Source organism: Neofelis nebulosa, chromosome 8 (assembly GCF_028018385.1).
Source record: "Neofelis nebulosa isolate mNeoNeb1 chromosome 8, mNeoNeb1.pri, whole genome shotgun sequence".
Lineage (NCBI taxonomy): Eukaryota > Metazoa > Chordata > Mammalia > Carnivora > Felidae > Neofelis > Neofelis nebulosa.
In genome coordinates, this window is record NC_080789.1 from 16,334,318 (window position 1) to 16,457,732 (window position 123,415).

General features: G+C 47.8%; 1 protein-coding gene across 1 annotated transcript; it reads left to right on the forward strand.

Annotated features, from left to right (window-relative positions):
- The first annotated feature begins 11,260 nt into the window (after nucleotides 1-11,260).
- On the forward strand, nucleotides 11,261-82,006 carry NUAK1 (NUAK family kinase 1). The gene is made up of 7 exons (XM_058741537.1): nucleotides 11,261-11,924; nucleotides 43,699-43,819; nucleotides 61,405-61,556; nucleotides 64,640-64,705; nucleotides 74,267-74,386; nucleotides 76,439-76,571; nucleotides 80,371-82,006. Exons 1-7 carry the CDS (start codon nucleotides 11,667-11,669, stop codon nucleotides 81,522-81,524), a joined length of 2,004 nt encoding a protein of 667 aa, XP_058597520.1. The 5' UTR covers nucleotides 11,261-11,666; the 3' UTR covers nucleotides 81,525-82,006.
- The last annotated feature ends 41,409 nt before the right edge of the window (nucleotides 82,007-123,415 follow it).

Consider the following 123,415-nt stretch of genomic DNA (forward strand, 5'->3'; position numbering starts at 1 on the left):
CTTGAGTGCATAGACATAATCTTAGTACTAGAAGGTAAGCATTAACCCCGGAGGATCATATCAGACAACTCTGTATGGTCAAAATTAGCATATAGTCATTTTACAGATGAAGGACCTGAGCTCTAATCTTTAATTGCTTCCTGGGGTCATAGAGCCGACAGATGAAAGAGCTGGAACTGAAGTTATCCATCCACCCATTTGTTCATTCCACGCATAACTACTGAGCACCTATCATATTCCCGGCACTGGGGATTTATGAGAGCATCATATACATAAAAATCCCTGGCTTTCCAGACAAACACAACAAACAAATAGAATGTGTAACAGATGACGTGCCGGTAAGTGCAATGGTGAAGAATGAAACAGGTAAAGGGGTAAGTAGGACCAGTGTTGGGATGGAGGAGGAGAGGGTGGGCTGCAATTTTAAACAGGATGGCCAGGAAAGACCCCATGTGGCTTGGACATCTAAGCAAAGAGTTGAATATGCTGGGTTGCCGAGCTGCTGGATTAGAGAGTAGAACTTTGATGACTTTGGACTTTGTCCCACGGGGCAAGTTGAAAAATTGGAGTCCATGGAAGATTTCTATGGATTCACCTTTCCCTTAAGTTCTTTCTCTCTTTCCTGGGCTCTGCATTTCTAGAGTAAGAAATAAGAAGGCAAACTAGGGAGGGGGTAAATTTAGTAAAATCCATCCATCCATCCATCTGTCTGTCCATCCATCCATCCATCCATCCATCCATCCATCCATCCATTTATACATCTTTCCACCCATCCCTCCATCCGTCCGTCCATCTGTCCGTCCATCCATCCATCCATCCATCCATCCATCCCTCCATCCATCCCTCCATTTATCCGTCCATCCATCCATCCATCCATCCATCCATCCATCCATTCATCCATCCCTCCATTTATCCATCCATCCATCCATCCCTCCATTTATCCATCCATCCATCCATCCATCCATCCATCCATCCATCCTTTCAGTGCTCATAGATTACAAGTCAGATCTATACTTCTATCCAAATGAAGAATAAGATCTAGATCTATACTGTTGGATACAGTAGCCACTAATCACGTGTGGCTATTGGGTGCTTGAAATGAGGCTCTGTCACGGGAGAATGAAACATTTAATTTTATGCAATTAACTAAAATATAAGTTAAAAAAACCCTGGAGCAGTGTAAAATAATTTTTTTTATGAAATACAACTTTATTGTTTTGCTGGGGTATATTTCAGTTTGACCATTGCAAACGTAGCTCTGAATTGAGGTTTACTTTAAGTGGAAAATATACTACGGGTTTCAAAGACTTCGTACCAAAAGAAAGATATATAAAATATCTTATCAGTGGGTTTTTGTACTGATTACATATTGAGATGATAATATCTTGGGCATCTGAGGTTAAGTAAAATACATTATTAAGATTAATTTCTCTCTCTCTCTCTCTCTTTAAACCTTGTTTTTAATGTGGCTGCTAGAAAAGATAAAATTCCATATGTGGCTCACATTATGTTTCTAATTGGGCAGTGCTATTCTATCCCTGACTATCCTGGAGTTCCCAGGCAATGGGGCGGAGCTGGACGCATAACTGAATGATTGTAATGCCATGAGGTAAGTGCTGTAATAGACCCAGGAACTGAGTACTCTGGGGACAGAGAACTGAGACTTTCATTCTGTCTAGCATAGGAGCAGAGGAGAGGTGATGTCTTAAGCTGGGTCTCCAAGGTGAGTAGGAGTTTGTTATCTGGAGGACAGGGAAGGGGGCATCCCAGGCATTGGGCACAGCATGTATAAATGTGGAGTGGCATGAAACAGAGGGGCCCCTGGAGCACATGGTCCTTGGTGGGGGGAGGTGGTGTGGATATGAATCAGGAAGAGTACTGTTAGGGTCAGACCTTGCAGGTCAAGGGAAAGAGCATTAATCAGCAACAAAAAGGCATACTTGTTGGGCACCTGTGTGCCAGCCATTCTGCCAGATGCTCTCTCTTACATTAGCTCGTTTGTTGACTCCACCCATATTTGTTGAGGGCCTACTGTATACTAGGCATTGTTCTGGGTATTGAGTATATAGCAAGGAACAAGGCAAACGTAGTCCCTGCCCTCATGGAGCTGACACGCAGGTGATAACACCCAGGACAAGGAGGAAAGAGGACAAGTTGAGGTCGAAAGAGCTCCAGCGACTTGGGCACATCACACAGCTGGTGAGCGCCAAGGCCAGAGTTCTAACCTGGGTCTTTCTGAGGTCAAAGCCAATGTTCTTCTTATCCTGGGATGCTGTCCTGACAGGCTAAGGAGTTTGGACTTTGTCCTGAAGGCCACAGGAGATCAGCAGAATCTTAGAAGAGGGAGACACAGAATCAGATAGATAATGTGTTTTAGGAATGAACCACGGTGAGCACGAAGAGGAAGGCACTGAGGAGACTGACTGAGGTGTTGTGGTTCTTGCGGGAGCCTCCCCTTGGCCTTTTTCATAGTCCCCTGCCCCCATCATTTCCCTCCCTCCTCAATCTATTTAATTTTTTTAATGTTTATTTATTCTTGAGAGAGAGACACACACACACACACACAGAGTGTGAGCAGGGGACGGTCAGAGAGAAAGGGAGACACGGAATCCAAAGCAGGCTCCAAGCTCCGAGCTGTCAGAACAGAGCCTGATGCGGGGCTCGAACCCACGAAGTGTGAGATCATGACCTGAGCTGAAGTTGGACACTTAACCAACTGAGTCACCCAGGTGCCCCTTAAATCTATTTTTAATACAATGGCTAGAAGGAGACTTTTCAAACCCAAGTCTGATTATGTCACTCTTCTAATCAGAATCCACCAATGGTTTCCTGCCTGACTCAGTATAAAACCCAGAGTTCTTTCATCATTCCACAAAGCCTACAGGATTTTGTCCTTCAGTCACTCTCTGGCCTTAACACCTACTATTCTCCTCTATTTCATTCCACTCATGATGACCCCCTCACTGTTTCATGAACATGCCAAGGATATTCCTGCCTCAGGACATTTGCACTTATAAGGCTTTGTGCCTGGGAGGCTCTTCCCTGAGGTATCCGTATTTATCCCCCATATAGCCAGATCGTACACATGCTTGCTTCCTTAGGGACTCTGCTCAAACCTCACCTTGTCAGAAAGTCTTCTCCTTACCACTGTGATAATTTTCTACCTCTTTAACTTGCTTTAGTCTTCTGGCCAGCCCTTACCATCACCTGACTGGTAGTACATTTATTTGTCAGTGGCTCACTATTTATCTGTCAACCTAAGGAAGGCAGGGTTTTTGTTCACATCTGTATCCCCAGTACCTAGAATCGTGACAGACCCATGGTAAATACTTAGCTAATATGGTTGAGTGTATTCACCCATCCAGGGAGCAAAATGTGGAAATGAGCTTCTTCTATCTCCCTGCCTGGACAACCCCCCACCCCCACCCCACGTAACCCCAACGACATCCAAAGGCTGTTCTATGATAGCCAATTAGAGTTATTGTCCCACATGACCCCAGTGCATCCCTGCATGTGATATATGCACTCTCCACTTTCCAGGGTGGCAAGGTGTGGTCTCCTGGTTCTGGAGTCCTGCCCGCACTTCCCCCGTTGATGGGGAGTTTATCACTCTTCAGTTTCTTTTCTCCGCAAGAGACCCTTCCAACGAATCCCCACTGTTTTATGCCCTCCGAGACAAGCTACCTTCTTTTCCAGTACAATGTTCAGGACAGAGGAAACAAAGTCAGTGGAACCACTGGCAGTCATCTGCTTGCTCTGTCTTCTGCACATGTGAGCAGAGAAGGGAGGAAAAGAAGAAACGGGCAAGGGGCTCGAAGCTGCAGCCTCCAGAAGGAATCAAAAATTGTCAGCACAGAGGGGCATCAGAGGTCATCTCGCCTGGTGATGAGGCCTCCACAGAGAGGCGAAGGCACCTGCCCGAGGCAACACCCCCGGGGACAACAGGGACCAGAAACCCTACCTCGTCCTGTTGGCTGTCTCCATACTACGGTGGATGCCTAAACAGATGCTGTCCTTCCCAGTTGGATCTCCTGCCCTGCCCATCACCAAATAGGTGAGAAACATTGCAAGCGTACTTGGTCTGGGTTATTTCAGTTGAACCCCTGTAATAGCAACTGATTCTACTTATAATTCTGTTCCTGGCCTTCCCTTGTAACCTGTCAGGCACAAGACCGAATATAAGATATCGATAGCGTATCATAGGGAAGGTGGCAAATCGTATTAGCAGCTGACATTTATTGGGTGCTACCACCATCCCAGGCTGTTTATTGCATTAGCTCAATCAATCCTCAACAAAAACCTTTTGAGCTGGGTATTTTGAATGTCCCCATTCGAAAGGCGAGGCAACCTGAGAAACAGAGATGAAGTCACCCAAGATCGCACACCTCGTAAGTGGTAGAGCCAGGATTTGAACTGAGCGGGTTTTGACACTGGAGACTAGGCTCGTACCTGCCCTTCTTCCTGTTTCCCTAGCTGCTCAGCAGGGGAAGACACATAGCTTTCTGTTTTGACTTGTGAGTAAATTTTACTTCTTATCTTAGTCCTCTGTTTCACCTTCAAGGAGCCAAGAGCCTGGGTTCTCCCAAGAAGTTTGGTGGCCAGCGGTCAGTTAAATGCTGTAAATTGTGTTTATTACCCATAGGTTGGAAGCTTCATGAGGATGAGACAGGGCCTGTGTTAGATGCCTGGCGTAGAGGAGAAAATTAAGAGATATTGTTGAATGGCTAAATTTGTCTTACCGGTTTATGACTGTTGATTACTGTGCTTAGTGGATCCCTGATACATGTAATCCAGGAAAAATGAAAAGAAAAATTCTGGCCCCAAATGATCTGCTTTCTCCTTAAATAAGTGAGTACACGAAACATATAAAAGTGGCACTTTCAGTTCTAAGTCTTCAGATGGTTGTTAGGATCTTCCATTTTGCTTTTCACGTGTAGATACAGACTTAGCGTAAGCTGTATGTATTAGTTAGGGCACTAGCTGCTGTAACAAATAAACCCTCTAATTTCAGTGACTTCATAGAAGATTATTTCTCACTCATGTACCAGTCCAATGTTCTGGTGCGAGGTGGGTCTTCATTTCCCTTATTCAAGGTGATTCAGGGACACAGACTTTTCTTTTTTATTTAAAAAACTTTTTTTGTAATGTTCATTTATTATTGAGACACACACACACACACAGCATGAGCAGGGGAGGGGCAGACAGAGGGGGAGACACAGAATCCGAAGCAGGCTCCAGGCCCTGAGCTGTCAGCACAGAGCCGGACCCAGAGCTCAAACTCACAAACCGTGAGATCATGACCTGAGCCAAAGTTGGTCGCTCAACCAACTGAGCCACCCAGGCGCCCCTTTTTAAAATTTTTTAACTGTTTATTTATTTTTGCGAAAGAGAGACAGAGCATGAGGTTCAGAGAGAGAGGGAGACACAGAATCTGAAGCAGGCTTCAGGCTCTGGCTGTCAGCACAGCTGTTTATTTACTTTTGAGAGAGAGAGAGAGAGAGAGAGAGAGAGAGAGAGAGAGAGAGAGAGAGAGGCAGAGGGAGAAAGAGACCCAGACTCTGAAGTAGGCTCCAGGCCTTGAGCTGTCCGCACAGAGCCTGACTTGTGGGGCCTGAACCCATGGACTGTGAGATCATGACCTGAGCCGAAGTCAGACGCTTAACCGATAGAGCCACCCAGGTGCCCCTGGTGACACAGGCTTCTTTTATCTTGTGACTCCACCCTCCTCTGGTGTCTTGGAGCCCTCTGCTTCCAGCTAGGCTTTTTTTTTTTTTTTTTTTTTAAACACCCTGGTCTGGAAGAAATGAACATCACTTTGCTCAAATTCCATTAGAGAGAACTAATCACATGGCCAGGCTTGGAGGCAAGGGAGGCTGGGAAATCTGTCCCCAGCTGAGCAGCTGTCTGTCAGCTCCTCTGTGAAAGGACAAGCATGAATATTTGGTGGTTAGCTAGCAAGCTTCTGCCACAGTGAAGAATATGTAACTTCTCAGGTTGCTCTTTAATGTAAGATGTCTACCAGGCAAAATTCTTAAGTCAGAAACGTCACAATCTTAGGTAATTTTCCAAAACCTCATCTAGAAAAATGGCAGACTAGCGTCAACCAAAGCATAGGCATTCATTGAGATGAACTGAGATGTCAGGTAGCTTGGAATAGGGGTCAGAACAAAACCCGAGTCAGAGACTTGGGTTCAAATTCTGACTAAAGCAGCTACTGCCTGGTCATAAGCAACTTGACCTCTTTGAGCCTCCCGGTTCTTAACAGCCAAATGGGGGATCATAATGTCCACCTTGCGGTTTTACGATGATTGGAGGTAATACACAGAAAGGTCCTGGCAGACAGATCGTGGATACACAATACTGATATTACTATGTTTTCTGAACAAGTATTTCTCAAGAAAGCAAACATCCTTTCTTTTAAAGGCTTTGAAAACAGAAAGTGTAATAAAGAACAAGTCATTAGCCTTACGTAAATATAAGTTGTAGCACAGTGCGGATGTCATGCTTCCAACTTCAGATGTTATAACCTCTGTCACGTAGCCAGAATGAAGCTAGGAGTCAGAGTCTAATCGAGGAGTATGATTAAACTGATTTTAATTGCCTCAATGCTAGTAGGAGTCATGCAAGATGAAAAATAAGCATAATAAAAACAATGACTGATTGAGTGCGTACTTTATATCCTTTAACCTTCACACCAGCCCTCACACATACTATTGTTACCATCCCTAACACCACCACCACACTTAAAAAAAAAAAAACAACTTGTTTATTTTCTTAAAAAAAATTTTTTTTAACGTTTATTCATTTTTGAGACAGAGAGAGACAGAGCATGAATGGGGGAAGGTCAGAGAGAGAGGGAGACACAGAATCCGAAATGGGCTCCAGGCTCTGAGCTGTCAGCACAGAGCCCGACGCGGGGCTCGAACTCACGGACCGTGAGATCGTGACCTGAGCCAAAGTCGGCCGCTTAACCGACCGAGCCACCCGGGCGCCCCTATTTTCTTTTTTTTTTATAAATAAGTAATACAGTTTATTATCGGTTATGGATCAGGTAGCAGGGAGTCCATTCAATGTAACAAAGAAACATTGAACAAATATTTTCACCTCAAGTATAACTGCATAGTTAGGAACTTTCCCTGAAGGTCAAAGATTTGTTTTCTTTTCTTTTTTTGAAAACTACTGGAAAACACTCCTCACACAATTTATACAGGAGATAGAAACTAGTGAAAAGAAATCAGAATTTATATCTGAGTAGAAATTGCAAGGTAATTAGGTCACCAACCTTACAGAAACACTTCACACCGCATACGTTGTTATAAATTATAGGCACTTTTGTATGCGTTGACCTTTATTTGAAAACTTGCTGTCAATTGCACCAAAACAATATGATATATTACGTCAAGCATTTAGAGACCATGATATAATTAGGTTATATTCAATAGAGAATCGGGGGAGCTCAGATTTTGAAGACCCTAAAATTCATACTGAAAAATCACCTTTGCTCTAGAGGTAATAGCACTTGCTGTCCTGGCAAATGAAAGAAAACTGTGTGGGTGCTTTTAAGCTCCCCACCAACCCCCTGCCCCGTCTCTTTCTCTAAGGGTGGAGAAATGCACTTGCTAAATGAGTACTTTGTGGTATGGGCCGAGTGAAGTATTGAATTGCCTGGGGAAAGGGGAAAATATCTGGAAATGTAGAAGCAATTAAAGTCAATAATTGTACAATGCACTGAATTCCTCAAAGATAATGGGTTTTCTTCAGAGGCCAATCAAATGTGCTGCAAATCACTAGGAATTGCAGTGCCTGCCTATAGAACGCCTGGTGGTGGCAGCTCCCCATTTATGAGTTTCATAGGGAGTCCCCCCTCCGACTTCCACCTGCCCACCCCGCAAATGTAACATCCAAGTGTCACAAGCCGCTGTGGCCTTCTGTTGACTGTCAGTAGTCTCTCATCCATCCATACACTCAGGCCCGGAGGACAATTGCCTGGGATTTGAACCCAGGCAGTCTGACTCTAGAACTCAAGCTCTTAATCAGGCAGCCTGGGATCTTGCTGGAGGAAACACTTTATCTATGTGAAAACACTTGAGCACAATGTGTGATAACATTGTGCTGAAGTGTGGCTCAGATTATAAATGCTATAGGAATTCAGTCTGGAGAGGAACTCCCAGTGCTCGGGCATGACTGTGTGCCAGGCATGGGACTGGGTGTTTCCACCCTTCCCATTTAAGGAGAGGTAGCATGGCACATGCAGAAGGGGAAGAGCATGAGTTTTGGAACTGCACAGGTAGGGTTTAAATCCTGGTGTTGCTATTTATGACCTGTGCAATCTCAGGCAAAGTCAGCTTTCTGATGTGGTGGCCTTAATTGAAAATAGGGAGTATGACAACCACCTTACAGAGGACGGTTTACTATCATAAAATAGTATCAGAATACGTTAAGTGCTATTCATTCAACAAATACTGATTAAGTCGCAAGCATTTGGAAGCAACACTATTAGCCAGAATGCTACATTACACTTATATATATATATATATATTTTTTTATTTTTGGGACAGAGAGAGACAGAGCATGAACGGGGGAGGGGCAGAGAGAGAGGGAGACACAGAATCGGAAACAGGCTCCAGGCTCCGAGCCATCAGCCCAGAGCCTGACGCGGGGCTCGAACTCACGGACCGCGAGATCGTGACCTGGCTGAAGTCGGACGCTTAACCGACTGCGCCACCCAGGCGCCCCTACATTACACTTATAATAAACCCCTGATCTCACTGGTATAACACAGCACAAGTTTAATATTTGCTCACACTACTTTTCTTTTTTTTAAATGTACTTATGTATGTATGTATTTATTTAGTGTGTGTGTGTGTGTGTGTGTGTGTGTGTGGGAGGGAGAGAGTGAGCGAGCGAGTGAGCACGGGCAGTGGAGGAGCAGAGAGAGAGAGAGAGAGAGAGAGAGGGAGACACAGAATCTGAAGCGGGCTCCAGGCTCTGAGCTGTCAGTACAGAGCCTGACAGGGGGCTTGAACTTGCAAACGGTGGTGGGGGGAGATCACGACCTGAGCCGAAGTCGCCACCCAGGCGCCCCTCACGCTGCTTTTCTAATGCAGATTAGCTGGGCCTATTCTGCCATCTTTACAGAGACCCACACTGGCTTGGTGAGGCTCTATCTCTGCATTTCCACGGTTGTCAATGCAAGATTGCCAGGGTTGAACTTTTGGGATTCTCAAGACATGCGGATTAGCCCATTGGCCCTTAAAAGTTTCTACCTGAAAGCAATGCGTATCACTTCTGCTCTCATTCCATTGGCCCAAGTGGGTCATATAAGGTAGTAGATTCCTACCACATCCCTTGGGAGTAAGAGGAGGGGTGGGGGTGGGGGAAGAACCAGGAAATGCTTGGTGAACAATTCTCATCACCACTATGCAGTCTGTTTACCTGTAAAACAGATCGGGGAATCCATATTTTAAGAAGAAGACACAAAAGCTCTGAGAGGTTAAGTCATTTGACCAAGGTCACACAGCCTATCCATGGGGGATAAACCGATACTTTGCTCACTCTGACTCTTTAATTTAGATGCACAATGTCTAGAGACTTTATATATAAGCAGAATACAGTTTCAGGATGGGGGTGGGGGGGCCCTGCAAAGTGTGGAGGATAGAATAGGATTTGCATAGACATGGCCTTCCTGTTTGTATTATGCAATAACCAGTGTGCTCTCGGGGAAGGCAGGAGGGGGCAGAGAGGGGTTTATGTCATCATCAGCAGATTGACAGAAGTTTGGACAGAGAAGGATGCCTAACGCTGGAGTGTGGCAGAGGCACAGGTTTGGGGGACACGATGACTGCAGCACTTTAGGCCATTTCTCTGGCAGCAGGGAGGGGGCTCCCAGGCAGGACAGGCTGTCGCGGGAGCCCAGGGTAAGGTGATAAGGGGTAGACATGAGTGAAGACAGCAGGAATGCAGAAGGGATGAACCTGAGAGCTGCAGAGGAAGGTGGAGAGCGGCTCACTGGTGGAAAAGTAAAGAACCACCAGGCGGTTTGTACAACGCACGGGACATTCTTCATACCTCACGCTCCCTATCCCAGTCTGGTATACTGCACCATTATAAAAAAAATTCCCTAAGGCCTCTTTTTCTCTTGCCTTGCAGCTTCTTAGGAGAAGGTCTGTATGGGGGTGGGGGGCAGCTTCACCGCGGTGGGACGCCCTTCCGCCCGACCCTCGGCCTGCGGGGTACAGTCACCGTTACCACCTCCGAGGTCTGGTCCTTTCAGTTAGAGGAAAACTCCCAAGTCCCAAGGGGACCAAGAGGCCTGCCGGTCGCCTCTTGCTCAGAGGGCTCCGGCCCTGCTCCCTCTGAAGTCCCCGGTTCGCCCACCTCCGAAGGCAGCCTTCGCGGGCAGGGTGGGCGCCCGGCTCGGTCCTGGCGCCCCTGGCTCCGCACCTCTTCCACGCCCCCAACTGCCTTCCCTTCCCAGGCGGCCGGAGCCCTGGCTGGTGTCGGAGGGCGGGCAGTCCCGCGGCGGGCCCCAGGTTCAGCCTCCGGGCCTCCCTTCCTCCCCGACTCCGCCTTTCCTCGGCGAGCGCGCAGGGCCGGGGTCGAGGCGCCCCCCCCCTCCCCCTTGGGGTCCTCCACCGAGCACAGCCGCCCCAGCCGGAGGAGGGGGCCTCGGAGGCGGGGTGCCAGCCCCGGCGGGGCGGGAGGGGTGCGCACTGCGGCGGAGGGGCCGTGACTCACCGCCTGTAACCCAACACCCGCCCTGCTCCCCTCCCCCAGCCTCTCCTCCGTCTCCGGCCTGGCGGCCGCGGCGACACCTAAAAGAAAATGAAGGGGCGCCCGGGCCCGTGGCGCCCCCGGCCGGATCGCGAGCGGGGCCCGGCGGCCTCCGGCTCGGAGCGCTCCCGCTTCCCCCGTCTCGGGGCTCGGCGAGCCGCCGCCGCCGCCGCCGCCGCCCGGGCGCCAGCAGGCAGGGAGGCCGAGCGGCCGGAGCAGGAGGCGGCGGCGGGAGCGGGCCCGCGGTAGCTGCGGCGGGCGAGCCCGGGGAGGGGGCGCTGGGGCTTGGAAGCCCCCGGGCCCCGGCCCGGCCGAGCGAGGACAAAGCCCCCTGGCCGCCGCTGCGGCCTACCCCGCGCGGCACAAAGGGCGAGTCGCGACACGCACCCATCCCCCTCCCAGCTCGGGTGGCCCCGGGCCCCGGGCGGCGGCGGGGAGGTGGGGAAGCCCCGGCCACGCCGCCCCTCGCTCCCCTCCCCCGGGGCCGGCCGAGCGCGCCGCCCCCGCCCCCGCCCCGTCTGCGCGTCCTCCCGGGGAGGGGTCGGGGGGCGCGGCGCCCCACATAACACTCCCCCTCCTGCGCTCGGAGCCACCCCTCTCCCCTCCCTCCTGCAAACACCGCCGCCTCCCCTGCCACCGCCGCCACCTCGCCTGACGCTCCGCAGCTCGCCGCGGCCGGGGGGCGGTGCGCGGACCGTGCGCGCCAGGGGCGCCAGATGTGCAGTCGCCGCTGCCGCCAGTGACCGAGCCGCAGCCCGAGCGGGATCGGGCCGCCTCCCCGATGCTGCGGGGGCGACCTTGAGCGCGCCCCGGCTTCCTCGGCGGGGACCCCGACACCGCGAGCGCCGTGTCCGGTCCTGCCCTCTCCAGCCCGGCTCGCCCCGCGTTCGGACATGGAGGGGGCCGCTGCGCCCGCGGCCGGGGACGGCCCAGACTTGCGGCCGGGGGCGCCGGGCTCTCCCCCGGAGGCGGTGGCGGGGGCAACCGCCGCCCCCGCGGTGGCGGCGGCCCCGGAGCCCAGGAAGCCGCACGGGGTGAAGCGGCATCACCACAAGCACAACTTGAAGCACCGCTACGAACTGCAGGAGACCCTGGGCAAAGGCACCTACGGCAAAGTCAAGAGGGCCACCGAGAGGTTTTCGGGCCGAGTGGTGAGTGCGGGAAGCCCCCGGGGGCGCGGGGTTGGACGCGGCGGCGGACCCAGGGCGCGCGGGGCGGGGGTCTTGGGCACCGAGACTCTCTCGTCGGAGAGCGGCTTCCCAGGAACCCCCAGACAGACTCCTCACTCTCCCCAGCTCGCCGTGGCTCAGGCGTGTCTCTCTCTCTCGAAACACTTGTTACATCCTGTCTGCGCATATTTTGGGGGTTTTTCTCCCAGCAGCAAAGTAGTGTTTATGATTTGCAAACACTTTGCAACGTTGGGACCGTGGAGGTCTCCCTCGCGGGCACGCATTCAGACCAAGCCCTGGAATGCCTCGCTGCTCTAACTCCGAACAGACCCACATCCTCAGCGGGGTGCTGTGGTTCCCCAAGTCCTGTGTCCTGTAGATGAATGCGACCCCCCACTCCCACTCCTATTCCCCATCACCCTGATGCTGCTGTAGCTGCAAGGGAGGGTGGGCTCCTGCCTCTGTTTTTTGTTTGTTTGTTTGTTTGTTTTGTTTTGTTTTGTTTTGGTTGTTGTTGTTTGTTTTTAAAAGAGAAGGTTTGGGAGCAAAAGTTAAAGGCTGCTGCATGCCTGCGGGTTGTGACAGTTTGCCTCCTGCTTCTGGGAGGACTGAAATGCCCAGGGCATGGGTTGCCACACCGATGCCGAGTTGCAGCCGACTCCATTGCATTTCAGGTCCTGGTTTCAGGGCTACTGAATTGCGGGGTCTGGCCCAGCCGCCCCACTCTTCGTGACAGCTGAAACCCTGCCAGGGTCCCAGCTCCATTTGCAGCTCCTTGAGTGCCTTGGGGTCTCTGCGTTGTCCTGAACTTGGTTTGTTGTCGTTTTCCTTTCTGCAGAACAGGCCCTTGAAATCCACACCGCTTGTGGCTAGAGGGTTGGGTTCAAAGTGACTGACTGTTGCAGAAAGATTTCGTGTGGTGTGTGGCAGAAAATTAACATGGTTCTTTGATTTGAAGCGTATCAGATGTATTTTAATCGATTTAGGGCCAAAGTCAGGAACTAATTATGATACTCCTTGCGTGCACTTTTGGGGGGTGTTTCGGGGCCCAGAGTTGCTTATACACTTAACAAATGACCACGGCAAAAAAGCAAAACGAACTGGCGAGGGAAGTGGTAGATTGATGTTGGTATTTTTCTTTTCAATCTCTACAGGAACAGTTCTGGTGGGGGTAGGGGGTACCAGTCAGAAAGTTTAGCCCCTCAATTCTCAAATATTTGGATACCTGGATATAACTCCCGCATCCTAAGTTTCCCTGTTTGGGCTGATCCAACTGTATTCTATAGCTTAAAAAAAAAAAAAAAAAAAAAAAAAAAAAAAAAAAAAAGGGTCTGTGATAGGTTAATTGGAAATTCGAGACATTGTGCATTGTATTTTGAAAGGGGTCTTCAGTAAACAAATCCTACAGCCAACAAGTGGTTCAGAATTCATTCTGGGCAGGTGCCACTTTTTTGTAGGTTGAAAATTCTGTAGAGACGGTTGTAAAGATGTACTTTGAGGAACGCACTTTCAGGTTGGTGGAAGAAGAGGCTGAGAAACGTGCACTTCATTCATGCTTTTCTTCTGAGGTGATATTCCCCAGGCTGGATGTTGAAGAAGCAAGAAGTAAGCCTCGCTCCTTGCTCGTGTTGTCTTAATAGCTGTTGAAGAATCGCGCTGGGAAGCTGGAAAGCGGAATAATGAAAAACAGACGCGGCTGGAGCTGCAGGTTGAGGATGTGAGCCTGTGAGGGGTTGAGTGGTAAGGGTGTGTCTGGAGGACACAGAAGCCCGAATGCTGGGGAGCGGCCGCCAGCTGTTTGAAAGAATGAGATCTCGTCTTATGGGAGACACCTTTCTGAGTTTCCCTGGGGCTTCCTGTCAAGCGTTCGTCTTGCTGTCTGATCCACAGACGAGGCTAGAGTGAAAGGGATTGCATCAGGAGACGGGAGCCTGCCTTTCTCTTTTGGTGGGTGTCTTTCCCTTTATTTGCAGAAACTCTGAACATTCCGTCGGGATTTAGTTGGACGGCCGCTAGGGGGCGCCCTGAGAACGGGAGAAGCTCCTTTCTCAGCAGGGAGACTGAAGTCCTGCTCTCTTATTGTCCAGCCCTGGTTGGTTCCCATTGTGCTCTTAATTTCAGCTAAATCTCTTGTTTTACTAAAAAATTAGGTGAAGATTTTGAGTCTGGTAGCAGATCCCAGCTCAGAAGCTGGAGATCTTCAAACTGCTTTCTATTTGATACATAAACTTACGAATGTTAGCACAATCATGTGGTGAGAACCTTGCATTAACCAGATGGGAAAACTGAGGTTTGGAGATGGGAAGGCCTCCTTGGCCTTGAGTCCTCCCCCTGCTGAGCACAGTGCTCACAGATGGTGTAAGAACTTAAGTGAGAAACAGGAATTGTCAGGTGGAAAATTCCCTATGCCTGGCTGAACAGAAAATAAAACAAACACACAAAAAAATCGGTCAGCAAGTCGTTCTTGCCTGTCCAGCGCTTGGCGATTCAGAATCTGTCCAGAGCAGCAAGGAATTTTCATCTGAAGTGTGGACTTGGAGTTTGCTTCTGGTTCTAAGGATGCACCTTGCTTTTTGGGGTGCGGTTGAAGAAACCCGAGAGAGCACTGTCTCCGGCCTGCCTTTTCAGTCTTCTGTTTTATTTTCATTTGTGCCCACGTCCTCTCAAGAGGTGCAGAGGCTTGAAGCTGCTTTGCCTGTGAGAGTAGCTGGCGTCCCAGGTGGGAGATGCTGTGGAATCAGTGGGACACCCCCTCCCCCTGTTGAAAGCAGCTCAGAGGCAGACAAGTGTTTAAAAATGAAAATGTTGTGGCTTTTAATTGCACATCTGGAAGGGCCTTCAGAATCAAACAGAGCACTGCACAACACTGTCTTCTGTGTTCTGTGAAAGCCACTTCTGAAGAGAGTTGCAGGATCCCGAGCTCAGAGTGGCCGACTCGGCCTGGCCTGGTCCAGCCATGCTCCCCTCTGATTCCCAAATGTGGTTTGTGGCCACTGCCTGAGGGTGTCAATGACACAAGGGCTCCGAGTGGCTTGTTCCGGAGATGAACACATCCGACCAGGAAGCACTCTCGCACAGGGGCTGAGAGCCCTGGCCAACATTCAAATCCTGACTTTTCGCCAGCTCTGTGACCTTGTGCAGGCTATGTTACTTTGAAACCTCAGCCTCCTCATCTGTAAAATGGGCTGGCAGTGGTACCATTTTCATGGACCTGTTGTAATAATTGAATAAAATCGTCTATAGAAAGCCTCAAAAAGTGAAATTCACCAATTTAGTTGCTTTCTTTTAGCAGATTCTTTTTTTTCCTCATCTCACGTGGACTTTCATTTAGATTTTAAGACCATCAGAGGGACATGGTGCATGGGACAAATTAGCCTTGTATCACTCAGAGTGGTAGGGGAAATAGTCGGCTTCTCGGCTTGATTAGGGAACACAAGGTGAACAGAAAAGTGCGCCCATGAGGAGCTGAGACAATCAGCCAGATTGTGATAGGATCTGAAAGCATTTCTACAGCCTTGAATTTGGGCTTTGTTTCTTGCACAACTTTTGTTTTGATACAGTTTTGGGCAGGGCTGCTGAGTGGAGCCCTGTGGCATAACACGGCATGCATTTTCTTTGAGCCAAACTGCCCGGACCTTCAGGCTGCTCAAACTATTGCCAAAAAAACCCAAACCCCCAAAACAAACAACATTTTGAGGAGAGGTGTCATGTGATCACCTCACCGTCAAGGGTTCGACTTTTCCCCTGCACCAGGTCATCTCTCCCGAGCCGGGGGGCGAGGTCTCCAGAAGGGGTCTGGCCCGGGAGTGGCGGATCAGCGGGCAGAGTGTGCCCCTGGTTTGCCGCGGCGTTCCTGGCTGCCGGAGCTCTAGCTTGGGTGATGGGGCGTCTTCACTTAGCAAAGGAACTAGTTGCTTTCACCAAAAATGGGTTTTTGAAACCCTAGCCCAAAGTTGCTCCTAGCCTGGTTCCGGGAAACTGCAAACGAGGGGCACAATGTAGTAAGCGGGCCTGCTGAGGCAGGTGACGTGTGGCTGTCCCGTGGGGGTGGCTGGGGTGCCTTATTGCAATTATGGCCCCAACCCACTTTCAGGGAGTAAAGGGACATTGGCAAACACGTGGTCCAAACTTCTCCTCTTGGAGACGGGAAAAATAAGGCATAGAATCGTTAAGTGATTTCTCTGCAGTTGCACAGCCAGGAAGTAACCGAGCTGGGTCTAACCAATCTGATTCTCACTTTGGTGTTTTTCCATCACTTGTTTAATAAATCTTTACTAGAGCAAGATATGATGCTCACTCCTAAACAGCTCGTAGTCCAGTAGCAAAGATAAAATGTACTTACAAATTTTGAGCTAATTCTGTGCAGTTCAACCAAGAGTTATTACCATCTCCCCTGTGTTTCTCTCCGTGTGAAAGGCCGGGACACAGGCATGACTGAGACCCACGGGGCTACCCATCTGGTGGAGGAGGCAGTAAGCAGTCACTAGGTCTGAGTACCTCCTTTGTGTAGGACTGGATCATATCAGGTGATTTTCACGTTGGAATGTAGCTCCCTGAAGCTTAGTACATTTCGCTGAGTTCAGTCCTGGACAGGAACACCCCCTCCCCGATTGCCGCCGCTGCTGTGATTATTACTGGCTGATATTTTTGAAAGCTTGGGGTGTGACGTGCCATGCTAACTGCCTTACAGACATTTCCTCTCATCGAAGCCTTACAACAACCCTGAGAGGTGTGCAGTCTAGCTAGACCCATTTAATAGATGGGAAAAATGATGGTTAGGGAAGTTGGGTAACTTGCCCAGGGTCATACAGCTAAAGAATGTCAAGTAGTCGTTTTCGAAACCCGCTGCTGCTACAGAAACGGAGAACCTTCCTCATGTTGCACAATGGATGGCCTCTGGATTTGGGCGTGGTTCTTTGCTCATGGTGTCAGAAGACCAGCCATGGGGTGATTCTTTTCCCCGGGGGGAGGGGGGGTTTCTTTGCGCTGTTTGGGAAGGGGCAGTGGCATAGTGGAGGATTAGCGAGGGCAGTTGATGTTCAAGATGACCCTTGATTTGGGTTTCAGGAGACTGAGATATAGGGAATTTCAGGCAAAGGGAGATTTTAGGGTGAGCAGGCCGTGTTGCTTAGGATGCAGGGTTTGTGCTGGGAGGCAAGATTGACAAGATAGGATGGGGCTAGTAATAATAATATTTCATGATGGTAATAGCAGCTAATACTTTATGAGGGCTTATACCATGGGTCAGGTACATCGCCATGTACATATTACATTTTTTTTTTTTTTAATGTTTATTTGCTTTTGAGAGAGACAGAGTATGAGCAGGGGAGGGGCAGAGAGAGAGGGAGACACAGAATCCGAAGCAGGCTCCAGGCTTCGAGCTGTCAGCACAGAGCCCGACACAGGGCTCGAACTCACGAACCGTGAGATCATGACCTGAGCCAGAGTCGGATGCTTAACTGATTGAGCTACCCAGGCGCCCCCATTGCCACGTACATATTAACTGATTTAATTCTCATAATGAGCCCATTTTCTAGACGAGGAAACCGAGTCACCAGCTGTGAAGGTCACACGCAGCTGCAGGGTCAGGGTTTGGACCCAGGCAGTGTGAACGCAGAGACCTTGACCATATCTCTTCCTCTAGGTGGGCTGACCTGGGTTCTGGTCGCAGCGGGGCTCTGAGCCCAACATTCTGGTGTGCTGGCTTGGAGAGGGGAGGCTAGCCTGCAGGTTTTCGCAAGAATTGAGGTATGAGAAGATAAGGATCGGAACCGCGTTGATATGTCTGCTTCTGGCAAACTGCTTATTGGGCCGTGAGTATGCTTTAATGAGTCAAGTCAGGGAGCTCTCCATCTGGACACACACTGAGTTCTTTGTTCCTTGAGTAGCCTCTGATTGTGGAATCCCTAGCGGGTCTGGAGAGGTCAGCTGATTCACCTCCCCGTGTACAGGTAGAGATGTGCCCACACTGCACAGGACGTCTCACTTCCTCCTGGGAAGCCGCAGGAAAGGAGGATTGAGGCAAAGTATCTTGTCTGTTGGGAAGCCCTGTCTTATTACCTCCTGTCACTGCCTCACGTAGTGCCAAGCGCATAGTAGGTCCTCAACAAAGTCTTGTAGGATGGAACTGAAGTGAATGCATTGAGCTAGGGAAGATCTTAGGAGATGGAAAGGCCGTAGGTCATCGTCTCTGACCTCAAGGAGCTTTCTGATTTGCTGGGAAGAAAAAACAACGGCTGGAAACGAATGGCCGGTTACACAGCGAAGTCTGCAAAGCCAGGCAGACCATTCTCCGCACGGATTCCCTTTCTGTTACATGTGCTCAGGCACTCGTTAGGGAGAGAGACGTCTGTCCAGGGCTTGTCGGCCTCCTGGCCGTGGCTTCCTGTCCTCAGTGGCTCCGGAGTCAGACAGCCTCAGTCTCATTTGTCTTTCCCACATGAAAGTCCTGGAGCATCTGTAAGTTATGATTTGTGAAGTATCTGTTTTAAAGCAGAATGCATTTATCATCGCGCTGGCCCAGATGACGCTACACAGGGCAGGAATGAGAAGATCCCAGGCCCCAGAGTAGGAGGGGCTCGGCCAGATGACCCACCCGTGAGCAGAGTCTGGCTGTATTGATAACATTCTCTGGAAACAGCCCAAGAGCAGCCAGATGTTGACTTCATGGCGGGGACCTTCGGTAAACTTTTAACTTCATTTTAAAACGGGGATGGCCAGTTCCGCTCGTCAGCCTACCCAATGATGCAAACACACGTCCGCACGGAAACGTGAATGCAAATGTTCCCAGTGGCACGATCCACAAGAGCCCTAAGTAAGAGCAACCCAAACATCCGTCAACTGATGAGTGGGTAAATCAAATGTGGTGTGTTCTTTTTCTTTGTGGAATATTATATCTGATCCATTCCACAATTCCATTTATGGAATACTTATGGGTTATTATTCAACAGTGAAAAGGAATGAAATACTGAAACGTGCTGTAACACGGATGAACCTTGAAAACATTATGCTCAGTGAATGAAGCCAGTCACAACAGATCTTACATGGCTTGATCCCATTTCTGTGAAATGTCCCAAATAGGCCAAACCGTAGAGACAGAAAGTAGATGAGGGGGTGCTTAGGGCTTGAGTAGGTTGGAAGGAAGTGGGGAGTAGCTGCTGACGGGCACGAGGTTTCTTTCTTAAGTAATGAGAATGTTCTAACATTATGATGGCAGTTGCACAAATATGGGCATATACCGAAGATCCCTGAGTTGTACATTTAAAACGGGTGAATTTGGTGATACGAAAATTATATCTCAATAAAGCTATTACTAAAAAAACAAAACAGGGGCGCCTGGGTGGCTTAGTCGGTTAAGCGTCTGACTTCGGCTCAGGTCATGATCTCACGGTCTGTGAGTTCAAGCCCCGCGTTGGGCTCTGTGCTGACAGCTCAGAGCCTGGAGCCTGTTTCGGATTCTGTGTCTCCCTCTCTCTCTGCCTCTCCCCTGCTGTGCTCTGTCTCTCTCTATCTCTCAATAATAAATCATGTTAAAAAAAATTGAAAAACAAAACAGCAACAAGCCGGGGCTCGGGGGGGTGGGGGGAGTAAGGGGCTCGGGGGTGGAGGCCCATGTCTGTCAGGCTGCCGAGATTCCAGTCTGTGGGTCCATAGAAGTCTCGTGCTAATGTTGTACAAGACGAGGAAAGCAGTGACCTGTGTGCCGTGGCCACGAGAGCACCCTGGAACCAGAATGCCCGGATCCACGTTCCGTTCCCTCCCACCGCTTGACAATTTTGTGACCTGGGGGTGTTACTCATCTCCTTTAAGCCTCTGTTTCCTCATCTGGGGCTTATGATGGTTCTTCTTCCCCAGACTGTTGAGAAGATGGAAGAAGATGCCGCGATGCGGCTGAGCCTTTAGACCCGTGCCTCACACATAGCGGATGCACAGATGCATAGCGGATGCAGCTGGGGCTTTTGCTGGTCTAAAAGGGCGCATTTGTCTGAATTAGAAAATGGCGTCCCTCTAGGCGAGTGAATAGGAAAAGGCTCCCCTCCTGGCCTGCAGCAGCCCCAGACTGATGGCTCTGGGAGAACCGATGCCATTCATTTGTCCCTCCACCGGGCCCCCGGGTGTATATGTTCTGCACACCGCCACCTGGCATGCCTGGCGGTGGCTTTCAATATTCTTATTAGCTGCCACTCATCGCTGCTCTGTGGCTGAGTTGTGATATTCAGACACGACATATAAAAACACATAACAAAGACACAACATATGCTGGGGGCTGACGTACCTTCTTTTTCTTTTAATCTAGTGGTAAAGCAGATGTATTGAATGAGTGCGTACTAAGTGCTCAGGACTGTTGGCAATTTCAGAGGAGAGAATATGACAAGTGCTGCCACCGAGATCCTGAGAACCTAGTTGGGGCGTGTGAGTAATACATCTGGAATAATCTGGGAACATGCAAGGTAGGCTATCAGTGGGGTGTAGAGGAAGAAGTTCAGTGTCGTCCCTGCTACTTGGCAGCTGGATGATCCTGAGTGAGCCACACTTTGTCTCCGAGCTTCTGTTTTCTCGTCTAGAAAGTGTGGCTGCCGGCATCCCACCAAGTGGGATTGGTAGGAGAGATAGGATTTGGAAGCTTCTGACGCAGAGCCTGGCGCCTAGCAGGCTCTTGAAAACAAGGGCTGGTGCTACTATTTTGGTGAGAAGTACCACATAGAGTACCCGGTGACCTTCTTATCTTGGATCATGACTCTCCCTGCTAAACACGGAATTGCCACGTCCTTCAAGGTTCCCACCTGGGTGTCCAGACTCCCACTTCCTTATTACTCTGTCTCGGCCCTTGGTCCGTTCCCTTCAGGACATGTAAACTATGGGGCGCCTGGGTGGCTCAGTTGGTTAAGCGTCCGACTCTTGATCTCTGCTCAGGTTATGATCTCACGGTTCCTGGGTTTGAGTCCTGCGTCGGGCTCTTCACTGACAGTGTGGTGCTTGCTTGGGATTCTCTTTCTCTCCCTCTCTCTCTCTCTCTCTCTCTCCTTCTCGCTGCCCCTCCCATGTGTGCGCACTCTCTCTCAAAGTAAATAAATTAAAAAAAAAAAGAACATATGAACTATGTGCGTTTGACGAATTGTCTGTGTATGCCCTCCCCTTCGTCCTCCTTTAGGAGGGAAGCAGGGGTGCCTTCTTACTCCTCACTGCATTCTGGCCTGTGGCCTGGTGCCCTTCCTATAGTAGGTGCTCAGTAAGAATGAATGAATGAATGAATGACTGGGGAGTGCAGCAGCAATCCTGAGAAGGGGGGCTCTGTGACCATGGGAGGCAGCAGGAAAGGTCCCTTGGGTCCCCACCCTCTTCCCTTTCTGGGTCACCCCCCTCCTCACCACTGTGTGGACAGGTGTGGAGAGCCTAGCATTGTCAGGTAAGTGCCTCTCTCTTGCAGCTCTGCACCCCTGCTGGAGAAGAATAGGAGGAGGGAGGAACCTGTTTCCCACCCTGGGCAGCTGCCCCTGCCCCCCCACCCCCGCCCGCCCCCCACCGCCTCCTTGGGCTGCTCCCACAGCCCCCCATCTGAGAAGCCTGGTGGTCAGCTCTGCAGAGGAGGCAAGCTTTAGATGCAAAGTGCATTTGCAAGATTTGCAAACCGTTTTCTCCCTGGGTTGTAAATCAAGTGCTTTAGGAATTGTAAACCGACTGGAGTGCAGAGTTAATGTATGTCTGGAAAAAACACCATCATGATTTGCCTTTTAAACTCAAGAGAAGAATTCCATGTCGCTTACTTTCATTAGAGATACTGAGACAGCATGAAGTTTCCCCGGGGACCGTGCTAGGAGGCATGTGTGGTAGGTTCCCCCTTCCCTGGGAGGGGAGGGGGATAGCCGGGTTCCAGTGCCTCAGAGCCCAAGGGCAATTTCCCAGTGTGAAGGAGGGAGCTGCTTCTTTGTGTTAGAATTTTCTAAGGGCCCCCTCCCCTCCCCCACTCCCTCCTCTGTGTCAAGCTCCTCATATTCAAGTGGCTCCAAAGCCACCAAGACTGCTGATTGCTCCAGGTTTGGAATCCTTGCTGGCCATTGTCTTTCCCTCATGCCCTGGGCTCAGCTCACGTGTGATTTGCCTAAGTGCCAAGGGACATGACTGCCAAGGGACACTCTGTGTCTTCTACAGGATGGTGAAAAGGAAGTGGATGATCCAATCTATGGATCTGAAAGGGAGCAGGGGGGGTGGGTTGGGTTTCAGAGCCTGCCTGAACCTCCTGTGTAACCTTGAGATGGTCAGCCTGGCTCAGTTTCTTCATCTGTGACATGGGAGTGGCTGTGAAGATAAATGAGCTGTGTGTCAAGGTCTGAGAAAAGTGTGTGGTCCACAGCAAACGCTCCTTAAGTGTTATTCTTGGAAGGAGCCCTCCTGGGAAAGGCAGGCCAGTGTGCCGGCTGTCCTTGTATCCCCGGCCGCCTGGGTGCTGCGTGTCACTTGAAGTAGGTACCCTAGTGTTGAACCCCCTTTCTTCACCTGTAAATCGAGGGGCTGAGACAGACTGTTCTCCAGGCTCACAGGAAGAGAATCCTGGGATTCACTGAAGGAAATTGGTAGAATGTAGATTTCATTTCCTGTTGCTTGGTTTTTGGCCAAAGGACTCCTTGTTGCAGGGGAAGGGAAGTGTCTTTATTTCTCAAAACTCTTTTCCGATTGTCTGGTGCAGGCTTTGACAAGTGTAAGGAGACTTTTCCCATGCGGAGGGCCATTACCTTCCCGGTTCTCGGATCCCATTGGATCTGTATACACTCCCCTTCAGCTCAAGGCAGGCACCGCTTTTTCAAGGATGTCTGTGAGGCAGGTTCTGTGCCAGATTCTGTGTGAGACAGAAAATTCTCACTTTCAAAGAACCTATCAGTTTTCTTATGTGGAAAGTGGGACGGTAATAGCAGAACATGCCTCCTAGGTGGATAATTACCTTGTAATGGTTCTTAGTAGAGTTGAAAGTGAACTTTTCCTTCAACTAGCAGAATGAGTGGGGCGGAAGAGGCTAACACTCCATTGAGTAGGTGAGCTCCGAGCCCAGCATGTGAATGTGTTTGGATGGAAAGGCAAGGCAAGGATGTGCTCACTCTAGGGAGAACCCCAGCTTGCATTTTCTTCGTGGTCATAGGATATCTGTTTCCCAGGCAGAATCAAATGGGACGTCCTGGGGACACCTGGGTGGTTCAGGCAGTTAAGCGCCCAACTCTTGATTTCTGCTCAGGTCATGGTCTCGAGGTTTGTGAGTTCCAGCCCCGTGTTGGGCTCCGTGCTGACAGTGCGGAGCCTTCTTGGGGTTCTTTTTCTCTTCCTCTCTGCCTCTCTCTCTCTCTCTCAAAATAAATAAATAAACTTAAAAAAAGCGACATTGAGGGAGGGAAACCTCCCTCATTGCATGAATGGGCATGCAAGCAGCTGACAGCAGAAATCCTGGAGAGGGGAGGAATTAAGTGGAAATCTCCACTGAGACCCATCCACCTTCTCGAATGTGTAGGAAGGTTCAGAGCAGATGGAGGGTATGTTCCCTAACAGTCTTAATAGCAGGAAACATTTACTGGGTGACGAGTGTGTGTGCCGGCGCTGTTCTGAGTATATGCCTTCTGTCCTCTATCATCAGTGTGTTCATTTTGCAGTTGAGGAAGAAGAGTCTTAGGAAGATCAAACGACTTGCCCAAAGTCTCAGAGCTGGGATTTAGGGCAGGGCTATCTGACATCAGGGTCATGGTCATAATCCCTCGGTTCCCTAGCCTTTCGTGGGATGGGACCTTGGAAGCTTCTGGAGCCCCCTGCTTTGTTTTTTTTCACCCACACACTGGATGGTGAACACCCACTGAACCCAGGCTCAGAGAAGTGGTCTCCAAGCTTGTGAACATGGCAATTGGAGGAACTTTGTTGCATAATCTCAACTAATTCAGTTATCCTTCTCGTTTATGTCCTCCCGGTGCCTAGTTCAGGGCCTCACACACAAGAAGGATGCAACAAATACTTGTTGAATGGCTGTGGGGCGTTAAGAGTCAGCGAATAGTGTCAGGAGTCTTGGGGTCCGTCCCATTCTTGCCACAAGTTGAACTGTCCCTGCTAGGCTGCAAGATGAGGGCTGTCTGTAAGATGAGGGCTCTGGGACAGATTTTTTTGTCAGGATTGATTATTCATTCAACAAACATTTGTTGAGGGCCAGCTGTGTGTCAAACACTGCTCTGCTCTGGGTGATAGCGAGAGAGTGATGGTCAGAAGATGGGGTTCCTGCTCTCCCAGAACCCCCTTCCCAGCCTCTTCCAGAGTCCGCATTCGGCGAGTCTGTGTGTCTTGTGCCCACGCTGCTCTGAAGTGGCGGTCACCGAGGCTTCCCTTGTCCCTCCACTAGAATCCCGGCTCCGCCAGGGCAGGGATTTCGTCGGTTTTCTTACCGATGAATCCCAAGCGCCTAGCCCCATGCCTGGCGAATGAATGTCAGTGACGTGCACGCACACAGGCCCAAATGAATGATTCAGGTATCTCTCTTGCTAATAAAATCACTGCCTGTGAAACTTCTGGGGCTCAAGCCCAAGAAGAAAATTAAGGCACAGAAGTACCATGTTCCAGGAAAAACTCCGTCTCTATAAAAGCAAGATGCAGCCAAGGTTGGGAAGGCAGGTTTATTATCTCTGCTAGCTGTGGGATTAGGGAGTCAGGCAGGATTCCTCCATTTGTCATCTGGTGATGCTTTTTGCAAACCACAGAGAAAACAAAACAAAAACAAAAACTCTGCCCCTCCACCCTTCTCCCCTCCAGCCCCCCTCCCCCCCGCATGCCTTCTTTATTTCAAGCAGAAAACGCACTTGCTTCTTAAAACAGCTCATGAAGGAAAAAATTATAACAAATATCTTGCATTTCTCTGGTGGCGGCACAGTCTGAATTCCTTTCAGCCCCACAATGAGTTCTAATTTTATGAAATGTTTGGATTAGCCACCAATTTTCCGGTGGAATTTAGGAGGCTTGTCCTTGTCCTTATGCTTGAAGCGGAGAAATCTCATAAAATCCATGCAGTGTCTTGGGCCCAGTGGGACGTTCCAGCCAGGGACAGAATGACCGACCAACAACAGAGTGGCGGGGCCGGGAGAGATGTCTCTGGCAGCTGTGGGCAGGCTTTGCGGGCGGTGCTGTGTTCCTGAACTGCAGTCTCTGGGGCTTGGCTGGGCTGCATACCTCTTCCAACTGATCATGGGCTATAAAAATTCCAGCCCGAGTACAATGCCTTGTACCTGACCTTGTACTTTCAATTCTTGGAGCCAGAGTACATTAGGGCATCTGGTAATTGGGTGAGAGGCATTTGATAACACATGGTGCTCTAAGCGCCCACCCCGCCTCCCCGCCCCCGTAGTACATATTGCCTGTGTTATCATTTCCCGTTTCCATTTCTTGTTCTGCCTTTAGACGTGTGCTGTCTAATAAGGACACATGTGGCTGTTAAAATTAATCACAGTTAAAACGAAAACTTCAGTTCCTTGCTCACACTAGCCCCCTTTTAAGTGTCTGATAACCTTGTGCGGCCAGTGCCTACCACTGGACGGTGCTGAAAATGTTTTTTCCGTCACCGTAGAAATTCCAAAGGGCAGCACTGTTCTAGATGCGGAGTTTAATGGGAGAAGTGTGCCACCCCCTTACTTGGCGTTATTGGCTCCATACGCAGTGTTTGTCACTCTCTGTGATTATCTCTGAGCGACCTCATTCATCATCTCTTCTGTATCTTGGGTCTAGAACACTGCCTGGTATGTTGTAAGCACCCAGTAAAGATTTTTAGGATGAATGAAGTCTGATTCAGCATTGGTCTGCATGTGGCTTATGCATAGGGGGCCTTCAGATAATCGAACCAACACTTAAGAGGATTGTAATCATTGAATGGATTCACCTGGTATTTGTTGAGCACGTACTGTGTATCCGGCGATGTGGGAGGCTCCGGGGGTGATACAGACACGGATCCTCTAGCTTAGCCGATCCAGCGGTTCTTAAATTTGTGGGGACACGTGAATCTCCTCTGCTTGCCGAAATGCACCATCCATGGCATGTACCCCAGAGAATCTGATCCAGCACGGCTGGGGTAGGACTTAGGGGGACCTGGGAGTCTTTAGCATTGTAACCGAGCAACTCAAGTAAGCATGGTGGAATTGGTTCGTGGTCTCTGCTTTGAAAAACACAGCTCTGGACAGTGGGGAGCTAGTTGCTGCATTCATCTGGATACACCACCCCACTTTCTTCAGTGCACACCTTTTCTTGTGGTAACCAGAGCACCCTATGACCTTGGGGTTCTTATATCGGGCCTGAAGCTTGAGGTCTCTGAGCCTGATACCCTCTCATGGGGTAATAATAATGGCAAACAGTTACGTAGCAGTGATCGTGCCTGGCTGTAGCCTAAGCGTGTTAAATCACTGACCTAAGTTCATCCCCGTGCTAACCCTAAGAGGTGCACACCATGGCTCTTCCCATTTTACAGTGGATAGACTGAGGCACAGAAAACGAAGTCACTTGCCCATGTTTGCGGTACCCGTAGATGGAATTCAGACCCTGAAATGCTGTGACGCCGCTGCTCACAGTCACTGGGCTTTGAGCAGCTGTCTCCTGAATGTTGGACGGGCCTTTATATCCTTTTCTGCCAGTTGCTTGGAAGCGAAGTTCAGGTGTGTTGATGAAATGCCTGTTTAGGGGATTAACATCTGTGGCCATTATGAGCTCTGTTGATCTACAAATGCCCATCCCTGGCCTCGAGGAGCGGAATTAACTCACGCCATTTGTCAGATACTCCCTTGAGCCCACCACGTGCCAGCCCTGTGCAGTACCGCCAGGTGTAAGGGACTTGCACTTGACCTAATGGGGGACACGAGGATAGGCAGGGGCTTCCTGAGAAAGTGTCACACCCAGGATAGGCTTTCTTCTGGACAGAGAAAGCAACGTACATCTTAAAAACTAGGTGTTCCCTCATTTTGCTGCGTGTGACTCTTGCTGTGTTACATAGTTCTGCTGTATGCCTGTCACCCAGTAGGGCCTCTGTGTGTGTGTGTGTGTGAGACAGGGGTCTTTCCCCCACCATTTTTTAACCACTTAGAAATTCAGGAAACCCCTTAGAGTGGGGAGCGGCCCAGAATTCTCGACTCACTTGTGAGAGCCTTGAAAGAGAGACACTTAGAGAGAAAGATAGACACCGACAGGTACTCCCTATGTGCCTCCTACAAGACACACTGAAGGAGGGCAGCTGACACGTGACTTCTCATTTCAAGCAGCTTTGTCATGGGGTGATGGTAACTACCAATTTGCAGTGAAAGAAGAGTAGCTGATCTGCCCACGGGGTCAAGGCAGCACCTGGGTTAGCTCTGGTCCGTCCGACCCCGCTGAGGGCAATTCCCACTACACCACTTGTTCTCAGTCCTGGCTGAGCAGTGGAATAAATAACCTTTTGAAAGCTCTCTGGAGATGGGGCCTGGGCATCGGCATTTTTTAACAGTCCCCCAACGTCACTGTCATGCAGTGAGTTGAGAGCCCCTGGCCGGCGCACGCTGACTGCAGAGGTCCGAGGGTCTGTACTCCTGAAGATGCCCCCGTTGGTGCCTGGCCAAGTGGGGACCTTCCCCACAAGAAGGCAGGTCCCCTCCCCGAGCCTTTCCACCGGTTTGCTTTCTCCAGGGAGGAGTGGTGTGTCCGAAGCCATCCCACTGGACCTGGGCCGGGACCTTTTGCTCTGTTGCATCAGAGACTGCCCGTAAATCGGCAGCTGGCTTGTTTTCTTTCTAGGCCCCAGTTGTAGCGACCTTTGTGTGTCTGTTTATTTCAGGGAAATAATTCCATCCTGCAAAATCAATTCCCTGGGGGCTACAGAAGTACATTTGGAGGGATTTCTTTTAGTGGGGGTGACCTGAAATGTCCTCTTGAAAGAGGCCACAGCTGGTCCCCTTCTCCCAGCCCCTTCTCACTCTACCCTCTGACATTGTCCTCTCGACCTCTTGAGATTTTGAAGGTCTCATTGTAGTTTTCTTACTTACACATATCTCTGCATAAGGCCCATTTGTTAACAATAATAATAAAAGTAATTTGGAGCACTTAGCAGCATTGGGCACACTGCTCGGCATTTTCTGTGCGTTATCTTATTGTATTTTACCTTTTCTTGGCAGTGAGAGAGTAAAGTTTGCTATCTAGGGCTTTTGATCCCTAGCATGGAAGGGCTTACAACCATGTCATGATTTGCTGGCCTTGTCGGAGGATGAAGGGTTCCATGGACTGTACAGGCCGCCATATTGGGGCAGTCGACTCGGCGGGGATGACAATGGGTAGTTGGCTGATTGCACAGAGGTTGTAGGGAAAGCAGAGGGTAGTGCTACAGCCTCTAGTGTTCAGCCTACCTTGAGCCTCAGTCAAAGAAATGGAGAATACGGGTTAATCTGTTGCATCGGGTAAGTGGACATACTGAGTTACCATAGAGAACTCTAAGTGTATTTTTGCAGGTAATTGAAGCTCACCCACTGAAGAGCCAGTCTTTTAAAAAATTATAGCCATTTATGATGGAAATCTCTTATGCTTTCTTTCCTTCTTAAAACAAAGTACCTTGAAAATAAGACCTTTTATTTTTTTTGATGTCTTTGGGGAACTTCTCCTGAATGGTCCTCAGAACTTTGTTTAGGAGTTCTTGTGTCTGCTATTTATAGTTTGTCTGCTTTCTCCCTCATCAGCTGTCATTGCTTTTTGTGACCTTTTTAAATGATAGAATTCTTCTTCCCCTATGGCAAAAATAATGCGTGCCCAATGCTGAAAGCTCACACAACACAGAAAAGTTAAAGATTAGAGTTGTCCTGTCTTGATTCTGTCGGTGAGGCTGCCTCTGGCGGCCTTCTACTCCCATTTTTCCACTTCCCCAAAGATTTGCTGTGACCACGCTTGTTATAAATATTAGTAGGAGAATTGTGGGTTACCATCTGTGGGGGCTCAGTGCATGGATTCGATGACATTTCTTGGGTGGCTTTCCTAAGGGTTTATTTCCCTTCCTTGTATAATCTTCACAGCTGAACAGGCCCCAACGGTGACTTTAGTGAACTTCCGTTTTCTCCTGTAACAGGATGAACCATTGTGGGGGGCGTAGGGCTGACCAGGGTCACTCAGGGAGCCCGCGTCCAAGCTGGGTCCAGTACATTTTCCATTTCACCGTCTCCCTGTGTTTGCGGGTTAAGGGATATGTGGCATTGGAATGAAGGAGATGCTGCTGTATTTGAATAACTAAGACCAGGAAAAGACCTACCTTGGAGGGGGCTCCAATGACAGATTTTTAAACTTCTTTTCTGCGGGAGTAAGTAGCAGAATGTGGCCTCCTGTTCGGCACACCAGACCCACTCTCTGTTTGAACATCAGTCTTAGATTAATACCGAGATGGACTCAGAAACACACTTGAAAGCAACTTGCATTATTATCCGTACATAGCTTACATTTTATGACCTGCATAAAGATGCAGGGAGCATAAATCTTGGGGAGGACTGTCTTATTTACTTGTTCGTCTTTTCTGCAGATGGGATGCTTGCATCAGAGCCGGGCTGGCCTCAGATGTCTGATCCAGGACATTTTAGCTGAACTGTATGAGTCCATTAAACAAATGTAAGGGTTTTTGGGAAAAAGGGCTGTGTCTCAAACCAAATGTTTTACATAGAGAACATCTGGGGAATATTGGTATTTGTGTGTACAGTACATCAGAAAGCAGCTTGGTGGGGCTCAGCTGGGATGTTTCTGGCCTGTGGTTGCTGGATTTGACAGTTTTGTTGTAAGGGAAAAGTTCTTATGAAGTGTTGCCATAAAGGCAAGGCTCGCTCCAGGAAGGGCTGTCCTTGCTTAGCCGCGCACTCAAATTGTTCTGATTAGCTCCCTGGCCGGCTGGTCCACGAAGTCTCAACAGTCTGATATCTGAGCTCGTTTTCCCCAAGGCCGAACTCCTGGAGAAGGGAGGGTCGCAATGCCAGGACTCAGGGTGTTTCTTCTTTGCCCCATGGTTCCGGAGGTTTGATGAAACGTAGGAACAGGTGTGACCCAGCACCAGCCACAAAATCCAAGTACCTGGGCCGACAGTTGCATGTTGCCTTTATGACCCTGTGGGGGCCTGGGGAGTCCTTTTCTCTTAGTGTCAATTTTCCTGTCCTGCAAAATGAGTCGCCTGTCTCATGGGGTGGTGGGGAGAGTACAGTCAAGTAGGGCAGCATTTCTAACATAGTGTGTGGGGGTTGTTTGCACACCCGGGTATTCCATCCATGGGTTTGTGGTCTTACCTACAAGTACAGAGGCGATGTAGACTGGAGTGGAATCCGGGATATTATCTGGGTGGGTTGTCTGACTTTAGCAGCTTGCAGATCTTGGGCCAGCTTGGTGGTAGTGAGTGGATGGATGTTCTCATCCTTACAGAAGTTAAGACAATATTATGTTCATCATGTCTGATTAAATTCAACACCACTAATGTTCTTGGAATGTCTGCTGTGTGCCAGACTCTTTCCTAGATATTGGGGACACGAGGGTGAACAAGGCAGTTAGGGTTCCTGTCCTGTAGGCTCTGTTTGCTGTGTGTGTGGTATTGACCATGAATGATCCTCCCTTTTGTTGGGTTATATGTTGACTGTGATTTAGGTAGCACAGATGAGGACTAGTATATTCATGTGCTCAGGTGGCCATAACGGAATTCCATACATCAAGTGGCTTAAATAACAGAAATTAATTTTCTTATGGTTCTGGAGGCTGGACATCCAAGACTGGAGTGCTGGCAGGGTTTGGTGTCTGGTGAGGCCTCCCTTCTGTGCCTGCAGACGGCCACCTTCTCACTGTGTCCTCGCAGCTCCTTTGTGGGTGTTTGCATGCTCGCGGGGGTCTCTTCCTTTTCTTATAAGGACACTCGCCCTGTTGGATCAGGGTTCCACCCTTATGGCCTCATTTACCCTTACTTACTTCCTTAAAGGCACTTCCTTCAAATATAGTCACATTGGGGTTTAGAGCTTCAAGGTCTGAATTTGGGGGGACACAATTCAGTCTACAATAACTGGTAAATATTTTATACACGTGAACATTCTTTGGCAGAGAATAATGGCTAGACTTTTTCCACCAACATAGGTCAAAATGATCCTTACGGAACCCCCAACCAGCCAGAAAAAAAAAAGGCAAAACTGCACGGCAATAGGATACAGCTTTATTGTGGTGTGAGAGGAAATTATTGTAAAAATTACATCTGGATGGTTCCTGAGGATGGCATCTTGACTCATACCAGTCAAGTGAGACATGGCCCATTTTATGGAGGAGGTGACTGAGTATAAGGCATGCACTATGTGTGAGCAAAAGGGACAGTGGAGATGTGTCCTTTTTTAGGGATGGAAAAATGAGTGGGTAAAGTAAGACTCAATTCTGGTCTTATTTAGGAGTGTGAGTGAGACACGGAAGTAGAAATGTGTGTGTGTGGGGGGGGGGGGTGGGTGATGCATGGAAGGACTTCTCAGGAGGCCCCACCTCTGTTCACCTGTGATCTCACAAAAGGACACTTTTCTGGGAAGGGTCTTGGGAGTCCTGGAAAAAGCATCTTCTTGGCCAAACTCTAGGGTCATGTGTTTACCTATGGGCATCAGGAGGGACTGGTAGTTTCCTTGTCCATGCTAAACCCTCTGTATTTTCTGGTCCCATCCCCCACCCCACCTGCTCCCAGGCACCTGCCTTGACTTCTCTAGCCCACGACACCGAGGGTGCTTGCCTCCCTAGTAACCTTGTTCTCTTTTCTCACGCCAATGCATTGACATCTCCCAGTAGAAGTTAGGCGTCTTGGTTGCTAATGACAGAAATGACATTGCTAATGACTCTGTGACTCATTTAAGGAGAAAATTAATTTGTAAGGTCTGGTGTATCCCACAGGACCAGGCTGGGGGAAGGAAAAAACCCAATGCCCCAGCCATCTTCAAACCACTCAAAATTCAATTCTGGGGAAAGAGCGTCTTCTTAGCCAAATTCTAGGATCATGGGTCCACCCACTGGTATTGGGAGGGTGCTTTATCTTGACTGACAGTCTCTTTAAAACTGCGTCTAATGGCATCCCCAGAGCAAAGTCAGGGCATTTCTGCCAGTAGAAGGATGAATGGGTGCAGGACAGGGAGGAGCTCCCATGTCCCCCTCCTTTTCCAGTTGGATTATAAGCAACTTGAAGGGAATGCCTGGGTCATGTTTTGCAGGACCTGGATCAGTGCCTTATCCAGAGCAGATCTCCCAAAATTGCTTGCAGGAGAATTGACTCATGATTGCTTCATTTTGGGGCCACACCTCCCAGACCCTCCTCTCCGATTCTGCCTCTTGCCCAAGTGCATTGGCTGGGCTCACAGAGAAAACCAAGGAAGACCAATGGATGTGCTTTTGAAGATGGAAGCATTTAAATATTAGCTTAAAACAAGACGTGAGGTGGGGATAAGGCGGTGTCTTCAGAGACTGATACAGCTCATATTTATCAGATACCCGCTATGTGCCAGGCACTGTGGCACTCACTTTGTGGGTGAGATACAGAGCTTAAGAATACGGTTATTAGGTTTAGTGAGACCCAGATGTCCTATGTATTAGTTGAGTGCCCTAGGGTGAGTTACTTCACCTCCCTCAGTCTCAGTTTATATTCATTGAGAAAGCAGAAATAATAACATTTTTGCAAGAATTTAATGAGTGAAAGGTTGAGAAACAGGGTGGTGCCCAGTGCCTGGCCCATAGTCAGGGCTTATAACCAGTAATTATTAGGCTTACTCTCAGCTATTGTGAATTATCTCCCAGTGCTTCTGGGTACTATTATTATCTCCATTTTATTGATGTATTTATTTGCTTGTAAATAATGGAAATCTATTTTTCACAGTTCCGGAGGCTGAAGTCCAAGGTCAGGTGCCCGGGAATTCTGTGTCTGGGGACGGCTCCCTGCGTGGTTTATGGACAACCATCTTCTCACATTGTCCTCATTTGTCGTAAGGGACCAGGGAGCTCTCTGGGGTCTCTTTTCTAAAGGCACTAATCCGTTCTTGAGGGTTCCACCCTCATGACCTAATCACTCCCCGAAGGCCCCATTTCTAAGTACCATCATGTTATCTCCATTTTAGAGACAAGGTCAGGCTCAGTGATTCCAGGACAAGTAGGGATTCAACACTTGAGAGGCAGATAAATAAAAGAAGACTCAGTGACAGGTGGCTGTGTTTTGACATTTTTTTAAGGGTCCTTTTCACCCCCCCCCAGCTATATTGAGATATTATTGACATATAACATATGTAAGTTTAAGGTGTAGAACGTGACGACTTTATACACATATATATTGCAAAATGTTAACCCTTAGTTAACCATTCCATCCCCTCACATAATTATCATTTTGTGTGTGTGTGTGTGTTTGCGTGTGCGTGCATGTGCACAAGTTCATGCATGGTGATAACACTTAAGATCTCCTCTCTTTAACAACTTTCAAGTACGTAAGGCAGTGTTGTTAACTGTGGTCATTACACTGCACATCAGATCCCCAGAACTTATTCATCTTATAGTTGGAAGTTTGTGCCCTTTGACCAACATCTCCCATTTCTGCACCCCTCGGGCCCTGGCAACCACCAACGTATTCTCTATTTCTATGAGGTTTGCTTTATTGGATTCCACATATAAGTGAGATCGTACAGTATTTGCCTTTCTGTGTATGATTTATTTCACTTAACAAAATGTTCAGGCTCCTTTTTAATATCTTGGAGTCCATTTGAGCCGCAGTTTTTTGCCTGCAAGGCACTGGAGGTAAGGTGAGTAAAACAGAAATGGTCTCTGTGTGAATGGCAACCGAGGTCAGCAAAGCAGACCTATATCTGCATTCTGGGGGCTCATGGTAGGGGACAGATCTGGAGGAGTTGGCCAGCTGAAGAAGCTAGTTGCAGATGATAGGGAGTGGAGGGATCCCGGCAGATAAAATGACAAGCACAGGAGCACTTGGGTGGCTCAGTGGTTAAGTGGCTGACTTCGGCCCAGGTCATGATCTCACGGTTCGTTGAGTTCAAGCCCCGCATTGGGCTCTGTGCTGACAGCTCAGAGCCTGGAGCCTGCTTCAGATTCTGCGTCTCCCTCTGTCTCTGCCCCTCTCCTGCTCTCACTCTGTGAGTGTATCTCTCTCTCTCTCCAAAATAAATAAACATTAAAAAAACTATATTTAATAAAAAAAAAAAAAAAAGAAAATGAAAAGCACAGATGTCCAGAAGCATCACACTCTCCCCTTGGGCTGTTCTTTGGGTCCCGGTAAGAACCACAGTCCCCTGCCCCAACCTCCCTGGGGGTAGGAACTGAGTGATGGGTGCTGGATGAAGCTCATGGAGGTCACCTGCCTAAGGGGGTGGCAGCAGATGCCCCGCTGGGGACTGAGCGTGCTCCTTGGGGGTCAGGCTGCATTGCCTGGGGCGCATGCCCGGCAGGTTGTAGGGAGTTGATTAGCAGGCTGGGAAGCATCGGGGTAGATTGTGCAGTGGGGCTCTGGAGCAGGGCCCAGCCTGCTCACTCTCTGGGCAGTGGACAATGAGAGCTTCCTTTGGATGGAAAAGAAACTCTGGTTTGTGAGAAGATGCTGAATGAGGCCCCCAGAGGGACGGATTGTAGCCCATCCACTGTTCCTTATCTGTCCGGTATGTCTTTGCACACTCTGATTGCCACGATTTAGCCTTCCGAATAGGAGCTCTGTCGGGATGAAAATAACGTCTGAAGAATCTTTCCTTTCACTTATTTATAAAATCATCTGTGGTTAAAACACGCAATATAAAGCCACGCCCCCCCCCTTTTTTTATATATTTTCTATATTCTATATATTTCACCATCTTAAGAAATTAAAAAAAACACTTTTTTTCTTTGTTCTGCTCACCCGGATCAGCTAAATTCAAGTGACTAATTCTTTTTGCCCCCCTTTGGAAAACTAATTATGTTTCTCAGGTCTTTTATGGCCCTTGTGTATTGTTCGCAAGGTCAGGGCTACAGCAACAGCCTGAAGTTAATATTTAAAAGCACTGTTTTCAGTGAATTAAGAAATAATGGGATAAAACCCTCCCAAGTATGCCTATTCATGTGTGATATCAAATCAGGCTTCAGAAATTGGAACGAGGTTTGGACTGAATTGGACTAAAGACCGCGTCCCCTGCATGTCTGTGGGCAGAGAGCCCCCTGACATTAGATGGAGGTGGGATACTGTGCCGTGCTGTGAGACAGGTCCTACTTTGCCAGCACGCTTGGGAGTATCTCCCCATCTTGGCTTATTACTAACGCAGCAGGTCTGGGGCTTGGCTGCTCTGGGGCCTGCCTCGTGTGTGTGCATGGCTAATCTTTGGGTGGCCGTTTCAGTCCTGCTGCCAGCTGTGGCTTGGAATTTGATTAGCTCTCCTTGCCCAGAGTATTAATCTCAGACTGAAGTGAGGTTCAGGAATCTTCCTGCAGCTCCAGTGCTGTTATTAACTCTGTGAACTTGGGCCTGTGCTTTAACCTCCCTGGGACTCAGTTTCCTCACCTATAAAATGAGGGGGTTGGCATAGAACATTCTGAGGTCCCCGCAGCTCTGCCATCTGATGTAACGGGGATCAGTGATCGTTACACCTCGTGCCCGTGACTGTTTGCCTTCTCAGCCTTCCACCCTGCACACAACCTGTCAACCTGGTGGGGCTGGACTGCTTGTCACCCTCATCTGCAGATGAGGAAACTGAGTCTATGGTAGGCTTGCCTGAGTACCACCGTTCAGGGGCTCCTGGCCAAGTTGCCGTGACTGACGGCAAGGCCAAGGTGCTGATGTGGTTTCTTGGCAATTCTGGCCGTGGTTCTGCTGGGCTTGGAGATTGATAAATACAAGTTACACAACCCTAAGCATATCCAAGCCGGGTTACGAACGGCATCAGAGTTGTTGGATGCTACCGGTCGAGGCTGTCCGACCTCTGCCCTCCGGCCAGGCCCTTCCTCTCCCTCCCCAGGACAGTTGGAATCTGGAAGAAAAGCAGCTGCACTTTAGAATTCTGAGTTGGTGTTGCATTTGGCTTTTAGAAACGTGAAAGCCCAAAAATAAACAGCTGCCTGGCCACTCGAGTTCCAGCTAAACAGGCCTGCGTTTTCCGTCTCTCTGTGACTCTGCTGTGGTCTGTGTAGCATCTCTTGTGCTAGCAGAGGCCTTTTTTACACAGGGGGGCTTAGGGTTGTTCATTAGAGCCTGGAGAGACTTCTGGAGGCTTCTGCTAAGAGAAGGCTCCCCACAGCCCCAGCCACATCCTCTGTCACAGAGCGGTCAGAACGCGAGGCTCCGGGGCTCGCTTCCTCTCTCCTCCTTTGGAGACATTTACTTTTTCAGGTGTGGGAGCCCCAGGTTGTGTGCAAAGCATGAAGTAACCCATTAGCAGCCAGCTTCTGGGGCCTCGCAGCATGGGAGCAAACCTTCCATTTGCCGGGGGTTAAATTAATGCGGGTCGCAGCGTCCCCTCAGGGAAGCAGCTTGTGTTCAGTCCCCCTCTATATAGATGGGCAGTTCATTAATTCTTATTAATCATCCAGTGTTGAATATGACCGCGTAGTGTTTGGGTTATGGCGTAAGAAGTGCCATCATGGCGACATTAACTCTGGTTTAAGTAACATAATGGCAGTGCTCATGCTTCAAAGTGCGGCAGAATCACCTGGGAAGCTTGTAGCAACTGCTGATGCTGGAATTCAGTACATCTGGGGTGGGGCCCGGAAGCTGCATTTTGACACTCAGCGCCCACAGCCCCCCTGGGCTGCCAGGGCCTGGTGCAGGTGGTGTTCTTGCTCCCCACTCTTTGAGGGAGGAACTGCGCTCCCAGACAATCAGATTATGGGCTCTGAACTGGCTTGTTGCTTGCTTTTGCCATGGCCGCTGTTGTTAACTTTCCATTGGCCTTTCTCCGCACCCCTGCCCCCCATCCTTTGATTCCTGCCTGGTCAGCCATGGCCGCTATCTGGTGTTTATAAACCCCAGCACAGTACAAGGAGTGTAAACGTGCCTGTAATTTCTGAGCCGTGAATTCCACTTCCTTTGTGGCATCACCCCATGCAACAATGACACGCTTAGCCCAGTCTTTGAAGAGGGGGTGTGGAGAGCAAGGGAAGCCTTGTGCACATCGATAAAAAACATCCCAGGCCTCTCTGGGGGGTCCCGTGAGCAGGCCCTAGCCCCGTCGGATAAAAATCTGATTTGCTGTTCAAATTCTGGAAATAGAACACATTTTTCATGGCAGGAGGAAAATGAGCATCATCGGAGGACACATCATGTCTGATGGGGAGTTTTTGGAAATCAAGGATGGAGAACCGACTTAGAGAGGACTATATTTTCAGAACCTTTTACAAGATTAAAGGGCTGGTGGTGGTACAAGGGGGTTGCCGTTCTTTGAAGAAAAAGCTTTTCCTTACACACGCCATGCTCCCTGGCGTCTGGGCGCATCTCCTCAGCGCGTGTTGATACAGCTCTTGGCTTCCAACCTGCTTCTGTCTGAAAAAACATCCATGTAATGACATGAATCAACAAGCCGGAGAGGAAGAGGCCCATGGGCCCCGTGGAGGACTTGGCTCGGGTCCCTGTAGGGTCGGTTGCATCATGGCAACTTGCTCGGGTGTTGTCTCGGGTTGGCCAGGCTCCTCACAAAGAGCTGGGGGTCATTTAATTAATTAGGGGCTTTGGCTGCAGGATGGCCTCCTGGGTGGCATCACCGTGGTGATGGCCACGCATAGCCTTTCTGAATGGAAGCCATTTGGTGATCCTGGGGTCTTTGGATCTGTGTGGCCGGTGTGGAACTGTGCCTTGCCACGAACTCTGACCATCAACCAGATAAGAGCAGGAACCCCTACACCGGCCTCCGCCCTGATTTGGCTGCTTACCTCCACTGCAAGTGGCCTCCGGGCCCCTTGGTGAGAAAAGATCCCCGAGCTGCTCTGACTCAGTGCCCTGGAGCTCCCGTGGAACGTGGCCGGGTATGAGATCACACCTTGTGAATGGCCGGGAAGCTGCCAGCTCCTATTGCTGGGATTAGAATGCAAGCTTGTTCCTACTAAGTGATTCTAATGCCGTGTTTATGGTCATGTTTCTTCCCCGCTACTCAGACCCCCAATTTGGCCTCCTGAGACCTCACATATGACCCTATAAAACTTCATGTGCTTGGAGGGTCCCTTCACACTGACCTTTGAGAGCTTCTGTCACTTGCCGTGTTTGCTGTCTACCCCAGCTTCATCCACAGCTTCTAGAATCAGCAGGTGGTGGACTCAGGCTGCCGCGGGTGAAGTCTTAGCACTATCTTTTACAAACTGTGTGAGTTTGGGCAGTATTTGTCTTTTCTGTGCCTCAGTTTCCTCCTGTAACAAATGAGGTTTTAGTTAGGATTAAATGAGATAAGGTCCCCTGACACACAGCTAACACTTAATAAATGCTAGTTACTGCTATTATTAAGAATATTGCCACTGATCTTAAACTGTTGCTATGTCCTGGCCAAAGAGCATTAAGACCTCACTACTCAAAGTGTGGTCCCTGGACGTGCATCGCTATCATCACCTGGGGGTGCACTTGCCAGAAGTGCAGAATCCCAGGCCCCACGCTAGACCTTTGCATTCGGAATCTGCATTTTAACAAGCTGTCCGTGGCCCCTGTCTGAGAAACACTGTTCTAGGACAGTCTCTGCAGGCTGACGTGGCAGTGAATGAGCATCTGTGGGAGGTGGCTGTGGAGGGAAAAGGGCAGTGATTCTCCTGGTCAGAGCCTGGCAAATGTAGAACCTGCCCAGAAATACCTCCACTCCCCAAAGCAGGACAGGAAGACGGCTGGCTGCCCCCCTCTCTGCAGGCGCACAGGCTGGATGTGAATTTTAACCTGCTCTTGCTTACTTATTACAAATCTGGGGAAGGGGAGGAGGTATGTACTGAAAGGGGAGGGGAGAGGCCTATAAGATGATTTGCTGTGGGTTCGTCCCCCCGAAAACATGGTCTAGGACCCTGTGTCTGCCAGGCCTCGTTTATAGTCATCGCCATCAGTAAAAGCACCTACTGTGCTCCACGCACTTTACTTATGTTATTCCCACTCCTTACCACAGCCCCAAGAGGTGGGCCTTGCTAGCCCCATTTTACCGATGAGGAAACTGAGATCTGTGATGGTCAGGCTCCCGGAACGAGGTCAGCTAGTCAGTAAAAGCCTGGCTTTCGCAGCCACCGTCTGCCTCCCAGAACCCTGCCCAGTGACCAAGCTCTTAACATTCACAGCAGCCGCTGTGGCAAAGGACACCCAGCAGGCTGCAGAACAGGTGGCTGATGGTGATTATTCCAAAAAGGAAAAACTGCCTCCATGGAAGAGGAGACTGGGCCTGTTACATTTAACAAGGGTTGGGGACTGGCTGGGCTCAGTGTGCCTCTTAAACAGGCAGGCACCGCAGGGCAGAATTCACAGGTCCGCAGCCAGCCCCGCTGCTGCCTACGGTTTAAACATTAAACTATAGGGTGGCCTTATTTAAAGGCAGACCATTTTATAAGGCACACGGTGCTGTCTAGACTTGGGAACATTTATGAAAGTGGTTGTACTGCGCGTGAGTTCCCGTCACTCTGAAGGCGGAGTGACATCTCTCTGGCTCGTGCAGGAATGAATTGGATGTTTTGGGGGGAGGGTGTATGGTTTCAGACATTTGGTAATCTCTTCCTGCTGGGCCCTTTCCCCACCTCTATCTTTCTTTGTCGATGTGGGCGAGGACTGAGGGAAACTGGAGAGAAGGTTTTCTCCAGAATTCTGGCACCCGTGTGTGTTTCTTTGGTAGCCTTCGGTCACGAGGAAAATTGCGTGATCGCTTGTGTAACTTTTGCTTGTTGCTCTTGTCCTTCCCCTCCTCTGCTCCCCACCCCCACCCCAACCTTGAGGGCTGGGGCAGAATCTTGCTGGTTTTCCCTTTTGTGTAGTCCCAGCACTGTGCTTGGTGCCTGGTAGGTACCCAAAAGGAGGAAGTGAATGAACAGTCCAAATGCAGAGAGGCTGAAGTGGATGTCTTGAGGCCATCTTCTGGCCTCATTCTAGGCCATTCTATTCCCCTGGTCACCTGCACAGGTGACCATAAGAAGGAGATGGGGGCGGGGGGGGGGGGATAGTCCTGGGGTTGCTTTATCCTTCTGTCTGGTCTCAGGCTCAGATGCCATGGTGATCATGGTGGGTGAGCCCCAGCTGCTCTGGGCTTCCTGACATGTCAGATGAGGGTATAGTTTAAAGACCTGGAGAGAGATTCTCCTGACTTTTACGTACTTGGGGAACATATGTTCCCTAGGCCTTTACTTGCTGGCCCATGAGGAACCAGGAGGAATTCAAGTGTGCTCCAAGAATGAAAGGAAGGAAAGCAGGAAGGCCCTATATAGGGGGCAGTCTCTTCAGGTTAAACATGCTGCCATTTATTGAACACTTATCCTGGGCCAGGCATGTTCCAAGCACCTGATGTTTCATCCTCACAGGGTACCTGTGAGGCAGGTCCCCTTCTTTCCCTGCTTGATGGATGAGGAAACTGGAGCACAGAAAGCTTATGTCACCTCTCCAAGGTCACACAGCTAATGAGTGGTTTTAGCCCGGACTCAAAGCCATGTTCCTGACCATTACACAACACGGCTTTGCCTTGTGCTGGCTCAGGTTATCCTTCGACTTCATGAAGCAGGCACCACCTTAAGTTACAGGAACTACACTTATAGATCTCTTTCTCCTTTTATAAACAACTCTTTAAAATTGTGACAACCATTCTTAGCTTTCTGGGTACCTACGGAAACAGGCCATGAGCTGGATTTGGTCACAGGCTGACTGTGCAGCAAACCAAGAAGCATTTCAGATGGTGCAGAATGTCCCCACGAAGATGAAGTAGGGAAAGGTGTGGAGAGAGGGAGGTGGCCAGGAGCTGCCTCATCCCCTAAAGGGGTCAGGGAGGGTTTCCCTAAGGGATCCTGGAGCTGAAGCCTGAATAAGGATGTAAAGATCCGTGACGTGTAGTGCACTTGGCATAACGTCTGCACCGTATAGGAAGTGCTCCACGACCACCTGCTCTTATTACAGTGGTTGTTACTGTGTCCGTGGTTTGCCATTAACTGGCTCTGCGACCTTGGGTGGGTCATCTCACTGCCCTTGGGAGCTGAAACGAGAGTCTCCCCCTGGCCTTGACAATTGCATGGTTCTAAGTGATTTCCAGCCCGCCTTCTTCGATGGACTTCCCACCGACCCTTTGAAAGGGGGGGGCAGAATGAGCCCTCTTTTACATTTTCAATAGAAGATTCATTGTAGGAAGAGGGAAACTTTTGTGGAGGGACAACCACCATGGTTATTAACATTTATGGAGCCCTTTTAGTTTCCTCAGTGCTGAGTGGGGTTTTGTTAGAATGTGAGCACTTTCCTTTTCATACTGGGCTGGAAACATCCCCCTGGCAAACGGCGCTGTGAGACAGTCGGCCTCCTGCCCCACTGTTGGGGGGAACTGTCCAGTGGGCTTATTTTCTTACCCCCCAGAATGTCTTTACCCTCCCCTGACCCTGGATGGGGAAAGAATTTCTTCCTATTGTCCTTTGACAGTAGAGCCTCCTTGAGGCCAAGTTCAGCCTGCTGCATAATCAAAGGGGTGGTTTCTCCCCTGGTCCATCTTTAGTCCATGAAGGAATGCAGGAGGTGGTCCAAACAGCCACCCACATCCTCCATGGCCTGTGTGTGCTCACTGTCTGCTTCCTCCCAGAACAAGCTCCCAGGATCGCAGGCCCTGCTCAGACAAAATAAAGCCTTCCAGTCATATCTTTACATTTGACGTCAGCGCAGGGAGGCTTTTCTCGCTGCATACTGAATGGGGCTTTCGGAGGGCCTTGAGCCCGGCACCCTGGTGAAAAGGGGCCTTGAAGCTGGAGGCTCATTCATCTCTGGGCAGCCTCCTTTAATCCGGCCTCCGCCTTGGGGTCTGCTCCCAGTCTAGGGGAGGACAGTGCCTCTCCCTGGGTTTACAGCAGGGCGTCCAGCGTTTCCAGTCTGCTTTGTCCATTCCTCGATTGCCCTTGCAGTAGGATGCCAGAGAAAAACGAAGCATCTTCCCAGTGTGCCTGTCTTGATGGTGGTGTTTGACTAGAGTGGTCCTTCTTTTTATGCTCCGGTTTCACTGTCGCCTCTCTGGTCTGGGCTCTCATCACCTAACCGCAGACATCACCCCTGCCTCCCCCTCCCATCCCTCCTTTCTCCTCCCTCCTCCTTCCCCTTCTGTCTACCTAGCACCTGTCTGCCTGCCCACACTAAGGGTTTTTCAGGCCTGCCACGTGCCAACGAGGACTTAAGCACGGGAGATAAAGCAGTGAATAAGATCCCCGATAGTTCAGAGCCAAGTAATGACACAAATACCGATTTCATTACAGCTGGGGAGGCTTTTGCAAAGGAGGGATACGTGGGCCTGCTAGTCCATTTACATTTGTTGGGAGGGCAGCAAATGGCAAAAACAGCAATAATAATAGTAGCTGCCCAATTCTCATTGAATTATAGATGGGCTGATTGTAGTTTCCATGTATAGTGCCTGGTGGGGACCCGGTGTAAACCAGAAGATGCAAATGTTCCCAGATGTGAGTAGCTTCCTGCTGAGGCTGACAGGGCTTCCCCCTGTCATGATCGAGGTGTGGTCGTGGGCTGTTGGTAATGAGGACGCTGTCTCTCCTGAGTACTTCATGTCTTTGTGATCCAGAGGGATGAGTTAAATGCCTTTCATCTAGGAGAGGGTGGTCCAGGTGAGAGCTGATGTCATAGGAGGACCACTTTGGAAGGGACTAAGCTGGCTGTTGGTAACAAGCTTCCTTGTTACCCACGGACACCTTCCTCCCTCCTCACCCCCAGAGTACTTTTTGCCTCCCTTAGAGCGAGGGTGAACTAAATTACCAAGCAACTTGTTTAGGAGCAAAGATGAATCCACTGGCCAACGTATTTTTCCTCATTAGATTCCCGTTGTCATTTAATGCCTTTTTATTTATGTGTTTCTTTTGAGCGATTGCTCTGCTCGTTGGCCCTGGCAGCCCTCTACAGTTTGGATTTGCAGATCCAAATCTGCAAACTGGGGATCATCTGGGGCCAGGCAAGGAGTCTGGCTGTCCCTCCCTTTGTTTCATCCTGATTTTTCTATAGCAGAGCCTCTTTGTCTCGTCACGTCCCGTCACGTGCGATGGAAGGTGCCCGGGGCCAGAGGAAGGATGAAGGAAGGATTTGGCCTCTGAGCAGTTGCACAACCGCAGCATAGGCTGGAGTCTTAAAACCCTGCATTTGAGCAGAACTGGCCTGGAGAAGCACCGTGCAAGGAAGCTTTTACCAGCCATTGCTGCGGCAGCTGCCCGCTGGGGCTGAGTGATACTGATTTCACCCATCCATGTTTAATCATCTATACCCTGTAAACTGAGCTCTTCGGTTTCCTTTTTTCAAAGCATCAGGATTCCTAGAGTAAACGAATTTGGCCACGTGAAGCAACCTCTGCTTTATGGAAAAACAACAACAACAACAACACAAGGGAAACAAGACCGAAATAAAACCCCCTAACCCAGCGTCCCAAACCCCAGGCTCTTGGACTCTGATGTTTTCTGTTGTCAGGAGAAGGGTGTTTTTGCTATAAAATGAAAGACGTGACGGGGGGTATTTTGAAGCTTTGTTTTGGTTATTGTCGGTTCTGCCAACAAGTAACATCTGTATTTATTTGCCAAACTCCCCCAATGGCCGATTTGCATCTGTTTAGTCCTCTGAGTAACATTTCATTTCCTGACTTTATAGGTTGCTATAAAATCCATTCGTAAGGACAAAATTAAGGATGAACAAGACATGGTTCACATCAGACGAGAGATTGAGATCATGTCATCCCTCAACCATCCTCATATCATCAGTATTTATGAAGGTCAGTGATTTTTTTTTTTTTTTTTTTTTTTTTTTTTTTTCACCCGCGTATCAGTTACCATTTCTCATACCATGGGGCCTGCCAAGATTTTTAGGTAATTGCCCTTCTGGGCAAGAGCCAAGTAGTTTTTTTCTTCATGATGCAAAAATAGCTGGGTGTTATCTCCTGTTTGGTTACCTCGAACGCAACCAGACACGCGGAGCACGGCCCCCTTTGGTCATAAATAGCTCCGGCTGGTGTCTTCTTCCGCCTCCCGGCCAGTTCCTTGGCGGTTGCTAGGCAACCCGCCTTATTAAAAGCCAGTATGCGAGACAGCCATGGTTTCTGAAAAATGGCAGTTTGCTGGGTGACCAGGGTCATGGTGGATCCATTGTAAAGGTCATTGCCTAACGCAAATGCCCCGGTGGTGGAGTAATGAGTTACTCCAAGTTAGGCTCTTTGAGTTGGGAATTAGCTTTGAGCAGGTCCGGGAAGTACCAAGAAAGAGGAGGGATCTCTTGGCGGAGCAGATGCTTCACAAATGGAGTCCAAGTCATAAGTGGTGTTTGTGGAAGAGTGGGGCTGGGAAAAAAGTCACAAAAGTGCTTGAACTTCAACTCGTTGGTCCTTCCTGGGAAGAAATGGAGAGTATAAACTTCCTATAGCCTATCTTTTCTTTTTTTTAATATCTTGTAAAAAAATTACTTGGGCAATATGTATTTATTGCAGGAATTATTGAAATACAAAAGTTAAAATTTAAAAATATTTTCAGGGGCACCTGGTTGGCTTGCCAGTTAAGCATCTGACTTTTAAGCATCTGACTTTCGCTCAGGTCATGATCTTGCGGTTCGTGGCTTCCAGCCCCGCATCCGGCTCTGGGCTCACAGCTCAGAGCCCGGAGCCTGCTTCGGATTCTGTGTCTCCCTCTCTGTCTGCCCCTCCCCCGCTTGCACTCTGTCTCTCTTTCTCAAAAGTAAATAAAAATTAAAAAATAATTAAAAAATAATTCAGTTCTAACCCCCCCAGTTCTAATATCACTCTGGCTATATTTATTTATATTTTATCTACTTCTCTATATCTGTACATGATTTTTATCCAAAGTTAGATCTTACTGTTTATACCATTTTTTAACTTAAAATTTTTTCATGTTTTATACCATGCATCTCTTTCTATGTCAATAAATATTCCCTGTAGGGACAGTTTGAAAGACTTTATAGTATTCCATTAAGGATGTATCATAATTTACTGAATCTAATTCCTTTTCTTAAATATTCAAGTTGTTTCAGATTTCTAGTTATTATAAACAGAGCTTTAGTGATCCTCCTTGTAATCATTTTTATATTCATTTCTGTAATTTTTTTTTTTTTTTTCTTATGAGAAATTTTCTAGGCTTGGACTTCCTGAGTCAAAGTGTTTCTCCAGAATATTTTTAAATATACAGTTGAGGGGCGCCTGGGTGGCGCAGTCGGTTAAGCGTCCGACTTCAGCCAGGTCACGATCTCGCGGTCCGTGAGTTTGAGCCCCGCGTCAGGCTCTGGGCCGATGGCTCGGAGCCTGGAGCCTGTTTCCGATTCTGTGTCTCCCTCTCTCTCTGCCCCTACCCCGTTCATGCTCTGTCTCTCTCTGTCCCAAAAATAAATAAAAAACGTTGAAAAAAAATTAAAAAAAAAATATACAGTTGAATCAGAAAAATGAACCTATTTTTAATTTGGTATAATCGTAATATTTTTAATTATGGTCTGAGCATAATAAGTTACACAGTAGTGGCTAAGAGGAAGCCAGATGGTAACCTGAAAGTTTTTCTGGTATCTATTCTAAGTGCTCCTTCTTCTGGTTCTCTGCTGTTTTTTGCCATTTCCCCCCCCTGTTGTTTCTATTTTTTCTCCTCATCCAGAAGTAAATGTTGGTAACAGGTTTTATCTTGATTTTTCTGAAGCTCATATTTGGAGCCCTTGAGGATAGAATGCTTGAGGGAAATCTTCGTTCATTCATTTATTCTTTCCACAAACATCCCTTGCAGTCATTCTCCAAGTGCAGACTCTGAACCAGTAACATTAGTATAAATTAGGATTGTTAGAAATGCAGATTCAAGGGCCTCACTGAGGACCTGATGAATGGGCAACTCTGGGGTGGGGCCCAGAAGTCTGTGTTTTTACGAGGATGGGAACCAGTGGCCTACCGAGTGTCTGTGTCTGGTTAAGCACTGTGTTAAATGTGGTTAAAAATCTCATTTTCAAGGCACAATACAAGGCATGATAGAAAAATACTATGTAGATATACAAGCAACATATCTAGCACCGTGGAGTCCTGGAGCTTAGATGTTTTCATGACATACAGGCTGGGCCATGAAGGAGGTGTGTTTTTGTTTTTGTTTGGTTTTGGGTTTTTTTGAGGAAGAATTGGCAAAAGTAGAATTCTACGTTGATAAAAATGAATCTGAATATGCCTGTCAATGAGGGGAATTTCTAGAGTTTAGAAGTGAGCGGAGATACAAAACGCAGGATGAGAGTGAGTTTTATACAATTCTGAGTGTTTTTCCTCCATGTGACCTGATTACCATGAAAACCTGATGGCAGCCGTAAAGGATGACCAGTACAATGTGGACCCGTGTGGGTGCCATGCTCTGTGTGCGGTGTTGTGCTTGGGATTTCTTGGCTCAGGGGAGGAGCCTTCTTTATCAGGAAGTTGGAGAGAGTGCAAGTCCAGTATGAAGTTTGCAGATTATTTGGGAGATGGTCTGTGGTAACTGAAGTCTGGCACAGAGAAGCCTGACTTCTTCACTGGCATCGCGCTCACTTTGGCCTTGGGAATCCTGAAGGTGGAATGGAGAACAGGAATCTGTACTCTCAAGGGAAGGACAGAGATGAAACTTAATGGAAAAACATTCTCTTATCAAGGTCAGGTTGGTCTCAGTTCAGCTCCTGCTGGAGGCTTCAAGAAGAAGAGAAGCCCTTGCTTATAACTCTAAAGATGGGTACCACATAATTTAAAGTTTTTTGGGTGACTAGAAATAATTTCCATCAAGGTCTCAGGCGGGAGTTTGGGCCTCAATTCATAAAACCCTATCAATAGGTTTTCGGGAGTCAGGAAAGAGCCTGAGTTCTGACATCAGACTCTTGTGTTTTAGTCCCAAATCCTTCACCGTGGCCTCAACATGAGACTTTGAGCAAGTTGAGGGGTTTCTCAGGGCATCAATAACCACACCTATAAGACGGGGGTAACAGTTCTACCTCTAAGGGTTGTTGACAGGAGTAAATTAGATGATACATGTTCTGGTAAGCTCAAAAAAGGTAATTATCGTGAAGACAGTGTACTCATTACAAGTGGTTCCTTTGGCCTGGTCCATTGGCAAGGGCCAGTGGGTGAACTGCAGAGTGCTTATAAACCCCCTGAAATAGTGTATAACTGCACTGTCCAATACAGAAGCCACTAGCCATAGATGGATATTTAACTTAGAATTACTAAAATAAAATGATTAAAAATTCAACTTGTCAGCCCCACTACTCACATTTCAAGTCCTCGATAGCCACATGAGTCTTGGCTGCCATATTGGACAGCGTAGATTCAGATCTTGTTCATCCTTGCAGGATAGGACCATGCTGGTATGTAATGTTTTAGATGTTGGGCAGTGCCTACATCAGTTTTTTCCGAGGAGAGGGTGGGTAGGTTTTGTTAGATTGTCAGAGGGATTCCTGACCTCAAATAGGTTAAAAAAAAACCTCTACTGCCACCGTTTTATGGCCTGCAGAATACCATACAAATGAAATGAATTGTTTTTATCCAGAAAACTCCCAGGGACTTAAATGTGGATTTTTTTTTTTTTTTTGGCTTTTAATTTCTTAGAAATCTCTGGTTTCTGTTCTGTTCTCTTTCCCTTCTCCCACGCAAGTTCTGTTTCTCCCACATCCACTAAATAACTGTGGAGGAGGGCAGCTCCCCTCCCTTCCCCGGAGGTTTGGAGCCAGGGATCGCCAAGGCGCTCTTCCAGCCCCTACACCTCCACCTGTGACCCCACAGTCTCCAGGGTCTTCTGACTTTATCTGCTTTGCTGCCCAGGACCCTGGGACCCGGCTTTGAGAGCTAAGTTGGATCTCTCGATCTCATCTGTAGAACTCTGTATAATTTGCAAAGCGCCCCCACGTCTCACCTTATTTGCTCCCTGTGGCAAACCTGTGAGGTGGGCAGGCCGGTGTCCCATTTTCCAGTTGTACAGACTGAGACTCTGGAAGGTTAGGACTTGCTGGGTGTATCAGTTTGGTGTGGCAGCCACAACAGGACGCCACAGACTCGGTGGCTTGCACAACAGAAACGTGTTGTTCCTCTGCTCTGGAGACTAGAAGTCCCAGTTCTGGGTGTCAGAGTCAGAGGGTAGCTTTCCTCCAAGCCTTTCTCCTTGGCTTATAGATGGCCATCTTCTCCCCGTGTCTTCATGTGGTCTCCCCTCTGTATGCATCTGTGTCCAAATTTCCCTTTCTTATAAGGACACCAGTCACGCTGGACTAAGGCCCATTCTGATGTTCTCATTTAATCTTAATGATCTTTTTAGAGGCCCTGTCTCCAAGTAGGGTCACATTCTGAGGTCCTGGGCATTGGAATTTCAACCTATGAATTTGGGGGACCCAATTCAGTTCATAACACAGGGTATCATGGCTAGCTGGTGGCCCTGGCACACAGGCCTAGTGACCCCATTTGTCTTTTCCTCCGCCGGGCCTCAACCCTGTATTTCTGATCTTGTGTCTTAATTTGCAGGCTCCGCAGCCTACCTCTGTGCCCTAGGCATCCTCCTTAGGTTGGCCATTTCAATCCTTTGCATCCCTGGGGTGTGGTAGGGGCAGCGTGGTGGCAACAATGGTGGGGGGACCTGAGTGTGTGGTTTCTCAGCCAATCACAGTGTGAAGGGGAACCTTTTCCCTGGAAGCTGATTGGTTGCCTGACAGGCCAATCAAGAGCCTTAGCTGAGTAGGAAATGTACAAATTTGCCGAAGGAAAAATCAGTGCTTCACATCTAACCGGCTGTTTGGACATTAGCCAAGTGAATAGGACTATTGAAGATCCTTACAATTTCTTCTTTAGCCAGGACTTTTATGATTTAAAGCGTGCGCACACACACACACACACACACACACACCAGTAGCAGCAGCAGCAGTCCCAGCAGTAGCAACGTGGCAGAGCAATGATGTATCTAACCCCGTATGTTTAGGAACTTTGGGCTTTCACAAGGGGAAGGCATTATCTTGGACTGTACTATCCATGATATTGACATACTAGTGCCAGAGAAAAAGCAATTCATTCATTAACAAAATAAAAATAAAAATTGGATGCTTATTACATGCCAGGGCCTGTTCTAGACACTAAGAATATTGGGGTGAACAGGACAAGCTCTGGTCTCACGGGGCTGACATTCAGTGAGTGAACAGATACGTGGCTACTGAGCTGAAGCCTCAGTGGAACAGGTAGTGAGCCCGCCGAAGTTGCGGTCATGCCAGGCAAGGGGAACAGCATGTGCAAACGAACCAATGCTCAGAGGAGGGAAGGACCTCGTGTTGACAGAAGTGACAGAGGGTCTATGAGGCTGAGGGAGCCAGTGAGCAGGAGGGGGTGGAGGAGGCTGAGGAGGGCCAGATTTTGACCACATTGACTAAAGGAGGGCTGTGGCTTTCATTCCAGGAATAGGGCAAAGCCACCGGTTTTGAGGAAGAGAATAGTTTTTATTTGCACTTTAAAATAATACTAATAATAGCTATGAGTTATTGAGTTTTACCCTGTGCTAGGATGTGTGCTTGCATCATCTCAGTTAATTCCTTATGTCCACGAAATGCATACTGTTAACAGCTCTAGTTTATGGTAAGGAAGTTTTGTCTTAGCGGCCAAATAACTTCCCAAGGTCACACCGGCTAACCAGTGGTGGACCCGAGAGCTGAACCTAGTCCCTGGCACTCTGAGGCTGGTGCTCCTGATCCGAGCCAGATCATCTAGTGGTCTACAGATGCCCCTAATTGGGGACAAGCGTTATTCTGGAACCCATGATTGAGAGAATTCCCTGGCGTTCATAGGGGTTGCTGCCCTAAATATGTGAGAGCATTAAATCCCAGCTCTGTGGGTATTTTAGAAAATATTTCTGCAGACATCTCAGGAAGAAGTGTGGGGCCCAGATCTGGTAAACTCGAAGATCAAGTGTTTCCTTTCAAATGTTTTTTTCTCAAACCAGACCCTGGGGTTACTTTCCTATTGACCTGTGGGTGAAGGTGATTAACCCTCAAATTTGTCAACTCTGTGTCAACACAAGCCGTAACTGGTTTCTAATGCTAAGTAAATAAAAGAGGATAGACCTACACCTTCTAGTATGTGGTACTAAGGATAATCACTTAATGGAGAGAGAAGAGGAAAAAAGAAATCTCCGGCACCATCTCTGAGATGGACCCTGTTTCCAGTCAAAGGAATTCCATTCTCTCAGCAGGGTGGGAATTGACAGTATGGAAATAACAGCTGAAAAGGAAGTGCCCGCCAGAGCTTTCAACTCGGCTGCCTAGGGTGGAAGAGATAAAAACAGTTTTTGCCTGAGGTTCTGATTTCAGGACCCAGAGCGCAAACATCAAAGGCACTTTGTCTCGCCCTGGCTTCCCCTTTGAAAGCCTAGGAGACCCGATCGGCAAAACCACCAGAAATGAACTTCTTGCCGCACAGCACTTTAGGGAAACTTAGCACCCCGTCTGGTAACAGCACCCCTCAGGGTACGGGTGGGGGGGAGGGGTAGGTGGAGGGAGGGAGGGGGATGGGGGTGTGTGGAGTGAGTGGGGGAGATTCCCCTGGTGCCTTCACGTGTCTACCCTTGGTTTTTGTTCCTGGAAATCTCTCTTCCTGGCCCTGCAAGATTATATCGCCTCATTGGCCCTTTGCATTGCCATATGCTAGACCGGGCCAACTCTTTCATCACGTCTCCTATCTTAGGTAAGGGTGGTCCTGGCATTCTGGAACCAAGTGGGAAGCCTATTGGGCATTGGTCAGCTGTGATCTCCCACCTTTGGAAGAGTTTCTGAAGCTTAAAAAAGCAAAACCAAACAAACAAATGTGCCTTCCTCGATAAGCATATGGGTCTTGTGAGCCTTAGACCTGCCGCCCTGGAGAAGATGTAAAGGAGTCTGCATTCTAGAAAATTCTCTGAATTCCTACCATAAAGACACCTTGGGTGGGTTTTCTATCAGTTAAAAGCTCCTTCCACCTTCCTAGATGTGTACATTACAGTATGCTTTTTCAAGCTACCTTTGCCTCCTGAGGATGTGATAGACCTTTCCGGAAGGGCATATTATTGTTCTTGCCTCCTGGCGAAAATCACTGCCATAAAACTCCAGCCAGAGATGCAGAGGAGAAACCAAGAGACAGGGTCTTTGCAAGAGCGCAAAGGCTGTACTGTGCGCTGCAGGCTTGGAGGACAGCATTCTTCCTCCACCTCTCAATTTACAGCCAGGGGCGGTGGGGCTGGTGCAAGACGTGCATCCCTGGGATACAGCAGAGGTCCTGGAGTCCCAGAGTATGGCTGCCTCTGGAAAGTAACCCCTTGAGAATGGCAGAACCCTGATAAACTCCAGTAATGTACGTGAGCCACAGTTCTCAGAGGGAGCCCAGACCACAGTGACAACATGGCTTGTTCCCCCCGCCCCCCCCCCCCAGATGGAGGTGGAGTCCCCTGTTCTGTGTCATAACCAGCCCTCTGGGTGACTGTGATGCACTCTCAAGTTTGAGAACCACTCTATTAGAGAAACAGCAGCTCAGCAGGTCACAAACCAAGGCAGGGCTCATTTCTAGCATCAATTGTTTGGAAATGCCTACAGTCGAAGCAGTTCACATTTTTCTTCTCAGGTTCGAGTGCCTTAATCCAGCTTTCTCAGGCAGCAAGCAGATCCTGACTGAGGCCTTTTTGAAGGCAGGGGATGGCAGAATTGATCTAACAAGGGCTGTTGGTCATTAATTCTACCCAGTGTTCTCATTCATTCATTCGCTCGTCTAGTCATGCATTCATTTGATCACTTATTACTTTCACAAAAATTTATTGAGGACTTATGTCCCAGGTACTTTGCCAGTAGGGTGAATATATATTTTATTGATCCAAGTGGGCTTCGATTTGAATGAGCCAGGTGCTCTTCTAGTTGCTATTATGTGACCTTGGGCTAGTGACTTAACCTCTCTGAGGCTCGGTTCTGTTATCTATAATATTGGGCCAGTAGCTCCATACTTTCTAGATAAGGGTGTGAGGATTAAACCAGATCATGAATGAAATTGCTAAGTACAGTGGTAGGTACACTTAATAAATATGCTTAATAAAGCATATTGATTATTCCTGATGTGATGTTTAGGGCTCTGAGAGGTCTTTTCATGGCTAGAGTATCACCTTCTTTTGGGAGATGCTAGAAGAGAAGGTTGAGGCCAGATCGCCTACATCAGGGATTCTGGATGCTGGGTGCACACTGAAGTTTCATGGGGCGTCTGTAAAAAATGCTGATGCCTGGGCCTCACCCCTGGGGATTCAGATTTAATTGGCCAGCCTGAGAAATATGGACTTAATCCCGCAACCAAGAGGAAATGAGCCCTGCTCTAGAAACTTGTCTTGGTCCGATCATTTGTCATCGGTGAATTCCAGAGAAGAACGTGTGTCTGGCAGTGATCCCCAGTGAGCAGTGAGCGATACCTTTGGGCTTGGGTTTACTTACTTAGCCATTTGGTTGCTGCCCTCATCAGGGACTCAGAGCCCCATGAAACAGTTTGTTGAACTTGGCAAAGTAGTGTATTATGCTTGTGTTTACTCTTTTGAACCCATGGCGAATCGCTGAGCATTTTAACACACTGCCTTTGCTGCCAGATTCGCAAGTTCCACGCGACGTCTCTGCAGACCGGATCCAAAAGTAAGGACTTTCCCTGGTTAATAACACAGCACCGGAGTTTTCTTCACTGTTAGTCAGACGAACGAGCTCTTCGGCCCTGAATCTGTCCAGCCACGTTTCTAATGAGTTTCCTATTAAGTTAGCTATTTGACCTTCAAGTGTATTATTTTCATTGTTTTCATTTGATTACACCCAAGTCATTTTTCTAGAGGCTGGAGATTAGAAATAAAACAACTAAAAACTAACGCTACTCCGTGGTTGTCCTGCCTCGCCCTCTTGGGTTTCCTGGAATTCAATATTTTCTAATGCCTCAAATAATACCACTTGTACTTGAAGTTAATTTTTAAAGAGAAAAAAAATGGAACCGTGTTGTCGTTTAATATAGGATCTCTTGAACTTAAGTGGGATGGCTCTGCTACTTTGCCTCAGAGGTCAGCGGCATGCGTTGAGGAAGACGTCCCTGAGTCTTAGTCTTCTATTTCTCTGTTCTCCCACCTCCCTTTCATCCCTCAAGAGCACACTTGTGACCTCAGGTGCAGATTTTGCCCATACATATCCTTAATAGTCCTGGATTTGATTCAGGCATGACTAAGACTCGCTCCTTACTAATAACAGGCTAACACATGTACACGTGCTGTGATAATCTGCACAATGAGGATAGGTGATCTTCACTTACCAGATGAGGAAACCGAGGCTCAGAAAGGTAAGGTAACTTGCCAAGGTCCTTCAGCCGGTAAGTGGCAGAGCCTGGATTTGAACCCAGGTAGCCTGGCTCAGGGAGTCAGGTTCTTAACTATGGTACTGTGTTGCATGATGAGGCAGATCAGAATTCAGAGTTGACTAGATAGTCCTGAACCATACGTGGTGGAGCAAACAATGGCTAGAAGCAGAGGTGTGATAACAGCAGGGCTGACTTTTCCACCCTGACTGCTGGTAAGGGTGGGATGAGCCCCTGTAGCAAAGCCCTCTGTGGGGAGGGGAACAGTAAGGTGGTCTTCACCATGGGGAGAGGTTCTACTATACTCGTTGCCCAAACTGCATGCTTTTTTTGGAACTTCACTGTGTCAAGTACAAGAGCCTTAGCATCAGCCTGGGGTGGTTCTGAGATGTTCTGATCAATTGTCAGGGCTCTCTCAGATTCAGGATTGGGTGAGTGTGTGTGTGTGTGTGTGTGTGTGTGTAACAAACAGGCCTGGACAGAGCAATAGAGAAAACGATCAGGGAGACTGTGGGGCATGGCTGATGAGTGTGTGGTGATGGTTGATGGAACGCATCACCTTATAGCCCTGCTTGTTTCCATGGAAATACCTCCAGGGGGTGGTTGTGGAAGGAAGATGGAGTCCAATGGCTGGGCCAACATGGTGCCATTGATTCTCTCTCCCATGAAGCTCCTTCCTTTTTCCTGGCCACATCCCCTGCCCTCCTAGGATTTGTTATTGGGCTCCCAAGTAGCACTGATGGTCCTACCAGGAATGGATGGTTCTTGACAAGAACCTTCTTCTGCATCCTTTCTTCTGCAGGTAGCTCATACGCTTTCTTACTATTTCTTCTGCCTTCTGTGGGGTCCACTGCTGGTAGTGGGTGGCCTGGTTGGCTATGGTTCTCCTTGCACATGCCAACCGACATCCAGAGAGAGTTTTGGTTTAAGAAAAGACAATTAGTGAACTAAAGAGCCTTTCATTGTCTAAGCCAGGAAACACATTGATTCAACTCTGACCAACTCATTGACAGTGGAGAGCTGCCAGCCCAGTTTAATTTTCTCGCTCTCACTGCCATGGGCTTTCGGACTTAAGGGATCAGAGGACCATTTTATGAAGCCATGAGCCCATGAGGTGCTTGAAATTTAGTTCTGGGGAGGAAACTTTTGAAGAATGGATCTTGTATTGACTAAAGGGCCTATAATTAGGTTGCAGACAGTTCTTGCAAAGGAAAGATCACTCCATTTCTGAAATGAAAAATAAGCTACTTTCCATGAGGATCCTATGACCTTTAATAAGAGCACATCTCTGAGGAGTGGAACGGTGTGTCTGTTTGAGGTTTCAGGAAAGCAGTAAAATGCTGTCATGCAGGGAGGCAATCCCATGGAAAGAATGAACTAATTTCAGATATGGAGTTAATTGAAGGCAAAGGCCTGAGGAGAATCCTGACTGGTCCACTCTAGGCCCTTGGCTTTGTCTTTGTCTTTTTTTTTTTATGTTTATTTTGAGAGATAGAGAGAGAGAGGAAGAGAGAGAACATGAGTGGGGGAGGGGCAGAGAGAGAGGGGGACAGAGGATCTGAAGTGGGCTCTGTGCTGATAGCAGAGGCCCACTGCAGGGCTCGAACTCACAAACTGCGAGATCACGACCTGAGCCGAAGTCGGACGCTTAACCGACTGAGCCACCCAGGTGCTAAGGCCCTTGACCATTTTGCTTCACATCGACAGAAACTAATGTTCCTCTTCTGACGTTACATGTAAACCAGAAAGACATCCTCCATTTTTTGTAACCTGCTCTCCACGGAGCATCCTGTAAAACGATTCCCACCCTCTCCCTTCCCAAGCCCGTCTTCTTCCCAAATGGCCTTGTGTATTTGGTTCTAAAATGGCTGGCGGATGGTTAAAATCCCAAGATCTCCTCACTCATCAGTGTTTCTCCCAGGCCAGAGCACTGTTTTGTAATACGCATTTTCTCGAGTTATACAAGTTGTGTTATTCCCCCCGGGGGCAGCAGGAGGGAGTCGTTAGGAGCTGGGTAATTAGCTTGGTTGTGAAAGCCAGACAATCAGAAGGCAGAGCTGGACTGTCAAACTGAACATCTGATGAAATTCAGAATTAATTTGGAGAAGTAGCTGTTGCTATAGTAACCAATCCCCACTCTCCCTTGAAATGGAAAATAAACAGAAAACAAGAGAAATCATTCAAGTTGGTGTCTGGGAAGAAGGCCTTTCTGCGGGACAGTAGAAGAAAATGGACAGAGTTTGCATATCAGTCTGTGCAGAAACAATGGTAAAACCATCTCATGCAAGCAAAACTCTCAAGGCATTTTGGGTGGTCCAGTTCCATGCCTGTTTCTTTAGCAATCTTTTCAAGCCATTCGAGTTATCTCACAGATTTTTCTCTCTGGTCATCTAGGTACTTAAAGTCTGTATCACACAGGTTAGCACTTGATTTATTTTATAAACACTGCTGGTTGTATCCAGCTAGGTTGCAGCTCCTCAGGGCAAAAACAGTGCCTTATGTTGCCTTTGTATCCCCTTTAACTAAACAAAGCAAAAAGTGCTCCAGATTGGTAAAAAAGCATTTTCAGAAAAGCAGTGATGCTGGTCTCTTCAATGAAGGAGGCTCTTTATTGAGTATTATGCAAGGAAAGTAAATGGATGATGGTGGAAAGTGGTGGAGAGTCGTGGGAAGAACAGAAACTTGTAAGTCATATAAATTTGGGGTCAAATCCATATTGGTTACCCACCCAACACAAATGCGTACAGATGAGCATCGAAAGACATGCACAAGAATGTTTATGGCAACACTATTCACAATGACCCGCACCTGGAAACAGCCCCAATACCCATCAACAGTAGAGTGGACACAGCCCTGACATACACAACGGAGTACTGGTCAGCAAGGAGAGTGAACGATCTTCCATTACCTGGAACAGTCATGGATTATTCTTACAGTGTTGAGCTAAATGCAGCCAGCCGGACACAAAGAAGATATACTGCATGATTCCATTTTTAGAAAATTGGCAAAATTTATCCCTGATATTGACCGATATTCATCACGGAGGATGTTCAGCCTGGAGGATGTAGTCTTGCAGGGGGTCAGCCCTGTTGTTTCACCATCGGAGTGCCGGCTCCCTATTTATGAAGTAGGGATAATGTTAATTCCTATCTCGTAGGATTGTTAGGATTAAAGGTGACAATCCATGGCATGCAGTAATTGTCCACTAAATGTTAACTATTGTTATCACAAATAAGCCTTCTGAGGAAGGAGAGATTACCATCTGACAGGGAAGGCTCTTGAGGGGAAGGGAGCTCTGGTCTATTTCTTAGGCCCAGGATCCTGGGTGCTGCCCTGTCCCTTGCTCCGTCTATTTATGATGGTTCTTCGCAATGTTTGGGCATATCTGACTCCTCCCCGCCCCCCCCCCCCCCCCAGAACTCCTTGTGGGCATTCAAGGCCTCTGCGGCTCATTCATAGCCCTCCTCTCCTTTCTTGTCCCTTAGTTCCTAGCACCTGCCAACTGCCGCTGGTTCTGCTCCTGTCTCTGCCCTGGCTCATGCAGCTCCTTCTGCCTGGCCTGCCTTCCCCAGTCTTAACCTGGTCAAGTCTTCTCTCAAGTGACTCCCCTCCCCTGCCCCCCATGCCATTCCCATCGTGGGTACTTTACAGAAGTGTATCGTTACACTTAAATCCTGGATCTGCAGCAAATGGACATGGCCCAGTGCTGTGGGCTGACTCAAGTTGAGCTAAGTTTCTATTCAGGGTTTTGATTTTCCTGGTAGGCCTGGCATGTCAAGGGCCATAGTTTTCCTTACCATTCTGGAGCCACTGGGCTTCTGGGTAAGACTGGCCAAGAGACACAGGCTTTCATTTTTCAGAAAGGAAACCCTTCCCAACTGGTGGAAAATAAGCTTTTGCTTAGTGACTAATAACATAAACACAGACATGATTTCTGGGCTTATAAATAACCAGTTGTAAAAGTGCCCAAGGGAAGCGGCCCTTTTTGCCAGAAGAATGGCCAAGAGTTCCTATCACCTCGCTGATAGTGACCTTAACGTGGGCAAGGAGTCTGGGGCCAAGGGCACGGAAGCTGGTTATTCTTCAGGACAGACCCCCAAGGCCTTGCTCTTTCTTATATGTTAGAAACCCTGGGCTCTTCTGGAAAAAATAGTACTTGATCTCTAAGGCCCTTCCTGCTTGAAAATTTTGTGATTCTGCGGCAGCCACAACACGTTTTAAAGAGCGATGGCAGCGGGGAGAGCAAAGTTGTAGGGTTTTATTTTGCAGGAGCTGGCTAAGAGGCAGATGAAGTAATTCTGAGGAGAGCTCCCGTTTATGGAGCACTGGCCGAGGCAGCACGCTGGAGGAGTAAGACCCGTGAGCTCACGGAGTGCCCTGTGTTTGACTGATGATACCAAGGGTCAGGGGGTTCACGTATAGGTGTATTAGTGTAGTGGCTAAGAGCGTGGTGTGTGTGGTCAGACTGCGGGCCTCGGCCTGGCTCCGCCTCGGACTCTGTGGCCCTGGCAGTTATTAACCCGGGTGAACCCAGAATTTCTCACGTGTGCAATGAGGATACTCATAGGACCAAAGCCATATGACACAATTCCTGCAAAACACTGATGAGCTCAGTGCCTGAACACAGTAGCCTTCAGTAAGCGCGCTATGACCAGGAGGGACTGGAAGCTTCATACATATCACCGTGTGGCCTCCTTGGTGAGTCATTGAGGTACCAAGTCTGGAACTGTTGTTTGCATTTAGCTAATCTAGGGTTACAATCAGGGCCTTGACCCTGAGGCTTGGCTGTGCTGCTTCCTGTGGGAGGGGTGGGGGTGGGGTCGCAGAGCCCAGCGTGGCCACTTGGACAGTTCTGTCACCCGCTGCCCGCAAGCCCGGCCTGCAACAGTTGAGGGGCCGATTTTATCACTTGGATATTATCTCGTTCACCCATTGTTCCCCAGCTCCTTCCTCTGGATGTCAGTAGGGGTGTTGAAATGGCCAAATCAACCCGCCAAACTCAGAGTCAAAGAAACCAGACTCTCCTAGGGCGGTAGAGCATTAATTAGCATTTTCCAAACATTTTGCCTACGTTTGATCGCAGAACCCTATTTTTCCTCCAGAGTCTCTTGCAGGACTGTGCTCCACAGCACATGCATCTGGAACCGTTCCCCGGCCCCCCTCTAAATACAGAAAGTCAGCTGAGGGGCAAGAGTGAAAGGCAGGAGACCAGTGAGGATGGAGCCTGCAGAGCAAGGGGTGGCTGGGGACGTCAGACAGGACAGAATCGAGATGTATTTTAGAGGGAGGCCTAGCAGGACTTACTGATGGAAGCTGTGTAGGAAAACGTCCGGTGCAGTGAACTGTTGAAACGAGTGTGTTTATGTCTGCATGATACCAAGTCAGCCGACTGGAAAGAGACCGAAACGGTCCTGTGTCTGTACCAGGCGAGTGACCCACACCTTCTGATAGTCACTGAGGGGACCAGTGGTTTGGCCTCCCCTGGGGACGCATCAGACTTTTGTGTGTAGGGGGGTGAGGCTCCTTCTTTATTCCCCTGTCAGGGAACCTTCCCTCTTTCTTCCTTCCCCACCTTTTAAAATTAGAAAGCCCGCCGTCCTGTCCAGGACATATCGCTCCATCATTTTTGGAGCCTGAGCCGTGTCTCCCGAGGCAGCTTTTCCAGTTTCCAAAGTTTATTGTTAATGAAAAGGGCACAACAGGCTGAAATCCCTGGCAGGAGCCAAGGCTGCAGGGTACCCCGAGGCCAGCAGACGCAGAAGCAGCCAATTTTGCCTGGCTGTTCTCCTTCCTCCTCCTCCTCCTTCCCCCTTCATTTTATCAGAGACGTTTGGCTGGACTTGAAGGAGCCAAGAAGGAACTGGAGGGGCTTGAGCTTCTAACAGCCAGTGACAAGGTGTGGGAGGACAGAGGACCCAGGCCTGGGGCATGTTCCAGTTCCATTCCGTTCTCATTGAGTGTATCTGGGAGTCTGGCTCAGTGCTAAGGCCCTGGGGTCCGATAATATCAATCGTCACAATACTAGCTAATGTCACTGAGCACCTGCCATAAGTGCAGGCCTTGTTCTCAGCATTTAACAAACCCAGTGTCAATAAACACTCCCAACAGTTCTAAGAAGTGCTTACTAACGTTATTTACATTTTACAGTTGACCAAACTGAGGCACAGAGAGGGCGGGCAACTCCCTCAGAGTCACACAGCAATTAAGAGGCAGACCCAGGAATCCTACTTAGGCATGTCTGATTCTAAAACCAAACGTTTTATGTCTAAAAGTCCAGACTCACAGTCCAGGCAGAGGAAATGGGTATGTAAATCAGCACATAAATGTATGCGGTTTGAAAGTGATACACGTATTAAGTAGCCACCGTGAGGGGCAGAGGGAAGCAAAATAGAAGCCATATTTGAGTTCCATCTTGACAGATGGGCCAGAGTTTCCCAGACAGGTAAGACAGGGAGGAGTAAAGGCAGGGGGAAGGAGGTGGGAAACAGCAGTCATTGGGGGGGGGGGGAGGGGGGAGAGAGAGACAGAGAGAGAGAGAGAGAGAGAGAGAGAGAGAGAGAGATTGTGAGAAACGACAAATGGTCCAGCACTGGTGGACATCAGGGGCCTGATGGGGGAATGGTAGAGACTGATGACATGGAGGGATGTAGGCAGGGGTCCTTCAGGGACGGTCTTGGGTACCCTACAAAGGTTTTTATACCATGTCCCTTGGGAGTGATGGCTTTCAAAACAATTATTCTTTATTTTGTCTTTGCTCAAAGGATGTCCATCTTTGTGAAAGCCCAGTGGAGCCCAATAGCAGCAAAGTGGCTTTGGTGCAGGTGGTGTCGAGGACCTAGTGCCTGTGCTTTGTGGCCTCCCCTGACCAGCACCCATGGGCATCTGCTTGATGCTCCCTCCCAAGGACTTAGTCTGGCAGAGTGTGAACATCACTGCTAGAGAGAGTATCAGGGTTGGGGAGAGAGAAGCGGTTACAAGTGTTTTGGAAAACAAGTTCCCTGGTTGTGTGGGGGTTGAGTAGGAAGGGGCTGAATCAGGGAACCCAGCCTGGTGGGGGGGATTGCAGTGGTCCTGACATGCCACCACATTAGGCTATGTCATCACGGGTCCTCACCAAGGCCAGAAGCCAGAGGTGAGCCGTGTCCCAGTCTGGCAGCTCAGCCAAACTGTGCAAGTCTCCGAACTTCTCTCACTCGCAGTGTCCTCATTTTTCAATTACTGGTATTTCCCTGAAAGTTTGCTGTAAGATCTAAATGAGTCAGTACATGTGGGGCACTCAAAACTGTACAGGCGCCTGGCACAGAGTAAAGGCTATGTAATTATTTACTGTAACTGTCCAGAACGCATTTAGGAAGTTTTGAGCTCGCTCATTCGATAATTGTTCATTGAGCTCCCATGTCAGCGCTCTGGGTGCTGGGGATACAGCCGTGAATGAAATAGACCAACCCTCATTTACATTCTAGTGGGGGTGACTAAATCAATAAATATGCAGAATACACGGAATAGGGCTAGGAAGGGTCCACAGGACCACACAGGACCTGGTGGGCCACATTTGGAACTTTGGGTTTTATTTTGAGTGAGATGGAAAAGTCTAGAAGGTTTTGAGCAAAGAGGTGACAAGTCCAGCCACCCATTTTGGGTTCAGAGTAGCTCGTGAGGTCCAGGTCGCTGGTCCATATCGAATGGTTAATGGATGGTAGTTGTTTGTCGTACAGGGGGCTGTTCTGGTGGGCGGGGCTTAGGAAAATGATCCTGATCAAGGGCAGGGGGCCATCAGAGGAGAGAGACACCTTTCCCTTAGGGTTACAGAGGTGTGTCCAGTAACAATAGCGTGATGTCATCATCTACCTGGCTGGAACACTCGCCCAGCCCCTCGTGACGTGGAATGGCCTGACTGCTGTCTCTTGGCCCCTGCTCAGTGACATCTCCGTCGTCCTCCCTCGCACCCTCTGCGGTCATAAGTGAGCTTGTTGGATAAACAGGGTGTTTGTGTGTTGCCGTTCCCCCCACAGTGTTTGAGAACAAAGACAAGATTGTGATCATCATGGAGTACGCGAGCAAGGGGGAGCTGTACGATTACATCAGTGAGAGGAGACGCCTCAGCGAGAGGGAGACCAGACACTTCTTCCGCCAGATCGTCTCCGCCGTGCACTATTGTCACAAGGTACGGCTGCGCCCCACCGGGGCTTTGCTCACAGATGGTTTTGATGGTGCCACATGATCCTTTTCATAGAATTCAGGTGATGTCTGTTCATTGTCATATGCATGGAGAGCTTATAAAATAGAAGAAAATCACCATCCCCCGTGATTCCAGAATCCAGGCATAGCCCACAAGTGACACTTCAGTGCATTGCTTTCCAGTCTTTTTCCTCCTACTCCTAACATCTATTTTTTAATTCGAATTTCTTATTTTGAATGATTTCAGAGGTACAGCAAAGTTTCCAAGATAATACAGAGAGCTCCCATTTGCCCCTCATTCACTTTTATCCTAATGGGAACATTTGACATTACGGCAGTACATTTGTTGAAACCGAGATACTAACATTCAGGCATTGGTGTTAACAAAACTACAGATTTTATTTAGAATTCACCAGTTCACCGCCCCCCCCCTCCCCCCCCCGATGGCCTTTCTCCATTCCAGGATCCAGAGCACCACAGTATATGTATTTTTTATATTGGTGTCTTGCCTTTTCACTTAGTATTTTAATGTAAACCATTTTCCCACATTACTAAAAATTCTCTGTAATTATTGTGATTGTTGGCCATTTAGGCTGGTTCCAATTTCTGGTTAATATATTGTAGTGATCGCTATCTTTATATATTAACCTCTTCCACTCATCTGAATGATTTACCTGAGGGATATTCCAGAAGTGGCATTACTAAGCCGCTGGTTGTGAACTTCCTGTGCTCTCGGTATCTTTCCTCACATAGGTTACACCCACAAAGGTTACGTACCTACACGTACGTTTTATTGCAACACGCCTAATGGGATGTGCTCATGATACAGCCAGGTTGGGTACCCTTTGTCTCTGGAGAAGGAAATGAAGGGCACAAATGATTCCAAGACGTATTTCAGCCATCATTGTTACTAATTATGTTAATCATGATCCCATCCTATTCATGCTGTTTATTTCAGGAACATTCTTTCACTTTGAGGACAATAGTGACTTGAATCCAACATGGCGTCCAAAATAGAGTCAGCTTCTTCATTCAAATGATTGCCACATGGGGCCTTCTGGCTTGTTAAATATTCTGGTTAATTGAGAGTGGCTCTGTAAGTAATTAGAAGATGATTATTCAGGGGCGCCTGGGTGGCTCAGTCAGTTAAGCGGCCGACTTCCACTCAGGCCATGATCTCATGGCTCAGGAGTTTGAGCCCTGCATCAGGCTCTCTGCTGTCAGCACAGAGCCTGCCTCAGATCCCCTGTTTCCTTATCTCTCTGGCCCTCTGCTGCTGGTACTCTGTCTCTTTTTCTCAAATTAAACATTAAAAAAATTGAAAAAAATTTAATAATTCAAATCTAAAACCTTTAATCCACATGAACACTGTTGGACTTCACTTTGCTGACTCCAAAGGCACCGATCAGATCAAACAGTAGTTTATGCTTTATCATCAGGCATCATCTTAAAGCACTACAGATCATATTTTCATTATCTGTAATGGGTGAAGACTTAGGCTTTTGTATCAATGGGGCTTTATCAGACTCATTCCATCTTACTATGAAAACTAAGAATGCAATAATATAAACCAAACTACTCCCAATATTTAAAACTAGAGAAAAATGGGGTAGCTTGTATTCTGTATCTTTCCTCCAGGAGCCTTGGTTTGTATATTTCTGAATTCAAAACACATCCTTGAAGTTTTGTGTTAGAAAAAGCGTAGCAGAAATACAACTTTTGTGTCTTCAGCCAGTGCTTTTGGGGATATTAGGAACTGTCAGATGGAAAGAAAAATAAACAATAAAGCACCAACTATAAACATGCAGATTCTGAACTAAAGAAATCTTTTTTTTTTTTTTAAGTTTATTTATTTACTTTGAGAGAGAGAGAGAGAGTGCATACGGGAGGGGCAGAATGAGAGGGAGAGAGAGAGAATCCCAAGCTTCCGGCAGTACGGAGCCTGATGTGGGGGCTCATATTCGCAAACCGTGAGATCATGACCTGAGCTGAAATCAAGAGTCTGAAGCTTAACCGACTGAGCCCCCCAGGCTCCCCTAAAGAAATCTTGAATGAAATACTAACAGCTTCTAGCCAGTTGGTTTGCTTACAACAGCAACTTCGATTGCAAATGCCCTTTATGCCGAATGATATTAAAAACTTCCTCCCTGCTGTTTGTGCACCCAGCCCAATGTAGCTGGTTGTCTCCGTTCCACCTCTCTGCCCACGCCCACCCACCTCTTTAAAAGATCATTGGGTTTTACAAAGGATCATGAGTACTAGTTGTTACTGCTGTATAGACCAGCAGTCTGTTGGTTAATGACCGCTTTTTACCCTCTGTAGGCTAGCAGCCTGTCACTGCACTTCAGCGTCCAACCTTGCCAAAGTTGGCTTGAATGGAAAGGTCACGTAGGATGGCAGGGACCCGCTTTGGTCAGTCCAGCGGCTAGGGTCTCATTGGCCCCTCCCACCGCCTCCCATCACCTGAGTCCTGCCAGCAGAGAGGGACTTATTGAACCTTCCCTCCCAGCTGCTTAGGAAATTTCCATGGGGGTGTTACTGTTCTGCTCTGAACAGATCTGGATTAGTTTCATGGGTCAGAATAGATTGAGCAAGTCCCCTTTCCAGCCTTGGGCAGGCAGGCAGGCAGACAGACAGACAGACAGACAAGCCAGGTCTGTGAGCCCCACTTTCTGAGTCTCCAGCAGAGATATCTGCTTCTTCCCTGGGAAGCACACTACAGACAGACATTGTTTGTCCCTGCCTGCGACTATATTGCTTTCACACAGTGGAATTACATTCCGACAAAGAATCCCCCTGCTGTTTTACAGGCTCTGAGGGAGAATGGATTCCAGTCATTTTTCCCTTAACCACACAGCAAGTGACTAATGCTCTCCTGTCCCTGGTCATTGGCTGGCGGAGAGCTTCATGACAGTGAGAAAGGCCCTGAAGGATGGAGGCGAAGACCACCGGGCTGGCGCATTTCTTTAATCTGTCAAATCGTTCCCTTTGCTCCCCGGCTCCTGCTCCCTCCTTCTTGATCTCATCCCAGCCATCCCATTCAGTCCCCTGCCTGTGTTCTTGTTTCAGAACGGTGTGGTCCACCGGGACTTGAAGCTGGAAAACATACTGCTTGATGATAACTGCAATATTAAGGTAAAGCTCGTGTCTCGTTGATTGATAGTACGGAGCCTGGGGATTGTGGCTGGTGGGGCTCAGGCAGCCCCAGGCTGCAGCCCAGAAGTCAGGCATCAGGCGGCTGCTGGGTCCTGCCCTGGCAGGCAGGTGCAGGCAGTCATGGGGCTTAAGCCATCAGTTCAGTTCCAACACTGAAATTCAACAAGCATTTCTCCAGCTCCAACTGGATGCCAGACATTGATTTTCACGCTGGGATGACTACAATACAGTCCCCGTCCCCAGGAAGCTCATGGTCTATAATCATCGCCATAAAAACACTTAGGACAGTAACAGGTTGCACGTGTTACTGATATGCAACTTGCCTGATATCACTTCCATTTAATCTTCCCAACCCTGTGACATGGGCACTGTCATTTACGTCATTTCACAGATAGGGACGTGAGGCACAGAGAAGTTAAGTAACCAACCCAAGGTGACACAGCCCTAAGTAGTGGAGTTGGGGTGTGAGCCCATGTCTGCGTGACTCCTGAATGCTTGAGTTGCCAGCAGGGTCCCAGGTTATGGAAGAGTTGGAACTCCTTCCCTGCCACCCTCCTGTCACTGCCATGCCGCCTCCGTCACCCTCCCAACCCTCCCACCCCCGGAGCCAGCCTTGGGACTGGGCAGCTGCCAGACAGGACGATGGCCTGTGCTGCCGGGAAGGAGCATACCATCAAGGGATGGGTGTACTTTTACGGAGAGTGTTATTGCTGGCTGCCGCTGGAGCTGAAGCAAGCTCTCCCGGCCAACGGGGTTCACGTGCCTCCTGCGGAGCTCTCTGAATGTCCTTTTGATCACGTCTGCAAAATAAGCAAATACGGTTTCAAAATAAACGGAGCCCGCCGCATGGGTTTCATTATGAAATGGCCTCAGTACTCCCGCCACCAGGGGATCCCTCTAATTGGCCGCTGGTGACGTTAGTGCCTCATCCCTGGTCCTGGGACAAAGCATGGGAATGACCTCGCATCGTCCTCTCTTTTTGTTGCTGTTGCTTTCATTTGAGGGGGTGCATCACAGGGAGACTGTTTCCTCTCTTGGAGTTTGGATTCTGTTTGCAGATCATGGTGGCAACCATGGGTTAGCATCATCCTTTGAGAGGCTCTCAGAAGCCATGTTAAGGTGACGTCTTGTTTTTGCGAGTAGTGGACTGTGGTCACACATTTCTGTGTTAGTCCACAGAATAAGGAGGGAACAATTGGTCAAACAATTTCTTCCTAGGATCAGGCGGTGCAGTCTCAAGGTCTCTCCCTTTCTGGCAAAGTGGCTGGATTATTCTCGTTGGAGCACTGACTGTGTGGTTGGAAAATTCTGTCCTGCATGGCTTACTAGCTGTTTGCCATCGGGAAAGCCACTTCATCCTGCTTCTATGACTATAAAACGGGGTAACCGTGATGCTCACAGGCTTGTTTTGAGGACTAAGCAAGATACCCCGTGTGTAGCTTCATACATTGCTGAGCACCATGCAGTGAGTCAGGGTTCAGAGCGGCGGCTTCGGAGTTGGGTAGCCTGGAATTTGAATTTGAACTGCAACTCTGCCCCTTACTAATGGCAGTATTTTGGATAAAGTACTTGCCTAAGCCTCAGTTTCCTTGTCTGTCAGTAGGGATGCTGGTCCTGTCTTTGGAGGTTGTTGTCTACTTGTCCAAGTTTACAGTGAGTACTTCCTGAGCAATTACCATGTGCCATGACTTGTGCCCAGTCCTGGGGAGTCCATGGCAAATGTGAGGATTTTAGACCATATATACTCAGAGCACTTGGCACTCAGGTCTTCGTGTCCGAAGCACCTGTGCAAATGGTTGGCCGCCAGAGAGGACGTTGAACAGGGAGTCAGCTGCTGGGAAGGTGCCTGTGTCCTGGGGAGTGGTGGCCAGGCCATGGCTAGATAATTGGGTTCTTGTCCAAGGGACACATTTCTTTTTTTTTTTAATTTTTTTTTTTTCAACGATTTTTATTTATTTTTGGGACAGAGAGAGACATAGCATGAACGGGGGAGGGGCAGAGAGAGAGGGAGACACAGAATCGGAAACAGGCTCCAGGCTCTGAGCCATCAGCCCAGAGCCCGACGCGGGGCTCGAACTCACGGACCGCGAGATCGTGACCTGGCTGAAGTCGGACGCTTAACCGACTGCGCCACCCAGGCGCCCCCAAGGGACACATTTCTAAGGGTTTGTGCCTTCCACCCTGGTAACTTTCTCAGCGATTCGTCCTGCCACCTGCTCTGGGAGCTCTCGAAATGAAATGTAGTCTTTACAAGGCCTGGAATGTGAGCCTCTGGCTTGGGGATTGGCTTCTGTGGGACAATGTGACCTCTTGGTCCCATGATGTAGTCCCAGAAGTGATAAGGCACATAGCTTCCTATGGAGTCATAGAATTTCCCAATGGAGGAGAAGAATAGTTAGAATTCTGAAGGCAATTGTTCTGGGAACAATGGTGCAGGAGCCCAGGGGAATGGCTCATGCAAATGAGCCATAGGGCGGTGGTGTTGGGCCTCAAGGCTCCCAGGACTGAGCCCTTCAGTCTGCGCTCCCTGTCCTTTGTGTAGGTGCATAGCAGACGCACAGAACGTTAATAAAATTGAACTGTCGGTCATGTTTTTTTTCCTTGTCTTTTCGTTAAGAATCTCTACTCCTGGCATTGCCCAAGGTGAAACACACAAGCATGGGCCCACGCGCGCCCCTCCCCCCCACATCCGCACAGAAACCAATCCTCCCCATTCCCCAACACGAATTTTTCCTTCTGCTTGTTCAAGGGATGCTGCTAGGATCTGAGAATCCTAGAGCTTGAAGAACGTTGAGGGTCATTTTCTGACCCCCTTGTTTGCATGATGAAGGCCCAGGAGGTCTAGGTGACATGCCCATGATCATGTGCAGTGAATCCATGTGGGCTTTCTGTGTCTCTGTTTCTGCAGAGTGTGGCCCAGCACTTGCCACACAGCGGGTACCCTTAAGCTGTTTGGGTTTGGGGTGAAAGGATGACAGCCAGGATTACAACTCCCATGTTTGACTTCTGGGCAAATTCTCTTTCATCATTTCACACGCACTCCCAAGGTTTTTTTTTTTTTTTTTTTAAATACGTTTCAGCTGGTGTTGATTTGTCTTCCGGCTGTATCTGCCTGGCTCTTCTCTTCCTGACTCAGCACTTTGCTGGAAACATACTTAGAAAGGGCATTGGTGGCAGAGGCAGCAGACACATGACCACACACCGGCCTCCGTGTCCTGGAGAGCCCGTGGCATCAGCGTCTGGACCGGAGGGAGAAAGCCAGCGGGATAAGAGCAGCCAGGTCCCTCTCACAGCCCCCGCTGGTGCCTCCCTAGCCTCGATTCCGATTCCTTCTCCGGGATTCCAAGGCTGGGGGTGGGGGGAGGGGGGCTTTGGCCCAGGAAGCCTCTAAGCATGCTACTGGTTTAAATGTGACCCATGCCGCTGCACTTTGGTGTGAGCCAGGTAACTCGTTGTCCCCTCTTCTCTGCCTGGTGTTGATTTGCAAAGGGCACATCTGGCACTGGAAATTATTTATCGGGCCACTGTGAGAGGGCGTGGCTTCTAAAAATATTCACGTAGTCTGTTGGCAGAAAGAATGAGAGCAATGTGCCTCTTTGGGTTGCATTCCGTACTGCGGAGAGGCCTGTTAAAGCCTCTGTGGAGTAAGCCTATGTCTACTAAAATAGACGCCCGGCATAGCAGTAATTTGCAATTAATAAAAATGGGCCAGATTCACATCCCACTCTCTGGGAGAATGGAATGCTGACAATTCCCATAGAAGGGTCCTGTAAAAATGCCTTGAAGTAAGAGGTCCAAGCACTGGGGTCAGCTCGCCTCCTCAAAGAGGGCTGGGAATTTGGTGAGCTCCCAGGGCTCAGAGTAGAGGGGCATAGGGGAGATGGCCTGTTGCCCCTGATGACAATGGACTCAAAGCGGCTGCGGACAAGAAAAGAAATTTGAATGGCTAGGGCTAAGATGAGATAGAAATCTCTGAGGCTTCACAAGGCCAAATGGGGCAGCTCAGGATATGGCCTCTGGGCTTTGATTACATGCGCGTGAGAACTCTGCATTTGTGCATTAATTAATCTGTTCATTTGTTCACTCACCCATTTACGTGTGTGTTTGTGTATATGTGTGTCTCCGTGCGTGGCTGCATTCACTCATCTATTTCCGCACTTGTTGAGCAAATTGAGTATGTCCTATGGGTAGTACATATTCGACCACAGACATGTACTAAGTTCCTACTGTGTACCTGGCCCCGTGCTGGATGCTGGGATTTAAGAGTGAACCAGAGGGCCAAGTCCTTATCTTCTCGGAGCTCGGAATCTCACAGTTGTTAAACCAGCATAATGAGCCATGAGAAGGATGTAGGGGTGAGTGAGGAAGATAAGGTACTGAATTTGACCTAGAATTCCAGCTGGGGACACAAGCAACAGACGAACAGATATAGAATGTAATTGTCTGGTGGTGAGGACAATCTGGCTTTTGCACACGTGGTTCCCTGTTTGGAATGCTCTTCCCACTGCTCTTTGCCTACCCCTCCTTTCAGTCTCAGCTTGAATGCCTCTTCTTTCAGGAAGCCTTCCCTGATCCTCTCTTGGCAGGACCAGATGGCCTTGCTATGTGCCTCATAGTGCCCGTATAATGTGCTCTGGAAGTGCTGAGCAGGAGGTAGTGATTCTGTTAATTATAAAAGGACCAAAAAGCCTTTGCTGAGGCAGTGGTGATTGAACTGGGTTTTGAAGGATGGGTAGGAGTTTGATAGAAATGTGCTGACAGCCTTCTACAGGGAAGGAGCAGCAAGCACAAGAATAGTGCACAGAGGCTGGGAAAGGAAAGTGACCTTCACTGAGCCTCTGCTAGAAGCTGGAGTCCTGTGCCGGACCTGCCACATGCCTTACATCATTTGGGTCTCAGAATGTCTCCACTGGGGTGGGTCTGATTATCCCCATTTTACAGGTGAGGAGGTTCCTGCAGCTTATATTGGCAGTGGGGCTGGCTGCAAACCTAAGGCCGCCAGACTCTAAACACCCAGGCACCTGATAAATTCTGCCTTCTACCACTACTACCCAATCTTGCCCCAAATCTAGGCGAGCGTCACACACGGGCACTTTCTTGGCCTTTGCTTCAGTCTGCCTTGCCTTGTCTGGAGGCAGCTTGTAGACAGTTGTTCCTAGGAGGGACTCTCCAAGAGCTGTTGGTAGCCACTGGCCAGGCTGCCGGAGTCATGATGGCCAGGGCAGCTGTGTCGGGACACCCCAGTCGAGTGCGTGGTGAGCCGTGATGGGTTGCTCATTAGCATCCCCTGAGAAGCTGCTTCTCGGAGGTGCTCTCAGTTAAGAGCTTTCCCAGGTCACTTGGGATTGGTCATCTCCCAGCTGGTGCGGAAGCTGCCGACCCGCGGACCTCAGTGGAGCAGGGAAGGATTAACGAACCGCCGAAAGTCAGTGCTGGTAAGCAGTAGGGCTGGGATTTGAACCCAAACCCTCAAACCCTTCATCCCTTCTCCCGTCATGCAGAACAGCCTCCCACCCTGGGCATGCCTATTCCAGAAGCGGGTGATGGTAATTTCCCTTTGGCTCTTTGGTGGGCACTGTTTCTTAGCAAACAATTGTTAAGCAGACCAAACCACCAGCAACATCCTGACGGCTGTAATCTAGAGTCTGTCGTCCCAGGACTATTCCAAGGGCGTCTCGTGCCCGTTCTTCTCTCTCACGCAGCTTTCCGAGGTGGGTTCTATTATTAGTGCCATTTTGCAGGTGAGGAAACTGAGTTACGTGGCAGGTCCCACCCATCACCCACCAGTGCCACGTCCACGGTCAGCCCTAGATTCTTCTGATCTGTCCAGTCTGCTGCACTTCCTCTTAGACACTGCAAATGACCGTCAGACCATTGCTTCCAACACCCTCCTCGTCAGCATTTTCCCCCATCGTTTACCCACCGGCAAGCAGATACTTCCTTTTTCATCCTGTGAGCTCACAGCGATTATTCACAGAGACCCAGGGTTAACCGCCGCCCCTCCCCTTTAGGTACCGCGTATAAGTGGACCCATATAATATTTACCCTTTCGTGTCTGGCTTGTTTCACTTAGCTGGGAGTCTTCAAGGTGCATCTGTGTTGTCGCGAGGCTATTTGGAAATGTGAATAATCACTTCCTACCGTATCTTTCTACCTTTGATTTTTATCCAGCAGGACATCCCTCTAGAATGGCTTGATAATAACAAAAACTCCAAAAATTAAGGACCTGCGTGTTGTCGTCTCAGATTCTTTTCTGGGGCCCAGGCTGAACGGGTATTGGCCCAGTGTGGGGACGTGATTTTGAGCCGATACGGGGCAGAACAAGCCCATCACCAGAAAAAATTCAAAGTAGTTACCTTCTCCAAAGGTTACTGATGTGTCGGCAAAATACGGCTTTAATTCGGTTATTTTTGTTTTATTATGTTTAAAATCACTATTTCCAAAATTTCAGGTTTTTCAAATTTCCCAGATTTTTTGTATTACACTGTCTTCATGGTTTCTGCCTTTCCCTCGTATCTTCTGTGCTATTTTACTTCATATTTTTATTTTGTTCCGTTCACTTGTAAAAAGTGTATTAATTTGAAAAAGGGGCCTTAAATAATTTCCTGAACTGGAAAGCCAGTGTTGTTTTGAATATCGTGAGGTTGATAAAGCTATGGATACAGATTTAATGGTGGGGAGCAAATGTTTATGGAGGCCCAACTCTGTGCCAATGTCTGTCCTAAGCATTTTACATACTTTTTGTCATGTAATTTTCACCATGACACTGTGGAGGTGGGTACTGTTCCTAACTCTATCTTATTTTATTTTATTTTATTTTATTTTATTTTATTTTATTTTATTTTATTTTATTTTATTTTATTTTATTTGAGAGAGAGAGAGAGAGCATGACCTGGGCAGAGGAAGAGAGAGAAAGAGAGAGAGAGAGAGAGAGAGAGAGAGAGAGAGAGAATCCCGAGTAGGCTCCTTGCTGTTGGTGCCGAGCCTGGCACAGGGCTCGATCTCATGAACCTTGAGATCATGACCTGAGCCAAAACCAAAAGCAGGTCGCTCAACCGACTGAGCCACCCAGGCGCCTCCCTACCTCCATTTTACAGATAAGAAATTGAGGCTTTGAGAAGTTTTAACCAGTGGCCATTTCTGCTCTTATAGTCGATAGACACTCCCAATGGTATGAAATCTTAGAGCTGGAGGCTAAGTTTAGGTGGTTCAAGGTTTAAGAACTCTGTGTGTGTGTGTGTTGATTAATATTTCTTTTCCGTTGAAGTGCCAAGAACACGGGGCTAGTCTACATTTCTATAAATCTTCTGTCAGTGGCAATGACAGTTTTACTGGGCAAGGCTGATAAGCATCAGTCTGAGAGGACGGGAGGGGTCCCTAACATAAACATGCTTTTCAGGACAGCTGCACAGAAAGCAAGGGCGCCCAGACTTAGAGAAGTCTGGTGCGAGTGTGTGCGTGCAGGGATTTGCACGCCATGGTCGTGGGTGCCTCTCACGCATGTATTTGGCAACCGTGGGCATCACGGGGTAGGAAGGGGATATGTTTTCCTCGGGACGCACACTGCGCTGTGTCTGCACCTTGCCTTGGCTGCAGTTGCAGAGGCCAAAGCCCTGGGACTTCGGGGCAGGCCCCAGGGCATCCAGCCATTCCCTTCCTTTCCTGATCCACAGGGCACATTTCATAAGCTTCCAACCAACTTCCTGCAAGCAAATCGGAGGCCTTGATAAGAAAGTGGAATTCAGGGCAATTAAGTGCAATGTGAGCCCAGAGAATGCATTTTCTGAGCGTGGTTATACACCAGCTGCTTTCAATGACATTCCATTCATTCATTCAGGGACAACTTTTAGAAAATAGCCTTATTCTGGGGGCTGCATTCAAGACAGAGCCTCAGCGCCACTGGGGCCAGGCTGAGCTCTGGGCATGTGAATCACTCAGCCTATTTATAAGCCCCAAATGGAAATCGGCTTGGAGAATGGCAGAAGCTCAGCTCGGAAGGCTGGGGTGAAGCTTGCAGATTATCGGGGGGTGGTCTTGTGCACGCAGTGGACTGAAGCTTTAGAGGCACAGGGTTTCCATGGCTGCCTACTAGTCCGCTCTCCTGAGATGCATCACCTCGTCTCCTTAAACCCGTTTCCTCATCTGTTTAAAGAATTGTGTTTAAATATCCATAACATGAAATTTGCCACTTTAACCATCTTTTTAGCTGCACAGTTCAGTGGCATGAAGTACATTTGCATTGTTGTGTAAATGGGGTTTTGGATGAGATTAGAGAAGGGGAAAGTGCTCAGAACAGTGCTCGATACTTGGAGGTTGTTCAGTAAGTGGTGCAAGTTTCTTCCCCTCCTTCCCCTTCCCCTTCTTTTTCTCCTTCCTCTTTCCTTTCTTCCTTTTCCCCTTCTCTTCCTCCTTCTCCACCTCCTCCTCCACCTTCTTCATTTTTCTATTAATTACCTTGTGCTTTTCAAAATATTTTGCCTATTGGCGTGGCAAGTATTCGTTGGGTGGGGAGGGAAGACGTGGAACATGCAACCTGCCTCAGGGACTGGAGTCTAACAGGCAAGGGAAAGTTATATATACGGCATGTGTGTATATATACGTACATAAATGTACAATATCTGTAAATATGGGTGTGTATTTATGTGATGTATATATTTATGCATGATGCACACACGCATACACACACAGAGAAGAGTACTGCCATAGAGGGTAGTGAAACCAGGACAGAAGACAGTGATTCTAAGGGATGTGCAGTACCAGAGAAACAGGGTTAGGTAAAACATTTGCGTGGAGCTTGAAGACTTAAAGGTTTACATTCATGTTCTCATCTGGATTGATTTTTTTTTTTTTTTTTTTAAATTCTCACAATAATCCTGTGATCCAGAACAGGAAAGGATCCTGGGTTCCCATTTTCTGGTGGTTCAACTCAGAGTAGCTAAGGGACCTGTTCCATGTCGCACAGAGGGCTGGCGGCAGAGCTTGGCCTGATTGTACAATGACTCAAAATCCAGGGCTCCGGGTCCATTTCATCTAGGGTCATAAGGTTTGGCAAAATACAGTTCTGGTCAGAGTGCGGGCAGATGAAAATGCCGGGGTATCAGCGGCACTGGTCGGGGTTTTCCAAAGTGTGATACGCTCTGTGGGTGCAGACTGAGTTTAGCTGGGCCACAGATGGGCAGTTTCCAGATTAATAGTTGTGTACTTCGTTGTGCATCAGAAACATCAAGCCAGTGATTTCCTGGGTGTTTCTCAGGGCAGGCCTAAACTGCAGTGAAGGTAAAGGCCACGCGGGGAGTAATTTTGAGTAAGTAAGAGAGCATGTAGTGGGCGGATGTGACAGAGTTGTGGTGGGTGGCAGGGACTGCAGCTGGGAGTCCCTGGCCCGGTCCTGTGGACTCCTTCCTTTATGAAGACTAAGGACCGGAGAGAGAATGGTGACCCAGCCACAGATCCACACAGGCGCCCTCGTGCTCAGATGATCTAATGTAGACATTCACTGGAACACTAACAGGCCCCCCTTGGCCTTGCTTCTCTTTGTAGATTGCTGACTTTGGGCTTTCCAACCTGTACCAGAAGGACAAGTTCTTGCAAACATTTTGTGGGAGCCCGCTCTACGCTTCTCCTGAGATTGTCAATGGGAGACCTTACCGGGGGCCAGAGGTGAGCAAGCTGCTGGTGCGTGGGGGGTGGAGGTGGGGGAGGAAAGGGAGGAGGGAGGGCGAGAATTGGATCTAAGCAATACTTAAGAACAAACAAACAAAAAAGCATGCCATGCAAGAAGACTTTTCCTTATATGATTATAAAAGCCATAATGTAGACACCTGGGAGAAAATTTGAGAAATCCAGAAGATAAAGTTAACTTAACATTTTTGTGACTTCTCTTTTAGACTTTTTTCCAATGTAGATCTCTGCATTTCAAAAAATAATTGCAGTCATTATGTATATGTGTATACATATGTGTGTCTGGCTTTTTATTAGCTTAAAATCATATTGTGACATTTTCTAAATTTGTTATTACTTAAAAGCACGGTTTCTGATAAAGACATGTTTTATTGTATGAATATACCATAACTTAATCACTTCCCTAGATTTAGACAGATTGTTTTTAGTTTTTCCCTGTTAGAACAAATCAAAAAACAAACCACCAAACCCCTAACTCTGCAGTGACTGTCTTTTAGCATGTATTTTTGACAGCATGTATTTTTGATTAAGGAATTACAGTTTTTTTTTTTTTTTTTAATTTTTTTTTCAACGTTTTTTATTTATTTTTGGGACAGAGAGAGACAGAGCATGAACGGGGGAGGGTCAGAGAGAGAGGGAGACACAGAATCGGAAACAGGCTCCAGGCTCCGAGCCATCAGCCCAGAGCCTGACGCGGGGCTCGAACTCACGGACCGCGAGATCGTGACCTGGCTGAAGTCGGACGCTTAACCGACTGCGCCACCCAGGCGCCCCAAGGAATTACAGTTTTAATTGTACCTTCTAATTCAAGAGAAATGTGTTTATTTCTTTATATGCCTAAAGGCTCTCAGGGCCACTGTGAGAGATGCGTATGTGTAAATGCTATTTTGAAAATGCGTGAGTTGTGAGTGATTATTCTCTTTAAAAGGAAGGTTCTCTTTATGGAGAGATCCACCCGCTGGTTATCCCTTAAATAGCAGCTGCTCAGTGGGTTGAAATGTTTCCTTCCAAATATTTATCTGTTTGAGAGTGTTTGAAGGCAGGGCTGAAGGGTGAAAGAAGGATGCCAAGGCCCCCTACCAATTGTAGTGAAGAGAAAGTCTTTCTAAAATAAGAGTGTAAGGAAGGAGCATCAGACTCAATTTACGAAACTCTAAAAACCTGACACACTACATTTATCAGAGGTAATAAATGCTTCTTTGATCTTCGATGATCTCTTCCCAAGGTTCTAAGCTGGCAGCCTGCGATCTGGCCAGTAAGCAGGCTTTATTTGGCCACATTAGTCTTTCTAAGAGAAAATTGACCAAACCTTTAATAATTGGGAGATTTCACATCAAAGTCCAGTTTCTGACTTCTCCTGAAAAACCAGAGGATCTGGCAGTGCTGGGCTCGCCTGGCTATGTGGAAGCAGTTTGCCAAGGGGAGGCTGCCTCTGTAAGGTGGATCAATGCACTCTACAGTTTGTCTCCGTCCCCAGTGCTCCACGTCGAACCCCAGATTCTCTCTTGCTTTGTTCATGTTTGTTGCGTGCCTGGCTCTCATAAGCATTTGAGTCTTTAGCTCCTGACCCATCTGAAGAAGGTGCAGGAAGGAATTGATTCCTGGATTCAGAATGAAGGGTCCTATGGCCCAGTCTTGTACCCATCACGTTGGCAGAGAGGGGCTCTGGGGAAATATCATTTGGCTTTCTTATGCCTCAGTAGTCTCATCTGTCAAATGGGGTTGAATATAATCCAGGCCCTACCTATTTCACATTATACTGAGGATCCAAGAAGATAATCTTTTTAAGAAAATTTTCACGTAGATTGGTACTGTCGGTCTCTGTTGGAAATGGAAAGGTCAGGCTCTGAAGCAGCCCACAGCTGCCTTGCCTATAGTTGTCAGGCTGCGGACGGGAACCTGTCTGCCAGGGGCTACGTTCAGTTCCTGGGGTCGTTGTGGGTGGTTGCTCACAGGCAGTGAGGCCGATGGATTGGAAGGCATCCTGGAACCTGCTTCTGAGCTCCTGTATACCCTGTCTCTCTGCTCCAGGTGGACAGCTGGGCCCTGGGCGTGTTGCTTTACACCCTCGTTTATGGAACGATGCCCTTCGATGGTTTCGATCACAAAAACCTCATTCGGCAGATCAGCAGTGGAGAGTATCGGGAGCCCACGCAGCCCTCAGGTGCGGTGCCCTTGGAGGGTCAGAGGTCGAGCGGGAGTGGTTGGCTGTCCTGCCTTTGCTCACACTGGTGCTTCTGTTTGAATGTCTATAAGGAGTCTCCTGTTTTTCCTCTTCAGATTTTTGCCTTTTGGCAAAGCTGGCTTGATAACGCTGCTCTGCCCAAACCTTCCCAAATGGAATTTCTAGAGCAAATGCTCTATACAGTAGGCAGTCTGGGAGTCCTGCTTACGCGAACCTGGGCAAGTCCCTTACCATTTGGATTTAGTCTCTCCACTGTTAATTAAAATTTTGGAAGAGGGGCGCCTGGGTGTCTCAGTCGGTTAAACGTCTGACTTCGGCTCAGGTCATGGTCTCATGGCTCATGAGGTCGAGCCCTGCATCGGACTCTGTACTCACAGCCCGGAGCCTGGAGCCTGCTTTTGGATTCTGTGTCTGTCTCTCTCTGCCCCTCCCCAACTCATGCTCACTGTCTCTCTCTCTCTCTCAAAAATGAGTAAACATTAATTTTTTTTTTTTTTAATTTTGGAAGAGATATCCTATGAAGTCCTTTCTAGCCCATGCAGTCATGTAAACCACCTTCAACTAGACTCAGTGCCAGGAGGGTGGCAACCGCTCTTTTTCACTGCTGTGCCCCGGGGGCATGTGGTATGGCGCTTGGCATCATTTATTGCATCATTTATTGCTATAGCAACTCTACCCCTCCCCCCACCACTCCAAGTAAATTGGTGGTTTATTTTCTTTCTTTCTTTCTTTCTTTCTTTCTTTCTTTCTTTCTTTCTTTCTTTCTTTCTTTCTTATACTGGAAATTTGCTAAGATAATAGATTTCAGATGCTCTCATCTCACACACACACACACACACACACACACACACACACAGTTTAACTATGTCAGGAGATGAATTAATTGGTTTGACTGTAGTAATCATTTAATTATGTGTATGTATACCAATCATGTTATACGCCTTAAATATATCCAATTTTTAAATTTTTCCCTAACCAGTTGTCCTGTAAGAGACAGCACTAACAAATTCAGCTGAGCTGAATATACAAAAGCAGGGGACATTTACTCTTACAGAATAAGGCATTCTCTCATGAATTATAGTTACCGATCAGAAGTGAGAGAAGAACTATACACACCTCGAGAAATAGTAGCTACGTAAGGGTTTAGAAGGAGCTGGGTCTCTAATATTCTTACTCACGAACAATTATCAAAACGCATCCAGCTAGTTAGTGGTTTCTGAATTAGCTCTTTTCTTTGTATGTTTAGGATGAAAATAGACGAGCTGGGTCATGAAGGATTCTGAATGGTTCTTCCTTCATGAAGTTTTTCTGATCGGTTTTACTACTTTGGATAACAAATCTAATTCAATTCCTGATTTTTCTTCTCATATCAAAATAAAATTGAATCACAAAATAAAATATTCAGTAATCAATAAAAAAAAAATTCGGTGGCTTAAACAACAACTAGGTACCGTATCTCTCGATTCCCTGGGTTGGCTAGAGCTCTCCTGGCCGTGCTTGGGTTTCTCCTACAGTTGCATTCAGATGGCCACCTGGCTGGGTCTGGTTGTATGACCCCTGCTCACTGCCCTTCCACGTGGGCTCCCCTCCACGAAGTCCCTCCCCAGGCCTCTCTCTCCAGCAGGAAGCCTAGCCTTCTAACATGACAGCTCAGGGCTCTTAAGACAGAGAAAGAAGAAGCTTCCAGGCCTTTTTCATGTCAGCACCAGGAAGCCAGATAATGTCACTTCTGCCATGTTCTGTGGGTCAAAGCAGCCAAGGTCATAAGCTTCATCCCTTGATAGGAGAAGGTCATATGTGGATGGAAAGTCTGTGCACATCTTTGAAATGTAGTTAACACAGACCTTCATAGATAGACATGCTACACACACGCGCGCGCACACACACACACACACACACACACACACAATGGATTCTCATTCTTCCCAGTAGTGACATTCTACAAAGTCGCTCTGAGCACTGAGGTAGTGAATACTGAAGCACGACTCTGAGAGGATATACAGGGTTCAATCTCTGGTCACAATATTTTTGTCAACTGATCAGCATATGATCTTGTTTTATGTATATTTCTGTTTAAAGACACCTCATTTGAAATATCTTATTGGCTCATTAACATCAAACTCATAGCCAACAGCACTATGACTCCTATCTGAATGAAGCCTATCTAACACACGTATTTTCTCCATAAGGTGTGTCACAGCCTTCTCGAACTTAAGAACCATAGACAGTGCTTTAGCACTATGGTGGGGGGGGGGCATTTTACACGGTGAAATCACCAAAAAACAAGGACAAAAATATGGAAAAAAATGGACTATTACAGGCTGTAAAAAGTACACATTTTTACAGTATGAGGGTAAGAAGAAGGCAGGGCGTCATCACCTCCTTCGAACTCAGCTGGGAACACACATACAGGCTGGGGGTGACTCAAATTTTTGCCACTTTGCAAATGTATACAAATGACAGGGAGAGTGGCCGGGTATTGGTTTTGGGGTTACAAATCCATTTTAGTGAGCAGGAGAATTGAGAATATAGGATCGGTGAAGAATGAGGGTTGACTCTTGACTACTGTGTTATACATATATGTATATATGTAGATGCTTATTTATTTATTTATTTATTTAAATAGGCCAGCCTGGTGTTTTTTGTTTTGTTTTTTTGGTTTTTTTTTTTAAGAAATTTCCAGGTGACCCTCACGGTGGTCTTATTTGCCTCATCGGCTAACCAACACACAAACACAGTTCCTGGCACATTGCAGGAATTTAGAAGATATTTCCTGAATGTCTGAAGGGAACGATCATCCTGTTACTTTTCAGGGGTGTAGCTCACCCCTGGTCTCATTGCCTGGCCCCCACCAGCTACTCATTAGCCTACACAAGCAGCTGAGGGAGAGGTGGGGCCTGGGAAGTTTAGATCCTTCCCAGGATCTAATTCAACTCCCATTGGGGGAAGCACAGTTTGGTCTGAAAAGTCAATTTATCAGCTGCGAGAGTCAGTTGGTTCCTGTGGCCTCCTCAACATCCCTTTGGGCCTTTCCCCTAATCCTCTGGCAGCAGAGATTTGCACATGGTATGTCTCAGCCAGGCTATAAGCAGATAGCAGATCTAGATGAGCTCTCGGATCTGACAGCTCGGTAGGCGTCAGCTTATGTCAGAGAGGGAGAAGAGGTGAGCTCACCGGGTGTGGGTCTCAGAACCTGGCCAAGGCCCGGGGTCAGGCCAGCCTTGGGGATGGCCCCTCTCCCTGCCCAGGTATGCCAGATGTGAGCCCCTCTCCACCCTTCTCTGTCTTTCCTTCTCTGATGAGGAGCCTTTTTCTCACCATCTCAGCCCTCAGTTTCCTTTTCATGCTGACACACTTTCCCCATGACCTTGAGCATGGTGTGTTTCCACGAGCCTACCTTGGAGGTCGAAAGAAAAGCCTCGGTAACCTCCACCTGTTTTCCCTTTTGGTAAAACGATAGCCACCGAAGGAATGATGGGGCCTGCTTGGGGTCGGGTCTGGAATCTGTTCTGGTTACCTGGACTTCCCCATTTAATGAATATCTGAGCTGATGGAGAGCTTGGTAGTTCTAGGACATTCCTTTATTTCTATGGAAAAACGTGCCAAGATGTGACAATGCACTGGCCTGTGGTTCTGCGTCCTGATGATGCTTTTGATGTACTGTCTGGAAGACATTGGCTCCCATTCCCTAGTAGGGTCTCCTTACCCCTACAGTGGTGGCCCCGTCAAGGCCAAAGGCTTCCGTGCGACATATCATTCTTCTTCTCTTGTCCCACAGACGCTCGAGGACTCATTCGGTGGATGCTGATGGTGAACCCCGATCGCCGGGCCACCATTGAGGACATCGCCAACCACTGGTGGGTGAACTGGGGCTACAAGAGCAGTGTCTGTGACTGTGACGCACTGCACAACTCTGAGTCACCGCTCTTGGCTCGCATTATCGACTGGCATCACCGTTCCACGGGGCTGCAGGCCGAGGCTGAAGCCAAAATGAAGGGCCTGGCCAAACCCGGGGCCTCAGAAGTCATGCTGGAGCGGCAGCGGTCACTGAAAAAGTCCAAGAAAGAGAATGACTTTGCCCAGTCTGGCCAGGACTCGGTGCCCGAAAGCCCATCCAAGCTGAGCTCCAAGAGGCCCAAAGGGATCCTGAAGAAGCGGAGCAACAGTGAACATCGCTCCCACAGCACGGGCTTCATCGAAGGCGTGGTCAGCCCTGCCTTGCCCTCTGCTTTCAAGATGGAGCAGGACTTGTGTCGGACTGGTGTGCCCCTCCCAAGCTCCCCCGAGGCAGAGGTGCCGGGTAAACTCAGCCCCAAGCAGTCGGCCACGATGCCCAAGAAGGGCATCTTGAAGAAAACCCAGCAGAGAGAATCGGGGTACTATTCTTCCCCAGAGCGCAGCGAATCTTCCGAGCTGTTGGACAGTAACGATGGGCTGGGCAGCAGCATCCCATCCCCCAGTCCCCCAGACCCAGCCAGGGGCACTTCCCACAGCCTCTCCTGCCGCAGGAAGGGCATCTTGAAACACAGCAGCAAGTACTCAGCAGGGACCGTGGACCCGGCCCTCGTCAGCCCCGAAATGCCCACACTGGAATCCTTGCTGGAGCCCGGCGTCCCCGCCGAAGGCCTCTCCCGGAGCTACAGCCGGCCCTCCAGCGTCATCAGTGACGACAGCGTCCTGTCCAGCGACTCCTTTGACTTGCTGGACTTGCAGGAGAATCGCCCTGCCCGCCAGCGCATCCGCAGCTGCGTCTCTGCTGAAAACTTCCTCCAGATCCAGGACTTTGAGGGGCTCCAGAACCGGCCGCGGCCCCAGTACCTGAAGCGGTACCGGAACCGGCTGGGAGACAGCAGCTTCTCCCTCCTCGTGGACATGGACGATGTGACTCAGGTCTACAAGAAAGCGCTGGAGATCTGCAACAAGCTTAACTAGCTCCCCAGGGTGCAGGGGGTGGGTTGTGGGTGGGTTTTGGGGGAGGAATGGGAGCAATGACTTGTGCTTGTGAGCTGGTTACCTCTTTGCTGGCCACGATGATAGACTGAAAAAGGATTGGTACCATCTTGCTTGGCCAAGTCCGCAGCCTGGCGCCAGCACCTGAAAGGGAGAAGTGGGTTCTCTGCCAGTCCTGCCAGCTGCCAGTCAGAATTTGGGTCCGAATTGGCATTTACTTTGAGGCACCTCTCGGAGGACCGGCTGTCCGGGGGAGGTGGTGGTGGCCAGCGCTAAGAGGGTGGGGAAGAAGCATATGGGAGCGGGGGCATCTCCCTAAACATTATCCAAATGCTTCTGGAGGAGGGGCAAGAGAGCCTGGGGCCGTCTGCTTGGGGTGAGCTCAGAGCTTGCTTCTCTCCTCCTCACATTGGCAGGCTTGGTCTGACTGCATGGGGTCGGCAAGTAGATTTCAGCAACCTGAACTCGCCTAGGCACAATGGGAAGGAGCGTCGTGATTGAACCGCAGTGGTGCCACGGGATTGGAAAGAGAGGGTGGTAGTGCCCACGCCACGTAGTCGCCATCCTGGATGCAGCTCAGCCCTGGGAGTGTTGGGTCAAGGCATCCTGTGGGCTCTGTGTTTGTCCTTCATGCCGCTAGTGTGACCTTTGTTAATTTGCTAGTCTACCTGGAATGGAAGACAGGGCTTCGGTCAGAGGAGAATGCTCTGAACACTGCTAAGGACTTAGAAGAAAGAGTCAGCCCGTGGTGATTTGGGGGCTTTTTTTGCCGTCTGCTACTTCTTTCCTGATGTCTGCCTTGCTCTTCAGCACAGCCTTCCGAGGATGGACAGGGAAAAAGTTGGTGGCATCAGAGGTCAAACCATGGTGTGTAACTGAGCTCGGGACCCTCTGTGGTCTTTGGGCAGATGAATGGAAATTGATCCTCACCAGCAAGGGGGCAACTTGTCGCTTTCTTTAACATCTCACTGTTAACTGGAATGCTGCCTCTGGGGTTCTCACCTGCACGAATTGGATATGATGTTGCCATAGGAGTCACGGGCTCAACCATTTACCCTGTTTGCTAATAGCAGATGGGTTCCCATCCACTGAGTGTGGAATCCACAGAGGCAGGTGAGTTTGCTTCCAGGGAGTTCGTGTTTGGTGTGGGATATTGGGATGAGAAAAGGAAAGTTAGGCAGAAGGTACTCCCTCCCCCCCCCCCCGCCCCCCCCCCCTCCCCTGCCCATATCTAAGTATTCTGTCATGGGTTTGAACTCCTAGGCTTTGGGGGAAAAGAAAGCTGAATCCATTCAAATGAATAAGGTGTTGAAAGAGCAGAGTGGGTTGGGAGAAAGCGTACAGGAGAGGGAACATTTCCCAGGGAGCCATCCAGATGGTTCTGGAGGAGGTAGGAAAGAGGTGTAGCAGGACTCTTCGGTTAAAAAGTAATATAACTAAGTATTTAACTTCTGGACCCCCAGACTGCCGGTGGTAAGATGTCAGTCTCACAGTGGGACATCTTCAGATACCGGGTATGGAATTAGTGGTTTCTTTGGGGAATTTGGGATGACTTCAGATCCTACTGGCCTGGGAAAATTGAACCCTTTGATTCAAGATGGCCAACCTCTGGTAGCCACATAGATATATAAGGAGGACTAGTCTTGGGGGTATTTTTGGGAAAACCAATAGACAGTAGTTCATAAAGAGATGAGAAAGAATTCACCTTAAGGCACTGAGAACAGTCATTGGAATGAAAGTGCCCTTTTCTTGAGGAGATGGCTCCAGTTGTCCCCTGTCGCTAGCTCTGGGGTTGTGGCTTGTGCGTGCCTTCAGGTTGAACTGAGTGGTGCATTACGGGAAGCTTCTCGATTTTCTTTCCTTCAATGCCGCCTCCTTCCTGAACTCCAGTATAGGTTCAAAGGGAAAAGAATCTTAGATAGCTAATTGTGTGTGGGGGATGTGTGGGTGCATGGAGGGCATCCTGCAGCCTGTGAGCTCCCCACTCCATGTCTCGTTTCATGCAACCTTTTCTGAACAGCCTATACTGCCACCCTGCTGGTCCGTCACGCGTGGCAGCTCGGCCAGCCTAGTTGGTGGCTGTCAGTATGACTTAAGGTATAACACCTACGAAGGTATAGCGCCTACCTACTGGTTGATGTGTTTTTTCCTTTTGCCAAGTGATTGCATTTGTTTAATATTTTCCATCCTTCTAAAATGACACTATTAAGGAAAATCACTCTGCTTCTCCCCCTCCCCCCAAAGCCCCACACCTGCATGTTCTCTTTTGTCAATAAACACCAACAGTGGGTTGTGGCAAAGACAGCCTCCACTCAGAGGCGGAGGTTCCGAGCTGAGTCCTGGTGTGCTGCTAACCAATTGATGGCCTTAGGCACCTGCAGTGTTTTGAGGGCTAAATTCTCCCTTCAGCGAGGGCTGGAGGGGTGGATTAGCCAGTCTCTCAGGCCCTGCCTGGTTCCGACATTCTGCTAACATCCTGTGATTCTAGATGCCATGTTGACTGTGTCCTTTCAAGGAAAACCTTGGAATAGAGAGAAGAGCTCTTGACAAGCAGCTCCCCTGCTTCCTGATTAAGTCCTATCATCCCTACCAGTCAATCCCCAACCAAGGAAGTCATGCTCGATTCATTTCCATGGAATTTACAGGTGAGAGACACTTTCATGACCTGGTGGACCAAGCAGGAGAATCCATGTCAGCTGTCCTGGTCCTTTCCCTGCCTCTGTGGGCCTCTCGGTGTCTTAGTTTACACATCTGCCAAAGGAGTAGAATTATACTTCCTTTTACAGGTAAATTTTAAGGCATGATCAGTTTTCAGGAAGTGCTTCAAGACCCTAGGCGAGATGAAAATGCTAAGTGCTCTCTGACTTTCCATCCCTGTTATAAGGTGCTGCTTCTTCAGATGATGGGGAGCCCTTTGCGGGGGGTGGGGAATTCAGGTGAGTGTTGCTCTGGCCTGCTGTCTTGAGTACAAATGTGAATGATCGACTGACTGCTTATTGCCAAACTGGAAATGTTTTGTAGGGATTTACTGGCATGGTATCATTCCTAGAAGAAGAAGAAAAAAAAAAAAAGAGAGAAACTTGACTGCACATTTTTTTTTTAAATCCGTGTTGTGACTTTTATTTAATTTCTATTTTTTTTTGGTAATAAAAAGTTGACTTTTTTATTTGAATTTGTCTTTTTTTATTTATTGGTCTGAAAGGCATTTCAAAGGTATTATAATAATATATTGGTGTAATTTAATTGGTGCAACATGCTTTATGGCTCCAGTCAAAATTGGTTTTCATTCATTTGATTGGTTTGAGCCCAGAACAGCCTACAGGGGGGAAAAAGCTGGATAACCACCCAAAGTGTGTGTATTTTCATTGGAAACTGGTTTTTGTTTTGTTTTTCATTTTTCGTTTCGTTTTGTTTCCGTTTTTATTTTTTAAATTAAATAAATTGCAATGAACTGAACTGAACTGGGACCTTGCTTCTTTATTTGCTTGTTTTCCTCTGAGTTAATTAAGTGACAGACTGGGCGTAAGTAGCGGAAACCCACCCAAGCTAGCTGAAACACAAAAGGGGAATTTATTTGAAGTTTTTGGAGAAGGAAATGCCGCTGGAACCAGCACTGGAGCAGTAGGAGCCAAGAGAACTCCAGGCCCTTTTATTCTGCCCTTCTTGGCGCACCAGCTTTCTTCCTCTCCTCCTTTTGTGACCTTGCTTTCTCCCTGATTTTATGACTTACCCCATACCTTGCAGGTAGTCTCAGTTCTGGGTTCCAGAAGAGACTACTGGCCCGGTTCCTTCAAACTGGACTGGAGTGAGAAAATGAATAATAAACAAGTAAACAAATAACCCACCCAAATTATAGGTTGTAATAATTGCCATGAAGGATATGGATAGGGTACAGAGATAGAGAATTAAGGGAGGGGGTACCTTTTATAGAAAGAATAGTCAGGGAAGGTATCTCTGAAGAGGTGACATTTGGTAAGAGATTGGAAGAAGAACTAGTTCTATGAAGAGGGAGCATTCTAGACAAAGGGAATAGCATATGCAAAGGCCCTGGGGTCTTCAAAACAGAGCTTTACAGGGTTAATTTCTGGCCCATTGGCATAGGACAGTCCTGGTCCCGGGAGTCTGGTGTTTTGCTAAACATATGTGGTCAGGTTCTAACATGGACTGGCTATGATCATTTAGGACTCTGTGTACCCTTAATTACAAATGGCTGCCTCCTTTGACAGGTGGTCCCCAGATGAGATACATGCCATGACGTGCAATTTTAAATAAGAATATGTTTCCACTGCAGAAAAATCACCGCCAATTTATTGAAATTTATGGAGAAGATGTTTTTAATCCGCAGACTCATGCAAAGCTTGGGGCATGGAAGCAGAGCAACAGTAGTGCTCTGTGAAGACCAGAAAGTTCAGACGAAGGGTTTCATGTCACAAAACCTGCCCCATGCTGTCACAACCGTCTAGTTCCGGTGGGAAATTGGCGGGCGGGGGGCGGGGGGGGATTGGCAGTCAATGTTTTTAAATTATGACAATTATTTTCCTAGTGAAGGAAAATTTATGGTGCTCGTCTCCACCTGACTGGGAATGTGCGTTGCGTCACGACCCGCTACTTTTTCCCCATCCAGCCCCTGTGCTGCTTTCCATTTGTGAATCAGTCGGGATAGGCTGTGTTATGCTAAAGCAACAAGTCCCGAAAGGTCAGTGGCTCGATATGATCAACGATTATTTCTTACTGTCTCCAAGTCCAAAACATGTGGGGCAGCTCTCTTTGTCATGTCTTCTCCACACAGGCGCTCAGGGATCTGAGCTTCCTCCATCCTGTGGGTCCGCCATCTTGGGGTCCTCCATTTCTAGCTATGCAAATGAGGGATAGAGAGACCACAAGTGAGGACCTTGTAAGGGTCAGGCCTGAATGTGTATACATCACGTGTACCCTCCTCCCGTTGGCCACAACTCAGTCACCTGACTCCAACCTAATTTCCCGGGTAGTCTTTGAGCCTATAATACTTAAAAAGTGGAAAATAAAATGGAGTCAGATGGGCACATAACAACGGCTCTTCCACAGCTTATGTCTGCTCTCCACAGGGAGGTCCAGCACAAAGAAAAGTCATTTCTGTCGATATTAACTGAGTGCTTACTGTGCTGCAGGCAGTGTGCTTACCCTTTACACACATCATCCCTTTTAATGCTCCTTTAATGTTTCAATGTTTCCTGATCTCCATTTTTAAAGATGAGGAAACGGTGTTGGAGATGTGCAGCATCTTGCCTGAGTCACCCAACTATTAAATGTGGAGCTGGATTCAAGCCTGGCTGACTAGCTTCTGAGCCCAAGCTCTTAACTGCTGTGTTGTGCCCCTGGGATGATCCTTCCTTACGCCAAACTCCTTGATCATAAGGCCCTTCTTGTCACTATCCTTGTCCATGTAAATGGCATTTTCCTGCAGGAGCTAAATGGACACAATCGGGAATGAAGACACGGGCCCAAATCAATGCACTCTCCGAACAAATATGGTGCCAGGGTCTAGAAGATTTCATCTCAGTAGATAAAATTAATAGAGTGGGTTCAGGTGTCTTAACTCCTCTTGAGTGGAACGGGAATGGAGAATGAGTCTTTCTCTATTCTGAGCACATGATGTGGCTCCAAACTCAGTAGTAGGCCTTCAGTGGCTAGATTTCTTCTGTCCAAAGATGTGTATTCACACACACCCAACAGTGCTGTATAAACTCTCTCCTGTGCTGATGTGTCATCTCAGGGGAGCCCACCATCGGAGGGCTGAAAGCTCAAAGCAACTGCTTTGGAGTCACATGGAAACACAGGATGCCAGGCTGGCTGCACAGACCTGCTTGGCATCAGGCATTGCGAAAACTTCCATCACAAAAAACAGAACATCACCGTGTTTTCAAAACCTAGGGCAAGGTGACAATACAGGCATGGCCTCAAATCAGACTTCCAGAGGAACACCTCCCTGTCAGGAGAAACTGAGGGTGGGGAACAGCTCATTTTGGAGGCAGCTGGAGAAAAGGGGCTCCAATAATATAGCTATCCTGAGAAAGTACTTCAAATAGAAATTTGTGAATCGCTGAAGCTGAAAAACATCTGATACGGCAGTGCCTGGGGCATTCCAGAAGCTTCAACCATTAGGCTTTGGAGCCCAGACAAAAGGATGTGTGCAGAGCAGAAAGCCAGATGCAGACCTCTGAACCGGGCCTGCTGGTCAGCTCCTAAGAAGCCATGGTTGTGGGTTCAGTCCCTGTGGGGTACAGATGGTTCCTGGCAGGGGAAGCTGCTTAGACTGGCTTCTCATAAACATGTAAATCTGGGCACCATGGTGATAAAGACTCGTGGAAGCTTGGGAAACATCAGCTCCCCTTTTCAGAGAAACAACTCATAATCACATGCTCAGATCCTTTTGGGATCCAGAATCGTGGGATGCTGCTGCCCTTGAGGCTGTTGGAGCTAATGAGAGAGCATCTTGACATGTGCTTCTTCTGTGTCCAGTGCCCCACTGGGAAGGGAGGGTGGGGAAATGCGTCCTGGCTCTTTACGTTTCCACTGGAAGTGACACATGGCGCGGTGCTCACATCTCATCTCTCCTCATCACTACAACCTAGAATGCTAGAGGCTGCTATTATTCCATTATCTGTACCATTATAAAGGGGGTGTCTTTTTAAAAATAAGCTTTATTGAGGTACAATTCACATACAATAAAACATACGTGAGTTTAGTTTTGAGGAGGTTTTGAAAAATGAGTATGTTCACGTGATCACCTCCAGAGTGAGGATAGAGAACATTTTCACCACCCGCAAGTCTTTCTAATGCTTCTTCCCAGTTTGTCTACACTCCACACCTTTGGTCTTAGGCAAACTCCCAATCTGCCTTCTGACACCATCTCATATAAGTGAAAGTTTTCAGCATGTACTCATTTGTGTCCAGCTTCTTTAATTCAGCCCAACGCTTTTGAGATCCGTCCATGTGGTTGCAAGTAGCTGTAGTTCATTCCTTTAAAAATTTTTTTTTTATTTATTATTTTTGAGAGAGTGAACAGGGAAGGAGCAGAGAGAGAGAGAGAGAGAGAGAAAGAGAGAGGATCCAAAGTGGGCTCTGTGCTGACAGCAGGAAGCCCGATCCGGGGCATGAACTCATGAACCATAAAATCATGACCTGAGCCAAAGCCAGATGCCTAACGAATGAGCCACCCAGGCGCCCCATGTAGTTCATTCCTGTTTATCGCTATGTGGCATTCCATTGTATGAACATACCACCACTTGTTATTACGAACAAAGCTTCTCTCGACATTTGTGTAAAAATCCTTATTGGGACATGTGTTAGCATTTTCTTGGGTAAATACCTAGGAGTGGAATTGCTGGATTTTATGGTACATGTATGCTTAACTTTAAAAGAACCGCAGAGTTTTCTATAGTGGTTGTACCGTGTGACAGTATTTCCGAAAACATAGGTGAGTTCCAGCTGCTCCATATCTATTCCAGCGCTTGACGTTGTCAGTCTTTTTAATTTTAGTTACTTTAGTGGGTATGTAGTATCTCATTATAGTTTTAATGTGAATTTTCCTGATGATTAATGATATTGAGCACCTTTTCATGTGCTTTTGGGCTGAGTATCTTCCTTTGTAAAGTATCTCTCCAAAATTTTGCCAGTTTTAGAAATTTGGTTGGTAATATTCATATTATTGAGTTGTAGGAGTTCTTTATACATCTAGACACAGGCTTTTATGAGATATATGTTTGCAAATATTTTTCCCATTCTGTTTGTTTGCCTTTGTATTTCTTAACAGAGTGATTTGAAAAGCAGATGTTTTGAATGTTGCCAGAATCCTTTTCATAAAATACTCAATGGTTTGTGCTTTTCATGTCCAAAGAAATTTTTGCCTACACCAGTGTTGCAGATGTTTTCTCTGTTTTCTTCTAGTAGCTTTACATTGAGTTTTTTACACTTAGGTGTATGCTCCATTTTGAGGTAAACTTTTGTTTACCGTGTGGGAAAGGGTCGAGTTTCATTTTTTTTACATACAGATCTTCAGTTGTTGGAGAGCAATTTGTTGAGACGGCTATGCATTATTACTGGTTTTCTTTTAAATGACCTTAAAATGACCTTTTAAACGAAGAAACAAATAAATAGAATTACCTTAAAAATTAAAAATCAGACAATATCTTTCATATTTACACATAACTTTACGTTTGCTGTGTTTTCTATCCTCTGTGTTCCAAGCTGCCCGTTGGTATCATACTTCTTCATGGAGTACTTTCATCAACATTTCTTCTGGTAAAGGTCAGCTGGAGACTACTTCTCTCAGGTTTTCTTTCTTTGAAATAAAAATCTTTGTTTCAACTTTATTTTGCAAAGATATTTTTTCTGGTTATAATATTTTAGGTGATCATTTTTATCTCTTGTTCCTCAAAGTTATCGCTCCATTATCTTCTAGTTTGCATACCTTCTGATTAGAAGTCTGTGATCATTTTTCTCTCTCTTCTCTGTGACATTTTTCTTTTCTGTGCAACACCTAATATTTTTTATTTATTATTTTTTCCTTTGGCAATTTGATTATGATTTCTCTTGATACTTTGTGTATGTGTGTGTGTGTGTGTGTGTGTTTAGCCTTCTTTTGGGTTCATTGATCTTATGTCTATAAGTTTATAGATTTCATCAAAACTTGTATTTAAAACTTTTTTTAATGTTCCATTTTTACTTCTGAGAGAGACAGAGACAGAGTGAGAGTAGGGGAGGGGCAGAGAGAGAGAGGAGACACAGAATCTGAAGCAGGCTCCAGGGTCTGAGCCATCAGCCCAGAGCCCCATGTGGGGCTCAAACCCACAAACCACGAGATCATGACCTGAGCTGAAGTTTGGATGCTTAACCAACTAAGCCACCCAGGTATCCCCAAAAGTTGGATTTTTAAAATTTCCATTATGTATTCAAGTACTTTTAATAGTTATTCCTCTCCTTCCTCTCCTTCTAGAACTCCAGTTACATACATGTTATGCCACTTGATATTGTCGACATTTCTGACAATGAGGCTGTTGACATTTTTCAATCTTTTTTTCCTCTTTGTGCTTTGTTTTGGATTTTTTTGGCGTGTCTTCAAATTCACTGATCTTTTCTTTGATAGTGTTTAATTTGCTCTTAATTCCACCCAGTGAAATTGTATTTCAGATTTTGTGTTTTTCATCCCTATAAGTTCCATTTGGTATACATATGCATTCAGCAATGTCTCTGTACTCTGGCTGGTGGAAACATGAATATTTCCAGCCCTGGGTGAACTCTGAGAACTGTTTAGCTTGTAATGATTCTTGTGATGAATCATCCAGTGATTCTTCTTCTTCTTCTTCTTCTTCTTCTTCTTCTTCTTCTTCTTCTTCGTTTTATTTTCCTTTGCCCAGCTTCATGGGCTTTCTCCCTACACATGCACGGATCAGTATTTATCTAAAGGCTCAGTATCCCCATGCAGATTTCTGGAGCTCTTTGATTGTATAGTGCCCTCCTTTCCAGTACTCTGTGCCCTACAATCTAGCTGCCCATGGCCTTCATGATCTCTGTTTGGGTTCCTCCTTCTGGGGAAGAGATTTATCATAGAAATTTCCCCCAGGTTAAGCTGGTATAATTGGAGGGTTTACCTTGTGTTTTCTTTTCTACTGGGGATCATAGTTCTACATTGCTTGTTGCCTGATGTCTGAGCACAATTGTTTAATATAATCTGTTCTGTCTTGTATTTTGTTTTTACAATGGGGTTAGGAGGTATTTCATAGGAGTTTCTCCTTCATAGATAGAAGAAAAGTTGAAATTAAGCCATTTGCCCAATCACAGAGGTAGGCAATGGCAGAACTGGGTCTTAAACTCAGATATGACAAACGTCAAAGCCTATGTTTTTCACTCTTTTTTTTCTTTAATATTTATTTATTTTTGAGAGAGACAGACTGTGAGTGAGGGAGGGGCAAAGAGAGAAGGAGACACAGAATCCGAAGCAGTCTCCAGGCTCTGAGCTGTCAGCACAGGGCCCCATGGCTCGAACTCATGAACTGTGAGATTGTGACCTGAGCTGAAGTTGAACACTTAATCAACTGAGCCACCCAGGGGCCCCCTATGTTTTTCACTCTTATCAAGATCCTGTTCTCCCCCCCAACCTCTCTTTCTCTCTCTCTTTTTAAAATATCACATTCCAGAAAGAAGTCAAGTAAAAATTCTATCAGTGAAAAGCAAATTGGTTATTTTGCTTGCTGGTAATTTCAGTAAAAAGGGTTAGCCAGGGAGTTTGCTATTATAGTTGGGCTGCTTCTCAGAGGTGCCATTGCCAAAGTGAGCTTTCATTTATTTTCTTCCCCGGTGAGTGAGTGGAGAAAGCATGGGACAGCTCTTCATTTATTTGTTGACTCGTTTACCAATTCTATCATTGATTCATCCATTCAAGATTATTTATGGAACACCTACTGTGTTCCGGGCACTAGGCTTCTCTTTGAGAGGGGAAGGGAGAGGGAACTCCTAAAGATCTTCTTTCACTGTCTTTCCCCCTCTCCTTGCTCGCTCCCCCAAACCTTTAACGTGAGCATGTGGAAAGGGCCCAGATGGTGACATTGTAGGTTTGTCTCTCCCTGGATTCTGGTGGAGCTTCTGAGTGGTTAGGAGGGAAGTTTAGGCCTCTTTCTGTATTAAAATAAGCACCAGGATCCCTGGGAGGATATCACACATTAAGCTATTGTCAGCTGAACCTTAGCCAGCCATTAATGTTTCAGGAAAGATTTATTAAGTGCTAACTGGGAGTAAGAATGGAGAACAGCACAGACCCCTTGGGAATCCTTGGGACAGAAGGCGAAGGCAAGGGAATTCTCACAAGAAAGGTGGCAAGAGAGACTGAAATTTTGCCTCAAGCTGAGCCGTCTAAGGATCTGGCTCTTGCCCTCTTCGGTCTGGGTGTCAAAATGACAACCAAGGTGAGTGACATCTTGTAGGTTACAGGTCCCCCCCAAGCTCATTTTGTCCTGTCTCTCGATAGTCCCTGGAAGTAAACATCAACACCGCAGAAGAGATGGAAGCTTGGAGAAGGGAAGTCACAGGCTCAAGTCATGCAGCTGGTAAGTGCATGGTCTGAACCTGAACTCAGTCAATCTGACTACGGGGATTCCCGTCCCAAGTCTGCTCTGTCATCTGAAAATGCAAAGTTGCTTGCTTTGACCAAAAAATCTCTGCCTTCATTACCCCTGCCATCTATTAAGCATTTTGCATGTGCAACCCCTCTACACAGCACTACGTTTTGTGCCAAAGGTCATCTGGGCTCATGCGTGTCCTCCAGATGTTTGTGGCCCATCTTGGGAACCAGTTCTTCCCCTTTGTGGCTGGTCGGTTGGAATGGATGTGAAAAGCAAGTCTGGCCAACGAGCGCCTGGGAGACCAAGAAATGACAAACAAAAGGACACAGAGATGTTCTCATCTTAAAGCTCTGCGCTCCATCTGGGCAACTAAATTGGGCAGAAAACGCTTCTGAGGAGAGCAGGAACAAAGCGATAGCCTATCATTGGTTTGCTGCCGTTGGAAAACAAAATGCAACGTATTTGCAGAGTGAGGTTGCAAGGCTGTTTACAACAGAGGCACCGGCAGGCCTCAGATGAAGGCTAGATGGGTTAATGAAATAAACGCACTTCCTGCTTCCCCTTGATTTATATTTCTAAGCTTGCACTCCATAGTAATTCAATAAAGCTGAAATGGCAGGAATGTCTGGCAGATTTTTTGAGAATATGATACTTGGCTCATTGTGGTGCTTCAATTTCAGTGTCTGGATAAGAGAGCGACACCAAGGGACATCAGAAACAACTTTTGTTTTTCTCTTTCAGCCTTTACTGTCGCAGCACAGCTCACTTCTTCTCAACTTTATTCATGTCAAAGTAGCAGGTTATTTATTGAAAGCTTCCTGAAGATTATGGTCTAGTTGAGAATGATGAGGTTTTCGCTGCCATTAGCAATCATGGTCCTTACAATTTGGAAGTTTATGCTTCAGCTCATGATTTTTCTTTTCCTCTTGATGTAACAAGAGACTTTAGCTCTGTCCTCTGAGCAATTCTGGGATTGATCCTCACGGTCCTTTTCCTCTGTTAGTGGCACAGGGACTGTTTGAAATCGCTGCCTTGTATGCGTATGTGAGATGTGCATGGGGGGAGGGGACAATAAAAGGGAGGGAGGGAGAGAGACAGAGAGAGGGACACAGACAAATGTATCAGTCTTAGACGAGCCCATTTAGTTTCCATTCTAGCAGCTTTTGTTGAATAATATTCTGTCACTGAAAGCTCTATAATACAAATCTGCTCTTTTTGTTGGTCCTGCACCACTTTCTGTGGGGATCAACCACTCCCAATGCAAGGTGGCTCCAGGCGTGCGTCACCTTCTACCCTGAAGGAGGAATGAGCTCTTCACCCACCCTAACTGGTTGGATTTCTTTTTCTCCTGGACCCAATGATTGGTCCTGGGTTCACTTCAAAACAGACCCCAGCAGTACCATGTGGGTGGTTAAGTGTGCATGTTGGGGTAGAGTGACTTGTATTCTTTTCCTTCTTTCTTTTCTTTTTGGAATGACCATGGGACTGATGGAAACCTAGAGATACTAATGGCAGCCAGTTTTATCACCAGGTGGTAAGAAAGATGACCTGAGAATGAAGCCAAGAGAGAACAAAACAGAACTAAGAAGGTAAATTAAATGTGTATTGTAGCTTTATTTGAACTCTTGGGTCCAGCTGTCCCTGAAGCAAACACTAACCCAGGACTTTACAATTATGAGACTTAGTCCCTGTTTTTTGCTTTGGGTTTTGGTTTTTGGCTTAATTAGTTTGATTTGGATTTCTGTCCCTTGCAACTGAAGGATTCTTGACTGATACAGTCTCTGAGCATAACATGGACTCAAAAGCCAAAAGAAACTCTTAGTAGAATAGTGGTGATGAAGACAAACTTGGCTTCTGCCCTCACATTGTTCATGGTCCAAAGGGCTGTCATTTCAATGGCTGTATTAGTCAGAGTTTTTAGCTTCAGACACTTCAGACACAAGTTCTGGTTCTTTTATGCAGAAATGGAAATTATTGAAGGTTATTCAGTAAACACAGAACCTTCAGGAAGGCCAGACTTTGAGACTATAGGTGCAGAAACAGAATTCTGTTGTAGAACTTGTCAGGAGGGGACCCCCCCCCCCCCAGCCAGCCCCAGTGGTCATAGACATTGCCCCCTGCACTGCCAACATCTGACAGGGTAATGCTGGGGACAGGCCACTATTAACACAGTATCTGTCACGGTGACTGCCTCTCAAAATTGGAGGTAGCTGCCACCACGTTTCCTAGAATAGACCCTCTGTGGGGTCTGTACCTGGGTCAAAGCTAAGCATGGATTTGGTGGGGACGAGGTTGCATGCCTGCACTCTGATGGCAGCGGAAGTGATTACCCGGTCTCTCTAGTAACCTCTACGTTGCATCATGCCTCACAAGATGGGGACGTCTTTGGACATAGCACATGCCTTAAATATGTTAGGTAGCCAGATAGGATGACAAATCCCCACAGTGTTGACCATATTAGGGAAGGTTAAGTTTGGCCACATACCATCTCAGCCCCAACTCCAAGAACTGTCAAGTGTGCTGCATGGAAGGCCCAAGTCGGATGAGCTTTGCAAAGTAGGCGCATGTGGCCTTTTCCCCCACGAAGCCACACAATGAACGCTGATTCTTTCCTGCTTGCAAATTACCTTCTAGTAGAATCATAATAATAAACATGAGACAAAATTAACTTCCAGTTTGAGATTGATAAGGCAACGAATAATCTCACTTTTTCTACTCTCAGCTCTGAGTCTATGGAGAAACCCACCTAGGTAGTTAGCTTGATGACTAGCTTTATTGCTGATAAAGAAAACTTAGAGGCTATGGCTTGGGCCCTCGGCCATATTGGGGCTTTTGCTCTTTCTGTCTTTAAGGGAGGCAGGGAGAGGTGGAGAAACTGGATGGACACAGCCTCCCCCATGCAGGATGTATCACCTGGGACCAGGGGAAGAAACTGAAATTCCTGTGGGCAGATGGTAACGAAAGAGTGACCCCAAATGGCCCCAGGGGAGCTTGCCCTATGCCCCTTTTCTGGTCTCACCAGGCAGATAATCGCTGCGCACCATGGGAGAGAGGAGAAAAGGTAAGGACAGCGTGTGCCCCTCTTACCAATATTCCCTTCTGTCAAGAGGGAGGGACATCCGCCCTCCTCTGTCCAAACGGGAGCAGTAAATGCTCTCCTGGTACCATCATTACTTGAGGTCTTCCTCTGTGTCAGACAGGCTACTGAGCACTTTATAAAAATGATCTCATTGAATTCTCATGAAAACCTGATGAAATGACCCAATAAGAGCTAACACATATTTAGTGTTTATGCCAGGAAATGTTCTAAGCCCTTGGCATCTATTCACTCGTTTCTCACCAGCAGGGTTCTGGCACGAAATAGGATAACTTGAGGAGATTTTCATAAAAGGACAGTTTCTGGGGGTATGGTTAGGGAGTAGGGCAGACGCCAGGGAACTTCAGTACCCAGGGGTAATGAAGAAGGAGTGAGGATGGGGCGGGTCCTGGGCTCTAGAAGGACACAGCTATGTCAGGAAGGCCTCCGTGACAGGAGCTGTCATCAGGCAAAGCGGCTGGCCAGAGGTGACCACTGGAAAAGGCTGTCTCCTGTGCAGTTTTCGAGTCCCACTTGGCCATGCAAGAACAGGCCTTCTCAGGCCTTCCCGGGAGATAAGGACCCTCTATGGCCCGTGCCAGGCTTATCACCTTGTGTGGGAATATCTTCCCCTGTTTCAGGCAGGACGGATACTCTTTTGTCCAAAGCATGCATGTCATATGGTGCTTGTCCAACCCCACTGTTAATGATCTGTCCTCCATGGGGAGAGGAGAGTTGTCTTCTGCCGTGGCACAGAAGGGTGCCCAGAGGCTGACTTCCCTGCGTTGGCCACTGGGAGAGACCTACCAGCCCTGGGGACCCATGCCCACTATTGAAGCTGACCTTGTTCTGTCTCTTCTCTGTGTATGGAAAGCATTGTTCTGTTCGGTACTTGCCTGTGTCATGTTCTTCTTGCAACTCCGGTACCAAGATGCAGGGGGCAGAAGCGTTTAGAGTCCTTGCTGGGATTGGAGCTGGTGTGCGGAATTCTGCTCGACCGTGACCCTGTGGGGAGAAAGCTCAGAAATGACCACACTGGCGGGGATCTCGGTTGGCATAGTTGCCACTGGTCACCTTGAGCAAAGTGGGGCAAGACGGAGGGTGTCTCTGGAGGGGCGGGTGGGAGGTGCCCAGCATAGGCACATGCTGCCATTGTCCCTGTTTTCTAGACAAGGAAACCAAGGCTCAGAGCGGTCGGCCAGATAACAAGCCCAAGGTTCTAGCAATAAGATGTGGCAAAGACAGATGACAGCTCGTTCCCCTCACTATACAGCTCGCGCTCACCAGTCCCCGTGGCGCCTCTGGCTGTGCCTTCTTGCTTCTGCCAAGAGACCCGCAGGCCCGCGTGCCAGGCTGGAGGAGGGGGACTGACATCGACTGGGTTTCATCTTTGTGTCAGACAAGGGACTAGGCAGTTAATGTGACAGGCCCGTTGAGACAGGCGTTATGGGTTCCGTTCCATGTGTGAAGAACCTCGGTCTCAGAGAGGCTAAGTAACTTGCTCAAAGCCACACAGCTGGGTTATTAAATAAGGTAGTAACCTAGGTCTGTCGGATACCAGAGCCCATGATCCTTCCATCGTGTCGTGGGGCAGCGGCACGAGGCAAGAGAGGAAGGGCGAAGGAGAGCGAGGCAAAGAAGCGCGGGACATTTGGAGAAGGTGGGCGGCAGCGGAGGGGCATTCAGGTGGCGACGACCCTCTTGGGGCTGGGAAGCATAAGGCATGTGGGCAGGAATCCCGGAGTGCCATCTGGAGCTCCACGGAGCCCCAAAGCAGCATTTATTCCCGCAAAATCGGGACAGCAGGTGCATGCTGGGCTGTAGCTTCGCACGGAAGCACACGAGCCTTGTGCTCTGGGAAGAGGCGGCCGCGCAGGGTGCTGCCGCAGATGGGAGCCTAAATCGCGCGGCGGAGCGGCGCGGCCACAGCCAGCAGCATCTGACTCCCCGGCAGAGTGGTCATATGTTCGCCATGTGTCCCATCCTTCCTCCTTCGACTGCACTTTCTCCGGCTTCCTCCTCCCCTCTCACTTGCTTTCGCTTTTTTTTTTTTTTTTCTTTTTGCTTCAGCTGCGGTGTTCTCAGGTTTCGCCTGCATCCTCGCAGCGCTTGGGGATGCATGTTCACTTTGATACACTTCAGGCCTCTCCAGTTCATTGCGTTCAAATCAGAATCCCTTCCTCCCGCGCAGGAAACCTGCTTCCCGTCCTCGCTGGTTTCCCATTTTGCTTAATGGCACCGGATGTACAGGATGGAAACCTGGGAGGAGCCAGCCCTGCTTCCCTTCCCCTCCCCTCCCCCCTCCTCCTCCCCCTCTCTGTCTCCAGGCTGCCTCTCCTTCCACCACCACCACCATCACCTTGGCTTTCACCCTCACCTTCTCTCTCAGGAGCCGAACTCCCCAACTGCTTTGCCCCTTCTCACTCCTGCACGCAGGCACGCAGACTCTGGAGTTGTCGTTCTAAAACATACATCCGACCCCACTTCAAGACATTTTCTAGGTGACGTCGACCTGCTTAGCAAGGAGGGGCATTTCACGCATCGCAGAGTGGCTTTGAGAAGAAGGGTATGGTGGGCACGCTTGGGGCCCCCACGAGATTCCAGCCCTAATGGGCTACCTACCTGGCACGTGTAATTCGGGTGAGAATCAGTTGACCTTAAGATAGGGAGAAGAACCAGGTGGGCCAGGTGCGATCACAGGAACTCTTCACGGCGGCCGAGGGAGGCTAAGTAAGGGACAGCCACAGAGGTTCCAAGTACGAGAAGGATTCAGTGGCCAGCCATGGCTGGCTTGAAGATGGAGGGGCCGCAGGTCAAGGAAACGGGAATCCCAGTCCTGTTGCTGCAAGGAACTGAGTTCTGTCAACACTGCGAATGAGTTCGGAAGTGGGTTCTTCCCTAGAGCTTCCAGAAAGGAATGCGGCTCTGTCAGCACCTTGATTACGGCCTTGTGAGCCCCTGAGCAGAGAGGTCAGCCACGTCAAGCCAGATGTCTGAACTGCAGAGCTGTGCGATAACATGTGGCTGCTGTGTTAAGCCCCTAAATTTGCGGTACTTTGCCGTGGCCGCCCTAGCAAACTCGTACAAACAGGACGCCAGTTCCGAGGGAGCTGAGCACGCCCTGTGCACCTGCTCCTGGCCAGGCAATGTGGTGGGTCCTTCCCACTGCTGGGCCGGACCACGCCCTGAGCGGCAAACACCAGAGAGGAGCCCCAGTTGATCTCAGCAGAAGAGGACGGGAGATGACTCCCAGAATCTCCAGAAGGTCTGGGAAACAAGGCTTGGGAAACTAAAGGCTTGGGAATATAAAGGAAGCGAGTGGCCAGACCTCAGCCAGAATCGGGCCACGGAGCCAGTTTGCTGAGGAGACCTCCACCACCTTCCTGGCTGCTTTGCTACCTCAGCCGGGTCTGACCTCTGGCCACAGGGCTCGGCTGCCCTAGAAAATGAGACGGTCCGGGTCAGAATGGCCAAAATGGACCCTCCTCCTTCCCTGATTCTGTGGATACTCACTCTGAGATTTGAAATCCTGGGCAGGTGCGCCTGCTTTCTCTGGACTGGGTTGTAGACCTAGAAGTTTCAGATGTAGGGAAGCCAAAAAAATGACCCACAACAAATGACAAATCATCCTATGTCATTTCATTTAATCCACAGGAGGCTCTTATTATCCCCATTTAGATGAAGTAACTGAGGCCCCTTGGGGAGGTAAAGTGACTTGAACCCGGGTCACCTAAGCCTTGAGAACATCACATGGGATGTCGCTGCTGGGTGAAAGTCAAGGTTCAGATCTCTTCCGAGGAAAGAAGAGCCAGGTGGATCCTGTTTAGTCCTTGGCTCAGAGGACCCTGGATAGATGGATTGAATGGGAGCAGGAGCCCACCAGACACAGTCCTGTCCCGTTTGCTTGCGAGGCCTGAGCATGACAGAACTTTATCTTCCCTATTTGGTAAAATACACTTTCTAAAATCTACACCGAGGTGGTCCCCTTTTGTACCATTTATTTTGTGACACGGCCTGCCCTCTGTCAAACTCAAATGTAGACAAGGGATGTCTGAGGCCCTTCTGGAGACCACCATCGGGAGAGCTCACCTGTCTCTGTCTTGCCCACCCACACCAGACATCAATGCTCTCCCTGCCTCGCTGTCCTTCCCCACTCGACATTGCAAAGGAAGTGAGATGGAGTCCTGAGAATCCCACTCACCCAGGACTGTGCCTGGGCACGACGGCACAAATCTCAGCATTCGTGGGGCATGGGATCCCCCTGGTGCGTCCAGCACTCTGGGCACCGTCTGGCACCTTTGTGTAGTTCTTTCCTTCTGCCCCCTATCCCCTTCGCTCTGAATCCAGGCCAATACCGGAAAGAACTAAAAAGCCCTCATTTGGAGCCTATTTCCTGACGCGGGGTTTCTGGAGCACATCCAGACACAGGCCATTGATCGAAAGAGGTTTGAGTTACTGGTGCGAGGGCCAGGCTACAGGCAAACAAGCCACACTCAGATCTCGCAGTAGGGGACACCAGGAAAAGTCATCTGCGAGGGTGACTAGTAGCTCCGGCAAGAATCGCTTCATTTTAGAAATTTATTTCTGGTAAATATTTAATACATACATATATACTCGAGACACATATAAATATACATTTAATGCTCAAATCTACAAAGTGGTCAATACATAAATCTTTGATATTTGTTGCACACCTAGGGCTATGCGGTCGAGTATAGGAATTAAGTGCAAGGATTGCTGAATACCTACTATGCGCCAGGCACTCGACACACAGGATCTCATTCACTAGCTGTATCAGCCACTGGTGGGTGTCGTCATTGGTGTTTTATAGATGATACAGTGAAGATCTAATGTGCGGGGGATGGGTCTCCTATCCTGCCAAGTGCAGTGGATGGATGATTACAATTGCTGCTATTATGATTAATCATCATGATTGGTCATAGTCATGATTACAAAACGTATAGGGTCAGTGGTAACAGGTGTTATCTGGACCACAGCCTATTGGGTGTCCGAGAGGTGGGACTACAAGATGATGGCTGGGGTCCATTGTCCAAACCCCACTTCCTGTATCTATTTAGACATACTCTGTCCTAGGTTCTTTGCTCACGTAGCTCATCTTAATCCTGACAAGCGCATCCTAAGAGAGACTTTTTGATTAAAAGAATCTGAAGCGTAGGAAGAGGCTAAGAAATAATTCAAGTTCGTATCCTCAATGCGGATTTGAACTCAGACTCTGGAGTCTGCCTTCTTTTACCACTAAGCCGTATGCCTCCCAATCAACTGCTAACCTTTACTAAGTCCTAAGGGTATAGGATTACTCGGTTTTGCTAACCAAAATCGTTTCCTTCTCCAGTGGCAGAGACTATTGGCTGTCTACCCAACACCTGTTAACTATCACTATCTTTCCTCAGTAACAAACCCCAATTTCCAGCTGGGCACATCATCCAAAATAAGGGACAATATTTTCCAGCTTCCCTTACTGGGCGCTTATATCTGGGTGCGACCAAGCGACTAAGTTATGTAAAATGAAATGTAATGGCGAGTACAAGCTATTCTTCTTTCTCTTTGGTCTTCCATGTCTCCCCCCTCGTCTGGCCCGGGATGTAGATGAAATGACCGGCACTCTGGCATTTGTATTGGACCATGAAGTGACCTTGAGGACAAAAGCTGTAAGATGGGGGTCAGTGGAGCAGAAAGATAAATGTCTGTGACCCTAACGACCAGGGATCCACCATCCTTGTCCGGGACTGCCTACTTCTAATTCTCTTTCGTGTGGCAGTCAAGTGCACTTCATATGGTATGTGCATCGACTCCATGTACATTTAATGAGCACCTGTCATAAGCCAGACGTTCTGGGTCCTGGAAGCAAAAGAATGACATCAGGTAGCTCATTTCCTTCTCAAATTTTCTTTCTTTAAAATTTAGATAAGAGCGGGGCGCCTGGGTGGCGCAGTCGGTTAAGCGTCCGACTTCAGCCAGGTCACGATCTCGCTGTCCGTGAGTTCGAGCCCCGCGTCAGGCTCTGGGCTGATGGCTCAGAGCCTGGAGCCTGTTTCCGATTCTGTGTCTCCCTCTCTCTCTGCCCCTCCCCCGTTCATGCTATGTCTCTCTCTGTCCCAAAAATAAATAAAAAATGTTGAAAAAAATTAAAAAAAAAAAAAAAAAAGAAAAAAAAAATTTAGATAAGAGCAAGGAGAAATTATTCCAGACATTTACTCAAGTCCGACCATTCATTTCATTTGTTTTATGTCCCTACTACCTTTTCCCTCAGCTCCGAGAACCTTGTAAGTCACTCCTGTCAGCTCACAGCACCTTGTCACCATTAGTCCCACAAAGACTCTCGCCCTCTATCTCCCGCTTTCTCCCAACACCCGTGACCTTCCCTCTCCCCAAGAAGGCACTCCCTCTAATTCCATCTTCAAATAGGGGTGCGTCCTTGTCAGGTGGCATCAGTGTATGTGTTTCTAATGTTCACAGATGGCACTGTGCTAGAAATCTTACTCTTTCCTTAGTTTCTCACCCAAGACTATGGTTTTTTTTAAAAGCACAAATGTTACGACTGACGATAAAGATACTGAGTGAAGCTTAAGACTTCTCTGCAAAATTCCTGGGTGGTTGTGCGGTTCTTTGAATAAAGTCCACTCCAGGAGGAACAGTTAAGGACATTGTGTTCAAAAGCTTGCTTTCAGTTTTGAGGTTTGTCTCCCACCCACCCCTTCTCTCTTTGGTTAACTTTTTGACTACGTAAACTGCATAGTTGAACAGGCAAAAGTAAATTACAAATTCCTCTCGAAGGTATCTCCCTTGCATCCCTCCCCCTCGAGCCTGTTTCCGGCCCCCATACCCATTAAGAGTAACCATTATTAACATTGGTTTCTGGTCTTTCTTTGCAGTGGTGATTTTTCAGTTGCCTGCTGTTCCACCGGTTTCCTGTTGCTGGAAATTTAGGTTGCTTCCGTTCTATTTATTATTATTAGTTTGCGTAGGTCTTTCCATGTGTTTCTGGCTGCTTGCCTGTTTTGCATATTAACACTGCATTGAAATCTGTCCACGCTGCTCTAGGGATGTCTAGTTTCTTGCTTCTTTCTGCGGCCTTGCTTCCCACAGACCGTATTCATCACAGTTTCTCTTTGTTCCCCCCTCCCCCCCAATACCGCCCCTCGACAGTGTCACCCATTACCCCAGGCCAGGGTTTCTCTGGGATACATGCACGCAGCGGGATATATACACATTTCATTTCACTTAGGGCTGGCCGATTGCTTTCTGAAATGTCCATAATGACTTACTTTTCCACCAACACGACAGAGTTTTTACTTTTCAAATTTACTCATTTTACAGATAAGTCAAGGAGGCCTAGACGGGGTCACAAAGTTTTCCAGTGAGAGTCAGGATTTGAATTGTGAGTCTGTAAGTCCTCTGTAAGTCTGTGTTAATCATTGTTGAGTAACGCCTTAGTCTGTTCAAATGAATTAAGTCAACCAACATTTATGGAGTGCTTACTGTATGGCTCAACCAGCATTCATAGAGTGTATGGCAAGAAATGTGCTGGGCACTAGAGATGCAAAGAGGAGGTTATAGTCTTCCTGTAAGGGAGATCAGTGAATGGGAAAACTGTTGGGGTTTATAGTTTCCATCTGCAAATGTGTGTGTGTTGCATCGATGTCTGTGTGAACTGGACAAGCCAGCCTTTCTTCCGACTCCCGCTTAGTCTGGGCAGGATACAGGAGGCTGGTGATTCTGTTCTTTTGTCTTCTCCAGAGCCACCTGCTGGTCACATGATCATTTTATGAGGCTCTATGGGAATGTTTCCCTTTCTAGAAAGGTTGGCCAACTAGCTGGCCATAATAAGAAGTCCTTTGGAAAGTTCAGTCCACGCATAACTGGAAAAAAAAATACACTTGTGTGTGTACATCTTCCTCTGATAGTGTCCTCAGGACTATGACAGGACTATGAATTTAGGAAAATTGAATTTTTCTTTTTATGGTTTCGTCCACGTTGGCTCACATAATTTCCCAGCTTCATTAGAAGCAGCAAGATCAGACTGAAGCAGGGTCTCACACTTTTCAGTGCCTGGGACTTTTTTCTGATTCCTTTCCTCCCTGTGTTTTGAAAGGATACTGTCTTCGGGGCAGACTATTTGTTAAATAGTAACTAATTTTCTTTTCTGCTATCTATGATTCAGATATGGAAGTATTTCTGATTGTGTAAGGAAATCACATTTTAGGAATTTTTGTGATGGCCCTGGTAGCCAAATAGGGCTTCTAATCAGTGTAAGCAGTGTTGGAATACCAGGACTCCAGATGGGACTCACAGATCTTAATGATACCTAAGACCTTTTCTGGCTCCATAGTTCTGATTCTATCATCTGTCTTTCTGTCCATCTATCTATCTATCATCTATCAATAAGCTATCTATCTATCTATCTAGGCTATGTCTCAGGAATTCTTTAGATGTCACCTATGATTATTATCAACTAAATTTAGCACTCAGCTGATGGCTCTCAGACAAAATCTAAATATGGCATCATGGTTAAAAATTTGGGCTGGGAAGTCAGACTACCTATGTTTGAATCCCAGACAAGCCCTTTGCCCCTTGCTGTCTGTGTGACTTCCGCCAGGTTACTTAACTTCCCTATGCCTCTGTTTACCCATCTGTGCTTTATGTCTTAATATTTGTGCCTCTTATGGGGCTGTTCAATGAGGATTATAAAAGATAATAAGTGAAAAGTGCCTGCTAGCACACAATACATGCTGGTTTGTGATGATATGATGGTGATGATGCTGGTGTTGGTGATGGTGGTGATGATGATGATGATGGTGATGATGATGATGGTGATGATGATGGTGGTGATGCTGATGGCGGTGATGATGATGATGGTGATGATGATGCTGATGGTGATGGTGATGGTGATGATGATGGTGATGCTGATGGTGATGCTGATGGTGATGATGATGCTGATGGTGATGGTGATGGTGATGATGATGGTGATGATGCTGATCTGATGGTGATGATGATGGTGATGCTGATGGTGATGCTGATGGTGATGGTGATGGTGATGGTGGTGATGATGGTGATGGTCATGGTCATGGTGATGATGGTGATGATGATGGTGATGATGATGATGGAGATGATGATGACAATGACAATGCTTCACAAGCTTTGTTGTATTTTTTGCCCACGGAGTGATTCTCACCACTATCATGTAATTTGCTGTCCAAGCTGTCCACTAAATTCTCCTAACCTCACACTGCTTGTGCTTTGAAAATTGTGGGGTCTTTGGGTTGTACATTTCAATACCAAGGTTACTCAATGAAATGAACATTCATGGCTTTGGTCTAGGTCAGTGATTTTCAGATGGATGTCCCCCCCCCCCCCCCCACCAGGGGACATTTGTCAAGGTCTGGAGACATTTTGGTTGTTGCAATCCTAGGGGCACTACTGATATCCAGGAGGTGGAGGTCAGGGATGTTCTACAAGCACAGGAAGACCTCTATAATAAAGAGTTATGTGGCCCAGAGTGTTAATTGTGCCAAGGTTAAGGAACTCTGACTTAGATGTAACTGAGGAAGGAAGTCACTGGATCTGCTTTGAGGCATAAGAAGGGATCAGACCTTTCCTTCAGTGTCCCGAGGATGGCAGAACTTTAGTGTGTCAGACAGTGCTTGGCTGGCAGCCAGAGGCTCCAATGTCAGAGATGCCTCACAGGCTCCTTGTAGGAGGCAAGAAGCTGTAGAAGAGGGCTAAAGTGCCCTTTGCTTTCTATGATATAGACTTAACTTAAGCCTCCTTAAGACCTTCAGTTCAGGCCTTATTACCGAGGTGGATTCATACGAGCTTGAGAATAATGGCCTTGAGATATTGAGTAGCTACGGTGTGCCAGGCATGGCTTCAAGCACTTGGACTACATTATTAAATTAAATGCTCAATTAGTTGAAACTTTCAGTAACAGGTTATCTCTCCAACTGGCTTCAGCAAAATAAAGATAATTTATTTGCATTGGACAAGTTTTGTGCTTCAGGTATGGCTAGATCCAGGAGTTCAGAAAATGTCATCAGGCCCTCGTCTTATTTTCTCTACCCCTTGGATCCGCTTCTCAATCAGGCTGCCTGTTGGGACAATTTTTTCTTCCAGTAGCTCCAGTTTGATAATCTACCCACTTCAAAATCGGATGATATCCCCTCTTCTTGAGAGTTCCCATTGAAGTCTCAGAATGAGAAGAGATTCATGTGTCTGTTTCTGAACAAGCCACCTTGGCTATGAGCACAATTTCATGCTCCAATTATCCAGGTCTCTGAATATGGACCACCTTGTTGTTCACTATGTTGTTCCAGCTGGTTCCCACAGCAACTCAGGGAGGTAAGCAGAGCTCAGATTATTAACTCAACTGTTCCTGCTGTGCCAACCACGCTCAGGGGACCTAAGCGGAGGCCTGTGGATGATGGTGGCATGCACTGGCTGTTTAATAAAGGCATTACACCCTTGAACACTAATGGCTCCCCTATGCCATTTGCTCCTCAGAACGCACGAGGTGAGCCAGCTGTGGGTCAGATGGCGGACTCGTGGGTGTCCTGATGCTAACCCTGCAATGGACGAATTTGCCCACTAGCCACAGGCAGCCAGCCCTGGCCCACCTACCCCAGTGAGGTCAGAGCCTGCCATGATGTGGGAGGGCACAGCGGATGTGCCGTGGGGGGGGGGGGGCAACATGGTCCTCAGAGGAAGGGGAAGGAAGAAGTGAGAGAGGAGGAGAGGGAAGGGAAAGGGGCTTCCTTTCAACCTCTCCAATCACGTTGTCAGCCCTTCTGCCCTGGGGGGAGGGGAGAGAGGGGCCCCGAGAAGCGGAGAGAGTTACCCCAGGGGAGCTCCTGCACTGCATGGGAGGAAGCACGAGGACTGGTCGTTGGTGCAGGGTCCTGGGCTCTGAGAGTCGTGTCAGGCTTGGGGGAGGCTGTGTTGCCCCGGCCCTCCAGTTATTCCTATACTACAGGAGTCTGAGGGGGAAGAGCAGGGGAAGTGAGGGGGGGGACAGGAAGTTGGGGGGTGTGAAGAGGAGAGAGGAGAGGGGATCCCGTGGAGGGACTGTCACTGCTAAAGTCCTATCCTTTTACCAAGCATGGTGTAGTGGTTAGCGGTGCGGGCTTTGGAGTCCGACAAATGTGGATATCAGTTCTAACTCTGCCAAGATAAAACACATCTTGTAATCTCTCTGTGTCATACCATTGTCGTCTATCATGTGGTGGTCATTACGTCCACTATGGGAGGACTTCAAGAGATGGTGTCCGTAAAACGCCCGGCATACAATAGGTGCTCAATAAAGCTGTGAGCAAAATCCAATCTCCTGGTCATGGTTTACAAGCCCCACCTCATCCGGCCCTTTGTGTGTCTCCCGCTCCATCTCCTACCCTCTCCCAGCAGTTTATGGTCTGCTGTGCAAGCACACCAATCTTTCGGCTCCTCAAACAGGCCACGCCCATTCCTACCTCAGAGCCTTTGCACATGCGGCTCCCTCTGTGTTGAGAACTCTCCTCACCGGTTCTTGGCCTCGTGGCCTTTTCTTATCACCAGGCTCTAACCTCCAATGATACACCCTCTCATCACCTTAGTAAGCTTTCTTCTCACCCAAGCTCCTCGCTAGCACGTCACCTAGTTGTAGCTCTTTTCTTTTCTTTTTAAAAAATGTTTATTTATTTTGAGGGAGAGAGAGAATCCCACCAACTGTGAGATCATGACCTGAGCCAAAACCAAGAGTCAGACCTTAACTGACAGAGCCACCCAGGTGCCCCTGTTTTATCTCTGTCCTAACATTCATCATCATCTGGAAATTTCTGAGAACTTTTTATTGTCTCTCTTCCAGGAGCATGGGAAGTTCCAGCACAGTTCCTCTGTGCTACTCATGCCACAGCCCCAGTAACGCTGAGCACAGAGTTGGTGCTCAATAAAACCTCCTCAAGGGCAGGCTGATGACGGTGACGGTGGCAGTGGCATTGGTGGCGACGAGAAGGACTCGTTCATCTCCTCCTTCCTTCCCAGGTTCAGATTTGTTTTTCCTTTTCCCACCTACCTCCGCCTCAGAGCCTCGCCCTGGGTCTTTCTGGCATCCTGAGGATAACAGGCAGCACCTGTTGCAAAGAACAGCCCACAGAGCGAGCTTTTAAAAGGAGACGGCTCAGCGTTGGGGAGGAAGGCAAGGCCCCGGAGACCATGAGGGGAAACAGTGGCGGTTTCTTGGCCCGAGGCCTGAGATTCAGGAGTGAGTTTATCGAACGCTATCCAGTTATGATTGCTTGTTACTGGAACATTGACGTATCTCTCAACACCGGCCGGGATCTTTCACGATGCCTGTTATTAAGCCAACAGGGGTATACCTGTGTCCGAAAGTGGAATGCTTGCATTTGGTGGGACTGGAATGTTTTTTATTCTCAGATGTCTGGGTTCATCTCCGCAGCTGGTTGTATAAATATCAAAGAACAAAATGTCAAGGGCAGTGTTTGACCCTGCCCCTGGGTTAGGGGTGCAGGGGATCTGGTATGGGGCGTAACAACTCCGAATCAACCAGACAGGCTCTGCGGGAGTCCTTGAGATGAGATGCTGGCCACAGCTCCCGTGGCTCAATCGGCCTTCTTGAGGGCCTTTGCATTCCCGCGTGGATCGTTGCTGTGGCTGTTGGTGTGTATTGTCACCGTTCATGGTGTGGCATCCGTCGTCTGTCTTCGGCATTGGACTGTGAGCTTTTTGAGGGCACGGACTGCATCTGAATTGTCTTTTTTATCCTTAACATAGGACCTGGCGTGCGGTAGACGCTTCATAAATGTTTCTTGAACGCGTAAGTAGAACGAACATACGTGAGTAGATACGTGAGGCACGCGTCATATAATGTAGGCACACATCGTATACAGAGGAAGCAGTCATCAAAACGCCACCTGTTGGCAGAGGTTAGCTCTTCCCTCTGTTTCTGGGCTGCGGTCCGTGACCCCTTCCCCTTTTCGCCCACAGTCCTCCTCCTCAGGCTGACCATCCCAAAACAAGAACTGCCAAGCTCTGCCAATGGCAAACTTGCCAGTCTCTCTCTCTGCCACCAAAAGCCCAAGCTCAGGCCACAGGGATGAAATGTTCTTTTGTTAACTGGCTGTTGATCAACTCCTTCTGTATCACTGTGATGCAGTATGATTTTAGGAATGTCAAAAGACACAACATTTCTAAAATAACGAAAATATTCACTAAAATGTGCTATGTAAGTAACACATGCTTCTTGTAGCAGCTAAAAAATATAAAGAAAAAAAAAAAGAAAATAGAAATCACCTGTCATCCCACCATCCAGAATTAATAGCTGTTATTTACCTAGGACATTTATCTCTCTATCATCTCTATTTCTCTTCTGTCATCTCTCTCTCTCACTCCTCTATCATCTCTATCTCTATCCCTGACACCGTTTATATCATTTAAATAAGTGATTTTTACAAATATGGAATCAAACTGTACTAATTCTAATAGCTGATATTTATAGAGGACCTTCTATGTGCAGGCATTATTCTAATCTTTTTTTTGTTCTGGCTTACTTAATCCTCAAAATAATACTGAGAGGTAAGTATTAATGCAATCATCCTCAAATGAGGGATGAGGAAACGGAATCACAGAGAGGTTAAATATGGTGGCAGAGCGATAAGTGATGGAGCCAGTATTTGAATCTTGGCAGCTTGACCCCCAATGTTTCTCATTTAACAATAGATGGGAATATCTTGCCATAGTAATACTTTGTGCATAACTATGGCTGCCGTGTTTTCTATTGTACCACGATTCATTTAACCCAAAAGGTAGATGGGTTTCAAATCGTGTGCCAAATTAAAAAAAACAACAACAACAAAAAAAAAAAAACAGGAAAAAGAAACTCATGATTAGTTTCATACTCCAATTTGAAAATGAGCTAAGATGTTCCTGTGTGAGTTTGCTACGGCCGTCGTAACAAGATACCACGAAGTGAATGGCTTAAACAGAAGTCCAAAATCAGAATATCAGCAAGGTTGGGTCCTTCCGGGGGCTGTGAGGGAATGACCTGTCCCCTCTCTCTTTGGCTTATAGTTGGCCACCTTCTTCCTGTGCCTCTTTCTATCATTTTCCCTCTTGTGTGTCTGTCTCTGTGTCCCAACCTTCCCTTTTTATAAGGACTCCAGTCATATTGAATAACAGTCCACCCTAATGATTTCATTTTACCTCGTTTGCCTCTGCAAAGACTCTATGTCCAAGTACTATCACATTCTGAGGTCCTGGGGGTTAGGTCTCCAGCAGAATTTTTTGGGGGGAGGACACACTTCAATCGATAACAGTTCCCAATTACTACCGTAAGGATATTAGTCCTGATCATTCTTTTTTATTTTTCTTGATGAAACAACAGATGTTTTGCAAGTGTAACCTGCTTTGCCAAAAAAAATTGTGAAATATATTAAGGACTTAGAAAATCAGCTAATATGTCAGAAATTCATATGCGGTGGAGTTTCTAGGTTAAGGAATAAGAATATATTTTTTAAGTTTATTTATTTATTTTGAGAAAGAGAGAGAGAGAGAGAGCATGAGTAGGGGACGGGCAGAGAGAAAGGGAGAGAGAGAATCCAAAGCGTGGAGCCTGACACGGGGCTCAAACTCACAAACTGTGAGATTGTAACGGAGAGTCAGATGCTTAACCGACTGAGCGACCCAAGTGCCCCAGGAATGAGAATGTCTTTAAGACCCTTGATATTCATTGCCAAATGTCCCCCCAAAAGACTGATCCAGAATGCTTGCAGCTGGGACAACATTATTCCTCAAGGGATGGGGATTCGGTATATTATTACCTTTGTTTACTAGGCCATGCCTGACATCTATTATGCAATACAGATTTCAACGTAAAACTCAGTTGTACCATTGTGTTTCAATTTTTTAAAGCATAGGTATGTCTCCTATATTGCATGGAACACATTTATGCTGAAAAATAATTCATTTGTCTGAAATTCAAATTAAACTAAGTATCCTATGTTTTTATTTGGCAACCCTATTCATTTGCACAGTAGGAATAGGAGGAGTCCCTCTCTTATGATCATGATACGATCACCACGATCACTCATCCCAGTCACCAGCCCAGTGGCTGGCATGGAGTGGGATCTCTTCAAAAGTTAGTTAAAATAGCTGTTTATTTCTCTCAACACTTACCACCTATCTGAGCACCTATAACGTCTCAGGCATCTAAGAGACATTACTGCTGATCTTCACAAAAACTGAAGTCGGTATAATTATGATTTATGGCTAAGAGGCTTGTCAATTTATTGTCCCAGACCATGTGGAAATGAGATTTGATTCCAGGCTGCGTGGTTGCAAAACTCACACTTTAAGCCCTGCTCCAGGCTGCCTTGAAAGTGCTGAGGGGATCCCTGATAGAGATGCAATCCTGGTGATATTGATCCTTTTGTTCAACACATACTTATTGAGCCCCTATGTGTGCTGGAGAGTGCAGTGGAGAACAACACAAAGTTTCTGGACTCTTGATGTTTCCATTTTAATAGAGGAAGACACAATAAATAAGCAAATAAATAATATAGTTTTGGATGCTGCAAATGTAATTAAGACAATCAAAGTCCCAATCAAGGACTGGGACTTGACAGGAGGCTGGAATCTTGTGGCGTCTGGCAGGTAATTTCTGAATGAAAGTGAGCATGATGGGAAGAATCGGCCAGTGAGAGGTAGATGAACAGCCAGTACAAAGGTCCTGAGGCAGGAAAAGGCTTAGAAGGCTTGGGTTTGGGTATTCAAGAAACAGAAAGAAGGCTGAGGCATAGTAGGTGAGGGGAGAATTGTGGCAGATGAGGTTGGAGATGTAGACAAGAGCCAGATTGTGAGGGACTCTGGAAGCGTGGAGGGCAGAGCCCATTAGATGTTGTCCTCCTCACCCCCCTGGCCACACAACTAGACTACATTTCCCAGCCTTCTTTGCAGGCAGGTATGGTCATGTGACTGAGCTCTAGCCAATGGCACCTCCAATGGTGCAGTGCTTGCTGTTCTTTCTCCAATATGGTGACATTAGAAGCCACATGTTTGGGATGGTGGAGGCATAGATGGCAGGGACCTGAATTCTTGAGTCACTACTTGGAGGCCTGCTGACCATTCACCAGGATCACCTGTTTGGACTGTGCTGGTTGTCTTAGTCTGCTTGGGCTGCTATCATGGAATACCATACTGGGTGGCTTTAGCCAAGGCATCTATTTCTCACTGTTCTGGAGGCTGGGAAGTCCAAGGTCAGGTGCTAGCCCTCTTGCAGAAGGCTGTCTTCTTGCTGTATCCTCTTGTGGCAGAGGAAGGAGAAAGCGAGAGAGAGAGAGAGAGAGAGAGAGAGAGAGAGAGAGCTCTAGTCTCTTCTTCTTAGGAGGAGACTAGTCCCATCACAGGGGCGCCACCCTCACCCCTCATCTGAACCTAATTACCTCCTAAAGGCCCCACTTCCTTGCACCATCACACTGGGGCTTATGTCTTCCACATATGTCTTTGCGGAGCACACACTCAGTCTAAAGCATATAAGCCAGAAGTAAACTTCTATTGGGTTTGGCCACTGAGATTCGGGGATGTGCCTGAGAGGCAGCTAGTGCTGCCTCAACACCTGGAAAGGGGGCATGATTTTTTCTTCTCCTTTAATTATAATGGGAGCTCAGCAGAAGGTTTTCAGTGGGAGTACAAAACCACCTGATTTAAATCGTGGCTGCTTTAATATTTCGGACAGAGTAGTTTGTTAGCTGACTTAGCAAGGGTGGGGCTAATGGAGTGGGAATGCCGTCTGTCAGTGTGTCTATGAGTTTTGTTCTGATTTTGCAGCCACAAGAGAGACTGTGGGCCACCCTGCTCAAATCACCTCTCTCGCTGGGACAACGGTCCCAAGCGTCAAGCTCGCGGCAGTCAGTCCTACTGGCTCCATTGGATGGGAAGTCTGACTCCACCTCACAATCCTTCACAGACCCGTTCCTCTATTCTCCCACTTGTCCACCTCAGTAAATGGTACCCCAACTACTGAGTTTCCGAGACCCCCCAACTTAGGAGTCACTCAAATGTCTGGCTGTGGCCGACAAAGCCCTGATGACCTGACCACTTTCTTTTCTTGCATTTACCCACTTTGTCTCTGGGCCCTCTGTCCTCACTCCCTTAGTGCCAGTTACCCTGCTCTTTTTTTCTGTTCCTCAGACGGAAGCCAGCCTGCTCTGGCCTTGGGGGTCTCTGCCTGGGGCAGTCTTGCAGGCTGCTTCGTCTCCTCCTTCAGGTTAAGGGAGGGATCAAATCTTATTCCTCAGAGGAGACGTCACGCCCACCTGATTAAAGTTACCCTCCCGTCGCCCTCAAGTCACACACAGAGCTCTGTGTTTCACTGCTTTCCTGACACTCATTGCTATTTAAGACAGAGCCCCCGAAAGGGGCCATGGTGACAAAGTAGGAGGCGACGTTAAGGGAATGATGCCGGTGGCTCTCGTCAGACCCTGGACACTCAAGGCAGCTCAGGTGGTAGCCTTTGTGGGAGGGGCTGGGACAAAGAGCGGTCAAGCTGGGAGCAGGCCCAGCCCGCCACACCATCAGAGAAGTTGGAGAGGCCCGGATGCACCTGGACGCTGGGAGGGGCCACGAGATGTCATTGCTGGAGCAGCAGAGAAAGTGTCCGATGAGGCTACCTTGTGGCTGGGAGGGGACATTGGTGAGTACCCATGAGCCCTCCCTGAGGACTCCCAGAGAACTCCCCCGTGGTAGTTGGAGCTTGCCCAACTGTGGGGAAGGAGCCAGAGAAATTCTGGGAATTTCAGGGGGAAAATTTAGGCTAAAATGACAAACGCTCTTCTTTAAGGGAGCTGGGATTCAGTTAACTGGCCAAAGGCAGAGAGAACTGTAAAAAATGCTGATTTCACTGAGTCCTCCACAGTGGGGAAAGGCCAAGTGTCACAGGACATTTTTGTGGGCTTGTCGTAAAGGGCGATCCTTGCCAGTGAGGGACATTTGGTCTTATCAGTCTTGTGGCTGCGTCAGTCCAGGAGCATTTGGGGTGGGGAGGTATTGGGTATGTCTTGCGGTGTGGGGAGGAATCTCCAGCCAACTAGGATCTGGATACTTTGAGCTAGACAGCCCCTTAGTGGAAATTTCTTTTCCTATCCTAATGTTTCTATGAGGAACTTTCACCCCACTTTCCAGGAGAGGCAGAAAGTACTTGGAAGTAATGCATTTCCTACCTTTTGTTCACTGAATCTTTCCCCAAGGGATGAAGAAGGCCTTATTGATTCACCAAACCAGGAAAAGGAATTGAGTATGTGTGCTTACCTTTCCTCTCTCTCTCTCCTTTTGTGATGGCCTGTCTGCTGGATAGAAGCTTTCTCCCAGAGCCCCATGTACAATTGCTCAGGTTGTGCACTGCAAAAACTCCATGGCGTCTCCTTTACATAAAAGGAGCAAATTGCACTCCCTGGAGTTGACCCAGGTACCCTGTATTCTTTTCCAATTCCAGCCCCAATGGGGTAAACACCTCTGGATCAGGCCCCAGAGACAGGCTTTAGAGGCAGATCTGGAAGCCCATTTCTCACTGTCCCAGTTTGGTGCTCTGTGGTAGGCAGAATAATGACTTCCTGCTCCCAGAGATGTCCACATCCTAATTCCCTGAATCTTGGAATATATTACCTTACATGGCAAAAAAGAACTTTGCAAATGTGATTAAGTTAAGGATTTTGAGATGAGCAGCTTCTCTTGGATTATCTGTGTGGACCCAACGTAATCACAGCATCCCTGTAAGAGGGAAGGTGATGTGTTGATAATGCCAGCTGTGAAGATAAAGGAAGGGGGCTGTGGGCTAAGGAATGAAGAAAAGATTCTTCCCTAGAGCCTCCGGAAGGGATGCAGCCCTGTGACACCATGGGTTTAGCCCAGTGAAATAAATATGTGTTGAGTTTCTGACGAGCAAAATTATAAGATAATAGAGCTGTGTTGCGTGAAGCCACTACATTCTGGTAATTTATTATAGCAGCAATAGGAAACAAATACAGACTCGAGTGACATTAGGCTTCTTTTCCCCTTCTTGCTGCCATGGTGTCTGGGTCTTCTCCATGGTTTAGAGCTGTGCCGTCCCAAACAGTAGCCACTAGGCATATATAGCTCTTGGCATTCAAATTAAGTACAAATTTAAAATGTACTTGTTCAGTTGCACTAGCCACGTTTCAGCTGCTCAGTAGCCACACATGGCTTGTGGCTTCCTATTGGACAGAGCAGATACAGGACATCTTCTTCATCGCGGGAAGTTCCGTTGGATGGCACTGGGCTAGACTTCAGGGAAAGCTGATGGAACCAATTAGCCAGGGAGTACCAGCCATGCCCTCCATTCAGGCGATACCAACAATATAGCCGGGCTGTGTATCCTTCATTTGACTTCTGTGATTACAGTTCTAGACGTATTTTGTCCTGGAGGTCGTGGGGCAGAGTTAGAATGATACGAAGTCCCAGTGATACGAAGCAAGGACAGTGGTATGGCAGAAGTGGGACACCTGGGAGGGGAACTGGGAGGGAGAACCCCCCAGAGGATGCCAGGCCAGGCACACAGTAGGACTTCTTCACCCCCAAGGGCGATCTGGAGGAGAGGAAGGGTAACATCCTTTGGAAACATAGCCCAGGTGACAGCTGGGTCTCTGAACCTTCTGATCCAGATAAGATCAGCTTGAAACCTCATTCCATTCACTGGCCAGTCCAACTCTCTTCTCTCCAGACTTCTGAGTATCTTGATATCCTCAAGGTCTTTTTCGTCTTGAGGCTAACCTCTCTGCACTGCATAAATCCAGACTTCCAGCTCCTTCTTTGATTTCAGTGCAAACAATTTCCCCACGCCAAGCATGTGGGAGGCGGTTTGAAGTGGTTCTGGGCCTGTCACTTACTAGCTTTGGGAACATACCTGCCTTCTCTGTGTCTCAGCTTCCTCATCTGGAAAATTGGGGTAACAATTGAGTTGTTGCGGAGGATTAAATGCGTTAATTTGTGAAGATTCCTAAAACAGTTGCTGGCACATAGTAAGTCCTTGAAGGGCTTAGCTAGTATTTGTAGGTATATCTGACTTCACCTACAATTTCAGGTTCATAGAGAGAAGTCAGACTGTGTATACTCTGAAAAGTTAGAATACCCAATTAGCCATTCCTAGTCCTTAACATATGTTTAGCCTCTGCCACTGATTATTTCTAGTTAGTCCCTACTGACTCTGGTACCTGTCTCCTGATCTCTTCTTCCTTCCCTTTCCTTGGTGGAGGCAGGGGGAGGGGGTGGGGTCCCCAGAGTGAGGGTTCTAGCAGGCTGTAGAGGGGTAGAGAGTTTTATAATGCAGGTCCCTGGCTGCTATTTTAGGAGGTTCTTTTTTTTTTTTTTTTTTTTTTCAGTTCAGATTTATTACTGTTCATGTGTTTATGCCAGGGGCATTTGAGGCTAAAATAGCTGTTATCTATTTCAGAGGAAGTGGGAGATGGGCGCTTCCAGACACGGCCTGTGAGCAATCGGCTGTGGCTATGAGTCAGGAATTCCTGGTTCCCTTTCTGCAGGGTCCAGCCTGGGGGCTGTGCTGGAGCTGGTCGATCCCTGGGTGTTGCCTAAACCAGTGCCAGAACCCTTCTGGGAGAGCAAACAAAAGGAGCTCGAGTGGCGAACGTGGGTGAACGGGCTTGATCTTAGAACAATCCAGGTTTCCCCCCAGCTCTGCTACGTAGCAGCTCTGTGACCCTGGGTAAGTTAGTTCGCTTCTCTGGGCCTTAGTTTCCTTATATGCAAATCACTAAAATTAGCCGATAGTATATTGAAAAGGTAACAGTGCATTTATAAAGCGCGGTATACAGTGGGCGCTCAATAAAGGGTATCTGTAATTTATCTTAGTCAGTGCTCAAATCATTATTATGAGGCAGGCGGTTATTGCCTCATTTTGATGGAGCCAATTGCCACAGGCGACAAAGCTAAAAATACATGGGAATCAGGACAATGGCCTGATTCCAAATGTTATGATTTTCTTTGTCTCTTACCTGTGACACAATGAAATGCATGAATCCGTTCTTTTTGTAAGAACTCAGTAATTCAGAAGCTTATGGACTAGAAAGTGAAATCCATCCCTCACCCTCTGATGCCAGCCTCCTGCCCAGAGATACGAGCACGAACAGTTCATTATGGATGAATATAGTCCATTTTCCATAAAGTGTTTTTTTTTTTGTTTAACTTTAGTTAGCCAACACACAGTGCAATATTGGTTTCAGGAGTAGAATTCAGTAATTCTTACTTACGTGCAACACCCAGTGCCCATCACAAGTGCCCTCCTTATACCTATCCTCCATCCAGTCCATCTTCCACCCACTCCCTCCAGCAACCCTCAGTCTGTTCTCTATTGATAACAGTCCCCGCTGGGGCGCCTGGGTGTGTCAGTCAGTTGAGTGTCCAACTCTTGATTTCGGCTCAGGTCGTGATCCCAGGGATGTGGGATCGAGCCCCACGTCGGGCTCCACGCTGACCATGGTTTGCTTAAGGTTTTCTCTCTCTCTAAAATAAACAAGAATAAATAAAATTTAAAAAGGAGTCTCCATGAAGTTTTATAATAATTTTCACATACACTTAAAAAAACTTTTTAAATGTTTATTTATTTTTGAGAGAGAGACAGACAGACAGAGTGTGGTGGAGGAGGGGCAGAGAGAGAGGGAGACACAGAATCTGAAGCAGGCTCCAGGCTCTGAGCTGGCAGCACAGAGCCCGACGCGGGGCTCAAACTCACAAACCGTGAGTTCATGACCTGAGCCAAAGTTGGACGCTTAACCGACTGAGCCACCCAGGCGCCCCTCACACACACTTTTTTTTTTAAATATGAAATTTATTGTCAAATTCGTTTCCATACAACACCCAGTGCTCATCCCAACAGATGCCCTCCTCAATGCCCATCACCCACCCTTCGCTCCCTCCTATCCCCCATCAACCCTCAGTTTATTCTCGGTTTTTAAGAGTCTCTTATGGCCAAACCACACACACTTTTTAAACATGAATGGGATCTGTCTGTCTATCTAGTCAGCTCTGTAACTTGTTTTGGACCCTTAGCTCTGTGTCTTGGAAATTTTACCAAACCTGTATATACAACTTTGCATCATTTTTGGTAACCACTACTTAAGGCTGTATAATAAATGATGTAATCGAACACACTGATGATATTTCTATTGAAAAAATGTAGCGCTTCACATCTGAACTTTCACTTGGTGGTCATTTGATAGAACCTTAAATTCTTTTTTTTTTTTAATTTTTTTTTAACGTTTATTTATTTATTTTTTTTTAATTTTTTTTTTTTCAACGTTTATTTATTTTTGGGACAGAGAGAGACAGAGCATGAACGGGGGAGGGGCAGAGAGAGGGAGACACAGAATCGGAAACAGGCTCCAGGCTCCGAGCCATCAGCCCAGAGCCTGACGCGGGGCTCGAACTCACGGACCGTGAGATCGTGACCTGGCTGAAGTCGGACGCTTAACCGACTGCGCCACCCAGGCGCCCCTAACGTTTATTTATTTTTGAGACAGAGAGACAGAGCATGAACAGGGGAGGGTCAGAAAGAGAGGGAGACACAGAATCCGAAACAGGCTCCAGGCTTTGAGCTGTCAGCACAGAGCCCGATGCGGGGCTCGAACTCACAGACCGCGAGATCATGACCTGAGCCGAAGTCAGACGCTCAATCAAATGAGCCACCCAGGCACCCCTAGAACCTTAAATTCTGATTCAGCCACATCTGTCAGTCTTACTTCTGCAGCTTCGAGATTTCCCTCTTGCTTAGGAAGACCGTCTCTCCGTCCGAAGCTTGTAAGAACGTTCTACCGTGGGGGCACCTGGGTGGCTCAGTCGGTTAAGCGGCCGACTTCGGCTCAGGTCGTGATCTCACGGTCCGTGAGTTCGAGCCCCGCGTCGGGCTCTGTGCTGACAGCTCGGAGCCTGGAGCCTGTTTCCAATTCTATGTCTCCCTCTCTCTGACCCTCCCCTGTTCATGCTCTGTCTCTCTCTGTCTCAAAAATAAATAAAGGTTAAAAATTTTAAAAAAGAACATTCTACCGTGTTCTCTCCTAGCATACCGAAACCCCAGCATAATGCTAGAAGCAGGGCCCAAAGTATTATGGCTCAAAATGTGGACTCAGTGTTACTGTGCTAATTGGCAAGCCCCGTCATGTCATCTGAATTCATTTGCCGTTGGGCATGCTCTGTAGTTTTGGTGGGTTTTTTTTTTTTTAAGTTGTTATTTAAATTCCAGGTAGTTAGTCACAGTGTAATATTAGTTTCAGGTGTACAATATAGTGATTCAACACTTCCAACAACACCCGCCGCTCATCTCAAGTGCCCTCCTTAATCCCCATCACCTAGTTAAGGCGCCGCCCCGCCCACCTCCCCTCTAGTAACCCTCAGTTTGTTCTCTGTAGTTACGAGTCAGCTTCTTGGTTTGGGTTTTTATACTGAAGCTTCATGCATCTGGGATCTATTGTTTTGAATGACGTGGGGCAGGATCTAATTTTATTTTTCCCCTGTAAATGAACTGTTGTGTCAGGGCCACATACTGATGGTCTTTCCTTTCTCCTTTCTGATTTAAACGGTCACTGGGGCACCTGGGTAGCTCCGTGGGTTAAGCATCCGACTTTGGTTCAGGTCATGATCTCGCAGTTCGTGAGTTCTAGCCCCGTGTCGGGCTCTGTGCTGACAGCTCAGAGCTTGGAGCCTGCTTCTGACTCTGTGTCTCCCTCTCTCTCTGCCCCTTTCCTGCTGGTCCTCTGTCTCTCTCTCTCTCTTTCTCAAAAATAAATAAAAGCATTAAAAAAATATTTAATTAAAAAAAAATTGTCACCTTTACCATTAAATTTCTCCCTCTGTGTGGGTCCGTCTCTGGAATCTCCTCTCCTGTTAATGTATTTATAGGTGTCATCATATTCATCCATCTATTTTGCTCTGATTCTCTGTAATGAAGCCAATACTACATTGGCAAAGAGTGAGTATCCAAATAACACAATAACTAGTTTTGAATGTTAATGGAGTGAATTACAATAATAGATGCCTTACTTCATGATGCTTGTATTTCAGTTATTAGAGTGCTGAGAGTGATCTGTTAATATTCATTTGGAATTTATCATCTATTTCGGTAAATATGGACTATGGTTTTTTAAAATTTTCTTAATATTTATTTTTGAGAGAGAGAGAGAGAGAGAGAGAGAGAGAGAGACAGAATGCAAGAAGGGGAAGGGGCAGGGAAAGAGGGAGGCACAGAATCCGAAGCAGGCTCCAGGCTCCGAGCTGTCAGCACAGAGCCCGACACGTGGCTCGAACTCGCTGACCGCGAGATCATGACCTGAGCCGAAGTCGGATGCTTAGCCCACTAAGCCACCCAGGCGCCCCTGTGGACTATGGTTTTTTATTTGTGTGCTCTCGGTGTTGGGCTTTTGGCGCAAGTGAGTCCGTGGTCTTTCCACTGGCTCCTCTCTGTTTCATTTCCACATATGTTAGTGACAGATTTTGTTCCAGCTGTCATGACAGAGCTATATCTTTGGAGCATCCGTGAGAGGCTGTAAGTGAAGAAAAACTCAGATCTTCATCCTGGATGAAATAACTGGAATGGGGGGTAGAGGGGAGGGATTTACGGGCTCAGTGACTCAGCTCAATGGAGGAAAAAGGCCTCAGTTTTATGAACTTGACTAAAAAATGTGCCAGGGTACGATAGGCCACCCTAGGTGAATGTGTGGGTGTGATTTTCTGCTGCGTATTTATTTGCATGGACGTTTGCGTGTGTGCTTGTCACGAGCCTGTATGCGTGAATGTATAGTGTATACGTACGTGCGTGGGAACATGTGAGTGTATGCTCGTGTGTATAGGCATGCATGTAAGGACGTGTGTGTGTTTAGGTGGTTGCTTGTGTGTGTGCTGAAGAAATTTCTGCCTCAATCCTGGCTGGTCAGGCAGGCTGCCACAGGATTGCTTAAGTCTTCATGAGTTCTGTGGGTGGACAGGCCCAGAGGCCAAGATGAGGTACAGCTGGGAGAGGCTGAGGAAGGGAAAGTGAGGCATGGGGCTGACAATGTGGCTTTGAGGAAGCAGTTGGTGTCACTTAACCTCATTCTCTCCATGAAACACACGGAAGAGACTCACTCCTGCCCTGTCCCCTCCTCCTGTCCTCAGACTTGGCGGGAGCCGACTCCTGTGAGAGCCCCTCACGGGTCCGAAGTGAAGGAAATGCCATCAAGCTGTGGATTCTTACTTCCCGGATGTGCTGTCACCCACAGGGCTGGGGCGGTGACAGGAGCAGGTCTGTTTGGTATACCCTGGACTATCCAATGAACACGTGGGGCTGTGCTTTCCTCGGAAGTTGGTGCCCTGGTCACATGTCACACAGCCAGGATGGTCTTCGGATGCAAGCTGACTTCACATCTCTGTGTCCTGTGGATGGAGGGGCTGGCTCTTCCTGCCCCGCCCTCCCCGTGGCACAAAGACAAGCCACGGCAGACGAGCTGCATCTCTCCCCAGAGCACACACTGGACGTGTGGTACCAGCTTTGGAAGCCGTCCGTCTGGGCGACAGGAAAACTGTAACTGCTCCGTGCTGCCCCTGCTCGGCTGGCACTCCACTAACTTTCCCTCAGAAAACTGGATTTGCAGGTTTTAAGGTGCCTGGAATAGACACCAGCCCGTTGCCTCTGCTCTGTCCCTCCTGCTTCAAATACTGCGGTGTGGGTAGCTGCGGATGTGATGCCACCCAAGCCACTTGGTGGCTGAGGACCGAAAAGTCGTAAGAGGAGGCTGCAAGGGAGTCTAGCCCCCACTGAGTGTGAAGGGCTGTGGGAAATTTGCTGCCCGAAAGTGACCCACCTGACCAGATGGTGCCAACGATTTCTAGTCAGGTTGGGCATCATGGGAAATGTATTAAGACTTTGATACAAGTGACAAACCACCACCACCACCAACAACAAATCAACCCAACCAAGTCGAATCAGCTTAAGGAAAACATAAGCTGATTGGCTTGCAAGCTGTTGGCTTGCGTGACTGGGAAGTCCACAGGTTTCAGGCATAGCTGGATCCAGGCCTCAGGCATCTTCAGAGTGTACTCTATTTTTTCATCGCTTTACGCTTTTTCCTCCCTCTCTGCATTGTTCTTATTCTCTCCTACAGACAGGTTAACTCCTTGTGATGGAGGAAGACGACCACCAAAACCCTGACTTCACATCCTCTCAAGCAATCCCGTAATAGGAAGCCATCTTCCCAGATTGCTTTAGCTGAAACGTCTCGATGAAGACTGACTCGCTCGGCTCAGGCCAAATGCCCCCCTCTTGTGCAACCACTGTGGCTGGAGAGGTAAATAAGGTGTTCTGGCTGGTCATCCTGGAGCTGGAGCAGGGGACTGGCAGTCCCCAGAGCTAAGAGTTGGAGTGGGCAGGATGGAAGGGATCCTGAACAATAAAAAATCTGTGTTCACTATAGGAAGAACAAATGAAGGCTCAGTTTAGGGAGGATGGGTCCCCTCACTTAAGTTGCTTTCTGAGCCTCAGTGGGCAACATTTGCCATCACCCTGAAGCCATCTCAAAGTAGAACAAGATGAGGTTATTGTACTCTTGATGTACAGTGTGTCGATTTCTCCCTCCATTTCTCACATTTCCAAGGATCCTGGCAAGAAGGCCATCACTTGAAGTTATTCATGCATGTCTGTTTCCTTCTTGAGCCCCTGAGAACCCAGTCTGGAAGGACCAGCCTCAATGTTTCTGGATGGTGCTTTCCTTCTGGACTGATCACATTTGCAAAAAGAAAGTTCAATGTTGGCTGCAGAGGACTGATGTGAAAGTGTGTTAATGTGCTCAGGCTGTCGTAACAAAACACCACAGTCTGGGTGGTTTCACAGTGGACATTTCTTTCCTTGCAGTTCTGAAGGCTGGAAGTCCTAGGCCAAAGTCTGGCAGTATCTGTGTCTGACGAGGGTCCTCTTCCTGGCTTATGGATGACTGCCTCCTTCCTGTGTCCTTACATGCTGGAGAGCTCTCTGGTGTCTCTTCTTATAAGGGAACTGATCACATTGGAGCAGGGACCCGCCCTCATGACCTCATGGAACCTTAATTACCTTCGTAGAAGTCCTGTCTCCAAATACAGTCCCACTGGCCGTTGGGACTTCAAGGTATGGATTTGGGCGGGGGCGGGGGTGAATAGACATTCCTTCTATAATGGGAAGGGACAGTAGATTTATTCTTAATCCCAGGGAATCTTGGTCTCCTATGATTATGTGTCAGAAATGAGGTCAAGTGACTTATGTGACTTACCTTCATTAGCCTTTTCCACTTCTGTGAAACATATTATCATTACTTCAGTTTTACATAAGAGGTAATCAATGTTGGGCTCTGTGTTGACCGCGCAGAGCCTGCTTGGGATATTCTCTCTCTCTTTCTCTTAAAATAAATAAATAAAACATTTAAGAAAAGAAGTAATCAATGTTGAAGGTGGTTAAGTAAGTTACCTAAGGTCACAGAGCTCGCAAGTGACCGAGCCAGAACTTGAACCCAAATCTGCTGAATTTCCTCTTAGCCACAATGCTTCCTGCCACGGTCAGCCTGCCTGGGGAGGGTCTGAATGGCAATTCTCTTTGAACGTCTGGGTTCCTTGAAACAATATGTCTACCTATTTTGCGAAGCACCTAGTGTTTAAATACACAGTTTCTCACGGAG

Coding starts and splice junctions, on each gene's coding strand:
- NUAK1 (XM_058741537.1), top strand. CDS start 11,667: ATGGAGGGGGCCGCTGCGCCCGCGGCCGGGGACGGCCCAGACTTGCGG. Junction 43,820..61,404: donor TATCATCAGTATTTATGAAG/GTCAGTGATTTT, acceptor TTCCCCCCACAG/TGTTTGAGAACAAAGACAAG. Junction 61,557..64,639: donor CCGTGCACTATTGTCACAAG/GTACGGCTGCGC, acceptor TTCTTGTTTCAG/AACGGTGTGGTCCACCGGGA.